The sequence below is a fragment of the Myodes glareolus genome, chromosome 11 (assembly GCF_982192425.1).
Source record: "Myodes glareolus chromosome 11, mMyoGla1.1, whole genome shotgun sequence".
Lineage (NCBI taxonomy): Eukaryota > Metazoa > Chordata > Mammalia > Rodentia > Cricetidae > Myodes > Myodes glareolus.
In genome coordinates, this window is record NC_142036.1 from 14,401,446 (window position 1) to 14,540,682 (window position 139,237).

Sequence of the window (139,237 nt, forward strand, 5' to 3'; positions counted from 1 at the left end):
AGCAGGGAGCACAGGAGCTGCTACTACCCACGTCCTGTGCCCTGATGGAGAATGGTCCTGTGCCTAGAATCTGCAGTCCATCCTGAGGCCCACCCACCAGGCTCGTCTAGCCTCTGCCAGGCAAGAGAACACTCCGTTCCTCTAGGCCACACTAGGGGTACCCAGTTCCCAGTCCTCCTACCCTGGCTGGAGCTGCTTATTGAGTTGGTGACAGGCCTTCTTTGGGCCTGTCTCTTAAATCCCAATAAATGATCAATGCAGTGGCAGAGATGGTTGTTCAGGTTCGAGAACGTTGCCCCTTCCTTAGGAGACTATGGATCCAAACGGAGTAAGTGGTGAGAGATGAGGCTGCCCTGATGTGTGCAGAGCCAGGACTCTGGAAGGGCCACACTGTTGGTGGCATATTTTCCCTAACCCGCTTCTCTCTTGTTCTTCGGGCCAGAGCCCATAACTGTTGGCTTATGATCACCCACAGCGACGAGTCTCTAGGGACCTACATCATATCTTTAAGTGACCTCTCTGGAAAGATTTAGGGGAGCTAATTTTATCTGGATCATGATTACTGTACCCCAAGGCTACTGTCGAACATTTCCCTATCCCTCGGGTACCTGCTACTCTAGAAGGCCCCCCCATTCTCAGGAACCTGGTGAAGGCCCCACATGACACTCCTGGCGCCGGCCATAAGTACAGCCCCTAAGACCCGTTTCTATGGAGGTGGAGTCAAACCCATGCTGTGGGCATTTCAGAGATCTAGAGGACACAACCTCCTCCCTGACTGCTGTTGTCTTTTCCAGGAGGCCAAGGACTCGACCCCTCCCCTTCCATAGACTAGGCAGGGAAGGTAAGCTGGTTGCAGGGGTGGGGAGGGGACAGGAGATGCTGTAGCTGGGAAGGCTGAGTGAGGGGCCTGGATACTTTGAATAGAATCTCAAGCACCAAGCAAACTGCACGCCCCGCCCTTCTGCTTCTGGGTAGTTGCTTTACGTGGGCTGGGTTCTCAGATGCGTTGTTCACATGCCGGGCTTCAAACAACACAAAGGCACATTCCTGCAGGCCTGTAAACTGGGAACGTGAAAGCAACCTCAGCTCCCTGAAGGATCCTACCTCTCAGTCAATCCTGTTGCCTTGACTTACCACAGCACCTCAGTCTCTGCCTCAGCCGTTACTGTGTCCATCTGCTGGGCTCAGTGATGTGCTATTGGCCGACGTTGAGAAGTTGGCGCTGAACCAGAATGATTGCTTTCATCGGTGTGGCTCGCACAATTAAATCCAGGCGATCCTGAACAGAGTACAGAGAGGAGGCCTCTGGCTTCTCCCTGAACCGAGAGATTCATCACTTCTGGCCGTTGAGCACCATATCCCTGCTTCCAGCCCTTGAGCTTCCAGACTGAATCACGCTAGCCTTTTTCTTTCTAGCTCACAGATGGCAAAGTGTGGGACTTCTCGGCCTCCACACTCACATAGGCCAATCAATGCCCATAAAATACCTCATCTCTTAGCTACCTCTCCAGCCCACTGCTTCTGAGACCTGGCAGACCTGAGTAGCATACACGGCACTCGTATTTCATCTGCCTGCATCTTATTTCATCTTTTTAAAAATGTCTTTTTTAAGAAGTATTTTTGAAAAATTTATTTTTAATTATGTGTGTATGTGGGTATGTGCAAAAGTGTAGGGGTCCTCAGAGGCCAGGGGTGTTAGATCCCCTTGAGCCATGTTAAAGGGCCTTTGTGAGCCATTGGATGGGGGTGTAGGAGCCAAACTCGGGTCTTCTGAAAAATCAATTCATGATAACTTGGCCATCTCTCTGCAAAGATCAAAGCTCGTATTTCAAAATCAGGTCACAAGCATGGTGCTGGCGCTAAGGCTTCCACAGCATTTGGGAGACATCATTCAAGCCACATCAGTCTCACTCACAGAATTCCCTCTGGGTCAACAGAAAGTGACTTCTCAGGATTTATGGGATGGCCACGGACCAGGCTAGGCTTCCAAAAGCAATGCCCAGGGCTTTCCCAGCACTGGCCTTGGTAACAGGCCAGCTGCCCTGCCATCCCCAGACACCACCAACTGCAGTCATATATTGTCCGGCTTGACAAGGACCAAGTACAGCAGAAAAGCTGTGCCATCAGCCCGATGATCTGGTACCAGCCTCTCGCGACAAAACAAGCCATGTAGCTGCCTCTCGTGACAAGGGGAGGCTGTGACAGTGAATCCTCATTGCCAGCTTGACTGGATTTGGAATCCCTTAGGTGACACACCTTTGGACATGCCTGTGAGGGTCTTCCCAAAGGTAGACCCATCGCATGGGTGGGAGATAGAGTGCATTAAAAAAGGAAAAGTGAGCAGTCAGCTGGCATTCATCTGTTTGTTTCCTGACTAAGGATGCACCCCACACTCCTGCAGCCACGTCCTGACACACCTGCCTCCAGAAGCTGTGAGCTAAAGCACAGCCTGCCTTCCTCAAGCTCCTCGTCGGGGGTTTGTCACAGCCAGGGAAAATCCGCTGACACAGAGGAAGATAATGAAGTCTTCCACAAGAGGGAAGAACAGGAACTTTTAAGTCTTATAATTTTATGAGTCTTGTAAGTTTCATGAGCTTAGGCGTCTCCTTCCTCCCTTTGGGATGCTTCAACTTGGAGGAAATATCTACATAGCAATCTGGCACAGCTGGACTGGTGAGGTCCCACCAGCCACGCTAGCTCGAAAGCAATGCACTGGTTCAAAACGATGCTGCGCGAAGCCCATGATAGATCCGCTCACTTGCGCACCCACATGCCCCTCCATGCAGCCACCACCCATCAGTACCATCCACTCACCTGCCACCCGCTGAACCTTCACCCACCCAATCATTCGTATCTTATAGCTAACAGGAGTTTAAGACAAGTGAGTGACCTGGTTAAATTTACTATTTGGAAAGAAGACTCTGGATGTGACTGTGGGAACAGAGATGAAGGGACCAAGTACAGAAATGTCAGAAAAGTGTTAGGTGTCAGTATGGGATCTGGGGGTGCAACGCCTTTCAGGACCCCTCAGTCCATACCATAGCAAGCTCTCATGGGGCTTAACAGGAGTGTAGCTTTCCCTCTAGACCTCAGGGAATTGGTCTTTGACCTCAAGGAATTTGATCAGAATTCCCCTCCGTATCAATCTTCCCATACCCTTCTGAACTTCTTTCAGCATCATGGTAAGGACCATGGTAGATGGACTGCAGTCAACACCAAGAAAACAGTGGTGGTCTGAATAAGAACAGTCCCCACAGGCTGTTTTGAGTATATTTGAATACTTGGTCCCCATTTGTTGGACCTGTTTGGGAAGGATTAGGTGTGGCCTTGTTGGAGAAGCTGTGTCACTGGGGGCAGGTTTTGAGGTTACAAAAGGCCATGGCATTTCTGGTTAACTTTCTGTCTCATGGTTGGGGATCAGCTACTGCGCCAAAGCTGTACCTGCCTGCCTGCTGCCATGGTCCCCACCATGATGGTCATGGAATTTAGCCCAATAAACTCTTTCTCCGATGAGTTGCCTTGGCCATGGTGTCTCTTCACAGCAATAGAAAAGTAACGAAGACAAATACCTTCCCCAGAGTGGACTGACCCAGGCTGACTTCAGGTGTCCTTCCATAGACTAGGACATATGAAGATCCTTTCTGCTGTAAGTGCGAATAGCCATGGGCAATGCTGGTGCCAGGGTCAGAGCACCCCAGATCCTGCAATCAGGAGCCGAGCAAGAAGACAGGTGACCAGCACTCACCTGTGATGATTGTGGTTCCAGAGGGGGTGCCAGACGTGCATAAAACATAAGTTGATTAAAACCATCCCGACATGGGCTTTCTGTTGTGAACTTATGTTGGGCGGGGTGGGGGGAATCTCTGTTAAAAATTCTACAAGGCTAATTGACTGAGCAGACCTTCCATGATTGTGGAGAGTTGGAATGTTCCAGATCTCGAGCTGAATTATCTTGGATTTTTTTTGTCCCCTTATTAGCCAGCCCAACTCTGTGTCCAACCTAACGTCCTTATGACTACGATGTAAATACTTTTGGATTGTCTTAACAGACCATACCAGCTTCTACTAATTGAACAGCTAAAAATGTTATCAGCCTCTGAGGTTTACAGCAGAGATGTACCCACGTTGCTGTAACCCACCTACCTGATAATTACATCAATGTAAAAAATGTCTTATATCTTCCTTTAGCTCTGTAGCTATAAAAAAATATCATGGAATTGGTACACTGAACACGGTATGAGGGTAATCAGATCTGTATACCCTTGCCATGGTCACCCATATTTGGCTCCAGAATAAACATACTCTCTTTGAGGTAAGAGGTATGGTTTTACACAAACAATCTGACCTCCAGCAAGGATGGAGCTGGCCTGCAGCCCTTCTATGCCTCGGGTTCTGCTGTCTGAGGGTGGCCTCAGTGTCCCAAGATCATCGGGTTGCAACCATTAAAGATTACATGAGCTAAGCTCCAGCCGATCAACTTCCCTCCCTCCGTCATTTCCACAGCTACTCCTGACAGCGCTGCAGACACAAAGGTGAACAAATCCCACGCGGCCTCTGTCCTCGTGGACGCTCCAAGACAAGAGTGGCCAAAAGAAACGCGGAACGACTAGGAACCACTTCTCCAAGGTTCGCGCTTCCGCCCGGCGTTCCTGGGCGCGACACCGCCCGGAGCCCGCGTGACGTGGAAACGAGTGCGCCTGCGTGGAGGCACTGCGCACGCGCAGATGGTGTGCGGAAGGCCCGAAGCGTTCAGAGTCGCGGAGTGGCATCTTGCTGCTGTCGCCTCGGTGTCCTGGAGAGGGCTGTGCGGGCTCTGTCCGGCGGAAGTTGCCGGTCGGTACGCTCCGTGCAGTACGTACTTTCGTCACACCCTCCGGCCCCGTTGGCTCCCTCCGGTCTCTCCCAAACGACTGGAGAGACAAGCACTCAGGTCGTAATGTAGACTGCCGAAGGGGCATAGGGCTGGGCTTCGCGGGTGATTGTACCTTATAAGGGTCCTGGCCTCCTGCCCCCAGACTCCTAAAGTCCCTGGTTCCAAGCTCCCCAGATCCCCAAGTCCTAACTAAGGTCTCTGGACCCCAGTTTCCCATACCCCCAAAGCCGTAAGATCCCTGGCTGCCTCAAATCCAAGCCTTAAGGCCTCCAACTCCCCAGGCCTCTAATCCCTAAGGTCCCCCCAAACCCTAGTTTCTCAATATCCCAAGCTGTAAGGACCTTGGCCCCAGTTTCCCAGTCCTGCAACTTTCAAGCCCCAGAAAAGGGCTTGGAATGAAAAGTAGAGAAGCCTTCTTCCCAAGAATAAGAGTGCAAAGATGAGGAGAGGCTCCCTGCTCTCTCTGGACTTTTGAGAAATCCATTTTAGAGCCCCCTCCCGGCAGGAAAGGTGGAGCTTGGGGAAGGAGGAATGCCCCTAGAAAGAGTCAGAGCGGGCCTCAGAGAGCCAGGTATGAGGCCAAGGGATGCCTATGGCATAGAACGAAGAAAAAACTAGGGGAAGCTATTGTTTGGTGGAAAGAAAAAGAGCTTGGGAAGAGCGGAGGGCGGTGAGGAGGGCTCTTCCTCAGTAGGTGACCAGGAGGGTACCAGTGCTGGAGCGGGTCTGCTGGAGCTTGGGAGAAGCTGTTTGAAGGGGAGCAGAGGCCAGGGCAGCTTTGCTCCATGGTCCAGACACACTGATTCCAGAAATCACCTGGAAAATGGGCGCAGAAGTCCCCAAAGCAAAACGGAATGAATGTGGCCAGCCCTTCGTGTGAGGAGTGCAGGGCAGGGAAGTTGTTACAACAACCCACTGGGTCCAACCTTGCTACAGGAGGGTGCAGAACTGGGAGAGGACCCAGCACCTCCACACAGATTTACACACAGGGGTTGTCAGTTAAGGTGTGTGTTCTAACGTGACATTGTTCATCTCTGGTCATAGCTAGGGTTTGCACACCTACCCTCTCACTTCAGAGGACTGGAGTACCTGTCAAAGAAGTAAGTTCTTTAAAAACGCAATAGGAAAGTGATTGTAGGAATGGAACTAACTTGATCCAGACAAAACACAAATGATCCATGAACCCAGAAAAAAAAAAAGATGATCTCATAGTGAAAGAAATGACCACCGCGGTGAAATATCAGATTTAGAAAATCTCCGTTTTGGTAATGCAAGCAGGGCTCCTGTACAGGCAGCGTGCCACCCTCTGAGCAGATTAGAAGTGCCGCCCCTGACTCCAGCAGTCCAGCTGTGGAAGAATTTTGGCTGTAGTTGCTTATAGTCAAAGCTGGAAGCAACCCAGATTACCAGCACTGGGAGACTCGACAAGTATGTGGTGGAAAAAACCCACTGAGACGTGCCACAGAAGCGGAGAAGAGGAAGGGCTGGCCTGGGGAGGTAGCTCCGTGGATAAACTGCTTACCTTGTGAGTGTGATGGCCTGAGTTCAATCAGAGCCTGTGTTTAAAAGCAAAACAAAACAAAAAGCAGGCAGAGTAGCACACTGTGATCCTAGCATTGTGGAGATAAGGACAGGTGTATCCCTGAGTTTTGACAGTCAGCCAGCCTGGCCTGCTTAGGAAGCCCAAGGCCAGTGAGACAGCTGGTCTCAAAAATGGCAATAAAGCAAGGTATCACGGATCCAGGGGATATCACCTGATGTCTTCTGGCCTCCACATGTGCACACATACCAAACACAGGGTCATGGGATCATTTATATGAAAAAGCAAGGTGCACACACATATCTGATGATGTGCTGCCTTTGGGTGTGGCAGTGAGGGGTTCTGTATGTTTCTGCAGGCCAGGTTTATGTCACCTTGACACAAAGACAGCTGGCAAGAAGGAATCCTTTATTTTCTTTTTTCTTTTGTTGTTGTTTTGTTTTTTGTTTTTCAGATAGGGTTTTTCTGTGTAGTTGTGGCTGTCCTGGAACTTTCTCTATAGACCACACTGGCCTTGAACTTAGAGATCCACCTGTCTCTGCCTCCTGAGTGCTGGAATTGAAGGGGTGCACCACCACTGCCTGGAAGGGAATCCTAATTGAGAAAAATGTCTCCACAAGATTGGCCTATAGGCAAATCTTTGGGTTCTTGTTGTGATTAATTATTGATGTGAGTTAGCCCAGTTCACTATGAATTACAGAAGCCCTGGGCTGGTGGTCCTGGGTTCTGTAAAAAAGCTGGAAGAGCAAGCTACTAGGAGCAAGCCAGTAAGCAGTGTTCCTCCATGGCCTCTGCATCAGCTCCTGGCTCCCAAGTTTCTGCCATGTTTGAGTTCCTGCCCTGACTTCTCTCAATGATGGACTGTGATGTGAAGCTGCCAGCTGAAAATAAACCCCTCCCCTAACAAGTTGCTTTCTGGTCATGGTGTTTTACTGCAGCAGCCATAGAAATGCTACCTGAGACAAGGTCACAATACGGGAAAAGGAGATAGAAAGTACACACTGGTCAATCATGGGAAAAATCTTGCTAGTGATAGCAGAAAACTGGAGGAAGAATCAGGATTAAAAAAAGTAAGTTTTAATATAATTCATCAAAATGGTAGGAAACAATTGGTACTGTGGGACCGTGTAAAGGCTGACTCTTACCTCCCAGGCGCCAGATTCCCTGTAGTATAACCAAAATTTCCTTAATACCTGACCGGAAATACTTTATACATGTATGAGTGCATATTCACGAGCATACAATTCCAGCATATAATTTATCACATCAAGAAGGAAGAACAGCATAGAATCCGTTTCACTTGGTAGTATATTTTTTGGATGTTACAACAGGGACTTTTTTGTTTTAGATTTAACTTTATGTGTTTGAGTGTTTTGCCTGCCTGTATGTCTTTGCATACAGTGCCATGGAGAGAAGAAGGCATCAGATCCCCTGCAACTGGAGTTACAGACATTTGTGAGCTGCCGTGTGGGTGCTGAGAATCAAACCTTGGTCCTCTAGCAGAGTAGCTAGTGCTGTTAACCATGGGGCTAGCTGTCCAGCCTGGTGCTTTGGTTTTGATGGTGGTATCGTGATGAAAGGGTGACAGGTCTGCTGTTGGTGGGTATCTAGGCCTTCTCCACTTAATAGAGTGTTGCTTTATTAAAAAATGTTCTAGCCTTATGCCAGATCATTCCTTCTCCACACGCTCACCCATGGCTCTGATTCCCAAGACTGCTGGGGGGAAGCACAGCACAGCTGTGTGGATGGCTGTGCTCAGATTTCTTCTAAATGATGAGTGCTCATGCCCCAAGTATCACAAAACATCCAGAAGTTTGGGACTGTGTATTTGTATGCTCCAGATCTGAGTCCCTAGTCCCCATGGTGATGGTGTTTAGAGCTGGGTTTTACAGAGGTTTAGTTTAGGTGGGTTTATGGGTGTGGGGTCCCTGTGACATGACTGGTGTCCTGTGAGGAGATGAGATGAGCTAGTGTTCTGTGCCATGTGAGGTCATAAATGGTCGCCCTCAATAGACCTTGAATGCTCCTTGTTCTTGACCTCCCAACTTAGTTGGTGTTTTGCAGCAGACCAAGTGGGACATCGTGTTTTATCTCTCCCAATCTGCAAAATGTTATCTTTGTGTGTTTTCAAAAGTATGGGATGTTTCAAGCTATATCAGTTTTGAGTATATTGACCTTGTGTACCCACCCCTGACTGCAGTGGCCCTCTCCTGTCCCTCTCTATTGTACTGGGACCTGTATCATCTGTACATTTTAACCAGTGTATATACTCATGTAACACATTCCTGTCAGACCAAAGTCATGTCAGCTCAGGAGCAGTCCAGATACTCCAAGTGGACATTCACCTTCTGCCCTGAGCACCTGTTGCTCCTGTTCTTCCTGCCCCCCCCCCACACTCGTTATGCTTGCATGGGGCCTCAGTCTGTACTTAGTTTGGCTTCCTTCCCCGCAGCATGGTCCATGCACTTCCTGTGTGTCACTTTTCATTGCCCCCCTCCCTTCCGCTGATGTCTGTGAGGGTGACAATACTGACTAGAGCGACTGTACGTTTTTTGTTTTTTGAGGGTGCACTTCATTCTCTTAAGCAGCACCCACTAGTAGAACTGTTGGGTGAGATGACTGGTGGGGGTTTAACTTCACTACAAACTGCCATTCCAAGCTGAGCATGGTAGTGCATGCCTATAATCCCAGCCAGCGCTAAGGAAGCTGAGGGAGGGGACTCATGAATTCAAAGCGAGCCTGACCTGCATGTCCTTTCTAGAGTCCTGCCAGAAGGCAGTGATGAGCATCCAAAGACTTTGCCACCCACTGCTATTTGCCATGGCCGCCTTCCATCTTAAGTGTGTGGTGGTGTCTCGCTTTGCATTTCCTGATGAGTAGAGAAATGGAACTCTTTTTCCCTACAGCCTTTTTGGCTATTGTAACTTGCTGGATCTGAGTCTGTCTCCTGAGAAGATGAAGTGGGCGGTGGCCTTCAAAGCCCCATTTCGGGGAACTCTGGGATATGAGCTGTGTGAAGGGACAGTGGCAGAGTTAGAAGCAAGGACTTCCTCATCTGAGGTGTGCATCTCCCTCAAGGCAGTTTGTGTGCTTGGTGTTGGGTGGTGCACAGGATCAAAGCTGAAACGGTGTCTGTCATACCTGATGTTATCAGGAGGTCACCCGACTTCTGTGACTCTGGGTAAGGTTATTTAGCAGTGAACACCTTAAGCATGTAAATGCAGCTTGTGGCCTCTCTAGAATTGAGAGTACCCGCAGTGGAGGGGAAGCAGAAGTCACTGCCAAGGACATTCCCAAAGGAGCCACACCAGGTGTCAGCATGTGTGAGGCTGGTGGCTACTGACACAGTCCTGTGGCCATGGGTTCTTTGCCCAGTGCTGGCTTCTCTCAGCCCTGCCTGCCACCCTCACTTTCTCACTAGCATTTTCAAGTCACTTTTTGTCATGTGTATTTTTATCCAGAATTGATCATTTTATCCAGGGCGTTATTTCAACATCCTGCTCCGTGTTGCCAGTTCCTCACAAGGATAACCTTAGCGTTTCCTCTGCTATGTTTAGTATGAATGGGGCACAGTGCCTGTCATACGTCGTGGACATGTTTGTCCCCTTCTGCCTGAGATGGACTTCAGAGAAAATGTTGGGATACTTACAACTTTGAATTGGCCAAGTTATGAGTCAGGGCGGGAGGAGGACGTGAAACCTGGAGGCAAGCTGGGGCAGGGTTGTGATGGTACCTCACTTGAGGAGGGAAAAAGAGGGAGGACGAAGGTGGCAAAAGGTGGTAAGATCAACAAACTAGGCCCCTGGGGTTGGGAGTAATGGGTTCCCAGGTCTCACTTTAAGAGGAGGGGCCGTGCAGGTGAGGGGACTGATTGGGGTTGGGAGAAGGAATGTATGGAGTGCTCAGAGTCAGGTCCTTCATCAGATAAGGACAGGGTGGTTAGTCTGGGGGATGGGTGTACCCCGAGAGCACAAGGGCAGAGGTCAGAAGCAGTGCAGGCTGAAGATGTTCCCCCAACTTCCTACTCTGGCTGGTGGAGCAGGTGAGGCAATAGTCTGTATATGGGCATGCCAGGCCTCTTCCCTGCCACATACCCTGGTCATCTGCCCTGAGATGCAGGACATGGGCAAGCAAGCCACAGTAGGTAGAGATGCCAGACCTAGGGTCCATTTTTGGGAGGAGATAAATATCCCACTTACCGTTAGTTCCTGGTGGCCTGTGGGAGTGCCCTAGCACTCTGGCAAAATACCAACAAGTCTTACTGGGGACTAGTCCAGTGAAGCCAGGAAGGGCCCTCTACCCGTGACTCCAGGCCATATTCTCAGCCTCCCACAGCCATCTGAAACACCAATATGCAGACAGCTGTGTCCCCTCAAACTCATGCTGAAGTCCTAGGCACCTGTTTTTGGAGGTAGGCATGTTAGAGGGACAACTATGATGTGTCCTAGCAAGTGTGAATGCGTCCTAAGAAATAGCGTGTACAAAAGGAACAGCGTGTACATAAGGATGACTGTGGTGTGTCCTAGCAAGTGTGAATGCGTCCTAAGAAATAGCGTGTACAAAAGGAACAGCGTGTACATAAGGATGACTCTGGACACAGACTCAGTCTACACAGGGAGAGGTCTCAGAGCTAATCTACTGTCCCTGCTCTGGGACCACAAGACATGTCTGTTGTTGAGAGCCCTGAACACAGGACTGTCATGGCAACTGGACCAGTGATTACAGCTGGCACGGGAACAGAATGGCAGCCCCAGCACCTCCATTAGCTTCTCCTTTGTGTAGGATCCTGTTTCACGAGAGCCACTGGCTTATCTGAGGGACCACTTACTATACACACCTGGAGCTGGGTGAATAGTCATGGCTGACGACCACAGCATTTGGCCTGATGTCCTCAGTGGCTGCAGGGCCTCTGGACCACCTTCCTCCATCTCAGAGGTTCTGGCATGCTACCAGCCTAGAGCCTATAACTGTCTAGCCCTCTATGTCAGGCAATTTTGCAGCCCTTGAACCCCAACTATAGCCACAGGTCACCCCATCATTTATATGCCACAGCTGTTCACAGGGGTAGGAGGAGAAAGGGGCGGGACACAAGGTGCCTTTCCCGGGAGGTGGACTGAGTCAAGCCACGCTCAACAGCAGTGATCTTCACACTGCTGTCATTATAGGTGCCGGGACACCAATGCTATGGCTGGCCTGGTGCGCCCCAGATCTTGGTGCCAGTGTCCCCTGTCTGGGGTTTTCTGACCTGCAGCAGCCCCCGATTGCTCACTGCCATCCATGCCCACCATGCACAGGTGGCCGCCTTCTTTCTGTCTTTCAAGTGAACACTGAAGCAGAAGAGAGATGCAGGGAGACAGGACAGGACCTGATGGGGAAGTCACTGACAGAGGCCTTTTTCACAGCATGCACTAGGAGTGCTGTATCAGCGGGAGAAGCGCAGGCCGGCCTCATGAGGCTATGGACTAACTTCCTGTATGGGAAGGGGTTAAGTGGGAGTTAAGATTCAGAGAAAACATGGAGGACAGAGAAGCAAAACACAGGTACGAAAGCCCCACATAGGATGGAGACTATGCCATTCTCCAGCTGCCTCTCAGCTTGTAGATTATTAAGATTGTTGGCCTAAACCTGGTGCACGTCTTTAATCCTAGCACTTGGGAGGCAGAGGCAGGTGAATTTCTGTGAATTTGAGACCAGCCTAATCTACAAAGTGAGTTCCCTAGGGCTACACAGAGAAATTCTGTCTCAAATAGACAAAAAACCAAAAAACCCAAAATAACAATAACGACAACAAAAGACAGCTGACCTAAAGTCAGAGGTCCTTCATTTCATAAAGGTGATGCTGGTGACAGACATGATGGCAGTCATGGGGGATGGTGATGGACGTGGTGGTAGGGGGAGAGATGGACGTGGCGGTAGGGGGAGAGATGGACGTGATGGTAGGTGATGGACGTGGCGGTAGGGGGAGAGATGGACGTGGTGGTAGGGGGAGAGATGGACGTGGCGGTAGGGGGAGAGATGGACGTGACGGTAGGTGATGGACGTGGCGGTAGGGCATGGACGTGACGGTAGGGGGAGAGATGGATGTGATGGTAGGGGAGAGATGGACGTGGCGGTAGGGGGAGAGATGGACGTGACGGTAGGGGAGAGATGGACGTGGCAGTAGGGGGAAGAGATGGACGTGGCGGTGGGAGAGACCGACATGGCGGTAGGGGGAGAGATGGACATGATGGTAGGTGATGGACGTGGCGGTAGGGGGAGAGATGGACGTGACGGTAGGGGAGAGATGGACGTGGCCGTAGGGGGAGAGATGGACGTGGCGGGTAGGGGGAGAGACGGACATGGCGATAGGGGGAGAGATGGACGTGATGGTAGGTGATGGACGTGGCGGTAGGGGGAGAGATGGACATGATGGTAGGGGAGAGATGGACGTGGTGGTAGGGGGAGAGATGGACGTGGCGGTAGGGGGAGAGATGGACGTGACGGTAGGGGATGGACGTGACGGTAGGGGGAGAGATGGACGTGACGGTAGGGGATGGACGTGGCGGTAGGGGAGAGATGGACGTGGCGGTAGGGGAGAGATGGATGTGGCGGTAGGGGGAGAGATGGACGTGGCGGTAGGGGGAGAGATGAACGTGGCGGTAGGGGGAGAGATGGACGTGGCGGTAGGGGATGGACGTGACGGTAGGGGATGGATGTGGCGGTAGGGGATGGACGTGGCGGTAGGGGAAAGATGGACGTGGCGGTCGGGGAGAGAGGGACGTGACGGTAGGGGGAGAGATGGACGTGGCGGTAGGGGGAGAGATGGACGTGACGGTAGGGGATGGACATGATGGTAGGGGATGGACGTGGCGGTAGGGGAGAGATGGACGTGGTGGTAGGGGAGAGATGGACGTGGCGGTAGGGGATGGATGTGGCGGTAGGGGAGAGATGGACGTGGCGGTAGGGGAGAGATGGACGTGGCGGTAGGGGGAGAGATGGACGTGGTGGTAGGGGGAGAGATGGACGTGGTGGTAGGGGGAGAGATGGACGTGGCGGTAGGGGAGAGATGGACGTGGTGGTAGGGGGAGAGATGGACGTGGCGGTAGGGGGAGAGATGGACGTGGCGGTAGGGGGAGACATGGACGTGACGGTAGGGGATGGACGTGGCGGTAGGGGAGAGATGGACGTGGTGGTAGGGGAGAAATGGACGTGACGGTTGGGGGGGAGATGGACGTGGCGGTAGGGGGAGAGATGGACGTGACGGTAGGGGATGGACGTGGCGGTAGGGGATGGACGTGACGGTAGGGGGAGAGATGGCATTGGATGATGGCCAAGACGACAGTGAGGGAAATGGTAGTGGTAGAAACAAAGGTGCTGGGGGTGGAGGTGACAGTGGAGCTAGAGGTGACGGGAGGAAGGACAGAGGTGAAGGGAGAGAAATGATGATGTGGAGGTGTTGGTGGCAGCAGCTGGACATGATAGAAGTAAGGGTGTGGCCATGGTGGTGGTGGAGGCAGTGAGGACAAGTGGTGGAAGTGTGGTAGAATTAGTGACTAGAAGAGATACTGATCGCGGCAGTGGCGATGGCGTGGTGGTGCTGGAGTAGGCAGAAGAGAGAGGAGAGATGGTGGTGGGGGTAGTAATGGAAGTTGTAGATATCAGGGGGACGCAGATGGAGGTTCTGCAGAGGATGGTACTAGCGGTGGGGTGGTGGAGGCAGTGGAAATTGGGGCATTGATGGAAGTAGTAATTAAGGTGGTGGAGACGCAGACAACGGTGGAAGTGATCTTGGTAGCACTGGAGGTGATGTAGGTGGAAGCAGTGGGAGAGGGCACAGGGATGGTGGCAGACGTGGGGCGGTGGATACAGAGGTGGGATGAGAAGATGGCAGACGTGGAGCGGTGGATGCAGAGGTGGGATGAGAAGATGGCAGACGTGGGGCGGTGAATACAGAAGTGGGATGGTGATGGCAGGCGGACTGAGCCGGGAATAGATACAGAGGCCAGGACAGAGGCACAGAGGAGCTCGATGCTCACTCCCTCCCGTCCTGAGATGGTCAAGTGTAGAACGGTACCTGCAGTGTGTTTTTCCTACCTTCTTTGAGGATATCTATGCAAACTCCTTGTGCTATTTTAAATAAAAGAAAGGGTTGGGACCGAGGGGATGTTGTGTGGTGGGCAGCTCAGTGCTTCTGCGGCCAAGAGCTAGGGAAGTGGAGGATCCAGCAGCTGGCCCCTGCTCCACCTGTTTGCCCAGGCCTCGACCTTCCCACACCCCTTCTCACAGCACCTCTCACCCCCTGCACCGTTGTTCTGTGTTACCTTGTGGTCCCGTTGCAGGTTCCTGGGGAGGCTTTGGGACACCTTTTCACTCCCTCCACCTTTGTTCTTGATGCTGTGCTGAGTGCCAGTTCCCTGGGGGCCCCAGGTCTCTGGTCACTAGAGTCTGTGCTCCTTATTCTGCCACAGAGCTGAGGCACTCGACACTACTGGAGGAGGCAGGCAAGTCCTGGACTTGTCACCCATTGGCTGAGATTTTGGGCTATTGCCAATCCTTTATACTAGCCTCAGTTTACCATCTGGCCAACAGGTCAAGATGGATACCTCCAGGGAGGGTGCCAAGAGGCCCATGCTGTCCAGAAATAGAGTGAGAAGCTTAGTGAATCGCAGCAGATCAGAGGGGCCCCAGGAAGCCTCCCCTCCCAGAGGACAAGACCCCCTCTTCTCTTTCCCATGGCGTGGCAACAGCTGCTGCCTCCCCCTGGATGGGAAGAAGCTTGGGCTGAGTCATGGGCTCAACTGGGAACATGACATGGCCTCCTGCAGGACAATGGCTCCCATCCAGGCTTAGTGGGAGGCAGCGGAGCAAAGGAGGGTCAGGCACCTCCTCTCAGGACTTACATCTGGAGCCAAAACTGGGTAAGGCACAGGAGTTGGCCCAGGAACTATCAGGCCTTTCCGGTGCCAGCTTAGGCTGACCTCAGGGCCCCTGTGACAAGCACAGCCCCCACCCTTCCCTGAACTTGGCCCAAGCAGAATGAAGCTGATGTCACATGCTGAGGCCATTCTACTCTGCCTGCAGGGAGGCCTGGTAAGAAGGTAGATAAAGCCTGGAGGGCTCAGGGGGACATCTGTACTCCTATTCAGTGGCTAGAACAGGGAAGTGTAGGGGAGCTGGCATAGGTCCCAGATCATCAGCCTGGAGCCTGGCCACCCAGTACAGAGGGACCAGGCAGAGTGAGGGGAACGAGAAAACCTTCGGTCCAGCCCCAGCCCGAAGTCTGAAGGGACTGTGCAGGGAAGGGGGTGAGAGGAGAGCAAAGTGGAGGCAGTTTGGGGTTGGCTGGATGATTTGGAGGAGGTAGAGCCAGGATCCTACCCCTTCCTCATATCACGCTGCCTCCGCCTCTGTGGGACTCCTTTCCCAAACTCCAGCTCTCTCTCTCTCTCTCTCTCTCTCTCTCTCTCTCTCTCTCTCTCTCTCTCTCTGTGTGTGTGTGTGTGTGTGTGTGTAGGGGGACAGCTGGGGAAAGAGGGTGCCTGTCACCAGGCCTGTCCCAATCCACTCATCCCACAGGGCATGAATACCTCATGGGCTGAGTCCCAAGGTTGTCCACTACTCCACTCCCCAGCCCAGCAATGCCCACCTTTCCTAAGCCCAAGAATAGCCACAGCCATCTTCACCTGTGGTTGGCTTTATTACACTGTCATGTGACCGCCAGAACATGTGAATAGAAGATGGCCCTCTTTTCTAGGAGCGGTGTAGGCTGACCACAAGCAGAGCTGTGCAAACCTATGTGGGAAGAATTGTCCTGTGGTCATTTCCCAGTGGTCCCCTCCAGGGGCAGAGCAGCAGTGAGACCACAGGCAGGGACAGTAGCTGAGGTCGTAGGAACCACACACAGCAGAATGCACCCGGACTCCTCCACACTACTGTCCTGTACTCTACACAGGTAGTGTGTCAGACATATGCATACAGGCAACTGAACGGTGCCAGTCAGAAACTTACAACCAGTCACTTATTCCTAACTTCACAGTAACTGCACCGAAGACAATGAGTCCAGTGTTGACCCAGGGCAGATTCCCTGCCCTGGGAAAGCAGGCACTCGGGGAAAACCAACACAGCAGTGCTCTGCCTGCTCTTGTAGGACTGCAAACACAGACAAATAGACACAGACAGACAGACAGACACATACATATGAGAGAGAGAGAGAGAGAGAGAGAGAGAGAGAGAGAGAGAGAGAGAGAGAGCGAGCGCAAGCGAGCTCAGGTCATAAATCACCAGTGGAGTCAGAAGCCAGGACATCATCACCTCTTCTCCAGCTCTCTAGACTGCAGCCTGCCCTGGACCTCCAGTCTTGGAGCATCACAGACAGGCATCAGCTTCCCGGCCAGCCATGGACATATTAGGAGAGCACAGAGAGGGTCAGGAGATGAACAAAGGTTCTGTCCACCATGGGGAGACCAATTGTCACATCACTCTAGACCAAGCAGACAAATAAATAAATCAAGTGTTAGCAGAAGACGCAATGACAGACTTGGCCCACGTCTGTCCTCTGGGCCACTTGTAATCACCAGAGACATCCCTGCTGAGGAGAGGGGCAGGTTGTTTCAGGCAAGGTTGAGGCCATCCCCATCCTGCCACACCCCTTCCTAAAACCGTCAAGGTTCTGGGACAGCAAGGCTTGCTTGGGGAGCAAGTGTCAACGTAAGGTGGCCCATATCCAATACAAAGGCAGAGGATGACGTCCTTCACATTTCAAGGGTGCCAGCCTTCCTTCTAAGAATGTCAATGAAGGGGGCGTCTACCTCCCCCGCCTCCCTGTGACAGCTGCTCCTACCCGCGCCCCACAACAGGAGGTGGCACAGCAAACATTGCTCTTGGTAAGCTGCACAAGCGTTGGCCTTGTGTTTGGGGCCTAGGAATGACTGCAGCACCAGGGAGACCCTTAGAAAGCAGGAGACTCCCAGGGTCAGGCCTGCTGGAACACATGTGAAGCTTGGCTCATGGCCGGATCTGCCATTTCCAGCCTTGTGACCAGCAGGAACACTTGGAGGGTCCTCATCCAGGAGCAGACATATGCTGGCCTTGAGAGGGCTCTTTTGATATAAAGAAAACCCCTTCCCAGATCCCCTTCTTTGCCCAAAGTCCCACCTCCATCCCACGCCAGGAACAGTCACTCTGGGGACACCCAGCTTTAACCACCTTCAGGACACTCCAGGGTCCCCGCTGGAGCTGGGCCTCCTTCAAGGTCAGCTGTGTCTCTACGGCCCCTGCTGGTACTTGTGCCTGTGGCCTTCTCAATGGGGGTCCTGCTGCCACTCACCGGGAGTGGGCTGTTCACTCAGTGCACCCTGTCAGGCACCTGCATTAATGACTTTTTTGACAAGCGAGTCATTTTTTGATGGCACTGGCACACAAGGACACTCTCAAATATCCCAGCAGGGTGTCAGGGAAGCCCCAGGGCCCAGAAAAACTGTTACCTCACACCGAGAAGCCCAGGCCCAGTGAATGGGCAGGTGGGACACCCCTTGCTGGAGAAGACACTGAGGAAGACTGTCCCTAACTGGGCAGGGTACAACCTGTGCTCAGGTGTGAGGTGGAGAGTGAAGAGCAGGGGGAGGCAGCCCATCGAAAAAGCAGCAGCATTCATTCCGGTCCCCAAGTGGAGCCTGCTAGTCTTGAGGTCGGGCTTTCACCCACCTGGGCTGCTTCCTCTGTTCCAGAGTCCCACCCAGGAGACCCGTGCTCTGTCCCTTCCTCCACCTTGGGGGATACAGAAAAACACTTCACACCAGCAAGGACTTGACGAGGCCATAGTGGAACTTGCGGACGTGGCGATACAGGTCCCCAGACTGTGTGAATCGGCGCTCACACCAGCGGCAGGCATGGGGCTTCTCCCGTGTGTGGACCACAGCATGCCGGCTTAAGTTATGTGAGTACTGGAAGCTCTTGCCACACTGCACACATGTATAGGGCTTCTCCCCCGAGTGTGTCCGTTCATGCCTCTTCAGTGTGTATGTGCAGGAGAAGGTCTTGCTGCAGAGCGGGCATGTGGGTACGGCTCCCTCAGGAGAGAGTCTGGCACGGACACTGTCCCGCTCTCGGAAGTGGGCACTGAGATGCAACTGCAGTGCATGGGTGCTAGGGAACAGCTTGCAGCACAGCGGACAAATGCAAAGGTGCCTGTTGGGACCCAGCTCCTCGCTGTCCCCCACTGGCTCTGCGTCCAGTCCAAGTTGCTGGCTGCCTGTCTCTTGGACATTCAGTGGCTCCAAGTCCTCTGCCAAGTCTTGGGCTGCAGAAGCACAGACTGGTGGTGGGGATCTGTTGGTGCTCCACGGGCTGGTGCTATCTTGTTCAGAGAATGAATCTTGCTCAACCTTCACCAGAGGCTGGACCCCTTGCTGCATCGAGCTGTTGAGGGATTTCTGGAGGATACAGGGTGGGTGAACTTGCTCCGGTCTTGGACTAGGCTTCAGTGACAGGTCCAGGGCCCCACTTGGCTCCCCTCTGACCTGCCAAGATGGAGGTCCAAATGTTGGCAGGGGATGGGCAGTCTTGACCCGTAGAGGTGGGGGTTTGGCATTTGGTGCGGCTTGGCAGAAGTCAGGGGACCAGGAAGGCAGGGAGTGTGGTGGCTGACCAGAAAGCTCTGTTCCCAGAGCGCGGGTCTCCAGATCTGGGTCTTTCTTCCTAAGCCTGCCCTTGCAGACCTTGACGATATCATACATGTGTAGGTAGCTGGCGGCAGCCAGGACGTCCTCGACAGGCAGGCTGTGCAGGTCCAGGCGGCCCTCGTACATGAAGTCCAGCAGGCGGCTGAAGGCGGGCACTGTGACGATGTCGCCGTTGAGCCGCACCGTGTCGCGGCTGCTCTCGGGCTGGTCCCTGTAGAAGAGATGGAAGTAGACACTGCACGCAGCCAGTACAGCGCGGTGCGCAGGGAAACGCGCGTCGCCCACCAAGACAGTACAGTCGCACAGGAAGCCCAGCTCGCGCTGCTGCCTCAGGCGGCCCAGCAGCCGTCCGCCGTGCTCCGGGAACTCCATGCCGCCGCAGTCATCACCTGGGCACAAACGGGACTCCTGTCAACACGCCGGGGATGCCGTGACCGCCGCTAGCCCCGACGCGCCCTTCCCTGGTGCAGGCAGCGCACAGAGAGGCGCGGGAGTGACGCGCGCAAACGCCAAACCCGAGCTGCCCGGGCACCTGCCCGGAGCAGGAAAAACTCGATCGAAAGTAAACAGAAGCCGCTCTGCCGCCGGGGCGGGGCTCGGGGCACAGCGGAGGGGCCGAGTCGCGAGGATAGAAGTAGGGACTTCTGGCAGCCTCGTCCGCCCGCCCGCCTGCCGCGCCCCCCGACGCCGGAGTTGCAGCCCGCCCGCGCCGCCGCCAGCTGCCACCGCTGCCGTCGGCCCCATTTATGGCAGCGCGGCCGCGGGGAGCGGCCCGGAGCGGCAGGCGGAGTCGGGAACCCGCCCCTGAGCTCACCTCCGCTGCACGCGCTGCTATCCGCACGCACTGCAAGCTGTCCCGTGCGGTTCGGACAGCACGGAGCTGCGAGCGATGCGCCCCGGCCGGGAGGGCGCGGGGACCCGGACGGCGCCGGGCGGGGCGCTCACCAACTTGGCCGACTGGGCAACGCCTGCTACTAGCCCCGCCCCGGAGAGCGAAACTCCGGGCTGGGGCAGGAGGGGGCGGGCCGGGCGACTTCCCGGAGCTGCGGAACCGCTGAGGTCACCTCACTATCCCTACTCTGTCCGCCCCACCCGGTCGGTCCCGCTAGAAGCCAGCCCACGCTCTGTGGCGGGAGGGGGTGCGGGACCCTCTCGCGATACTTGTTTCCTGGGCCTCTGTGCCCTCTATGGGGTCCCGACTGCCCGGGTGGACAAAGGGACGCCTTCCAAGCATCCGCTACTCCCAGGACCAGTGCACCCGCTGTAGGCAGGACAGTGACCTCGGACCCCCTTTTGGATGACCATGGGTCAGGGCGCTTACCGTTAGACGGCAAATCTCAAAAAGAATTCACATCTTCCTGGGAAATAATTCCCTTGAGCTCTGGTTAACGTATCTGGGACAGGCTGCAGAGTCGTGGTCTCTGACACAGGATTACCATCCGCTGCAGACCCTAGGCTGGTAGCCATGTGCACTAAGATCTGTGTCAGAGGGCACTGGATAGGGCAGATATGGTGGGGTGGGTGGAAGAGACACAATAACAGAGGAGCAGTAGAAGACCCCCAGAGTAAGGCAGGCAGGTCACAGGATGTGTTAGAGAGGCCAGGGCTGGCACCCTCGGCAGGGTGTTTCAGGGAAGTTCGGGTCAGGAAGGTATGAGTGGGGACACCTAGTTCTTTAGGGGCAAGGAAATAGCAAGAATGTTAGAGCTCTGGGTTTGGAGGGGTTGAGGCCTGGGAAGTCTTCTCTCCCAAGGGTGCATGGGGGGGTATCCTTGACTGAGGGGGTTTGAAGTTGAGACATTGCTCACAATTAGCTGTCAATTAGATGCTCTCATTTACAATTCTATGGTGAGGGAGGGGCCTCATAGCACTAAATTGCAGGGCCTGGGTTTCTATGGAGCTAGACCCATTCTGAATTTCCACCTTGCATTTGCTAGAAGCCCAGGGAATGTTGAGTGGGCACCACCCAGAATGCTAGACAGCAAGTAGGAAGGTTTGTACATGGTAGGGTGTCCCCAATGGGCTGGGTTACAGTAGACAGGGTTGAGGTCAGGTGTTTGGGTAGACTAGCCAAGCACATTCTGTGTGTAGAGGGCCCGCTCATTAGACACACAGAAGAGAATGCCCAGATGTGAGGGAGACCTCCTGGCTGCTGGGGGGAGCCTTAAGGGTCCTGTTCAAAGTTGATGCATTGCAAGTCTAAGGGGTTGTAAGGGCCCTGGAGGATCAAGATTCCACAGGGAAGAAAACCACATTGTTATACTAAACAAAGGCCAAAGCAGGGGTATTTTGAGTTCTAGACCAGCTTGAGCTATGTGGCAAGGCCCTGTCTCAACTGTTTATCCTGGGAAAACAGTGTATCTGAAATGCAAATTTGACTTGATATGAGTTATTTCCTAAATCTGGCAACTTCAGCAAGGAACAAGTCACACTACATTTACCCAGGCACACAGCATGACTGAGGGGCAGCAGAACTTGACTGTCCCCAACTTAGGAGGCTTGCCTGAGGAGGGCCAGTTCCCTCCTCTAACTGTTCCTTACTCCGCCTCAGCAAGAAAGGCCCACACCATGTATTCAGGGTAACCCTGACCCTACCCTCTCTGAGCCTGCCTGGGCCAGAGCCTACCTCTGCCTCAGCTTCTCCCAGGATTGGTATGATTCTATGGCAGTGGTCCTCAACCTTCCTTAATGTTGCAACCCTTCAATACAGCTCTTCATGTTGTGGTGACCCCAGCCATGAAATTATTTTTGTTGCTACTTAATAACTTTAACTTTACTACTATTATAAATTGTAGTGTAAATATCTGTGTTTTCTGATGGTCTTAGGCAACCCTTGTGAAAGAGTCGTTTAGAGACTCAAGGTTGAGAACCACCACCTATAGCTTTAAATATCCCCATTAACAATATGGAAATCAGAGTACACTCTAGGATCTATGACATATTATAAGGTGATAGGCCTTTAGTTCTTTCCCAAAGTCTCCATCCATCACTGACTCCTCTTCATTCCTGTCTTTGCATGAAGGTCACTTTAGCTAGAGTGGTCCTCCCTGGTCCCTCCTGGCCTGCAACCCATTCTCTACTTCTGTCTGGCCTTGTGTAGGGAGTCAAAGGTTGTCAGGAAAAGTGCACCCCTGTTCCTTTACCGGGGCGATGGCTTCTGCGTGCATCGATGGATCCTTGACCTGCCGCAGAACAGGTTTTGAGAAAATGATGACTGGATGTTGAACAGTGACACCTGCCAGCCCCCTTCCTCCATGCTGAGCATCTAGCAGTGCCCAAAGCCTGGCCCCTCACTTGCTCTATGTGCCTTTTAGTACAGAGTAGTCTTAGAGTACAAAGATGGTGAGCCTGCCGCCTGCAGGAACTGGAGACCTTCGGTGTCACATCACATTGCTCAGGCTAGTCCATCGTCTGTGCTGAGAACCCTGCTACCTGGCATTCCAAGATCCTTCTCCACTAGCCAGTGGTCTGTGGCATACCGATGACAGAGGCTGTCACAAAGTCCCAGTCCAGGTGGTACAGAGAGAACTTTTCCAGCTCTGGGGTGCCATTTGATATGAGTTATTTCCTAAATCTGGGGGCTGCCTCAAGGTCCCACCCTGCAGCTGATGCCCAGACGTCTTAGTTCAGGGCTCAGGCACTTGAGTCCTACCCAAGTGCCAGCAGCTGCAGGAAATGGTAGGGAGGGGGTCAGGGACTGCAGTTTTTGTTGGAGACATCGGCTGCAGAGTATGTCACTGGCAAGCCACAGTAAGGCAGGGCTCTGAGACTTGCTTCTCACATGTGACTCTGTCCAGGAATTCCAAGAGGGGTGTTGATAAAGTGCCGGCTGAGAAGAGGGAGTTGCATTGAGCACTCTGTCCACAGGAAGACCCTGGACACGGCAAGGAAGAAACGCAGGACTGGGCACTGCGTAGAAACGGCTCACCACAGGTAGGAGTGTCGCAACAGTGGCTTCCAGAAAGAGCACCCAAGAGAGAGTAGAGAACAGCCTGGAATTGCTATGTCTGCCACAAGAGGGCGGCCTGCTGGCTCCCAGTGGCCCAGCCCTGTGTAGCACTGGGATTAGGGAAGCATGGGAGGAGGATCAGGGGGCCTAGGGTGAAAGTTTGCTGGCTGAGTGAGGGATATGTGTGACTGTCAGTCTCTGAGGGTAACCCTCAGGTCAGGGATACAGCTGGGATAGCACAGACCTGCTGGGCCTATGACTTAGCGCCCCGGAGGTGCTCTGAGCTGGGGCAGCTAAGCAGCAGGAACGACGCACAACAGACTCCCCACCCCATCCCCCACCCCCGCCCCAGGCGTGTGTGCCCCTGCTGAGAGGAGAGTTTTCCCGGAGAAGGGTGTGTTTCCTAGGTCAACCCCAGCAAGGCAGAGAAAGAGCGCCGATTTTAGCGGCGACTCCATTCTGGGCGCTAGCGTGGACTAAATCTACCCTCCTGTTTACACTCTAGGTGAACTCTGACCCTTGGATGAAAAACAAAAAAATGCCCCCTGGGAAAAAATACCAAACACATGAAGGTATTATTAATTTGGGCCTCAGGGATGAGGGAGGGGCTCTGCGCAGGAACTTCTGGGGCAGGCTGAAGGGGGAGAACAGAGGGTGGGTTAGAGGCCGGAGCCACCTTGACTCTTCAATTCCGGGACACCATAAGGAACCGCCCCCCCTCGTCCTCCCGCCCCCCCTCCCGTGCCTCGCCCATCTGAGTCCACAGCGAGGTTTTGGCTGAATGAGCCCTCCCCTTGAGTTGGCCCCAACAACACACCGGTCCCTCTGGATGTCCAGGTGTGTCCCCTTCTCCCTGTCACCTGCAGAGTCCCTATCAGCGTCTGTGGCAGACAGTACTGAGTTGAATGAGCCCCTAGTTGCCTTCTTTTTTGTGTTGTGTGGTCTTTAGGACACCGGTGGCCGGCCTCTCCCGGCTCCCAAGATGGGGACAGTTGGGCCTCTTGAGAAAGTCAAACCGATCTACTCCCCATGCCGGCCTCCGTGGGGTCTGGAGAGCTAGGCCGATAAGTGCCAGGGCGTTCAAAAACGGGGAACCTAGGCCAGAGCTGGAGCTCTCGATCTGCCGCGGGGCTCCGTTACCCGCGTGGCCCTGGCTTGGGGCCACCCGAGGGCGGCGCCCGCGGGACCGCGCTCGCGCTCACGGGGTGCCTCGCCCTGGCCGCGGGCCGCGCCGGGGGCGCCCGGGGCGGCGGAGGCGGATGTGGGCGGGCGGCGCGGGCGCGGGGCGGGGAGAAGGCGGGCCGGCGGCCGGCGGCGGCGGCGGCAGCACCGAGGCGGCGGGCGGCCGGCCCAGCGCGGTAGCGCACGCGAGTCCGGGACAGGCGGAGCGGACCGAGCAGCGCCCGGCGGCCGGCACCGCGGCGGCCTAGACCCGGCCAGCAGCGCGCGCTCGGCCGCCGCTGCCTCCAGCCGGCCCCGCCCAGCGCCCGCCCGCGGGATGCGGAGCGGCGGGCGCCCGAGGCCGCGGCCCGGCTAGGCCCCGTCGCCCGCACGCGGCGGCCCGGTGAGTGCCCGCGCCGCGCCCTGTTCCGGGCCGCGGCCACCCTGCTTTGTTCCCGGCCGCGCCGCGCCTCGGAGCAGAGCAGGAAGTGGCCGAACGGAGGCCTGGGCGGGGAGCGCGCGGGGCCGGGCTGATCGCGCAGGAGGCCCACGCCGGCGAGGGTGCGGGCGGCCGCCGCGTGACCTTGGGTGGCCGCCCCGCGGGGCCAGGCCGCGGGAGAGGGGCGCTGTTAGGGTGCGCAGTGGGGGCCGGTGCGCCCCGGGGCCTGGGGCTGTCTGGGCACTCGGCCAGCGAGGGTAGGAGAAAGGCTCGCCCCGCGGCCTGCGTGTGGTGGGAGGGCCCTGGGAAGGAGAACTCATTTCCCACGGACAGAAAGTTGTGCACGGTGGCACTGGGCCCTGGCGCGCAGTGGGCACTGTGCCCAGGCTAGCCCACAAAGAACTGCTAGCCCTCCTGGGCCCGGAAACTGCTTCCTGGACTAGGTGGTGTTTGGAGGTGCTGGGGCCTGGAGGACGCGTGGGCAGGGATCACAGTATCTGGGATTCGGGATACTGGTTGAGCTGATGAATTTTTCTAAAGAGGACTGATTTTTGAGTTAGGTGGTGGTGGCTCTGCTCCGGGGCCAGACTCTCCTCCCCCTGGCCCCTGGTCTTGCTCCAGTGGCTAGCCTTGACTGTTTAGAATCACCACTAAAGTGAAGGGCGAATCGCCTTGGTGGGGCCCCAGCTGTGTGTGTGGGCCCAGTGTCCCAGAGGGGCTGAACTCTTAAGACTTAACAATAGCAACCATATGCCCTTAGAGCAAGGCCCTCCAGGGGCATGGAGGAAAGAAAAGGTCCCATGCTCAGGGCTGCTTGATGTAGACATTGGTTAACATTGCCGCGTCTCTTCACTCCATGCATATAAATTTATTTTTACAGGGCGCTGGACAGCTGACTGTCATCAGCAGACCTTGGGTCTGGGTGGGGGTGGGGGACATCCAGAGAGAGGTCTTGCAGTTCAGCCCTCTGCCTCCAGGCCACACCCACTGTGACAGCCATCACCTGGGGTTCCTTTTTGGCTGTCCTTTTCATTCTGGCTTTCCATTGCTGCCTGCTTGCTGAGGGAAGGGTGGGTGCTTTCCTTCTTGGGTCAGGTATTTGGCATTTGACGCATGGCAGCGAGGCCTTCCTTTTGTCACGTTTAACTTCAGTCAAGGAAAAGTAACAGAGTCTCTGGGTGCTAGATTGTGCCTTCTAGGCTAAAGAGGTCACGTCGGGTGTTGTCTGGGTCAGCTGTAGTAGACCCAAGCTGGCATCTCTTCCACACTGACCTTCTGGTCTTTCCTGGGCCTGTCCACAGGACCCAGGTGGAGGGACAGCACCACTTCGCTGGTAAAGGAGTGCCAAATGCACTTTCCCAGAGTGCGCAGACTTGGCGATTAAGAACTGAGGCTTGAGAGATGCCCAGGAGATCCTCCAGCCTAGAAGCAGTGGTGCTTCGACACAGGCTAGCTGGTGGGTCACTGCAGGACCCTAGGCCTTGTATGTTGCCTGCCCCATGTGTGGGCTGAATGCTGTAACTGTGGCTGTAACTACTCTGCTCTGGATGCTCCTTAACTGCACGCTGTCTAGAAGTCTCTTTGTCCCTGGTATAGAGTGAAGGCTAGGCAAAACCACAGATGCCTGGTATACCTTAGCCCAATGAATGAGGCGGCTTCAGAGGAGCAGGGGGCTGTTTTTGAGAGAGTCTGGGGTTTTACTGGAGGAGGTTTTGCATGTTGCCCTGAAGGAAAGACTCTGCATTGCCTGCTCTGCCTGGAGCCTTTTCAGTGTTTACATTCCTGTGTTCCTAATCCGAGCAGGTAGGAACCCTGTGTTCTGCGTTAGGCGTCCTCGACTATAGGGGTGGTGAGAATGCAGGACAAGGGCAGCGAACAAGCACCCCTCGCTAGTGTGGGGCAAAGCAGAAGCAGTCAGGGCTGGCTGCCTGGAGGAGGTGGACTGTTGGCTGGGTAGCAGATAGCTCAAGCTGTCTGTCAGGAGAAGCCTTCTGGGGATACAGTGTTTCAGCAGAGGCCTGGAAGGTAGAGGTCAGCCTCAGCCCTGTGTCCTAGACTGTCATGCCTGGCTTTGGGTGCGGCGTCTATGCGGTGGTTCTCACACAGCAGTGTTTTGAGATAAATCAGGAGACTGGCAGGGTAAAGGTGAAGAGGGAACCAGGGCCAGAGGGGGGTAGGCCACATGAGGGGACATGGGTAATTGGGGGTCCTCTGGAACTCACTAAAGCCGACCCCTTTAGTCGGATCCTGCCTCACTTGCTTTCTTGGCTTCTTCTAGACGCTGCGGCCAGGCCAGCTGGGCTCAGCCTGCTGAGAAGACACTCTGAGCACCCCTGGGTTACCCCGGTCTGTGGGGGCCACGGATACCATGAACGACGTAGCCATTGTGAAGGAGGGCTGGCTGCACAAACGAGGTCAGTCCCTGCGCTGCAGGAGCGGGGCTGGGCCTGGGTCTGCCCAGCTCTTGGGTGTAGAACTTGGGGGAGGGGCTATACTGCCCCAGCTGGCAACTTTGTGGCCATATCAAAGAGTACTTGCTGTGTCCAGGCCTGCTCAAGAGTGGCACCTCCCCACCATGGGACTCTAGGTCTGCCTCAGGAGGAGTGTGCAGGCCCAGCTTTTCCCATAGTATGGAGGTCATGGCCTCCTCCTGGGGCCTCTTGGCCAGAGGCTGAGGCCCTGTGCAGGGCTTACTTTGAGCGGCTTGGGGGTGGGGCCGACTGCTTCAACCTCATTCCTGGCTTTCCTGGAAGGCAGCAAGGACATGGCTGCTGTTCCAGGGCTGGCAGGCTGGTAGCCTGGGCACTGCCCAAGGGCTCCTGAGGGCAGGCAGGGCAGGGTTGCTCCGCTTGGCCCTGTGCCCACCTCAGTCCTGGATTCCTGAAGTCAGGGGGCTCCTCATCAGCAGGGGCCCAGCAGGGGCGTGCTGGCATCAGAACTGAAGAGCTGACTGGCTCTTCCTCGGCCAGGGCCCCTCACGGTCCAGCTTACCCACCAGCCCCTTCCTGCCAGCAGTGAGTTTCAAAGCCGGTTCCCCAGGACAGTCACTTGCTCTTTCTCCAGGGCGGGCATCTCAGCCCCTCCTGACTTCCTCTTCCTGCAGACCTGCTCCCACCGGAAGTTCTTGTGATCCTTGCCAATGCGAGCCACCCCTCCCATTCCTCCTTCTGGCTCTCTAGCAGAGGGAATTGTGATCTTGGTGGCTGGAGGAGGACCCAGACACACAGAAAACGGGGAGTGGGGACAGAAGTTGGTGTTAGGACATGAGATGTGGGCTATGCAGCTCTAGCAGAACAGGCCTAACAGCCGCAGGCGCTAAGAGGTGGGGGAGGTTTTCTGGGATGGAGATTTAAGGGGACTTAGGAGGACTCAAGCAGCCATGGAAGATGTGGTCAGCTGATGAGAGGTCTCATGGCAGCTACTGGGAAGAATCTGTGCTGGGCTCTGCAAGGGCTCTGACCTGTGCTGCTCCTCTGGCTCCAGTCTGTCCTGCCCCCACCTGCCTTCCTATTTCCCCAGGGCCTCCTTCCCTGGCCCCTAGGAGTCCTGCCTCCTGAGCTCAGCTTCCCCCCTCACCCATGCTCTACTGTCTGCCCCACCTGTCAGCCTTCTTTGGAAGTGGGACTCATCCCCTTGGGCTCCTGTTTCTCCTATACCCTGGCCATACACAGCTTATTTCATGGACAGATGGATATGTATGGCTGTTAGAGTTAGGGCCAGTCTTGTCGGGCCTCAAGTTACTGGTACATTATCCAGGCAGGAACCCTTCTGAGGCCTAGGGGGTGTCGTATTGCTCTTTATGGCTGAGCCTTCTGAAGGGGCCAGGTGGGACAGGACATCAGGCCCTGTGGGTATCCAGAGGCTGTGTCATTGTGCCTCTCCAGGAAAAGGTCATTGGGTTCCTTAGGCCCTGATTTCCACATTTATGGCATGAAAATGGTGGTGGGTGGGTGGGGAGGAGACCGTTATCTGTGGGATGGCCCAACTAGACACGACACCTACCCTGTGGAATGGACAGGGAACACCTGTCTGGGGTAGGAGCTTCCCACCCTCAGCAGCCTCTGGGGACAGCTGCCTGGTGACCAGCCCCAGGCCAGGAGAGACAAGGCCATTCTCGTGGTCCAGCCCAGGTGGTAAGGCTCTGATGGGGATGATGACATCCTTGTCATTCCTGCTCTGGGTTCTCACTGTGTCCTGTCTGGCCCAGCCACATCCCACTGCTTGGCCTACTGCTGCTTGCTGGGAAAAGCCTGTCTTGGTGACCATTATCTCTCCCTTCTGAACACCCCTGGCTGTGTATGTTATGGGCTCCAGCTCTTGTCTGAGTCACTAGTTTGGGATTCTAACTTTCTCCCTGTCTTGAGTTGAAGCCAGAACACGTTAGGTCAACCACTAACCTGAGGCCTCTCTGACTTGGCTGGGGTAGGCAGGGAAGAAAGGCTACTACAACTGTTCCTCAGTGTCCCATGATCCTTTGCACACCTGGGTACCCCGCCATATCTTCTACTTTGTTGACTCTGTGGGTTAGAGTACTTCTGATTGGTAATTGAACCCATCTGTTAGGTCTCCCATGTCCAGCAAGGGACTTGGAGAACATTGGTTCTTAACTGAACTCCCAAGCTCCCCATGGGCTGGCCATGCTTTCCGGGCTATTTGGGAATATATAGAGGATATTCCTCCCCCTCATTCCATATCTAAGAGATCCCAGGTCCAGGTTTCTCCTGTTCCATGGGAGTTCACCCCTCAAGAAGAGTTCCCAAACTACTTTTTGGGAGTTCTATTTGTGTTCTGGACCAGAAGGTGCCCAGCCAAGTGCCCAGTACCAGAGCAGACATTCTAACTATTGATCTGCAGCTGGACCTGAAAGCCTCTGGACATCCAGCAAGGGGCCCATAGACCTATGGAAGGCAGTGGACTTGAACTAAAGATGAGCAGGAAGCAAGATCACTAGTCTGATGAACAGGTGGATGGACAATGAGGGCAGCAACATCACCCAGGAGAGTGGACATGCCAGGGCTCAGTACTGGTCATACATCCCCAGTTGCAGAGGTTTGGGGGGTCAATGAACTCTGACAGTGTTTTGATAGCCAACCTGGGGTTAAATTGCAGGTGACTGAACTTTTGTGACCTCTGATTTCAGTCCTCAGCTTGCAAATGAGCCCTGTACTGAGGCCACAGACTTATCTGTGTTAACCTTTTGGGTTGTTCCCCCAAATCCCTGATACCTGCTGGGCTGTGTGCACAGAAACTGCCCTGTAGCCATCTGCTTGGTCAGGTTAGTCATTGTTGTGTCCCCCAGCCCACAGCAGGTGGCTGGAGCAGGTGGGTCAGGAGAGGACACTGACGCAGTAGACGGAGGGAATGTTGGGAGTAGGTAGCATATACCGGCTGCAGGGCCAACTTGTAGGCTCACCCACTCAGCAAACTGCTAGTTGAGGGGCCCAGCGGGGTAGGAACCATCTAGCTGTTCTCATTGGGTCAGTACCTGTCAGGTAGTGGTTCAGATGGGGTGGAGGGAAGCTGGCATATGGTATGGGGCTTTCTGGCTTTGGGTCTGGATCAGTGAGTGTTGAGCTCATGATTTCTGGGGAGAACCAGTGGTCCTGAGCCCAGGGGGCAGGTCAGCATTTAGGGACAGGAGTTGTGCTGGCGGGGGGGTGCTTAGCCTGAGAGAGGTAAGCATGTGGCACCCGCTAGAGAACTGGACAGAGGGTGGCAACTGAATGCCCTGGGCCCACCCCTGAAGGGACAGTATACTGTAGTGAGTGGCTGTGGCTGAGTCTTGGCTGGTGCTGGGCTGAGTTTCCTGTTTTGTGAGCATGTTGAGTTCTCCCTTAAAACCAAACAACAAAAGAGGAAGCTGGGCGGCTTTCCACTGGGGTGTGAGGGGTCACTGCTGGCCCGGCCTGGTGATTCCGGAGTGGGCAGCACTCCTCTCTGCTTCCTATCACTGTCCTCTAGTTGGAATTGTCCCTGTGGGGCTGAACCACGTGGAGGTCCCAAGGAGGTGGGGAAATGTGTGTGGATATGGGACCCCACTGAGCTGCTGGGCCTGGGACAGCCTTTTGGCCTTGCCAGTTCTGCAGGGTGGCAGAGTGTCCTGTACAGAGGAACACTGAGCCCTAGGAGGAAAGGGGGTGCTACATGGATGGGCAGAGCCACTGCTAGGAGCAGCTGGAGTGGTTGCATCAGGCTGGTTCCTAGAAGTGCCGTGGGTAGGGGAGAGCTGTCCTGTTCTTGGCTGGCAATCCTCTCTGCCCAGTCACACCCCGGCCAGGCCCAGAGCCAGCACCACCCCTTAGGCCCTCCCTGTAACAGTAGCTGAGACTGTCCTAGCCACCCCACTATGGCTGGTGCTTCACCCACACCCAGCACTTCCTTAGAAGAGCCTTCCCAGCCAAGATCTAGGCCCCAGCCCAGGCAGGTGGGTGGAGGAGCACCAGTAGCCCCTCCGTGCCAGTGACCTGTCTGCAGGGAGCTGCAAGCCTCACTTCTGATGCCCAGGGTTTGCCTGGTTCTCCCTGCTCCGCCCACCTCATTCCTTCGGTAGTTGTTTTTGGAGATAGGGTCTTACTTTGCAGCATAGATTGGTCTGAACTCGCATGAGCTCCCCATCTCACCCTTTTGGGCTCTTGGCATAGGACTTAGGAGGTAGTGGTCCCTAAGACACTGTTTTAGAGAAGGCTTCCTGCCCTTGGCCAGGGTCTGGCTGGTCCATGTAGTCTCTGTTATCTGTGAGGTGAAGGCAAGGCTGGGGCTGGCTCTGTTTCCCAGCACAGCCTTTCTGCTCTGTCTGAACACCCCACTCTCTTTTTAAGTGTGTGTGTGTGTGTGTGTGTGTGTGTGTGTGTGTGTGTGTCTGTATGCATGTACACACACACAGGGGAGGGGTGCTCACATGTGCTACAGTATACATATGTTCTGAGGATACCTTGTGATGTGGATCCGCGGGATCAGACTTGGGTCATCAGGCTTGAGGACAAGGGCTCTTACCTGCTAAGCCGTCTTATAGAACTATCTGGGCTTCTTGGGCTATGCCACAAATGAGGTAGAGAGGGTGGAAGATGGGTAACAGGAGGGCACAGCTTTTGGACTCAGCATAGGAACAGTGTGGGGTCTCTCAGCTGTGTCCTGTTCTGGGGAAGTAGGATGGCAGAGGTGGTGTTGGACTGGCATAGAGATCTAAAAGCCAGGCAACAGGACAGAGGCTCCGTGGCTTGCACAAAAACTGTGGGACTAAGCTGAATGGGATGATCTCAGTGGCCCAGGAGACTCGGTATGTGTTGGGTGTATGGTAGGGTGAGACTCTAGACTGACCTTTTCTGGTCCAGGGAGGGTGGGGGCAGTGCTGTGGAGGAGGTAGGCATGTGCACCAAATACTCCCTGTGACTTAGGGAGGGGGTCAGAGGTGGCAGTTGTGGGGAGGTGCCATAGACCCACTGGGTTCTAGGAGGCTGGAGACCTAGGCACCACCATGTGAAGTAGATTCCGGAGCAGCAGGCAGGAGCATGGAGTCCATCACCATGTTTGTGAGGCGTTGTGGTTGGGTGCTTGCTGTATCGTGGCCATTCTCAGCAGACTGCCTATGGCACTGCCTATGGCAGTGTGTCCTGGCAGACCCACAGCTCTGCTTATTTTCGGCCTTGCTGTGACCTCTAGAGCCCCCTTCTCTCCTCAGCTTCTCCAGAGAACTAGTGGGTACAGTGAGCCCTACGTCCTACTAGAGATTTTAGTGTTGTGGGCTGTGGGGCTCAGTGGAGTGCCAGGCTTCTGCAGGCCGAGACTGGCCACTGGTACCCCCACCCTGTGAGACCCACATGAGCACCCCTCAGAAAGGCAAGGCTCGTGGTGTACCTGGTGACACAGCAGACCTGGAGTTTCACCCTTCCACCCCCGCCTTTGCCCAGCTCTTGGTCACTGAGTCTGTTGCCAGGGTCCAGAGACATGGAACCCAGGGCCTTCAGAAAGGCTGGGAGGCTGTTGGTGATGACCTTGCCGGCCGCTGACCACCCACTGCCCAGAAGGCAGCAAGAGCTAGGCTAGCGGCCCCAATGGGCTGCTATTAGCAGACCGCTTGCTCAATGTGCTGGAGAAGGTAAATGGGCACCCGGCAGCTGTCGGTGGGATGGATGTGCTGGCGGCGGGGGACGTTTGGTCGCTGCTGTCAGCTGGCGCCTGCTCCCCAGGCCTGCTGGGGCTCACTTTGCTGTGGAGAAACAGCTCGGTGCCGCCTGGCGCCTTGCCAGCTGCCGCCTGCCACTGCCACTGCAGCAAAGTGTTTATCCAGCATATCCAGCAGTTTCTCCAAGAACCAGGGACTTGGAGAAAATGCTCACAGTGATCAGGGACCAGGCCAGTATCAGAGGACTCTAGTTGTACCTAGGACGTTGGTGTCCCCTAGGATGTGTCTGAAAGTATGGCCTTGGCTCTCATGTTGCCCTGTGCTCTGCTGTCGGGGGGCCAAGCAGGGGAAGCCTCTTGTGGAGGTACCGTGTTAGGACCCAACATCATCAGCATCCTCTTCACTCTTCCTCTCTTCTCTTCTCTTCTCTTCTCTTCTCTTCTCTTCTCTTCTCTTCTCTTCTCTTCTCTTCTCTTCTCTTCTTCTCTCTCCCTCTCTGTCTGTCTGTCTCTCTCTTTCTTTATTGAGAGAGGGTTTTTCTGTGTAGCTTTGGAGTCTGTCTTATAATTCCATCTTTTAGACCAGGCTGGCTTCGAACTTAACAAAGATCTGCCAGCCTCTGCCTCCCAACTGCTGGGATTAAAGGGGTACACACCACCGCCCAGCTTCTTTTATTTTTAAGACAAGATCTCTATATAGTCTTGGCTGGCTTGGTATTTCACTATGTAGACCAGGCTGGCCTTGAACTGTAAGAGATCCATCTGCTTCAGCCTTCTGAGTGCTAGGATTAAAGGTGTACACTACCTTGCCCAGCTTCCCTGTTTCCTTCTGGATGATTTAGGTCCAGGAGGCCCTGAGGGAGGGATTTGGAGGTTAACCCTCACAGATGCTAGGCCATGTGGACATCAGTGAGTGGCATCTCTAGGTATCCTTTCCTCCAGGATTGGACAGGATCTGGTTTTGGAAAGGTGGGTAGGCCTGAGGAAGCCCTTGCCTCTTCTTAGGTGCTACTGGCCTTGTTACAAGAAGGTAGGGTAGGCCTTTGGGTGAGGTGGGTACTAACTGCTACCTCTACATAGAGGTGTGCGGGTGGACGTGAACATGTGCTTAGTGGGGAGCTGGGTCTACTGTGACGTGTGGGCTTAGCCCTGGTGTGCGCTGTTTGCTGTTTTTGTTGCTCACTGAGAAGATGTTGCTAGTCGCGTGGCCTCAAGGACCATTGGGACCACACCGTGGAGGTGGCACCTGGTCATTTATCATCTGTCCATGTGTGAACACAGGCCTGATAAGGAAACTCCAGTTGTAGCGCGGCACCTCTAGTGGGCCATGTGTACCTGCATTCCTAGAGGCTGTGTGACAGGTGGAGCGCTCCAGCTGGTGCTGTGCGTCCCCAGCTGGACTCGCCTTGCCTGGTCAGGGTAGCAAGCATCCAGATGGAGTAAGGCAGCCAAGAAGATCCCAGTTGGGCCAGAACCTAGCACTTCTGCAGAGACCAGAATGACTCAGTACCAATCCCTTCTCGCTGGAGTATGAAGAGCTGGGGGGAGGCCTGCCAAAGTTCATGTCTCCAAAAGAGACCCCATGGTGTTCCTACATACCGTAGGCCATGAGGGACCAGGGAAGCCATCTCTTGTATTTGTCATATGTTGATAGAGTTCTGCAGGGGGGTGGGGCTTGGGGGTCTGTCTACACTGGACTTGTTAACATGCAGGCCACACTCCAGGCTACAGCTGGCTCAGCTGGTACCCCACTGACCACCTGGCTAGACCTTGAGGCAGGAGATGTGGCCCCCATTCCTCTGGAAGGAGGCCGTCACAGGGAAAGGCATGACAAGGTCACCACTTTACATTTCCCCTTGGCCATGTGGCCTCCGTGAGACTTGGGAGGGGAAGGGCACCTAGGCCTTTCTGGATACCTGCCTTCTCCTCTGCCTGGTGAGTGCCCCTGCCTATACCTCCAGGTCCACATTCTGAAATCTCCCTGGCCTGGGGGCTGGTCATTTAGGCTAAGAGCCAGTATAGATTGTGGGTCAGGTGGTGGTCTTCATGTGGGGGCCTGCACTGGGAGCCTGTACTGGGCACAGTGGGGTGGGCAGCAGTTGGTAAATCAAGATGGATTTCTGGGGCACGGGTGCGTTGCTCATCAGCTTCCATACTCAGTTAGTGTCCCGGGGAGCAGCAGCTGGTGAGATGGGAGGCACTCCATCAGGGGCCGACAGCTCCAGACTGGTGCTGGCGGGTGGGCACGCACAGCGGGTGGCCTAGGAAGGAGCATGATGGGGTGGGCTGCTCACCCCCCAGTGGCTCTGCTATGTTACCAAAGCCCCTGCCTACCCATTGCATCTTCTAGGCCTGTGCTGGGGGGAGCAGTCGTGGGACTCCTGGGCATGTGAACACTTGCAGGTGTGTCCCACCTGGTCAGGAGCAGGGCCAGTGCCTGTAGGGGCTCAGGGGACTTTGCAGACTGGGTAACCTCCCTCTTCTATTCCTGTTATGTAGGCAAGTTGCTGAGGCCTTAGAGCCTCCTCCTGAGTGAGGGAGGGTTGACTTTTACCATTGCTTTAAGGCCCCCAGTGACTGTGGGAGATAGCTGGGCTTCTGGGAGCTAAAGATGGGAGGCAGAAATGGTTCACAGGTGTCCTAGTGGTTGCATGTGAACTGCAGACCCTGAAGAGAAGCAGAGCAATCCTGTCTACGTCCTGGAGGAGCACCAGCCACAGTCAGGAGGAGCTCATGCTTGCTCTTTCCATTGTGGTGCTGGGATCTTTGTCAGTGCTGATGGCAGGCTTAGGAGACCTGCAGTGATGAGGGCACAGGATCCCTCGCCCTGATAACTACCAGCTCCTGGTAGTGGCTTTATTCACTGCTCTCACCAAGAGCCTTCCTCCGTCTCCTAGGTTTCCTCTCATACTGTAGCATCTTGCAGATTAAGGCTGGTGTTTGGAAATTTATCTCAGGGTGTTGATTGGAAGGGGCTAGATGGTGGAGATGGGGGAGGTGGATCATGTGTGGGGCTCTGCATTATGCTGCCCAGAGCCCCAGCTACTTGTACCCTGGCAGGTCCTGAGAGCCTAAGGGGGTCCGTGCTGGGGTACTAGACTGGGTAGACTATCTCACCTGGAAACCTAGATTTGGTACACACTGTAAGAGGATAGAGAAGGAAAGCTGGCCAGCCTCCCTGGGGCTTGGCAAGGGGATTAGGTGCACTGCCTGGTGCCTGAGTCCAGGGTGTTTGACCTTGTGACTTGGTCTGTGCCATGGAGCACCTGGTAGTAGGTAGCCTGGTCCAAGCAGTTGCTCACAGCACATTCCCCCAGGTACCCTTGTTTAGGGCTCAGTGGGGCAAACAGACTTTATCCCAGATAGAGCTCAGGGACCCCAGCCCTGTGGTCTGCCTCTCCTGTCCTCAGCCTAGTGTCCCCTCAGATGAAGAAGTTGCCTAATTAGTTAGTTCCCTGTTGTTCAGACTCCTTTGCTCGGCAAAATGTAAATTAAACAGTTTTTCCGGGTGTCATTATGAAAAATGACAGTCGCTGGGAGATCACAGAGGACATCTGCTCTGATTCCTGAGTGTGGTGCCTGCTTATGGCTGATGTTGCAAAACTGGAGGGAACAATGTTCTGTGTACCTGGGTGACCAGGGCAGAACTCAGCTGGGTACAGCACAGGTCTCAGCTAGGACCCAAGGCCCCCTGTTCCAGCCGTGGCACCTCCTGAGTCTGCTACACAGACAGCCCCAGAAGATGCTCCCAACAACACGCACTGGCAGCTTTGCCCTAGTGGCAGTGCCTTCAGGGAAGGCTGAAGTGGTCCAGATCCCTTCCCCACCTTCATCTGAATCTGTGTGCCTGGGTCCTCTCAGGTGTCTGGGTCACTGCAGTGGTGTTCACATGCAACTCCTTATGTTCTCCAACCCCTGCAGGGGAATACATTAAAACCTGGCGGCCACGCTACTTCCTCCTCAAGAATGATGGCACCTTTATTGGCTACAAGGAACGGCCTCAGGATGTGGAGCAGCGCGAGTCCCCCCTCAACAACTTCTCAGTGGCACGTAAGTGTCTTGGGTTGAGTGAGGTGGCTAGGCAGGCCAGTAGGCAGGCTGAAGCTCTCTGTGCCCACTGAGAAAACTCAGGAGAGCCCCCTGGGTTTTGTCCTAGGGTGCTGGGCAGTGCTGGCTCTGAGTTACCTCCTCTAGGACTGGTGAGTGGCCAGCTCTGACTGGACCAGGGAGCCCTTGCTAGGAAAACTGAAGGTTCCAGCATGTTGTGACTGGACCTGATTTAGAGAGTAGGTTGATCAGGGTCCCTAAATGGGTACTAAACAGCCACTCAAGGGCATTCACTGGGAACTCTTGGGTAGACAATGGGAGGAGGGGCTCCTAGTTCTAGGAGTCTATAAGATCTTAGGAACTATTTCTGTAATTCTTGGAAAGGCCATCAGAAGTCCTTTTCCCTGTGGATCTTGTGGTCCCCTTAGCTGACGTGCCAGTGGGAGTCAGTCCTACTCCAAGACTGGTGAGGGTGGTAAGGTTAGGGATATTGTGAAACTATCTTTGAGAGCTTGCGACTTAAGAAGCTGTGTCCTTGTTCTCTGTGCCACATTGTGTTATGCCCGGGATTGGCCAAGGGCTCAGCTAGTTTTGTAGGTGTGGTTGAGTTTGATAGTGTTAAGTAGCAACAAGCCTGAGCCATAGGGTTACTAACGGCAGACTCTGGGGTCATCCTTGGGCTCCAGTCTGGAGTGCAGTGATGTCTGCCGTAGCTTGGTCTGCACTCTGCCCCTAGCACCTGCTTGATATGTTCCTGCTCTGCAGGTAGCTGTTTGACCTGCCTCAGATCCTAGGGATGCCCACCTTCCTTGACGTGACCAGTCCCCACATCTGCCTCAGAGCCTTGAGGTTTAACATAGTTTGCTGCCTCTGTATCTGCCTCAGAGCCTTGAGGTTTAACATAGTTTGTTGCCTCTGTAGATGGATGGGGAAAGAATCCCAGCTTAGTTATTGCAGGGGGTAGGAAAGGGGCCTCTCTGAAGCAGACCCATAGGTATGGGCACCAGCCAAGGGGGCTGCCGAGCAATGGGCAGGGCTTGGGCCTCAGGATGTGGGTAGTGTATACCTAGCAGGGAACAAAGTTGGGTGGGACACTATTCATCAGTTCAAGGGCTTTTTCTTGGAGGTGGGTTTTGGTGGGAGGGTTTGAGACCCCAGCTTGGTGTTTCTATTCATCTGCTTGCCTGACAAGCTATCCCAGATGCGCTGAGGGAAAGGCTCAGGGTGATTTTCCACCCCCATCCCCCACTCCATGTTGACACAGGCCTTCCCCAAGGCTGGGCCTCAAGCCCCTCTTGGCCCCTGGCTTGGCAGACTGCCCCCTGCTCATTCATTGGAGCCTGGAGGCCCCTCACATTGCCATTACCCAGACGATGGAATGTGGGAGGCCTCTCAGCCCCTCTTGCCTTCCAGAGTCTTGCCAGGAAGCCCTCTTGCTGCACACATACCCTCAGGGCCTGGGCTGTCCCAGGGATCCACCCTTATAAGTGTGCATATTCTAGGTGTGTGCACCAGTCTTGCAGCAGGTGTGCATGTTCTGAGTATCCATATTCCAGTGCATGCTTCTGGTGTGGGTGCTGCATGTGTGTGATTTTCCCAGGGACTCTATATGTGACTGGGGAAACAGCAAGATACTCCTGTACCAGTCAGGGTGGGTGGGTTGTGTACTCTTGTCCCTCCTGGGCATATCAGTGTTCCTCCATCCCTTAGGCCCAGCATGAGGTAAGGGTCAGAAGCTGAAGGAAAGAGGAACTTTAGAAATAGTTGCAGTGTAGGGCTAACTGATCTAGCCTAACACCTTCTTACAGGGCCTCGCCTTCGGAGCAGAGCATCCCAGCTGCCAGAACTTGGCTCTCTGTTCTTTTAGGGAGATTAGGATTAGAAGAGGGGCTGGAGCTAGGTGCAGCGGCTCATGCTGTAATCTTAGCACTCAGGAGCCCAAGGCATGATTGCCTCAAGCTCAGGACCAGCTTTGATTACAAAGTGAATACCAAGCCAGTCAAAATTGCATAGCAAGACCCCACCTCAGAAAACAAAAAAGCCAGGATGGTAGCTTAACCTGTAAGCTTAGCACTTAGGAGGGAGAGGCGGGATGATTGCTATAGTTTGAGGCTTCCGGTCTACATGGAGTGTTCCAGGACTATACACAAAGACCCAAGATCAAAAATAAATGATTTATTAAAATTATTTTATGTGTAAGGGTGTTTGTTGTGTCTTTATATACACGTGTGCCTGGTGCTTGTGGAAACCAGAAGACGATGTCAGATCCCAGGAACTGGAGTTACAGATGGTTGTGAGCTGCCATATGGGTGCTGGTAATTGAACTTGGGTCCTCTGGAAGAGCAGTTAGTGCTCTAAACCAATGAGCCATCACTCCAGCCCCCAAAATAAATAATTTTTTTTTAAAGGGAGGATGGAATGCACCTTCCTGGGATAGGATGGGTGAGGTCTGGGATAGGGTCTGTCTGGCCAGGACTGTAAGGGTTTCATGGAGGAGCAGGTCGATGTATGCAAATAGATGCTTCCCTGAGCTCTCCTTTAGAATGCCAGCTGATGAAGACAGAGCGGCCAAGGCCCAACACCTTCATCATCCGCTGCCTGCAGTGGACCACAGTCATTGAGCGCACCTTCCATGTGGAAACGCCTGAGGAGCGGTGAGTGCCTGCCTGAGAGCCAAAGACCTCTGCTGAACCCATTCTGGAGAACTAGGCTGCTTCCACTTGTTGGGTGTAGGTGGCGAAATGATGGGAGAAGCCATTGTCCCTAGAACCTTAAGTCTTTCTGATACTCCTTAGTGTATGCAGATCCAGGTTCTGGGTGGTTGCCTGCAGCTTCAGGACCAGGTAGCCAGGCAGTTGGTAGGTGAAAGCCATAGCAGAACCCCTGCCTGGTGCCTGAGGCCTCACTTGACCACTGCAGGGAAGAATGGACCACCGCCATCCAAACTGTGGCTGATGGACTCAAGAGGCAGGAGGAAGAGACGATGGACTTCCCATCAGGTTCTCCCAGTGACAACTCAGGGGCTGAGGAGATGGAGGTGTCCCTGGCCAAGCCCAAGCACCGTGTGGTGAGTCCGGGCTCTGTTTCTACTGGAGCTACCAGAGTTGTGGAGGGATCTGGCAAGCCCTGGTATCCCTGACTGACTGACTCTCTGTTTGGGTCTGGGTGCCCTGGCTCCCCTTACATGGGTTGAAGATATACCTCAATTGGCAGGATGCTTGTCTGGCATGCGTGAAGCCACAGCACTAAATAAATAAATAAATAAAAATTAAAAAAAAAAAAAGATGTCCACGATCTCCCAAGCCCCAGTGCTCTGACTAAACTACTGGACCCTTCACTGCAGGCCAATAGATGTGAGAATGGGCCTGTCTTGTCTCAAGCTCTCTTGAGTTTGCTGTGGGGTAATTTGTAGTCTTGTTTGCTCTAGACACTGTCAAGCTGAAGGCAGTGGCATAGATATTTATCCCCATAGGCTAGTTGTGGTGAGCAAGGGCCCTGCCTAACTGTCTACTATCCACAGACCATGAACGAGTTTGAATACCTAAAGCTACTGGGCAAGGGCACCTTTGGGAAGGTGATCCTGGTGAAGGAGAAGGCCACGGGCCGCTACTATGCCATGAAGATCCTCAAGAAGGAGGTCATCGTTGCCAAGGTGCGCGGTGGGCAGTGCTGGAGGGCGGGTGAGAGGAATGCGGGGAAGATGAGTGCTCACTTAGTTTTGCCCTCTAGGATGAGGTTGCCCACACACTGACTGAGAACCGTGTCCTGCAGAACTCTAGGCATCCTTTCCTTACAGTAAGTAGTGGCCGTCAGTCTGGGTCCGTCTGAGGTAGGGCCGAGTGGGATAGAGTGGGTCAGTCACGTGGTGCTGCCTTCAAGGGCTTTAGGCGGACTTAGGGAAGGATGGGTGTGAGGTGCTGGCGTGGGGTGGGAAGCGTGCTCACAACAGAAGTGTGCAGGGAAGGAGGCATGGCTTTGATCTTCTGACCTCCATCCCCTTACTCCTTTCAGACCCATCTTTAAGCTGATTCCTCTGGAGGCCAGGTTTCCTCAGGGTTTAGTGAGTGAAGCTCAGGTATAGCAGCTTGATTGACTCCAGGGTCAGCACTTTGGGCTTGATGCCTTTAAACAGGGCCACCTGTAGTCCATGATGGGAAGGCCGCTGGGGTGGCTCAGCACACCAGGTCTAAGAAACGCTGTCAAGTCAGACTCCTCCACATGGAGGCTTTTGGTAACCTCAGAACTTGGTACAGTCAACTTCTAAGCCATCTGCCCTGCACTTGATCTCAGACCCCGTGTCTCTCATCTTAAAATATGCCATTTGACGTGGTGGTTTTCCTCTTGTCCTTGCTCTTGGGAGGCTGAGGCAGAAGGATTTGCTGATTGCAGGACAGGACGGTGTGGAATAACACTTGAGACAGGTGTTACTTGACTCAGGACACGAAGTGTGTGCTGGTATATCTTGAGGGTGGCTGGGTGGCAGTGTAATACCAGGATGTTAATGCTTCGTCCATGCTAAAGCTTGCTGTGCTTCATTGCAGGCGCTGAAGTACTCATTCCAGACCCATGACCGCCTCTGCTTTGTCATGGAATATGCCAATGGGGGCGAGGTAGGGCCATAGGCATCTTCAGCGCTGGGCACTTGGAGGGTAAACTTGTCCCTCTGAGAGCCTTGGAACCCCTCCGTAGCACCCCTGGCCATATGAGCAAGCCTACAGTTGCTTGCTTTGGAATGTCTTGTTTCTGCTGAGTTAGAATCTCCAGATCCCTGGTTCTCTTTGGGGGTAATCTCTAACCTTCCCTCTGCCTTGTGGGTCACGTGTGGGGCCCCTCATGCAGTCCCTCCTCAGCACTTCCCACCCCACAGCTCTTCTTCCACCTGTCTCGTGAGCGTGTGTTTTCTGAGGACCGGGCCCGCTTCTATGGTGCGGAGATTGTGTCGGCCTTGGACTATCTGCACTCCGAGAAGAATGTGGTATACCGGGACCTTAAGGTGTGTCCACAGACTGGGGGAAGTGGGGACCGGGGGCCTGGCCACGCTAACTGAGGCTTCCTACACAGCTGGAGAACCTCATGCTGGACAAGGACGGGCACATCAAGATAACAGACTTTGGGCTGTGCAAGGAGGGTATCAAGGATGGTGCCACTATGAAGACCTTCTGCGGAACCCCTGAGTACCTGGCCCCTGAGGTGCTCTGTCACTTCTTGTGTGTTCCCCCACCCCCCCATATCCCAGACACATGGTGACAGAGTCCCCCATCCAGGTGCTGGAGGACAACGACTATGGCCGTGCGGTGGATTGGTGGGGGCTGGGCGTGGTCATGTATGAGATGATGTGTGGCCGCCTGCCCTTCTACAACCAGGACCACGAGAAGCTGTTCGAGCTCATCCTCATGGAGGAGATCCGCTTCCCTCGGACACTTGGCCCTGAGGCCAAGTCCCTGCTCTCTGGGCTGCTCAAGAAGGACCCCACACAGAGGTAAGGGCCATCAGTGCTTCAGGCTCAGCCTCTGGACAGTACTGCTTCCCACTGTACCCACCATACCGCTCTGCACAGGCTCAGTTCATGTAGCCAGGGCGGGATACCCACAGCTGCTCAGAAAGCTCCACCCTGCGACCACCCCACGAGCCTGTCACCTTGCATGCCATGTCTGATCTTGGACCCGTCTCCCACCCACAGGCTTGGCGGGGGCTCTGAGGATGCCAAGGAGATCATGCAGCATCGCTTCTTTGCCAACATCGTGTGGCAGGATGTATATGAGAAAAAGGTGTGCATCTCTGGATCACGTGTGTGCGCACACATACAAACACTCTTCAGTTCTCACTGGTTCAGATGCCCATGATGGGCTCACAGCTCTGTGGTAATCACATGCCCGCCCCAGAACCACAGGGATGTGCACAGCCTCCTTAGTCACACAGAATAGGGGTACTTTGCTGCCCTGCAGACCTCACTCAGTTGCTAGGCCTGTCCAGGCCCTTGATTGGACCCCTGCATTGTCTGCTCCTGTACCTTCACTCTTGCCTTTTCCCTGGGGGTCTCATGAGCCACGTGTTGAAAGCTAGCCTAGGGTGGCGGGTAATATTTAGGTATCTCCAGCGCCAAAGAGAGCCCCACCCCATTCTCTTAGACAGTACCTGGTTTTTTTTGTTGTTGTTTTTTTTTTTGGCATAGTGGAGGCCACTGGCGGGGTGCCCTTTGGCTCCTAAGCAGCCTTGGCCCTGAGTAGCTGATGAGGCTTGGTAGGTGGGCTCAACACTGCATGTGTTGGGTGCCCTGTCACCAAGCCGGCTTTTAGTGTAACCAGCCTGCCTCCTACCTTGAATGTTCTTTCTAGGCTACATTGGGATCAACAGCTGGAGCCCTGCCCTCTGACCATATGGGGGTGTGGCTGGCACACCTCTCCTGCCTATACCCAAATAGAGATCCCCTGAGTTGACATGTAGCACTGCCCTTACGCCAGACTTTGGGGAGATGGTATTTGAGAATCCTTGCCTGTGGGACTCAGGAGACGTTAGCAACTTATATACACATCATTTTCTGGTTGGCTCTTGTCCCTGGGCTGTCAGTGAGGCAAGTGAGCTCACCTGAAGTCTGGTCATCTTTGTCTCCTTCCCCATGTATGGGAAAACTTATAAGAAAAATGACAAGCAGAAAAAAGACAGGACTATTCCTGCCACCGGGGAGATGGGTACGGTTGCTCTCTTCTGCCTCTGGGCCTGCCCTTCCCAGTTTCATCTATAGCGGCACCCTTTGCTAGTGGCTCACCCCTAGAAGTCAGCACTGCCAGGAAATGGAGAGGGCTGGGACATTGTGACTGGAATTTGGAACAGCTGTCACCCATCTTCTTCTGTCCCCACAGCTGAGCCCACCTTTCAAGCCCCAGGTCACCTCTGAGACTGACACCAGGTATTTTGATGAGGAGTTCACAGCCCAGATGATCACTATCACACCGCCTGATCAAGGTGAGGGCCACCCCGCTCTAAGGTGCCTCATTGCCAAGCTTTTATTGGCTCTGTTTTTGGAACTAGAGTTACGAGATGCCATGTGGGTGCTAGGAATTGAGCATGGGTTCTCTCAGAGCAGCCAGTGCTTATAACCACTCAGCCTTCTCTCCAGCTCCAAACTCAAACTTTTAAAAAGCCCCTTTGGAGGGTGGTAGCAGCTAAGCTGGGAGTGATCACTCTGAGGGCCTCCTCAGATCCTCCATTATGTGGCGGGTGGGTGGGCTGTTTCAAGTCTGGTCTGAGCCACCTCTTATGCCTCACAGATGACAGCATGGAGTGTGTAGACAGCGAGCGGAGGCCACACTTTCCCCAGTTCTCCTACTCAGCCAGTGGCACAGCCTGAGGCCTGGGGCAATGGCTGGCAGCTATCACTCCTTTGCATTGCCGAGTCCAGAAGCCCCGCATGGATCATCTGTAACTGATGGTTTTGTTTCTCGGGTGTGCTGGGGAGGAACCTTGCCAGCCTCCAGGACCAGGGGAGAATGTTTCTACTGTGGGCAGCAGCCTACCTCCCAGCCAGGTCAGGAGGAAAATTATCCTGGGGTTTTTCTTAATTTATTTCATCCGATTGGAGGCCAGATGTGGCCTCAGTGCCCAGAACAATTAGATTCATGTAGGAAAATATTAAGGACTTCTGCGACCATGTGCAATGTGGGCTCATGGGTCTGGGTGGGTCCTGTCACTGCCCCCATCGACCTGGCCACTCTAGCTGCCACCTGTCTTTAGGGTCCAGGGCCAAAGTCCAACTGGAGGGCACCAGAAGCACCTCACTGTGGTGTGCTAGCCGGCTCTCCCTCGGGTGGGAGAAGGCAGAGCAGCCTCAGCACCAGGGCTCAGCGGGATGGCCAGGGCTCACCTAGGTTGACAGAGGAACAAGAATTCAGTCTGTTGCTGTGTGTCATGCTGTTGAAAGGCATTTTATGGAGTTAATCCTGGCGACAGAAGAGTGTCTGCCCCACACGAGCTCATCCCTAGCACTTGTCCTTTTAGATGCTTTACTTCTCCAGCTGTCCCCGGCCAGATACTGTGGCCACTGCTGCACCATCTCGTTTTTTACAACATTCAACTTCAGCATTTTTACTATTATAATAAGAAACTGTCCCTCCAAATTCAATAAAAATTGCTTTTCATGTTTGTGGTTTGCTTTGCTGGATGGTATGAAGTGTGAACCCTGTTTGTGGGTTTGAAGTGGCAAGGGTCACCTGGGATCTCATGGTGGGTCCTGGGCACAGATCCCTAAGGCTCGCTCCAGGGATAGCCTTCAGGGGAAGATATCCCTCCAGTAAGACACTCCTGATGACAAGATCCTGTCTGTTTCTGGAGTCCACTGTCCTCTTGACCCTCCCCAAAGGGTGCTATCCAAGCCACTGGCAAGCCCTAGCTGCTTTGTGTCTGGACAGAGCAGGAAGGATAACAACTTGCTGGGGATACAGTTCAAAAAGGGCTCAAGAGGCCATGGTCAAGATCACATAGCACAGCTGTGACTGAACAAAATGGGGCCATTAGGGGTTTGGATGGAGGTGACAGGAGCCAAGGTCATACTCTTAGAGTCCAAGCAGCCTCCCAAGATATACTGAATATGCTGTTGGTGCCACCTGGTGGCTACTAGCGGCTACTGCAGCAAGAGATGAGTCAAAACATTAGAGGCATCCAAGTGCTGGGCTCTCTGCAGGTATGGGAACCCAGTGGCTGGTGGCCTCACTGAGATGGTGTCTGACTCTTGGAAAGATAGGAGTTGGTGATGGTCTTGACTCCGGAAGATGAGAATATCTACCTCTAGAACAGCCCAAATTTTTCTCTGGGTGACCACAAGCCATACTAGTGGTGACTTCTAGAGCCCTCCTGGAGGTGTACACAGCACTGCATACTGTTCTTTGAAGTTACTAAGGATCTACTGGGAATAGGCACCAGATCCGGGTGATGGTGCACACCTTTAGTCCAGCACTTGGAAGGTGGAGGCAGATAGCTCTTGGGTTTAAGCCCAGCCGTGCCTACATAGCAAGACCCTGTCAGGGGTGGGGGTGGAGCAAACATACACATGATAAATAGTGTTCTCCATGACCCTCAGACTAACGTAAAACCTTATCTAAAATAAACCAGCTGAAACAAAGCAGCAGGCTGTTCTTTCCACAAGACCCCTTGGGGATGCCTCTCTAGTATAGAGGAAAGGGTCTTTGTATGCCTCCATTGCTGGTGGGCAACACTCTTAGTAGAGTGAATACAGTGATGGTCAACTGAGCCCACGGTCACTCATAACTGCCCGACAGAACCATTGTAGGCAAGAGCCAGGCATCTAGGGGGATGCTCACCAAAGGCAGACCTAGCCTACCCTACAACCAGAGCAGATAAGGGGCTAGACCTTGCAACCATGGAAAGGTCTGGTAAGCTTAAGTGAGTTCTCTAAAGTAGTCCAGTTTATAGGAAGTTGAATAGTTTTTGCCAGGGTGGGGACCGGTAGGAACGAGGAGTAATTGCTTAATGGTTTTAGTTTCCATTTAGGGAAATGACTTACTGAGGCCAGGAAAGGAGAAAGGAGAGTTTACTGTTTATCTTCTGGGAACTGAGGTGAAAGCCCTTTTAGATATGTTCTAGGATAAAGGTTGAGTACTTGTATTGTGACACTTGAGTTGTGTTAGGGGAAGATGCTCATTCGTCCCTGGCCACTTAGACCCGAAATAATCACTCAGAAATTATTACTATATGTAATACTGTTTGGACAATAGCTTAAGCATATTGCTAGCTAGCTAGCTCTTAGATCCTAAACTAACCCATCTCCATTAATCTGTGCATCACCATGAAGTCATGGCTTACCGGCAAAGTTTTGGCAGGCTCCAGCGGGGGCATCTGTCTCTGGTGGTGGCTACATGGCTTTTCACTAATTCTGCCTACTCTCTCTCTATATATATATCTTTCCCAGCCTGGCTATATTCTGTTAAGCCAATGGCTGAAAGCAGCTTCTTTATTAACCAATGGTATTCACAGCATACAGAGGAGAATCCCACATCACCTCTTTTCTGTAAATAAAAAGGATGGTTTTAATTTTAACATAGTAAAATTACATAAAATAGGTATCAAGCAAGAATTACAGTTACAATATTTATATCTGCTTTATCTTTTGTCATAACTAAGGAAAATTATAATTGTAACTGTCTATTCTTCAACTCCATCAAAGAAGGATATAATATTACCTAAGTTAACAGGAAGTACATTGTAAGCAACTTCCAAAATTCTAGAATTGACAGAGACATCTCGCTGCCTGGACAGTCACCCAAAGTTCTTCTGTAATGTTGCAGCAACCATTTTCAGCCTACAGGCCCATATTATCCGGCAGACTATTCCATGAAGCAGGAAATTTCAAAGATAGTTCCTCCTATATTGGCAGTTTGTCAGTCACTTTCTTTTGTGTCCTGCAGAATGTCTGGCAGACCCTTTCATGAAGCAGGAACCCCAGACTCACCAGTCATCTCTCCGTGGGTCCTACATGTCCAGCTCACACAGCATAACACCAAGCAATCCAGGCAAGAGCAGTTTCTTGCCCAAATGCCAACAAACTCCATAAAGAGCCTCTTCAGTGTCTATCATCCTCTTGAAGTAGGTTGGTGCTGCCAGGAGCAGATGAGTTTCATTATCATGAAAAATCCCCGATTTTTAAAACATTTTAAATGCCATATTCCATAGGTCTTTGAAAGATTTGAAGATTATCTAACTGAAATATATCTATATATATCTAGAAAACCTAACATGGCTATAAACTTGACTATTATAGATGATTATCTTTTAACCTGTATTTCTTAATTATACATTACGTTTTTAAATGAGCTGGACAAACAATACCTTAATCAAGAGAAGAAATATATACATAACAAAATTGACCTTAATTTATTGTTAATTTTATAAACAATATTTGAGAATTTGGGCAAAGTTCTTTCCAAACTGCTTCCTGATTTTTGTTGGGTGAAGTAATTTGGGGGTGTTCACAGCGACCTTTTGGAGGGAGGGTCTTGCTCCATCAAACCACATTAGTCTGGAAGGAATCCACAGGTTCTCATCCTCTGTGGAAACAAAAGAACCTTTCTTCCAAAGCAACAAATCCTTAGACCCAGATTTTGAAGTCAAGATACCTTAGCAGCCTATACAATGAAATGTCTCTCTGTCCTTGCTCATTCACAGTAAAAAAAGATTAGAAGAAACACAATAGTGTATATAATCCAGACTCTCTGTAAATTCCATCTTTATGTGGCTTATTTTTCTTACATATTACTTTGTCTACAAGTTTATTCTGTCTCTTTAAAGACTTTATTTTCTTAAAAAACATTTACTTCTTTTTATAACTTTCTACTCTTTTCCTTTTCTCTCCCAAGCCTACATACATTTATCCAACACTGTGACCCATTTAGAGGTTGTTTTCATCTGTATTTGTCTTTATTGTGTATCTGTGTTCCTTTTCTGACCAGGACCGCTTCTTAAAATGCTATGTGGCATAGCTAGGACTAAGGCTGCTTTGCCTTTTGGCTCCGCCCAGTGCAACAAGGCAGAGGCATGTTCCCTGCCTCTGAGACTGCGGGGTGGGAGCCGTCCTCATCACCTCAACTCTGGCAACCAGTTGGTTCATGCTTCCACCATGTAACTTGCAGCACACTGCCCACAAACCCCACTGAAGTGTTCGGTCTTCTGGAAGAGCCAGAGTTCATGCTGGCATGGACCAGGAAACTATGTGCGCTTTTTTTTGGCTACTGCTGAATCAGGAAGATCTCTCTTAAAGAAGATGTGGCATGCCATCAGCAAACAGAACCCATCTGAAAAGAAAATTGCAACTAAACTTCGGTATTTTTTGTGTGTGTGTCTAGAATTCCTTTCTAAACTCTCTCAGGTTTTATGTCGATTTAGCTAGCACATGTTGGTGTGCCAATTTGTTGGGGGGAAGATGCTCATTTGTTCCTGGCTGCTTAGAGCCAAAATAATCACTCAGAAACCATATGATTTGCAATACTGTTTGGACAATAGCTTAAGCGTATTGCTAGCTAGCTCTTTTATCCTAAACTAACCCATCTCCATTAATCTTTGCATCACCATGAAGTCGTGGCCTATAGGCTAAGTTCCAGCTGACGGCTTGCATCTTTCTCCTCTGGCGACTCCATGGCATCTTCCTGACTTCACCTACCCTCTCTCTCTCTATATTTTTTTTCCAGCCGGGCTATATTGTTAAACCATTGGCCGAAAACAGCTTCTTTATTAAGCAATGGTATTCACAGCACACAGAGGGGAGTCCAACATCAGAGTGATGTATTGGAATATGGTTGAGGATTTGTATGAAACTATTCCTGGGGTGATGCAAGCAAATGTCTGTTTACCCAGCTAGGAACCATTGATAGACCAAAGTACAGATACCACCTGGTGAACCTGGTTTTATAGAGGTGGCCAGATAGTGGTGTGCTGCCTTTAATCTTGGGAGGTAGAGGCAGGTGGATCTCTGTGAGTTTGAGGCCAGCCTGATCTACAGAGTGAGTTCTAGGACAGGCACCAAAGCTACACAGAGAAACCCTGTCTCAATAAAATAAAATAAACAAGTGAAGGGTTGTTTATAGGAACAGAAGTGACTCAGGAGACAGCTGTGTCACCAAAGCATAGGTGACAGCTCTAACACACAGCGCACAAACTACAGGCTGGAGAGTGGTCTGAGCCTCTTTGACAGAGCTTAGGGGGATTTTGCTTGTTCCAGGTAGTTCATCAGACCTGAGAATGCTTGGGACGTGCCTAGGAAATGTGGTCAGTTTCAGGGACTTCTGAAGCCCTTGAATTTTGCTGAGCTTCCCTGTAGGAGGAGTGTTTTCATCACATCCCATTCTCAACATCCTGTCTTAAAGAGCTCCCCCAAGACAGGACAGTTGAGTCCTGCAGGAAGCTGCTGCACCTCAGTCCGATGACAGCAGCACTAGGTCATGCAGTTTCCATGAGAGGGGAGGCCTGCCCACAGAATCTTAAGACCCTGGTGAGGATCCTCCCCATATCCCTGCTTTGCTGAGAATGTCGACTGCTTCTTTTCCTCTTCCTGGTTCTCAAAAACATTAACACTTTCCAGGTGGTGGTGGCGCAGGCCTTTAATCCCAGCACTCAGGATGTAGTAGCAGGTGGATCTCTGTGAGTTCGAGTCAGCCTGGTCTACAGACAGGACAGGCTCCAAAGCTACAGAGAAACCTTGTCTTGAAAAAAGGAAAATCAAAACAAAACGAAAAACCCCAGCAACAAAACCCGACACATTAACCCTTTCAAGGGTGCCCTGTTCCAGTGTGCAGGTCACACGTGGCAATCTGACCACGCTTGCACTAATCCCCGAAATCTCAATCTCAGTCCTTTTCACAGGCTCTCTGAATCCCCTTTCACACCACAGCTGGGCATCCTGTAGGCAGGAGCTACACCCTGGGCTCATCTCATTCCCTTCTTTGGGGTTACCATCCGACACTGGGTGCTATCTAATGTCTTGGTACTTTCTTCTTTTTGAAAGTTGTATAAGGGCTGGAGTGCTCCTTCGGTAAAAATGCCCCCCGTGTAAACATGACCTAAGTTTGATCCCCAGAATACATATAAAAAGCCAGACATGGTGGTGGCATTTGATTATAATCCTAATGCTGGGAAGACTAAGACAGGCACGGGTCAGTCCCTGAAGCTTGCTGGCTAGACAGCCTAGCCTAATCAGTGAGCTCCAGGCCAAATGAGAGGCCCACCTCAAAAACCAAACCACCCCCTAACCAAAGAAAAACAAAACAACATGAAGTAGATTACTGGCTCCACACATGCAAACTCATACATGCACCCACCACTAGCATACACTGACACTAACATATGTATGTACTAAAATACACACATACACCCCCTAAACAAACCATTTCTAAGTCATCGCTACTCCACGGCTGGATGTTGGGCAGATTACAAGTCTGTGACACATAAGGTGCCATTTCAAGCGAAGTCACAGCTCTTGGGAACCCACCTACATTGCAGCTGAAGGGTTAACAAATATATCATATTCTGAATAGTGGAATCAGAAAAGTCAACCGGGCTGTGCATTAAGGCATTAGGATGCTTCTGAGCCTAACCTGAACCATAGGGACATCCAGAGGAAGAGCCTCCAGCCACAGAAGTGAGTGGAGCCAAGGTGCAAGCATGCTTAACATGCTCGGGAGTGGACTGAACCCTAGGCGGGCAGAAGTAGTCTCTTGTGTTTTACATTTAGGGCCAGTCAGCTACTTATGAGGACAGCCTGAAGGTGGTGGGGTTATGCAATGATCCTAGCTGGTGAGAGGTGGGCTAGCTACAACAGGAGCTCATGCAAAAAAAAAAAAAAAAAAATAGCTGAGGAGGCTCGAGGACAGAATGGAGAGCCCGCAGGGCCCGAGAGAAAGCTAGAGCAGGGTGAAGCAGCATCAGAAGCCATGGGAGTGACAGTGTGGTGTGGGGCCAGGGTTCGCTTTGGTTCCTGTGGGTGCCTGGCAGCAGCCAGCTCCTTTCTGATACCCGCAGACAAGTGCTGATGGCTCTAGCACTTAAGACAGTCTCAGAATGTTTAAGATCCAGAAGATTGCCAGGCATAGCAGGGGGCTCCACCCCCCCTGCTTATAAAGGGGCTATGGGTCAACCGTCCAATCATACCAGGAAGCTAACCAACCTCATCTAGGGCAACACCTCACTGATGTGCATGGGGTCCAACAGCTATAGCTGTCCTTACAGGGTGAGGCGAGGGGAGCTCTGTGCTGTCTACCCTCCCACCAGCCAAACACTTCTAATTAGCAGAGCCAGGGGGCTGGAGTACCTGGCCCACCACTACCTTCCAGGCCATTTTACCTCTGTGAACGCCTTCCAAAGCCCTGCATAAACTACATCTCTAGCTGCCGGTGGTGGCGCACGTCTTTGATCCCAGCACTCGGGAGGCAGAGGCAGTAGGATCTCTGTGAGTTTGAGGCCAGCCTGGCCTACAGGGTGAGTTCCAGGACAGCCAGGGCTATACAGAGAAACCCTGTCCCAAACAAAACAAAACAAAACAAAACAAAACACATCTCTGAAGATGCAGTGAGGACTGTCATACCCCCAGCATCAGCAGGATTCCACTGGGCCAAACCTCTGGGGGGCAACAGTTCAGTAAATCACCTGGGGCCCGGCTATGTGGGTATTGAAAAGGGCTGGTCATGTGACAGTGGCCATTCAGGGTGAGTGGCAGCCAGCCTCCTGAGATCCAGCTGCACGAGGACTGTCAGGTGGGTTGCAATAAGCAGGGGTCTCACCATACCAAGGAGACTAAGGTGCTGCTGCTGGGAAAGCTTGCCCCCGAAGCTGTCACTGCTGCCCTCAGCTCGGCTGACAGAAGAAAGGGAGTCTTTGTGCAAATATAAAGAGGTTTATTCACTTGTTACTGTGGTACAAAACATAATGTATAAAAAAGCCACCTCCCCTCTCTTCAGTGTGAGCATCTTGGTTGTCCATGGCCACATCAGGCTTCAAACATAGCACAGCTGGTGCAAAGTGTCTTCTCACCGTCATCGGCATAGCTGCATTTTCGAGAGAGAGAAAAGCCGCGTAAGAGGCCAAATGCTTCCTACTTACTGAAGCCCTTAATCCCAGGACACCTCAGCATGGGAACTTGTGGGAAGACAGTAGCTGTTCAGGGACAGTTGGGGATGCCACTGTCTCTGGGAGGAGGTGCAAACACCCTGTGGACCTGACATCTAGTTTACCAGATAGGTGAACAGATGTCATGAGACACACACAGTTGTGACATGAAGACAGAGGAACAAGATGGCCATTGACTTAGAGCAAGCAGCCATCAGGCAAGTTCTCCCTCCCAGCGTCAGCATGACCAGCCCTACAGACACCTAGATCTTTTCCCCAGAGCACATCTGCACTGAAGAGTGGTGGCACGGATCTGCCATGTGATGTGTGGTTTTCCATCTGATCCATTAGTTTTAGAAATGTTGGGTCTGAGCTTGTCTGAATCCACCATACTGCTTACAGGATGGGACAAGGGGGCAGGGCTCTGCAATATCCACCCACTGACCAAGCACTTCCAAACCAAGAGCTGACCCAGCTGGCTGCGTGCATGGTTGAGCAGTGCCCCTTTTCACACTGCCTGACCTGCGTGGACACAGTGGCACATGTGAGGCAATCTTTAAATGACAGGCACACTGGGTAAAATCTGGGGCTGAGAAACAATGAGGACTGCTGGAGTTCTATGAAGGACTCAAGACCAGACCACAAGGCTGTTTAAGCCAGGCAGCTGCTTTAAGTAGTCCACAGACACTTGGGAAACATGGACTTCTTTCAAAAGGGTCACTGAGTCTTGAGAAGAGCTGAGCAGAGCATTTACCACCAAGTCCTGTCTGTAACATGATGGCAAACGGTACCTACAGAGTGTCCACCCAGGAGAGACCATGATTTCTGCAGCCCCACAATCAAAGCACTCACTCTGCAAGGCCACACAGCATACAGGCCAAGGCACCGCAGCCCCAGCAGGTATATATACATCGTCCACACAGGGCCCGGTCGCACTGGCTGCAGACTGCCTTCCCATCCACAGATCTCACGCAGGATGAACAAGCGATGGGTGCTGTCCCAGGCAGTCCTGTGAGGAAAAAACACCCAGGCTGTCAAAACTGGAAATACACTGGAAGAGCAAGAGAGCAGAGTGCACCGATTTCCCTAGCAACTGAGTCCTGGCACCTGTCAGCCACCTGGAGGCATTCCCAGGACTGCCTGGTCCTACCATGAATGGGTCCACTCTTCCCTGAGTACTCTATCAGAACTCCGTGCCTCTGTCTAGGTCTCAAGATGTGGTCCCGTTTCACTGGTCAGCCAGGAGGTTTCTGCGTTGCCTCTGGGGCCACCTAGATTCAAGGCTGAGACAGAGGCCTGTTCTCACCAGTCACATGAGAACCATGTCTCAACAGGCAATGCTCCTACTATAGATGGGACACCAGGGGAGTGTAACATGAGGGCCAGGCTTGTTGGGGTTTCTGTCCCGCCCAGTTTCCACAGCCATTTAGCCCCAAAGAAAATTACACAGAGGTCTCCATAAGATTATAAACTGATTGGCCCATTAGCTCAGGCTCCTTATTAGCTCTTGTAGCTTATATTAACCCATTATTCTTATCTATGTTAGCCATCTTTTTCAGTGGGGCAGGTCACATCCTGCTTCTTTGGTGATCTGGGCAGGACTGGCGAGGGAGCTTCCTGCTTCCCAGAATTCTCCTGTTCTCAATGCCCCATCTCTACTTTCTGGTTTTTCCACCTATACTTCCTGTCTGGCTACTACCCAATCAGCATTTATTTAAGATATGATTGACGGAATACAGACAATTCTCCTGCACCAGGAGAGCCCTGTTCTTCTTCTGATACAACAGTCTGAAGCTTTTAACTTCTACTGGATTTCTGTGAGGGGCAGACTTCCCAACAAAAGGAAGTTCCGAACCTTCTGCCTTCCTAATGCTGCAACCCTTTAATACAGTTCCTCATGTTGTGGTTATCCCCAACCATAAAATGATTTTTGTTGCTACTTCATAACTATAATTTTATTATTGTTAAGAACTGTACTGTAAATATTTTTGGAGACAGAGGCTTGCTAAAGGGTCGCAAGCCACAGGTTGAGAACCACTGCTCTGAGTGGATCCTGCTTGCTCAGGTAGTCAAAGTCCCCAAACAGAACATTTGCCAAGGTCTTTCCTAGGTGCAGTAGCTAGCAAGTACCACTGGCAGTCACTCACCAGCTTCTGAGGCCTGAGTTTGGCACCGTATCAGTCGGCCATCAGGTCCAATCAACATCTGTCCCCGTGTAGCTTGAGGGGCCTCCACCAGGCCAGGCTTCAGTGACTCCGGTAGGTGGATGATGGAACAGCCTTCGCCCAATATGTGATCTCTATAGGCTTGGGCCCCTTGGAAAAGGAGCTGCTTGGTTCTCTCTGGGGGAAGAAGAGCCTTTCTAAAGACAACACTGCCAACTGCAAAGCCCTTGCACAGCCATTCTACGACCCTACAAGGCAGAGTCCCTCTTCGTGCCTGTCCCCTAAGTCGTGAAACCGCCAGGGCCTCCCTGCCTCCAAGCTGAAAAGGCTCCCCTGCTCTCCTTCCTCTGGCTCCACTGTTGTGTCCTCCCAGAGCAGCCTGCAGATCCTGCAGCCCAACTCTTCCGCCAGGCTGTGCACAACACTGCTGCTCCTTTCATTAGCCCATTTCAGCAGTCACAGCAAGTCTTACTTCCCCGGATTTGTGCCTTCCTCCTCATCCTCCCAGTACTCCTGAGCTTGTCTTATAACCAGAGAAAACTCCGGCCCTGACACAGGTTTAAAACAGCACCGACAATCATTATCAGGCCAGTGAACAACTGTACTTACTATAGGGGACAAAGCCAGCAACCTCCTGATGAAATCTGTCACAACCTGCCAGGCCCTCCAACCCACCATCCCAGGCTGCTCACACCTTTAACAGTGGCTTCCCCTTAGGCAACATGCCCAGGAAACCTCAAAGAGAAAACAGTGTTGCTAGTCCCAGAAAAACTCACTGCCACATACAACCAGGGGAGACCTGCCAGACCCAGGGCTCTCTGTGAAGTTGGCAGCAGCAACAGCAAGCAAAAATTCAAAGAGAGTGGCTGTTATTAGCCTAGCTACACTCAGTGCCACCTTCTACTCTAAGACAGGAAGTGGATGTGGGGCACATCCCAGCATTCAGGAGGCTGAGTAGTAGGACTGTTTAAGTTCAGGGTCAGCTTAGGATACATTGTTTGGGAAATGGAAAGAGTGTTGAGAGTAACCTTTGCCCTCAAGAACTCCTGACCCACAGAAGAGTCCAGAGTGTGGGCCGAGACTTGGTATTCATCCTTCAGGCCTCAAACTGTGTGTCCTGTTTTACTATACAACACCCAGAACACAGCACCCCTCTTTGACCTGGCTCTGACTGCCCTGGCAAGTGCTCCAGAACATAAGTCCTTAAAAAGGCAGAGCCGGGTTGAGGTTCCAATTAATACACAGGTCTTCTTTTTAACTACATGTTTACATGAAAAAAAAAATGAAATTTGACTTATTCACTGTGAATGTGGAGGTCAGAAGACAACTTCCAGGAGTTGATTTCTCTCCTACAGCGTGTTCTTGGGATCGGACTCAGGGTCAGGCTTACGTAAAATGCACTTTAACGGGCCGAACCAACTTCTAGAGCCTGTTTGCATTTTGTTATTGCTGTTTTAAGGCATCTCACTATGTAGCCCACGCTGGCCTCGAACTCAAGAGCTCCGCCTGCCTTTGCCTCGTGAGTGCTGGCATCAAAGGCATTATGTCACGACCCGCCCCCCTCCCCCCCCCCCCCCCCCGCCATGTCTCCATTTTTTCGAGGGCACGACGGTTTGCTGTTCAGTCCTCACACTTCATTACCCCCGAGGTGTCGGCAGAGTACAGAAAGGGAAAAGGCCAATTAGCTACACACTTGGGGCTGAACAGGGAGTTTGTACTTCCGAAGCCTGAGTTTTATGGCACATTCGAAGGCACAGGGATACCACTCAGAACTACAGGTGAAAACTTTGCTCTAAGCAAGGTAAATCGCGTTGCATCTACCCCAGAGAGTCATTACGGCAAAGCAATGCTCAACAACATCCATCCGCTAGAAAGCCCACTTGAGAGGGCCTACTGCAGCGCTCGCCTTCGCGCCCACCCCGGTCCAGTCCCTCCGCCTGTCCTGCGCCATGCTGGACCACTCGGCAATAGTCGGCTTCGACTCGGATTTTCCCGGAGCGGCCTAAGGCTGCCTCTATCCCCTGGGGTCGCGACGCTCAGGCCAGTTGGGGTCTCCCGCTGCCCCACGCGTGCAGCACGGCCTGCTCTACCACAGAACCCCGCACTCACCGAAGACCTCGCGCGAGTAGCGTTCGGCGAACACACCGCGGCTCAACTCTCTCGGGCCCACATGGACCTTGAGCTGTAGCGGGGAAGCGTCCGCGAACGGGCAGCTCCGCTTGGGCATGGCAGTGGGTACCAAACACAGAGCACAGCTGCGCACAGGGCGCCCAACACACGTCACAGCGCGCTCACACCGCCGAGGAGGGCGGGGCGGACGAGGGAGCGGCGCTGGATAGGCCGGGAAAAGGCTGGGGGCTGGGCTCAAGGGCGTGGGATAGGTCGAGGGAGGCAGTGGGTGGGACTCGGGGGCGCGGGAAAGGCCAAAGGGGATGGCCCGGCGGGCGGGATCTGTGCGTGACGCGGCGCAGGATAGGCCGAGAATTGAGAGGCGGGGCTCTGGCGGGTGTGGCGCGGGAAATAAGCGCGGGGGCGAACTCAGGGGCGGGACTTAGGCAGGGTGGGACTCTCGGTGTAGTAGTCCGAGGTCGGGGCTAGGGCTCCGCCGGCTGAAAGCAGAAGGTCACCGTTGTCGCTAAGCAACTGTGATGGATGGTATTTCTGGGTTACGAGTCACAAGCAGTAGGGTGGCGCACTTTGTCCGGGCGTGGTGAATCCTGGCACCCATCTTCCTCTTAGTTCCTCCTGCATCCCTGAGGCCAGACCTTGGGGGAGGGTTTACAGCGTCACCGTGGGCCCACTGATCAGAGCGGATTTTAAACTGCCTTGGGGTTTTCTAACATTGTGAACTCGGGCAAAGCAGCGATGCTGAGGACCTTCTCAGTCCTTGTATTTCCACACGAGCTGAACGTAAGGGCTACTTGCTGAGGTGCATTAAGTTTTGCTCTCCGAGTGCGGGAGACCTTCGGAAGCATGCTCAGCAGGCATTTATTCTCCAGATTTTGGAGATTGGAAATTGGGTTCCCTACAGGCCTCTCATCTTCCTCGATCTGCAGACGGAAACTTCTGTGTCCTTACTGGATGGGGTGTCTATGTCCTCATCTCATAAAAACACCCGAGTACTTTGAATTAGGGTCCATCGTAAGTACCCCATTTTAACTTGTTAAGACTATATCCAGGAGCCAGGTGTATTGCTCATGCCTTTCATCCCAGCTCTCAGGAGGCAGAGGCAGGTGAATCTCTGTGAGTTCAAGGCCAGCCTGGCCTACAGGAGCTAGTTCCAAGACAGCTAGGACTGTTATAAAAAGAAACCCTGTCTCGAAAAAATAAAACAAAACAAAAAACAACAAAAATCACCCAAAACAAAACAAATAAAAGACTGTATCCCGATAGTAACCTTCTGAGGTCTTAGGAGCTAGGTCTTCAACGTGAATAGGGGACACAATACAAGTGCCAAGTAAGTGTACAGGATAAACCCTGTAACAAACACCTGACAAAAAGTCACTGTTCTGATGAAAACTTCACCCCAGCCCCTAGCATATAGAATCTGGAATGTTCTGGTAGAAGTTCCACCCCAAATCCCAAATCCCCTCTCCATCGCTCTCCAAACTTTGCAGCATCCCAGAAAGCCCTTCCCCAGAGATGCTCAAGACCACTCCCACAGGGTATTTAAGCTGTCCCCCAGAAAACAGACTATTTTTCATTCTCTCTTTCCCATCTCCTCTCTGGGGGACTAGAAAATCATCTGTGAGCATTTTACCCATTAAACCTGGGCTGTTTCAAATTTGGTTTGATTTGGTCTGATCTGGATTGCTGTGTCAGTGGAGAGGCTTATGGGGTGCAGAGACTTTTCAGTGACTACCGACTTCAGTGCTTCTGTTCCTGCGGGTGGTGTCCCCTGTTGCAGAGCTGTAAGGAACTGACTCTATGTGGAGACATTCGTCTCCTACTATAAGGCTTAAATCCAGTGGGGCAGACAGTCAGGGACCTGGCTAGGGAACCACCTCTAGCAAAGCTGCTCACATTAAGATAATGAACTCCCCGCACCGAATTCCCACTTCCAAATGCAGTCCCTGCAAGCTACCATGGGGTTCCACTGAGTCTGATTGCCGTTTTGAGTTAGAGAGATATAATTATTTCTTAGTTTCTTCTGTCTGTTTCCTTCAGATGGAGGCTAGAGCCTGAACATGCTTTTAAAATTTCTAACTTTGGGCTTTCATACTCTTTTTCTAAGGCTCCCACCAAATGGCATCCTGAATCTCACACAGGGAGACTCATTCTGTGTGTGCCATTATGTTTGACTGCTGTCTCATAGTTCTGAGTTTGCTCCCTCTAGCTCACATCTGTTGGCAGCTGGTTCCTTTCGATACTGCTTGTTCTCCTGCCTAGGAAGCCTAAAGTTTGTTCATCTGCCTGTTAGACACCAGGTCCTTTGGCAAGTATTGGCTATGATGAGTTTAGTTCCTGTAGACAACCTTGGATCAGGCCATTTGTGCTCATTCAGTGTTGGTGGCACTTGGGAGTGGGCTCCCTGTTCCATCTGCTGTGAGTGTGTTAGAGGGAGAGGGGTTGTATGCTTCCCTCTAAACAAACTGACAGCTTCCCAAGGTGTTAGGAATAGGATTATTGTGATTTTCCTCCCACATGGTCCTTAGGGGAGCTCTGAAAAAAGGCTTTAATCTCTAACCCAACCTGATGGGTCAGGGAAGTTTAGAGTGAGCCTTTCATGGGTGGTCTGGTGTGAATGTGAAGTCTCCCCTCAGAGATTCCACACAATGGCAGCGTGATTGAGTGTTCGGATCACGATGGCTAACTTCAGGGGAGAGTTGATGGCGGAATAGGCTTTTCAGTGAGACCCAGTTGGAGGAGGTGCCCCCCTGACAGTGTGTCTGAAGGGTGTATGGTTTCCCTGTCCTCATCCTGTTTCTCTGCTTCCTTCCTGAAGCCTTTCCACCATGATGCATCTCTCCACCACAGACAGACCTACAGTCATAGGGGCTAGCCTGGAACTGTGATCTAAAATAAAGTCTTTTCCTCTCTCTCTCTTTTTAGTTATTTTGTCATTGTGTGAAAACACAATGAGATATGTCCCTAGACTGGGATAGCCTAATAATGTACCCTAAATTCTGGCATATTATTCAAAGAGGCCCCTCAGTGTCCCAGTGAGCACAAGGCGGAGGCAGTGCTAGTTAAGACCTGTCTGCTTCAGTCTAGAGAAATTCCTAGGGACAGTGACCCAATGTGTCTGGCTAGAACGACAGGGTGCTGCCTGGGCTGCTCATTCCCTGGAGGCAGGAAAGACTGTTGTTTCTGGATCCCTGGCAGCTCTGGACTGTATATTCTCTCTCTGTTCTCAGATGGTTAGTTCTGGAAAACGTAATATACCAGGTCTGTCTTTCATGGGCTTGATGCATTTGCTTTCTGAGCAAGCCCAGCGCTGTGGCTCCGTACACCAAAGCTGTAGGAGTGCAGCTGTAATGACATCTTGGTTATAACACCCATTATTGCTCTGGTACTCTCCCAAGCTCTGCAGGACAGTGTGCTAAGCCATCCCAGTGTGAAGAGCAGGCCACAGACACAGATCATTTCCTGATTGACAGTGGACAATCGTGTGGTTTTAAAGGCAGGTGCCTTCCAGATAACCCTGGCCCACTTTTGTCTGGCTTTGTGCACATTTTTTCCTCACGCCCTGGGAAGTGGCCCCTCCTGCTTTGGTGTTTATAAGTCCGCAGTAAGTTGCGCTTTGTGTGATCCTGGCTCTGCTGGCTTCTGCTTCGGGTCTCACAGACCCAATGCTGTGGGCAGCGCTCCTCATACAGCAACTTGGGGTTTGCTCTCTGTGAGTGGCATCATGCAGACAGACTAGGTCACTGGGAAAGGTTGCCATTAAGTGATTAAGAGTGATAAGGACAGAGTCAAGACAGGTGTGATAACTTCCCGGTGGCTCCTGGGTATACGTTTATTACGACACGGCTCCAACTAAACACATGCCATTGACAATCAGTCATTGAAGGCCCCTGTGTTGAGCACTTAGGCACTTAGGCTCATTTTAAAAGCAGATTTTTAAAAAGTGTGCACAGTGCTCCTTTCACACACTTTAAATTGTCGCAGAATGCAGTGGGTCGAGCTGAAGACGTACATAGAAAAATAAAAGCATGGGAAGTGGCTTCCGATTGTCGCGTTGAAGGTGTTGACCGCGCCGCAGAGGATCTTGGCTGCAGCTGCTCGCTCATGGCGGGGCGGCGCAGTGTGGCCCGCTGGCTTCTGCTCGGCATCTAGAACAGCTGGATCATGGACTCTCTGGACTTCCCAACGCCGACCCATTTGACTGAAAGAGCGACAAAGAGCACAACAGAGAGACCATGAAAAAAAAAATGCTTCTCGGGCTTGGGGAAACAGCCCTGTTGGTAGAGCTTCCTCGTTAGCCCGAGCACCTGCGTTGATCCTAAAAGCCCAAGTTAAGATGCTAGCCTGGTGGCATATTTTAATCCCAGCACTGGGGAGGTGGAGATGGCGCCTTGGGGCTCACTGGCCAGCCAGTCTAGCCTGCTCTCTGAGCTCTCACCAGTGAGAACTTCTGTCTTAGAAAGAGGTAGCTAGCGTGCCTGGTTCCTGAGTTGACTCCTGAGGCGAGGCTGTCCTCTGCACACATGCACGCATGTTACAAAATGCCCCTTAACACTGCATCATGTGGTTTTCATTCCCCTGGCAAAGGTGCTGCTGGTTCACCAAATGGAGAATTTTTTAAAATAATTTTTAGAATTTTAAAAATTTTATATTATGTGATAAGTGTTTTGCTTGCATGCATGTTTGTGTACCATGTACAAGCCCGGTGCCCACAGAGGCCAGGAGAAGACAGGGGATCCCTTGGAACTGGAGATACAGGTAGCTGTAAGCTGCCATGTGGACACTGAGAACCAAACCCTGGTTCGCACAAGAGCAACGATGCTCTTAACTGCTGAGCCGCCTCTCCTGCCCCAGAAGGGGAGTATTTTAAACGGTATTGTGGCCCTAAACAGGCCATTCATTCATAGGCATCATAGCACCCTGTCCTACCCTTCTCATGTGGATGCAGCCCTGAGTCTTCTCTTGGTGCCAGAGTAAACACAGCCACAGGACAGGGACATCCTGCCTGCTTCTTTGCACCCTAAACTACACACTAGTCAGGGTCGCTGGGTCCCAACCTGGCTGGAGCTGTGGAAGGGACCCTCCCCAGATGGCACCTGTTCCCAGCTCCACCTCTTCCTATCTGTTCCGTTCATGTGGTTACTACCTGGGGGGTCTTATTTCTTACTAGGCCTTGTGTTGGGATACCAGCCCCTTGGGGTATCCAAGGCCTCGGGCCTGGGGGTAGAAAGAACAGATCTATGGCACATACTTGCAACTCCCAGGTGATTCTCCACGAACCGCACATAGCTCTGGGCCTGCGGTGGAAGGTCGTCCCATTTCCTGGCGCCAGTGGTGTCTGCTTTCCATCCAGGCAGTGTTTCATACTCTACCTCCACCTTCTGCAGAATCTCCTGGTTAGCTGGGGGTGGGAGAGAGTGGGGTCAGAAGGGTCCCACAGACTGTCCAGCTTCTGGGGATGATTGTCATCTGACCTGGTGACCCGGCAGGGAGGAAGCTGCTGAGGACAAGTGGGCCCTACTGGCTTTTTAGCACTGGGCAGTAGGCAGGGGATTGTGGTGGGGCTCGAACATTGGCTGTGTTCCTTCCAGCCAGGAAGCATGACCAGTTCTGAGACACTGGCTGACTGATCTGCCTAGTGTCCACAGAATGTCAATGGAGGAGCTCCAAGACACAACTGGAAATGATAAGGGATCCTAGAGTCCTGAAGCCAAGGCATCCTTACAGATATATAACTCTCTTCTTCCCTGGCACCGCCAGCTCTGTACAGGGACACCATGGCTTATAGTGGATGTACCATTTCCTGCTGATGGAATATTCTGAATAGGCAGCCTCTAGAAGGGTTCTCAAACCTCAGAGCCAGATAGTGACTTACTGGGTACTCCAGATCACCACAGAGCTCTGAGCTACCAGCAGGACTCTATCAAATTAAAGGGTCACCCTTTCAAAGGTCAGGGGTCAGTAGGGCCAGAGGACTGGGCCTCAAGGATGCACATGGCTCCCCCAGGTACTACTGAGTCTGTGTGGGTTTACTGAGAGGCGACAAGCAAGAGGCAGTTTGCCTGTAATATGCTGCAGGGGAGGGAGTCTCAGCTGATAAGATACACCTCTGACCTGAGGTTGACGGGCCAGATGCACAAGAAATTAAAAGCCAAAAACAGTGTTTAACAAAAGACAGGACACATGGGTGCAGGAGCCACACCAGATCCTTAGATACCACCCAGGGACAAGGACACAGCTCAGGGCCTCAGCACCTGTTAGCACAGGTGGGCCCTGAGTTCTCTCCCCAGCAGAAGGAACTCACAAAAGAAGGAATTCACCCACAGAGCAGGTTTTCCCTCTGAAATGTATTATGTTTCATAGCGATCCATATTTCTCAGAGTCGCTCATGTCTCCTGACTGTCCAGGCTGTCCATCTCCTCGGAGGTGGGCCTTTCTGAGGCTGCTGAGGGTCCCCAGGAAGCTAGGGCAAGTGGCAGGGTGGGATCTCAACTGCCTTTCATTTCAGCCCAGTCCCAAGACATTTCCAAGCCACCAGAAGGCCTGGAGTTTCCCAGAGATGGGCCAGGCCTATCCAAGAAACTGCAGGACTATACCAGGTGTCTGCCAGTCTTTGGAAGCAAGCAGTGACCCTCATCTTAGAACCTAAGCCCCTCCCCTAGCCACCTAAAAACTAGTGGATGTCTTTTCTAATGCTCAAGAAGTGTCCCACAGCTAGGAAAACCCAGGCTCTTCTCACATACCAGGGAAATAAGGAATCCTCTTCCCATTGAGCTTGTAGGAGATGCCAACTTTAATCTCGCTCAGGACATCCAGGATGTCCAGCTTGGTCAAGGCCAGCCTGTACCCAAAACAGAGAAATAGCATACCGTCATTGCTTCTGTCTGGTTCTCACCCTCTCCCTTCTCCTGTTGTTTGCATTGAACACAGTAAAAATTAGGTGATTCCTTGCAAAATGCAGTCACTGAACAGGCTGGAGAACAGGGACATCTCCTCTGGGCCCAAGTCCTGAACCCACTGTTCATCTCCCGCAGCTGGAGCATTCCTGAAATCCGAGCTTTCTCTCTTGTCAATGGGTGCCTCCTCTGCCTGGGCTCCCACCATGTTGTCCATGTTGCTTGGGGCATGTGGGGCCTAGGACTATGAGCGTGGTATCCACTTTTCTTTCCACTTTTCCAGGATGGATATGCTTGAACACCGCTCCAGAACTGTGACCAGTGCAATATGGCAGTGGCCTTCCTTGGCCTTCAGCACTGCCTTGTACTGGTTTCCTTCCTTCCCTCTTTTTGGCTCCCCCCCGTTCCACACAGCCTTCACAGATGATCTCATCTCGGCAGGATGTGGGGTGCAGACCCTTGCCACCTTGCATCTCCTTCACAAGGCCTCAGACACCTCTTCACCAGCCACATGGTTTACTTCTAGCTACCTGTCAGCTGTTTCCATCCAGGGAGGCTCTGGTTAAGTCTTGAAGCCAGCAGACACTTTCTAACGCTGGCGGAGAAGCCTTGGCCCCCTTTCATAGCTGAAGAAGGACCAGGGAAGCCAGCATCCTACAACCCCTTTTTCTGTCCCCAGGAGAGGGTCCTGAGCAATCAGACCTGTAGAGGCCCTCTGTGGTCTACCCTGAGCTCCCTGACACTCTTGCAGAAAACTGTTCTACCATTCCAACTAAACGCATCCTTGGAAGCTTTCCCTTGCAGGCTCACAGTGGTGGGGGACCTGGGAAGCCTCTGCTGTTGCTGCAGGGGTACCTTGCTTTAGGTTCTTATCCAACCTTGACCACCACCTGTGTCTCCTGACTGTGGGAAGGGTTTCAGGTTCTTCATAGGGAGCCTTTCTCACTGGGGTTCTGTATCCTCAGGAGTATTAAGTCAACTCTCAGAGGTACATGGGAGCTACAGGGCTGGTCTGTCTCCCCGCCCTGCTAGAGGCATCCAGACCCTGCCTGCCTACCCAGGCCTGTGCCTCTTCCCAAATCCTCCTGTGGACAAGTCTTCTAGAAATGACAAGTCCTTCTGGCTTATAAATACCACTGTACTTTGTAGAATGTCCCCAAGCTCTGCAGACAAAGCCAGTGGCCATCACCCCCACATCCTCCCAAACATGCCCTTCTTTTAAACCTGCTCTGCTCCAGCCTGGTAGCTCAGCTGCAGATCATCCTCACCTTGCACTTGGCCCCACACCGTGCTGCACGCCCAGCCAGCTCACACTAACTCTCAGATGGCCACTGCAGTGATTTTGGATTGGTCAGGATGGAAGAACATCCCTGTGCTGGGTTCGCTTCACACTTATGTCCTCCATGTCACTCCCTGGTGCTGGCCTTGCTTGGGGGTGGGGCTTGATGGGATGGAAAGACTCCATACACATGTTGGGGCCCCAACCCCTGAGGTGAGTTTCACCTGCCCTGTGGGCATTGGGATCAGAGAAGACTCCTATGTGATATAGCTTTGCTGACACCTTGGTGCTAGTGTACAGAAGGGCTGCTTACGCAGTGAAGCCATTAACCATGTGAGCATATCTTAGGATCATCAGGTCCAGCCAGCCGCAGCGTCTCTTCCTGCCTGTGGTCACCCCCCACTCATGGCCACGGTTCTGTAGCAGATCTCCAATTTCCTATGTGAGAATAAAGGACTGTTTGTGCCGGCCATGTTGGGCACTGGCCAGGACAGGTGTGGTGGGTGCCCACTGTCTCCTGTGCTCCTGGCTTCCTCTCTTCTTCATCTCCGTCAAGCTGAGGTACACACATGGGGCTCTGCTCCCCAGCATGACGCTAAGAAGGCAGCACTTTTTCCAGAGCACCCCAGAGGTCCGGCCTGTTTGCTGGGGCTCAGGCAGCTCCCCTTCTTTCCTCTTGTTTACGTGTGGGTAAGTGAGGGTGGGCCTTGTCCTGCAGCTTGGGGTAGGGAGCAGGATTTATTCCCACCCTGAAAATAGCCCCAACTCAGGCTCTTTCCTGGGACAAGAGCTGTGACCCATCCAAATCAGGTGTCAGGGAAGGAAGGCCCAGAAGATTCTGAGGCCTCAACAGCTTCCAGAATTGCTCCAAGGCTAGAGAGCTGAGGAGAGGACATTGCACTCAGCCTCAACTCCAAGTTAGTGCTGAAGGATTCCCACTTGTCTGTGGGCCTTGGTGGAAGAGGGAGTTTCAGACACATGTACACACACACACACACACACACACACACACACATTTTGTGAACTGTGTTGCTGATGGTACAGAAACAGACTGTTCTTCAAAGTCCCTAACACCTTCACCTCTGAGCCTGTGCTGTAAAAAGACCCCAGTAGGACATGGAGAATTTTTCTGCAGGGTCCCCTCAGCATGCCTGAAGTTCCACCTGCCCACCGTGCAATCCCAAATATTCCACCCAACCCCTGTGCTGGAACTCACGTTGATCTGCTCCGTGGGGAAGGCCCCAATGCCCACACGGGTGGTGTAGGCCTTTACTACACCATAGACATCACCTATGTTCTGAGGCGGGATACCCAGGCCTGTGCACACGCCGCCCACGGTGCAGTTGGAAGAAGTCACAAAGGGGTAGGTCCCTGCAGGACAGAACAGTCAGTGACTACCAATCACCCTTTGTAGATCCCAGGGCCCAAGGGACCTTCTCAGCAAAGGGCAGTTGGACTCCCTCTGTGGGAATTACTAGAGCCATCAGCTGAGGTCCTACCTGGGACAATGGCCTACATAGGATGCTGTATGGCTCACACAGGAGCCTGCCCTGAGATGGCCTGGCCTCCCCAACAATGAGGGCAGTAGACTGGCATGACACGGGGCTGGAGACATGAGGTACCTGGCCTTGCAAGGTTTTCTTGTCCTATTTCTGGCCTCTCAGCCTCACCTTAATTCAGCCATTGGTGCTCCCTTTATCTGGCTGAAGTTAGGCGAGCAGGAAATGGGTTGATAGTGGTGGGTATGGGCAGCTCTGTGGCCTTGGAAGGTGACCTATTTCACGCACCTGTTCCATGAGTTTTCATAGTCCCAGGCAGATGCAGAAGGGCACGTGAGAGCCCCTCAGGATGGAACTGCCTGGAGGAGGACTCACCGAAATCAATGTCAAGGAGGGCTGCGTTGGCTCCTTCCACTAGGATCTTCTTGGGGGGGCCATGAAGTGCCTCATACATGAAGTAGACACCATCTCGAACCATGGGTCTGATTCGCTCAGCAAAACCCTGAGAGGACCATGCGACTACATGAGACTGCAGAGGGGCAGGGTCTACACAGCCCCCCAAAACTGACAGCTGGCAGTAGTGCCTGTCTGGGACTTGCGTGCTCGGTGGCAGCTCCCTTGCCACAGAGAGGTCTGCCCCACCCCTACGTACCCAGCGTCTGGCCCAGTGGTGGCCAGTTTACCTTGAGCCTCTTGAGTTGACCTTCCACATCTATTTCCAGAGTGGGGAACATGGACTGGTGCTGGTGGGCCAGGTTCTTGAATCTGCACAGGCAACCCTCACCGTGACCCTCTGAGGGCCCACACTGGACCCGGGGGCTCTGTTTTCCATCATGTCTCCCACCACCTTTCTGTGACTTACCTCTGAGCTGTGGGAGGGTGGGGCAGACTTACCTGGCGGAAAACTCGTCAAAATCGGACAGGAGGTCACAGATGCGGAGGCCCGTCCGGGCAGCTTTGGAGGAGTAAGTTGGTCCAATCCCCTTCTTGGTGGTGCCGATGCTGAAAGATGTGAGTAGGTGCTGCTGAGGAGCTCTGCTGACCCCATCCCAGCTTCCAGCAGACTCAGGCTCCACCTCATGAATTAAGGCCGGAAGGTGAGAAGGAGGCCGCTAAGCAGAGGTAGCAGGGTCTGGGGCTCGGCTGCTGCAGAGACACCTGGACAGCTCGAGCACACAGCATCACGGTGCAGGAATGTGGGATCCATTACAAGCTTCTCCCGTCTTCCGACCTCTAAGCATTTGCACTTGTGCTCTGGCTGCCCTCTCGTTTGGCAGCAAGAACACTGTAGGAGTGTTGGAGCTACATACCTAGCCCTAAAGTCTGCACAGGTGACCTCAATCAATCAAATACTGCTGCCCCCTGTGTCTTGCTCTGTGCATTCATGTGAGAGTGTGTCCATGTGACTGCAAGTGTGCTGTGTGAATTACCTATGCAAGTGCAAGTACACGTGTGAGTGTGAATGCATATATACAGGTGTGCAGGCACATGTGTACCCATGTGTACAGGCAAATACATATGAGTGCTCATCTGTATAACTGTATAAGCAAATGTGCCTTGGCATGTATGTGAGCTCCGTGTGCCTGTGCAGTGTGTATGTGGCTATTGGCTGCTTCCCACATGCATCCCTGGCATATTTGGAGTCCTAACAAACATTTCTGAATGGACAAAAATGCAAACATTACACGAAAGAGCCGAAGTTGGGAGCTGGGGTGGTTGTTTGCCAAGCAGAGAGTGTCAGGCCATTTCAGTGTTTCTTATGTTTTCCTGTGAGATGTGTACATGGTCAGGGTGGTGTTGCTGTGGCAAGAGACAGTAGTGACAGTCAACCAAGCCAGGGTGTGACAACCCCTGCCCAAGGCTGGACGACCCTATTGTTCTTTCAGGTTTTATTCTCAAGGGACCCTAAGTCGGTTGATGATTGCCCTCTCTCCTGCTCAGACAGCACCTGTACCAGGTCACCAGATTGTGAAACTGGGGTCCCAGGAAGAGGAAGAGGGTGGCGTGAGGAACTTACTTCTTCCCCTCCTGGGCTTGACGCTGTACCTCCTGCAGTCCGTCCACTGCCTGGTGGAAGTCAAACACTGTTGCAGCGGCCGGCGTGTGGATAGGAGAGGAGAGAGGACAGTGTGTGAGGGACTTCATTTTCTGAACGGTATCAGGAGAAGGGGTTAGCAGGTCCCTGGCTGGGAGTAGGTACTGGGATCCCAGAGTCCCAGGCTCCACAAAGGGGTAACCAAGTATGTCCCTGGCTTTGACCTAGCTCCTACCTTGAGGCCCCTTAAAAAGAGTAAGCTTAGCAGCATATGGGACCAGGTAGGTCCTCCAGGGTCTCCTGAGCTCTGGGTGGAGGGAGCAAGGAAGGGCCACTCCCAGAGCCCCATGGGAACCTTACCAAGGTGGGCCCGGTCAGAGATGATGAGCCGCTTCTCCCAGTCCTTCAGCCCTGTGGGGACATGGCAGAGATCACTGGTATGTGCAATCTTAGGTGATGAGGGCCATCCTTCCAAGTACTGTTGGCTTCAGTGTCGCCAGGTTCCAAAGGACCACATGCATTGCACAGCAGCCACGGTCCTGGCACCTGTTCCTTACTGAGGCTTCTGAACTCCAAACCCAAAAGACACCACAGCCATGCTAGAGCTCCCCCTGCATCAGCCTCCTTCCTGGATAGCCAGAGCCTTGAAACTCCAGGGGCTGGAGATGCCAAGGCAGTGGCCTACAGCAGTTTTGGAGACTGTGGGTTGCCCAGCTGCTGCCCTTGAGTGAGGACTCCACTCTCCACTCTGCACAGTTAGCATGCAGTGAGCAGTCAGCTAGGACCTCAGCAGGCCATGGGCCTGTGGGTGGGGAGATGACCTACCCTTCTTCTCATTCTTCTCCGCCTCTTCAAACAAGCCCGGCAAGTGGATGACCACACCATTGCCTGCAACACAAGGGACAGGATCATGTCCTAGGTCTTGGACATTTATGCTTCAGATGGTATTGACAGATGGCAGCTGCAAGAGACTCAAGTGCCCAGACCCAGGTGCTGCATGAGAAAAGTCATTCTATCACATGCAACAACACAGTTGTACTTGGGGACATGGGGCTTAGACAGTGAAGACACGAACACTATGACCCACTTAGGTGGATCTTGAGGTGCCATGCTCATGAAGACAGAAAGCAGAAGAGCGGCTTCTGGAATCCGGGGAAGTGGAGGGGCGAGCAGGTGGTTAGGGCTCCACAATGTAGGTGTGGGGGAAGGAGAGTTCTGCCGCCAGTGGTGTGATGGCCCCATACACCTCAATCCTGGGGGTTTGCCCGAGGGGGGCTGAGCATGGAGCCTGCCCTGATGGTGACAGCAGGTTATTATAACTGACAAATCTTGAAGTCTAGCAAGACTTCTGAAGGGTGAGTGGATGAAGACCTGTGCTATCAAATGCTTAGTTTCTTAGTGTTAAGGGAAGTGAGCTGTCAAGCCAGGAGGTCTGGAGGACCCTCAAATGCAGGCAAATGAAGGAGTGTCCAAGGAGGCTGTCCACTCAGCCCCCAACTGGTATGAAGCAAGGGCAGTTATAGAGGTGGTCCTGGTTAGTTTTTTTCATTTACTTGACAACCTAGAATTACCCAAGAAAAAGAAACCCCAGTTGAAGAAACTCTTGATCAGATTGGCCTGTGAACATGTCTATGGGACATTATCTTGACTGCTAATTGATGTAGGCGGGCCTAACTCACCGTGCATGGTGCCATGCCTAGGCAGGTGAGCTTGGACTGTATAAGAAAGTTAGTTGAGGCTGGGTCTGGTGGAGCATGCCATTAATCACAGTGGCCTGGAGGAAGAGACAGGCAGATCTCTATGAGTCGAGGCTAGCCTGGTCTACATTAGAAAGACCCTGTCTCAAAAAAAAAACAAAGAGGATGAGGAGAAGAAAAGAAAGAAAGGAAAGAAGGAAGGGAGGAAGGAAGGAAGGAAGGAAGGGAGGGAAGGAAGGAAGGAAAGAAGAAAGGGAGGAAGGAGGGAAAGAAAAAAGGAAGGGAAAGAAGAAAGGAAGGAAAGAAAGAAGGAAGTAAGGAAGGGAGGGAAGGAAGGAAGGAAAGGAAGGGAAAGGAGGAAGGAAGGAAGGGAAAGAAAGCTGAGCATGAATGATCAGAAAGTGAGAGATCTGGTGAACAGAGCTCCACTATGGTTTTGTTTTGGATCCTACTTAAGTTCCTGCCCCAACTTCCTTCAGTGATGCACTGAGACCTGGAAATGTAAGCGAAATAAACCTTTCCTCCCCAAGTTGCTTTTAGTCAGAGTGATTTATCATAGCAACAGAAAGCAAACAAGAGTAGAGGCTAAGTCTTCCATGTGGAGACCTGGTGACCACAGCAAACCAGAACAGAGGGGCCGTGCAGGGACCCGAGGCCAAGATGATCATTAATTAAAAAGCAGCCAAACCCAGGAGACTCCGCTCCAAGTCAACCTAGCAAGAAGTCCTCCCTCTAGCCCCGCGGAAGGCACCTGGATGCCAGGGTCCCTGCCCCTGCTGCTCCCACCCCATGTGTGCCTCCAGAGCTCCCCTCTGCCCAACTCACCAGGACACATCCTGATCTAAGGGGATTGACTTTGCATCTCTTCAGTTGACCCCAGAACAGTGGGTCAAAGCCCATTAGAAGCATGAACTACGCTTGGGAGGCTGAGGCAGGAAGACCATGAGTTTGGGGCCAGTCTTGGTTATATGTCTCAAAATCCCATATTAACACAGTTAATTCTCACTCAGTGTGAGAATAAGGAATTCAAGGCCAGGCTTGGCTTTGGAGCAAGTTCAAGACTGGCATGGGCTACAGAGACCCTGTCTCAAAAAGCAAAGCAAAGCAGAGCAAAGCAAAACAGCAACACAAACTGAAACTACTGCCTAGATGACAACCGAAGGCCAGTGACACAGGGAGCTTCTGACTGACCAAAGCGTTCTACTATCCCCAAACATTCTGAAATCAACCGTGGTGGCCTCAAAACTACCGTTACAGCATGGGGTCTGGTTCCCATGGAGGCCAGAAGAGGGTATCAGGTGTCCTGGAACTGAAGTTACAGATAGATGGCTGTGAGTTGTCACGTGGGTGCTGGGACTTAGACACAGGTCCTCTGGAAGAGTAGCTGGTGTTTTTAATCATTGAGCCATCTCTCCAGTCCCTACAGTGGGTGGATTTTATAATGTGTAATTATGGTTCAATGAAGCAGTTCCATTTATTGAAATTATATAAAAATAAGAAAATAGGAACAATGGAGAAATGTGGAACCTAAAGGTTTCCAGAATCCTACCAGCACCCTGGGGGCTGTTCTTTATCATGGAAAAGCAAACATGGGATCTTCAGAGTTATTTCACACAGCTAGAGTCAGAAGCTCAGAAAGTGAAGGTGGCCTTGTTGTAGCCCACATGGCGTGCCAGTATAGGATCTGGGCTGAGGAGATTCTAGCAAACAGAGACCATCATCGCTCTTGGGGGAATCCTATACCAGCCTCATGGGGCTGGCCATGGCAAAGGTTTGGCAGAGGGAGGTGGGAGACTAGTCCAAATCGGAGTGACTCAGAGATTCCACAAGCCACAGAGAACACAAAAGGTCACCCAAATGCCATAGCATCTTGAAATAACCCCACAGCAAAGTCAAGGAGTGTCGCAAGCTGAGGGGCAACATGAGCTGGTACTCTTGCTGAGCGGCTGCTTTGGGCACCCTTTGCGATGACTATGGCCCCTCTGCTCTCGAGTGAGCTCCCAGTCAATTGCCAGCCACCCTCTTGCTGTGGGTTCCAAGCCATCCTCTGGGCTAGGAAGCATGTGTCATGTGCATCTCCACAGTGCTGTCTTGTTCCACTGAGGGTTCTGGATGAAGGAGAACCAGGCTGGCAGGTTGTTTCTTGCAGCCTTCCCGAGGGACGGACAGCACCACTGTCCTGATGTTCCGCTGGGCACACAGGTAGACAGGCCACCTTAGCAGCTGAGGCTCCTCACTGTGGAAGGTGAACATCACCACCACCTTACTCTACCGGGAGAGCTAGAGACAGCATGTACTTGAGAGAAGGGGTCTATGAAGTCTGAGCTCTGACTCTAGCCACCCAAGCCCCTACCTTTCAGATTTCCTTCCTCTGCTCCTACACAGCGGGTCAGATCTGTGTTATCCGCTGGTCGTGGACAGGCAATACTTTGCCTTTGCTTCCTGACTGAGATGTGGGGTCAGCTAAGCCTCAAGTATGTCAGTTAGAGCTAGAAAAATGAGGACAAGTGGGGCTGGGGCTGAGATAGCACCACCTAGAGAGACCAGGGGCAGAGAAGCCTTCTCAGGCATCTGGAGTAACTGCCTGAGTGGTAATGGCTGTGACAGCCCAGGCAGCATCAAGAAATATGCCCAGGCTGTTCCCAGGCCCATGCACTCTGAAGGCACACTTTTGTATACTCACCCCACACATACAAACACACACATACATACATGAACTTAAAGACACACACACTCTTGCTCTCTGTCTCTCTCTCATTCACCTCTCTCTCTACACACACACATACACACACACACACACACACACACACACACGCTCTGTATACTGCACACAGCTTCCTGCCCCCTCTGACTTCCAGTGAGACCATACTCTGAGGACACTTTCTGGGTGGGGAGCTCCAGATGAGCACACAGGGCAGGCCAGGTGAGGTCCAGCTCCAGGGTTTGTGCAAAGAGACCTCCCACACTCTCCACACACACTGGGAGCCTCCTTCAGGAAGTCAGGCTGAGGCTAGCGGGGCACTCACCAATGAATGACACGGCCTTGGTGTTGATGATGCCGCTGGGCAGCAGATGAAAGTCATACTCCTTGCCGTCCACCACGACTGTGTGCCCAGCGTTGTTGCCCCCCTAGGAACAGAAACTCAAGTGAGTGACTGGTACCTGAGTGTTGCAGACAATTCCAGAGCCAGCTCTCTCCCTACATGGTGTTTGAGGCCCCAGTATTATGCAGTGGTCCGGCTTGGGCAATATAAGTCAGTGGTCAGGGCTTTGGGCTGAGTTAGTGTCTGATGCTGGGATGACCAGGGATTAGGTGGGGGTTGCTTTGGCCCAGCCTTGCTCCACGGCTCAGTGCAGCCTTGGCAGGTGGACCTTACCGAGCACCCCTCTCCACCAGGGAGGAGTAAGGGATTGAGGATCAATCCCTGTGGAAAGAACAGACCCAGACCTCACAACCCAACTTGTTGCCCTCTTCAGCAGGGCTCTGTCCTGGATAAAAATGAAAGGAAAAGGTGATTCCTAGGTCACCCTGTTCCAGGGAGGCTCCTTGTTGGAATTCGAGCTGATAGGGTAGGTCAGTTGAGTTAGGGTTTTCAGGGTGGGGTGAGGACCGAGCACTAAGGCTGGGTTTCAGGCTCCAGCATCCTTCCTCCATTAGTCAGCCACCTGACCACGAGCACACAGCTCCACACCCTGGACACTGTGTCCCCAGGCTACAAGAGGTTGCTGGTGTCCATGAAAAAATAGAGACCATGGTGGTGGGTCGCCAAAGTTTTCTTGCCTTCGACTGTGGTAGCCTGTCACCCACGTGGGGTTGCCGGGGCTTCTTAATAAGTTTCTGTCCATCAGGAACTTGTAGTTTGGGTGTGTTGGTAGGTGGGTGGAGGCAAGGCACAATGGGTCAGGCTGAAGCCATGAATAGGTGGAAGGGTCACACTACATGGATGTCTGCAAGGGGGAACACAGACTGGTATAGGGAGTGGCAGACTTAGCTTCCAAGCTGACTTGATGTCCTCTAAGCCAGGCACCTCAACCCTGCATATGGTGCCTTCTAGAGCAGGGGTTCTCAACCTTCTTCATGCCGTGGCCCTTTTAATACAGGCCTCATGTTGTGGTAACCCCAACCATAAAGTTATGTCTTTGCTACTTCAAAACTGTAATTTACTACTGTTATGAATCATAATGTAAATATCTGATATAGGACCCCAAAGGGGTTGCGACCCACAGGTAGAGAACCGCTGCTGACAAACTGCGGTCAGGCTTTCAAAGGTCAGCAGAGTTATGACCTGCAGTACCAAATTTCACCTGCAGATAGCACTGTGGTCCCCCCGATTGTGCAATGGGGCTCAGCACTTGGGTTTGGTCTCTAGTCTTGACCCTTGTGGCGCTCATTTCAGCCTAGGGACTCTGAAGCTCAGCTCCAGATCACCTCCCTGGCCCGTCTCCTGGAAGACACACAGGCCAGACACATGTCTCTTTGTTTACCTTGCTGAAAGAGCTGAGGTGGTTTCAGCTCCCACATCTCCCTTGCCTACCCAAGCAAGACCCTCAGTGAAGGTTCACCTCCCTTTGTGACCACCTGTCATGCACAATGTGCTGGACAGAGTTGTGCCTACCAGCTCCTCCGTTGAGGCAGGAGGCAGAGAACGCTGATGCTGAGATCCTGTGTAAGGGCTTTCCCTCCAAGGACTTCATTTTCCACATGGTTTAAGGTAGGCCACAGACCTGTATGCCTAAGCTTCCTGCTCCTTGCTTGCTCTCTGAGAAGTTTATGACCATGTAGATGGCATCAGATGACAGAGATGGGTCAACCAGAGGCCAGCTTCATGGCATGGGCCCAGGTACCCAACTGTTAGGGAAGGCACAATTGTGCAGTCTGTTCTGAAACCCCTGAGACACAATTCTGCCTGTAAAGAAAGTTTGCCGTGTAAAGGGTAGAAACCATCTAGGAGGCACTCTCTTCAACATGACTTGCAGGGAGCTCCCGGTTTTTAGTTGGCTCCAGGAACATGAGGGTACCTCCTTGGGAAACCCGAAGTACTTAGCCGTCTGGCCTTCTAGGCTCTGTGAGCAGGTGATAGTGACACTGGACTGCCCATGGAGTAGGAGAAGTGACGTGGAGCGTGCCAGATAGAACGCTAGAAGGTGAACTGCAAGAAGGGCCCAGAGGGGCTGCTGGGAAGAAGAGAGGACTTGTGGGTGGGGCATGATGGAGGTGGAGCTGAGGGAGATACCTGCAGCCCTGGCTTTGAACTTGCCATCAGTCGGTCACAGCAGATGCCTGTGTCTTGCTCTTGAGCGTGTGAGGTCAGACCATCAGAATGGCCCCTGAGGAACCTTGGCAAGCCTTAGGGTTTGGAGACTCCAGCCACAGCAGATGCAGAACGGCCACCGCCCCCTTTCAGTTCCCAAAATATGTGAACACCCACAATGCTGTTTCCTGCCTGAGGCAGTCAAGGTGGTGTCCAAGAACAGATGGGGAAACTGAGGCCCCTAGAGAAGACAAGCTTGCAACGGAGCCTAGAGTTTTGCTTGGGCTGGCGGGCTTGCAGGGACAGCAAGGCGGCCAACCTGCGCTCCACTGTGGTTAGGGCCAGGGAGCCCAGACACCCTAGGTGGGACGCTCTGCCCCACCCTCTCTTCGAGTGCCCAGGCCCATGTCAGCTGGCTTGAGAACACAGACAGCAAGCCACCCGCCTGTCTGTGTTGGGGTAAACACGGGTGCCTGGGAACAGGCCTTAGTATCACGGGTCAACAGATATCAGATGACCTCAGCACCAGTGCCCACTGCAACACCCAGGCATTAGGCACAGCCACTGCTAAGGCATACACCATCCCAGGACACTGGGCTTTCAGCAGCCCTGTGGAGCCCAGGGTGATGGCTCCCTCTTCCCATTGAGGTTTCAGACTGATGGGCTGCACAGAGACAGCCGGTGGGGGTGGAGACAAACCCTCCCATGCCTTTTCTTTGGCTTTAATAACCTGGGCCAGACATTCAATAAAATTTGGGCATGATGGGAGTCACCAAGCCCTGAAAAGGTGGGGACATTCAGACCTGCCTAGTACAGCTGATCAGATTCAGCCCCCATGCGGGAGGTGGGGTGAGGAGAAGCGAGGTCAACTCTGGTTCTGAGGTTCAGCAGCTCCCTTAAGTGGGCAAGCTCTTGAGGACCCTGTGGGGGTCTGCACAAGTGAGGAAATGCTACCTGTGGTGCTGTCGGCTCCAGCTCTGGGGGATGGAGAGCTCTGCCAGCCTCAGACTGCTCCAGGGCATCTTAGAGCCCAGCATCTAACTTACCCTCAACCTCGGGGGGGGGGGGGGAAATCCAGCAGTGCTAAGTGGCCAATGTATGTCAGGAACAGCCCAGAGGCCTGCTGTGACCCTGCCCTGCTGTGGGAGCCTTCTGCTAAGGACGACCACAGGTGCTGAACACTAAGGAAGACCTGAGATGTTAGAGCCAAGCTCTTGCTCAGGACCCTGCAGGTCCACTGGAAGATGACCAGCTGTCTACGTTTGCAAATGGGTCCTGGGTAGAGCCTTCAGGATCTTCAGCAAAGGCAGGGCAGTTTCTCTCCACCTACAGTATGAGGAGTGTGGAACAGTGCCCTCGGAGGCATGGCCACCATGGTACATTGTGACACCTTTCACCACCGGCCAGGTAAGGGGAATGGCTACATGGACAGCCCAAAGCACATACCTCAAGATGTCTGTACCACAGGAACTCAGATCAGGCTGCAAGCCCAGGGTCGGGGCATCATGGTGCCTGCTGGACACAGCAACTCCACTTGGTGTCTCCAGGATCCTCCTCTACAGCATCATTCTGAGTCCCCTGTGTACACTGCAATCCCCCTAGCACTCTCCGACAGTCTGGCTAGTCACCCAGAACCCCCAGACCCTGGTATCCAAGAGTTTAAGACAAGAGACCTTTGTCTTGGGCAAACAAAGAGGGACCAGGGCCAAACCAGATCCTATCCCAGGTCAGCTTGGTCCGGACCTCTGCTATGCCCTGTACTGTGACCCAATGTCTCTAGTGTGAGGCAGGGAAGGGTTCTGGTGCAGCCCTATAGGGGCACCTTCTGAATGGGTTGCATATGCAGTGATTGTGGACATACACTGCAGAAACCAATACTCATTTCCTCCGCCTACCCACGCCTATCTTGTAGCTGGAGAGCCTACCTGCCCCCAGAACCCTGAGCTCCAGCCCCAATGTCCAGAATGCTCTTCCTACAGCCATATTGTAGCTGTCTGGACACAGATCCTAACTATTCAGGGTCCTGTCAGTGCATAGACTTAAGCTAAGCAGCGGACCTCAAAGTTGCATGCCACCAGCTGGTGTCCCAGCATCTCCTTCCAGGACAGACCCAGAGCCCTCCTGGGCAGAGACTTGAAATAGACCTCCATGGCCCGCTGGGCCCCTCTACCCAAGAGATCTGTGTGTGGACTCAGGGCACTTATAACACATCTCTGAGGTCATCCTTAGCCTCTCCTACCTTTGTCCTCTAGGCCAGGACCTTCCCTGCCTTGCAGGTCCTTGGACAGGGAGCTGTGGCCTTTGCCTCCCACCAGAGGGTGCTCTGGGCTCCTGCCTTCCCAGTCCTCCTCATTCCCTATTCTGGCCTGGTACCTGCAGCCCTAGTATGGTAGGGTACAATGAGATGGCTGAGATAGCTAGGAGTCCTCTGTCCTCCTCAGGGCCAGCAGGGAAGGCTATGTCAGAGTGACGTGTGTTACCGTGCTGTGCACCCAAGGGGCAGTCTAAGGAACCGCTGTTTAGCTCCCAGGGCCTCTGCAGCACTGGGGTCCAGTTTACTTAAGCTCATCCCCACTCTTACAGCACCTGCAGTGGTTTCTCCATCCCTCTGTCAACTCTGGCTGTCCTTCAGGCCCTAGATGGTGCTATGTGACTGCAGGACTGAGCCTGGCCACTAACATGTCACAGGTTTAGTCACCGTCCTGTTCCTGTCCGTGTCTGCCACAGCTCCTGCCCTGGGACCTGCCCTGTGCCAGATTTCTAACCTGATGGTGCCCCTCCCTTCAAGGCCTGCCTTCTAAGGGCTACTGCGGGGGGAGGTCAAGGCCTTCACTTCCTTTCCAGATCTGCTCACAGACCTATAGCTCACTTACTTCTTTCCTTATAGGGAGGAATAGCTTTGGGCAGAAGTATGAAGGTCTTGCCCAGGGTAATGTGGGGCTGTGTAACCCTGAGAATCCTCTCCTGGAGAAACCGGCCATCAGAGTCATCAATAAGTACAGCCATAGAGAGACATGCTTCTGGAATCAACACTAGGCATTCTCAGCACGGAGCAGTGACTCCTCTTACCTGCCAGAGGCTCCTGGAGCAGCCTAAGACCCACGGCCATGCATGTCCCTTGGACAAGGTGCCAGAATACCTGCAGACTGCGAGGCAGGTCCTCACCCAGAACTTCAGCTCTAAGAGTGCTACACTGTTAGAGAAAGCCCTGGGGTTCATGGCCTGTGGTTCATTCACCACCGCCCGAGGCCAACCCTTCCACAAGGGTGACCTCAGCTGGACAGAAGCCTCAGACATGGGAACGGTATGTGGATTCATACCAAGCAAGCCCCCAGAGCAGCCCAGTACTGAACATGACCTAACACTCTGAGGGTTCTGACCCTCCAACTACATGGAAGGAGAGTTTTAAATCCCAACAGGCCTGCATGGCAGCCTGGCAATGCCAGGCAAGGCACCACAAGTATCGGAGAAAGAGTACTATGGGGATGAAGGAAAGAGCCTCGGCCAGCAGTGGGGTGCGTCAGGAGATGGCGGTCAAGATGCCCACGAAGTAACAGGTGCACCGGGCTCATCTGAGGGAACAGTGGACACAGCCGGCCAGTCAGGCAGCAGAGGAGGAAACATGGAGGACCCAGAAAAAGGAAACCTGGGCAGAGATGCCTGGGACTCCAGGGAAGAGGAAGAGAAAACAAATCCCCCAGCACAAAAGGCAAGTGATGGCCTAGAGCTGCAATGTTGCCTCGAGCAGGAGGTCAGAAAGGCTTGCCTGGAAGGGGGTGAAGGGGGAAAGAGCAGTAGGGGACCCCGGAAGGAGGACAATGCAGCCCTCAGCAGCCTCAGAGATTCAGGGTGGAGGGAGGATGCCCACAGCGTCAAGAGCAGGGATGGAGCTTAAACCATGTCGGAGCAGGGACCTACAGGCAAAGAAAAGAAGCAGGCAGGACCTAAGCCCAGAGGTGCTAGCTGGAGGGTGCTCCTGGGGTTCAACACTGCACTCTGTCCCATAGACCCCAATTAATCAAGATGGCAAAACAAGAAAGCAGAGCAGCTGTCGGGACTGAGCAGAGTCAGAGACCAGCGTAGGTAAAGTGGAGAGCTACAACAAGTGTCTGTGGCCACAGAAAGGTGTGGAAGCCAGATTTGGAGATTAGCCCTGTAGGCATGGAGCATTAGCAGACTGCCTGTGCCTGCCAGAGACCAGGGTATCCCCGCGGTCACAACTGCCACTTAGAGCAGTGACGAGCCCAGGTGCTAGGCCAGGTCATTCTCCAGGAGCCCAAGGAACCAGTAACCTAGCTGACTGTAGCCTCCTTAAGTAGCCGACTTGCTACGGGGGCGGGGGGGACTTTGACTTGCAATCTTGTCCTAGCCAGTGGGCCCAAGGCTTCAGGCAGGCCTCTGAACTTTCACTTGGTTCACGCACCCATCCAAAGTCAGAGGCAATTTGCCTAGACTCCCAGCTTGCCAGCCTCTGATCACATAAGGGTGACCATGGGGACAGGAGACCAGGGAGAATGTGAGGCCAGTGGCAGGCAAAAGGGCCCCAACTGAGGAGAGAGACAAGTGCAGGAAGGATTTTACTGCACTGACCAAAGATTTTGCAATGACCAGAGCTGGGCACCCATGGGAAAAGGACTTGAGGTGCCTTCCAGAGGGGGCTGAGTAGTGCCCGTTGAAATTCTGGCTCAGTTGCCTTCTCCACGGAGTCAAGGGAAGGAAAGCAGGCCTGTGCCATCATGGTGGCTTGTGGTAAAGGCTATAGAGGACCCAAAGGGACAGTTAGTTTCATCTGCAACCCTGCGCCTCAGTGTCCCTACCTGTAGAGGAGCTCTATCAGTGGCTCCTGACCTACTAGCTCATTAGAGACTGGAAGGGAGCCATGTCTTCCTTCCCTTGTTCTCTAGGGGAGCACCTTCTTGGGTCTGCTGGGCTGTCAAGTAGTGGGGATCTGGGCCTGGCATGTTGACTTGGGCATAGATAGAGCAGGGAAGGACCATCCCCACCAGAACTATGTCCACAGCTGGAGGTGGAACCTGGGACCATCAAGGCACACCACAGGGCTTCTCTGACAGTGCTGACCAACATCAGCAAGTTGGAAGGAGGGGTTGGAGGCACCACAGGAGCAAATGACCAGGGGAAGGGTGGGGATGTGGTACTGGGACACTTTGGAGAGAAGGCGTACAGAGCCCTGGGAGTGTACATACCCTAGCTGGAGCCCTGGGAGTGTACATACCCCGGCTGCACACACAGAGCTGGACAAAGCATGCAAGGCATAGGGAGTAGGGGTCCAAGGACTGTCCTCAGGACCTAGAGACTTCAGGAGGGAGGAGTGAACAGGGCAAGAGAATAGGAGAATTTTCCAGAAATCTTCAACCCCAAGCTCTGCCTCCTGAGCCCACAGACCCCGAATCCCTGCTCCGAGTTCAAAAGGAACTCAGCAAGAAAGCCATAGAACCAGGGAGAAGGAAGTCCAGCAGGTGTCCCCCCTCCATTTAGGTCAGCAGCCATAAGTGTAGCTCCAAATCCAGTCATAACAGGATGTGTTCCCTCAACCTGAACCTTTTCTGCTAGAGCTGACAGCCCAGAAGCAGTGTGGCTGCCAGGAGCAGCATGGCACCACCAGGGACCTAAGGAGGCCAGGCTACTAGCCCACTGTCCAGAGCCAGTCAGCACAAGCGTGGGTGCTCAGAGCAGTCTGCAGCTGACCAAGAGCAGGAAGTCCGTCTCTGAGCACTACCAGCCACTAGATCACCCTGCCCGGAAATCTGTGACTCCTCCTTGCCCCACGTCATCCAGGACCCCTGTGAACTCTGCTTCAGGAGCCCACCCTCTGCCCAGAAAGCAGCCCTCAGCCACCGCGGTGTCTTAGGGGACCTTGACTCACCCCAGTGGGGCTCTCCCCACCAGAGGGCCCACCATCACTGCCCTGGAACACCCTATCCCTAAGGATCCCATGTCTCCTACTCAGCAACTTGTATTTTTAGCTCGGGCCCCTGCCATTGCCCTGGGGAGGGGATGGGTGGGTGGGAGGACAAGAACTTTGTGTGAGAGGGTGTGTGTGTGGGAAGGAAGGGTTTAGGCAGTGGGGTAGGGGAAGGTGCTCCTGGAGGGGAGGAATCCGAAAGGCAGTGACCCACTCAGGACACAGGAGGACAGGGTTCATCTGGATCCCAGGGAAGGGGGAGGCTTGCTGGGCGGGTTGGGGAGGGACTCGGCGCCTGGCCCGCACCTGGCAGCGGCTGACGATGTCGGCGTCCGTGGCCAGCAGGTCCACCACCTTGCCTTTGCCCTCGTCCCCCCACTGCGCGCCCAGCACCACGGTCACGCGGGAGCCTGTCGCCGCCACCTCCTGCTGTAGCCGCCCCCGCTTGACTCCGCCTGCGCCGGGGGGCCGGTCGTTGGAGGCTCGGGTCCCCGACATGCTGGCTTAACCGGTCCGCTGCGCTGGGCCACTAAAGAGCCAGCCGCCGCCAGCGTTCTCTCACCATTAAATGCGGCCGCCTAGAGCTGGGGGCGGGCCGGGGGCGGGTCCTGCGCGTGCAGTGACGCGCCTCAGTGACCTGTGGCCTCAGCTCCCCGCCCCTGCCGCTGTCGTAGCAGGTGGTGCGTTTAGGGCGCAGACACCCTCAGCACAATTCCGGCAAGCAAATGACCCAGAGATCCAGGGACGCAAGGTGGGTCAGTGTTGTGTGACCCGGACTCTTTAGTCCTCTGCCCCCTGGACTGCCAGGACTAGGGTTTGTGGTTGCAGGAACTGCAAAGGTGGCTGACTGTCTTTTACCGGGCGGGCAAGAGAGTGTTAGCAAGAATAGAAGTACAAATGCGTCAGTGCCGCTAACCTGGAGGATCTGCCTGCGGGATCTCCTGCTCTTCCATGGTGAACTTCGAGTACAGGACTGGGCACCGGTTCCTGAGGGCCGCCCAGAAAGTCACCTTAGCTGAGGATAGCCTCTCTCCACCGAGCCACATAGACACCCCTCCGGGCCCAGGATATGCTGTGGAGGTGGCATGCAGCTCTGGGATGGTTGTAGCTCGCCAATGGACTCCAGTACCAAGAGTAAGATGAAGCACCCCAAACAACCCGATCAGAGCAACTTGAGAGACACAGGAGTAGAACAGGGTCCAGGTTTCCCAGAGACCCACACCAGACTTCGGTGACAATAGCCTCTACCACTCCTGGGAGCCCACCCGGGTGCACTGCTCGCCTTGTTCTTGCTCACTCTTGGGTGGTAGATGAAGCAGGTCAGTACAGGATGGAAACAGGGACAAAGGAAGGCCTTGGGGCTGGGAGGACTGCCCCACCCCCGGGGACTCATATATGCTTCCAGAGTGTGCTGACTGACTGACCCATGGACAGGTTCGTAGAACCGTCAGGCTCCTTGCGGTCCTGGGCCAGTTCCCAGATCTGTCACAAGACCAGGGAGTCTTGACACACCCTCTTGGGGCCTGGCCCTCACCCCGCAGCTTGGGGAAGAGATGCTGTTCCTACTCAGCCTCAATCACACTGCTGCTACCTCCTTCCTACCTCCCTGTATGCAGGTCACTGTAATGGGTCCCTGTTTCACAGGGGACATAGACACTCACCCTCCTTCCGTTGTTGTGGGTGAAGCAGTCAGGAACTACCTCCAGAAGAGAGCTTTAGCGTTTATGTGCAGACTGTATATTCTTGCTTCCCTCACTCTGCCACTGTGGGGAGCGGACAAACTAATAGGAGTGGGATAGAGTCAGTGGTTCAGAACAAGAGCTCCCGAGAAGCAGCTGGGGCAGACAGGAATACCTGAGGGGAGCTTTCTCCTGGAAAGTGAAGCAAAGGCAGCTGATGCAGGAACAGAGTCGGGGTGCACGGGAGACGATGAGGGTCATAGGAGGTGGGGGTGGGGGCACAGCAGTTCTGAGGAGAGAGGCTAGCAGAATGATGCAAGGGTTAATGAGTTTTGTCTCCAGGTGAGAGAGATTAGGAATTAAGAATGCCCGTGTTGAAAGCAGGGTGGTGGTGGCACATGCCTGAAATCCTGGCACTCAGGAGGTAGAGGCAGGAGGATCTCTGTGAATTCAAGGGCAGCCTGGACCCACGACTGCTGGGGCTACACAGAGAAACCCTGGAGAGAGAGAGAGAGAGAGAGAGAGAGAGAGAGAGAGAGAGAGAGAGAGAAGGGGAGGGGAGGGGAGGGGAGGGGAGGGGAGGAGAGGAGAGGAGAGGAGAGGGGAGGGGAAGAGAGGAGAGGAGAGGAGAGGAGAGGGGAGGGGAGGAGAGGAGAGGAGAGGAGAGGGGAGGGGAGGGGAGGGGAGGGGAGGGGAGGGGAGGGGAGGGGAGGGGAGGGGAGGGGAGGGGAGGGGAGGAGAGGAGAGAAGAGAAGATGCCCAGGCCGAATGTCTTTAATCAGTGTGTTTCCCCTTGCTCTCCGGGAGGTGTTGCTGCAAGCGGGAAAGGAGTCCTGGCTCCCTTTCCTGGGGTTCTGGGTGAGAAACACGGGTCGGGGGCTCAGAGGGATCTGCTATGGGGGCTTAGGTGGGTCCTGGGACACGACTCTTAAACCAGGGACTATAAATAGCCAAAGGCCCAGATAGAAGGGGGAAGTTTTTTTTTAAAAATAGCTTCAGTCAAGCTCAACAGCTGAGCCCTGACAGTCATGAGGCTCAGCCGGAATTATCACCCCACCCCCTCATCGAGCCGTTCCAGGGTGGTGGGCAGTGTAACAGCCACTAAGTTTGGGGGGGGGGGGGTCTGGTTTTGCAGCTGTGTGACCTCAGACAAGTGGCTTCAACAGTGTTTTGCATGGCCTTGGGGAGAGGGTGAGTAGGCATGGCGCCACCTACAGTTCCCTCTGGATCACCATGAGACCGCGACACAGACACTGCACACGAACTGGTTGGTACCCGTCAGCCTGCAGGTGCCAGGTGCTTCACAGTTGCCACAGGGCTGGCGTCTTTCACACCTGTCAGCCACTAGGCTGACTTTCAGCAAGCAGTGGGGACAGAAGGCTAGGGGAGCAGCCCTCTGCCTGCAGGCCAGTGAAAAGCTGGCCTCACTTGAGGCTTCGGCAGATTTGACTGATAAGGTAGGCATTCTACCCAAAAGTCGACAATTTACTACTCAATTTTACTTTACTATCTGGGAGCTCCAGAGTGAGAAAAGCGGAGTTAAGTCACTTAGAAACAATAGCCTGAGGGGCCAGCAAGCCGGTTTGGATAGTAAAGGCCCCAAAGCCAACAACCTGAGCTCCACCCCCTGGATCCACGTGGTAGGAGAGAACAATTCTCCAAGGTTGTCCTCTGATCTCCACTTGTATGCTGTGACAAACACCCCCTCCCTATTAAAAAAAATTAAAAATATCCCTGGCAGGAATAAGGCAGCAACTTTGGGAAAGTCTTTAAAAAGTTAAAACAAAAAGGGTCCGCCCGCAGTCCAGGCGGTGTGCAGAGCAGAGATGAAACAGTCCACTCTCGGCCTCGCAGGCACATGCTGCGCTTAGCACCACCCCCACACCCTGGCAGAGTGACCCACACGCAGAGGCAGTTAAGTGGAACACACAATCCAGCCGTGTCACAGGCTGTGACTCAACCATGAAATAGGAAGCACGGCTCCATGCATCTCGAGAACAACTGGAAGCAGCCAGCCGCAGAAAGGAACATGTTGAATGCTTCCATTATACAATATGCTTAGAACGGGCAAATCCAGTGAAAGCCAGACCGTAGGGGCAGGGCCAGAATAGTGGATGCTCATGGGTGTGAAGGAATTCTGTGGTAATGGAAAACTTTGATCATGGAATTTTTTTGTTTTTGTTTCTGCTTTTTGAGACAGTTTCTCTGTGTAGTCCTGTCTTGGAACTCACTCTGCAGACCAGGCTGGCCTCCACCTTACAGAGATCAGCCTGTCTCTGATCGCCCACCCCCTACCCGGTGCTGGGATTAAAGTTGTGTGCCACCATGTCTGACTTGATCATGAAGGTTTTTTTTAATGTTTTTATGTGTATGAATGTCTTGCCTGCATGTATGTCTGTGCACTATATGCATGCCTGTTGCCCACAGAAGCCAGAAGAGAACATCAGATTTGCTAAGACTGGAATTACAGATGGCTGTTAGCACCTATGAGGGTGCTGGGAAAGGAACCTGGGTCCTCTGTAAGAGCAACCAGTGTGCTTAACTGCTGAGCCATCTTTTTAGTCCCTTCATCATAGCTGCAAACCACCACACAGCCTTTAGATAGGCAAAAAAGGTTTGCAGTATGTGGGGTGAGGTTTGCAGAATGCAAATCAGCCACCACACCAGGGTAGCTGGGGGTGCTGAGTGCTTGCCTTGTCTGGCTTTAGTTCCCACCACCTCCCCGGGCTCAGGAACCGTCAGCAGGTGCCTCGTGAGCAGCTGAGTCTGTCTGAACAAAGCTAGAGAGGACTGCAGCTGACTGTCCCGGGCTGGACTGTGACCTTCCTGCGAGTCTGGGAACACGCTCCCTGGATAGTCTTTAGGGACTCTTTGCCCTGGCTGCTGGCAGACAGTTGGCAGCTTCCAGGAGGCTGGGCCAGGCCAGCAGGTGCTTGAGCATGGGCGGTGACATGAGTCCCAACATTGCCTCCACGCCCCTACGTCCCCCAGGGCTGGGATCCCCAATGGCAGGGGCCTGGGGGTCAGGGCAACTCCCTTCTTTACTTTACCAAGGGTCTCTGAGGAACATGGCCTGCACTTGCTCACTGTTGCCCCAAACATCACCTGGTCCAGGCACGGAGTTTCAGTTTCTCTGGGGCTCAGTCCCAGCCTGGCCCTGAAGAGTCTCTCCAGGCAGCATATCCAGCATCTGCTGCCCGTCACCCATTCAGGGGTTTGGAAGCTTTGCTATTTGTTGCACCCCATCCAGCCCACCACCCCTTTCTGGCTCATCCTCTTCCAGTGTAGGGGACAAACTGCTGAAGAAGACTGTCAGCGCATGTCTCTATGCCTCACCCTGCTGTCTGCTGGGGGGCATGAGGGGTGAGGGCTGCGTCTGGGGACCCAGATCATTCAGGCTGGGCAGCAGCATGCATGGGGCCAGGCCCTGCCCTTGGATACAAACTCCAGGTTGGTGCTTCCTTACCTGCTCCTTTTCCACGCCTAGAAAGAGAGCAGATGGTCTTGACCACTCGTGTGTCACCACGCCTGCACTGGCTCACCCGTCCATCTTTCTACCCGTCATCTTGCACCTAGCCTTTCTCCCGTTCACTTGCCTCCATGTAGTCCCACCTGAGCTACAAGGGGAAGGTCACAATGTTGCCACAATGTCTCCACAATGTTGCCACTCATCCCATGGTGTAAACACACGGTCATGACAGACAAGGTTGCTTTTTATTGGTTAAAATCCCCGCTGGGCTCCAACTCAACAGTGCACACCTGGCGTGGGGACAGGGGAGCCGAGCAGGGGCAGCCTGCTCCTTGCTGGGCGGACACTGAAGGAGAGGGCAGCTGTTGTGGTCCCCTCTCCTTATTCAGTTCTTCTTGTTCCTTGGGGCCTACCAGCCAGGATCTTCCCACAGCACTGCCAGCAAGCCTCCCTGGAGCCCTCGCCATCTCCAATTCAGCCACAGCAGAAGAAAGATGCAGAAAACAGTACTCAGCTAAAAATCAACTGAGCCACCGAGACAGGCTGGGGATGCTGCAGTCCACTGCAGGCGTTTGTATCTCCCTAGAGTCAGACAGGAGATTCCCTCCCTCCCCTGCGGTGCATGCGATAGGGGTGGGTAGAGGTTTGCAAAGCAGATTGTGAGCCTATGAGCGTGCAGGTGGTCCAGGGTGATGCCAGGTCAGGTCCTAGCATCAACGGCCAAGGCTTCCAAGGATCCCGGCTGGGTAAGGCACGGAGTTTCGGTTTCTCAGGGGCCCAGTCCCAGCCTGGCCCCGAAGAGCCCCTCCAGGCAGCACATCCAGCATCTGCTGCTGTACTGAGCCGCTGAGGACACTCACTTAGCTTTGGGCCTGGACCTGAGGCCTGTGGGGAGGGAAATGACAAAGTTAGGAGTGACCTTTCTCAGAAAGCTACAGCTGCCCGCTACGGGTCTCATTGCCAAGGCTGTGATGTGTATCCAGGTCCACGCTGGCCCCAGGTTCTTCTCCAGGGCAGCAGAGTTCATCCGAGTGGCTGTCCCTGCCTGGCTTGGTGCCTTAGCTCGATTCTATCTGCTGGGGGATCTGTGGGGTCTGTGGGGTCTACCTCTCACCTCTCAGACCCACACCCACTCTCTATTCTCACCAACCTGCATTGGGCCCTTTGAGCTGGACTTGGTCCTTCCTGCTTTCTCTCTGGCTAGGTGCTGACCAAGCAGGGTCCTGGATTGGCAGTCACACACTTAACTGCCACCAGCCTGCCCCTGTAGGAACCCTGATCCCAACACTCTATGTGCTTCCTAAAAAGTCTGCTTTTCTACCAGTGGTAGGTGGGGTCCAGGCTCCCCTGGAGGCTTGAGTTTGAGAATCTGTTCAAGACGAGAGAAAATGAATGGAGCAGCAGCTAGCGGCCAAAACTTCACCCAGGATGTTATCAGGACATCCAGAGGGAGTGCGGAAATGAACCAGCAACCAAGGCAGGGGTGTAGCAAGTCCGGGTTAGAATAGTGGTACGCAGCATGGAGAGGCTACTGGTCCAGGGACACAGAAGCTGGTCTCCAGCAAAGTGCATTTATACAATGGGACAGTCCATATGCAGGTTTAACACCACTGAAAAAGTGAGGGAAGACACCGTGAGGCTGGGCCCCAAGAGGAATGGAGTTCTGATCTCCCTGTGGGTCTTGCCTACAATGAACCAACAGCTCTCATCCTTGTAACTCAATCCTGAGACTTAAGCCCAGTGGCCAGTGGGTTCTAAGTGCCAGGCAGACCCAGGGTCCCTGAGCATAGATAGCCAGAGATGCTGGGGACTTGTTCAGCCTGGACTCATGGCTCATGACAGGTCAGGATCTTTTGTCCTATGCTGGGCCTTCCTCCATCCATGAAGCCTGGCCATGGAGCAAGGCCAAATTGGTCCAATAGCATCTCTAACCTCTTGGGTCATGTCACTGGCCCTGGCTGTCTTGCCATGAGCAGGGTCCAGAAGACCCATATGGCACATACAAGGAAGACCTGGCATCTAAACTGATTCCTTTTCTGCTCCTGGGTACAGGAAAGGGAGGCCCAGGCACCTCTGCCTCTGGCATCATCTGCACTTGAGATATCCATTTCCTTCCAGTCTCTTTGGGCATGCGTTTGGCCTTAACCAGTACCATGGGAGAGCTGGAATAGTCTTGGGAGGGTTGGTTCCATGCAGAGGGATGGTGTCTTCTGGGGAGTTGGGGTTAGTAAAGCTGCAGAGTTACCTATGACCCTGGGTAGGGCCAAGATACAGACAGGAACAACCTCAGTCTGTCCCGAAGGACCAAGAAACAGTCATCCCCGAAGATCCCACGCTGAATGTACAAAGGCCTGAGATCCCACTCCCTACAGGAAGCTTGGCTTTATCTACCCTTCCTTGGAAGCCCCTTTGGAGTCCAGCTCTGAGGTTGTGTCCAGCTGGGGGAGAGAAGACCCTGGGCAGGCAAGGCTTGGCAGGTGGGCCTTCTCCAACAAGGCAGGAACAGCAAGGGGGCACCAATACCAAGAGCCAAGGTTGGGATTTGCTGATAATACCCAGAGGGCTGTAGAGAAGCTAGGTTAGTGCCCGGGAGGGTCAGGCAGTAGGCTGAGGCCCCAGCACCCGCTGCCACCATTAGTCAACATAAGCCAGGCTGCATACGTACCTCACTGGATCACACACAGCCTTTTTGTTTTATTATCATCAGAATCAGGGACAAACTCTGCTTCCAAATAAAAGAAACACACTCATCAGCTCATCACAGGTGGGCAGCCCTGAGCTCAGGGTGCTGGGATCTGTGGGGGCCAAGCTAGCCATGGCAACACGTGGCAACACTCTTGGTCAGGGGCAGAAGCCCAGTCCGAAGCCCAGATTCTCTGGTCACAGTGACAATTGGCAGTTGCACCCAGGATCTTAATGCCAGACCACCCTGCAGCAACAAAAGCCTAGGTCCACCACCCTGCTCCACTCCCTGCGGAAGGGGTGTGAAGGCAGGAATTTGCAGGTAAGGGTGACGCGAGTGGTGGCCCCCAAAGCTGCCCTCTGTGTGAGGTGCTGTGTCCCATTGAATCACCCTCTCTCCTGGACGCTGGTTGAGCCTGTAGTACCCGCAGGGATAGGGGAGGGACCAGCTGGATGGCAGGGAGAGGTCCCAGGCCCTGTAGTGGGACAATCAGCTCTAACCACATGCCCAGACCCAGGCGTCCCCCAGCCTGGCGCACCACAGCCCACTTCCCACTTACCTTCTTGGTTTCTCGAGGGACGTTTCTTCCTTCGCTTGCTCGTCCCCTTTGAGACCCGGCCTCGAACCCTGGGGAGGGTGCCAGACCCTGAGGAATCTGTCACTGTGTCCTCAAAAAAGGACCTGTCCAAGGATGTGTCAAGTGCAGACTCTGGGGCTGTGTCGTCCTCATCCTCATCCTCTCCAGGGCCTGTGCAGGGGAGGTGGGTGCCGTGGCCGCGCTCAGCTGTTTCCTCTGCTCCCTCTCTCATGCCGTCAGCCTTGGCGTGGTGGACACCCCTCAGGGCTTCAGGATCCACAGCATCCTGCTGGGAGCTCTCGATTCCAGGAGGTTTATTGCTAGAGAACTCCAGGGGCTTCAAGGCCTGAGCATCTCCCAGAGTCACTGGCCAGACGCCCTCAGAGGGCTGGGCATTCAGGGTATCTTCTGGGACCAGGAAGTCACTGGCATCCACATACCAGGAAGAACGCCTCTCCAGGGCTGGGGGGCCACCTTCCTCCTTGGAGGGCTGGGGGCTGGGGGCTATAGCGTCCACAAGGTCCCAGCCCTGTGGCTCGCCGGCTGCTGTTGTATCCAAGCTTGGCTCTGAGATAGGGTGGTTTGTGCCTTGTATAGGATGGCTGGCAGCTGCTGTGGATGGAGGGCTATGTCAGTGACATGCAAGGGCCGTGGTCCCACTCCTGGAAGTGTTCCTGACCTGGAGCCCTCCTAAACTACTCCAAACTTCAGTCTCAGGAACCCTCCAGCATGGTTTCTTATGGGTCAAGGCAGGGCAGTATCTTCAGTTTGGCCACACACGGGAGACTGGGAGGATACCCAATGGGTCACAAAATCCAGCCGTTTTCAGAGCTCCAGTGGTGGAGCCCTTCCTAAGGTCTGTCTGTCTTAACACCTCAGGTGTCCTGAACTCGGGGTGTCTATCAGAGGACCACCAACTCCCACACCTCCTGGCCACCCAAAGGCACAGCCCTCTCAGGGGGCCTTTTCAGAGCTGTGCCAACTGGGTCTCCATCATGCTCCCCACTTTTGTGTCTCCAGGGACATGTGTGTAGGGTCCCCAAAGAGCCTCAGGTCCCAGAAGGCTTCCTAGAGGTAAGCATAGGTAATTGGTGGGAGGGCACGGGAAGGTCACAGGCTCGGGTCTCACCAGGCTCTGTGGCCTTTGGAGGATCTGTTAGAGCCACTCTGCTGCCCGCTTCGGCGTCCCCTCGGCCCCGGGCTGTCTTCCGTAGCTGGAAGCCCTTCCTGATGTCGGCCAGCAGGGCATCGATGACACACACCTCTTCTTGTTTCCCAGGTCCCTTCCTGACTGCAGAGCCACAGACCTTAGAGAGCAGCCCAGAGAACCCAGGCCACCCCAGGGATCCCCAAGAGAGCCGGAGAAGCACGGCAAGGCTTGGGAGAGCAGCTCCACCTGCATCCCAAGCCTTGTAACTGTCCCCACCTGTCCCCGAGACCCACCAGGCTTCCCATCCTCGCCCCTCGGCCTCCGTGCCTCCTCCTCTGCCAACTGCTGTTTCCTCCTCTCCGCCTTCGCCATCTGCTCCTTCCGGTCCTTGTTCTCCTGCTCAGACAGACAGGAGCCTCGTCATCCAACCCAGTAACCCACAGTGGGAATACCGAGGGACAAGTACGGCTGTACCTATCACAGCTGGGAACCCCACTCTGGTCTCAGGCATCACCTAACTCCCCTGGGCCCACCACACCTTCAGGGCACGGGTGAAGAGGTCTCGGAAAGTCTTCATGGTGTTGAACGTGTCCTCTAGAGACAGCTGCTGGGCGTCTTCACACAGGTAGTCGGCCAGCTCCAGCTTCTTCCGCTCAATGGCCTCAAACACCTTGTCTAGCGCCTGAGAGGCCTCAATGCTGGCCTGGGGACATAAGCCTCAGTCACCCCACAGTGAGCCAGGGAGCATGCTGGTGAGACCTTACACACAGGACCCTTGTAGAGTAGGGCCTGGGGCACGCTGGATGTACCGGGGAGCTTTAGCCTAGGGCCACGGAGTCCATACCCTAGGACAGGACGCAGAGAAGCGGCTCTGCTGACTCAGGCTCTCTTGCCCCCTTGACCTGCGCTCACAGCGGAGCTGCTCACCCATCTACTCGTTCTACATGATCCTGGACATCCCAGGATCTACGCTCCTCCCTCGACTGTACTGGGAAGAAGCCTCTTCTGCCAACCATAGGACGCCCACTGGCCAGCTTACCTGGAGGCGCTCAGCATACTGTTTTTTCACCTCAGGGATTGAGGTGGACACCTTCCGCTCTGTTTCCAGAAGCTTCTTCAGGTTGGCGCTGGCTTCTGAGCGGATGATCTCCAGGTTGATTCTGAAAGGCACCGACCGAGGGGCAAGATGGGCAAGGTACATCAGGCATCAGCTGACACCTGTCACAGTGGGCCCTTGTCTGCACAGTCCCTGGACTGTATTAGCCCTCTTCACGCACCCCCTGCCAACGCTGGGTCCACCACAATTCTCACACTGCAGGTCCCAGAAGCCAGCCAATCCTGATGACCCTGTATGGTGAGGTTAGGTACCTATTCTAGTGACACTCAAATCAGTCAGTCCTGTCAGGATACTGACCCCTCACTGTAGAGTGGGCTCTGTTTCACACTGGGCACACCTGGGAACCTCTGCCCAGCTGCTAGGCCCACTGTGACTCTTGTTTGACTGGTTCTAAGGCCCAGCAGCTGCTGGACCAAAAGGTCCCAGGGCAATGGAGCATGGAAGCATGGCGTGTCCAGTTAGCCTCTCCGCTGAGTGGTGAGACTCCAGGATGACGACACCACTTCCCTGAGCCTCAGTTTCCTCAGCTGAATCATGAGATGGCAGGACCTAGCTTATGTTCACTTTGTAGAGACGCTGTGCCAGACTGTGACCCCATCCCTTCCAGACTTCACTTTCTGATCTAAGCCACAGTTAGAGCGGACACGGTCCTGTCCCAAAGTGAAAGTTGGCAATCTCTGGGGTAGGGAGTCCTGAGGCACCGCTGTGGCCAGGCTCTACTGCAAGACAGCTGGGATCAGAGGTTGGGGCCCGAGCTGCTAAGGCATTAGACTAGCAGGAGCACCCACCCTGAAGCTTGAGAGGGCGGCTCCAAGTCCTGCGGCAGCTGTAGGAGGTCTGGGTGGCTTTTCTCTACTTCCTGTAACACAAGGTGCCCAGTAAGATCCTGGTGACCCCACTGAGCCTGTGGATATTACCCTGTCCAAGCATGGGTAGAACCTCCACCAACTCTTTGACCCTTTGGGGCCTCTAAAATCCTGCCATGGGCCTGTGATCTTGTAACAGTTTTGCTTTCCAGAGGTGGGTGACAGTAGAGGGCCTGTCCCGATGTGTATGGGGTGGGGGTAGGTAAGGCCTGCTGGGGATGGGCAGTGTTGCAGCTCAGTCTCTAGAATAATTAACAGGCCCAAGGCCAGAGTAAGGTCTGGCAAGAGTAGGGGATGCCCCATCCACAGGTTCCCGGAGGTCACCTCCAGCACATGGTGCAGCAGCGTCACCCGACTCTGCTGGGACTTGGTCTCTGTGAGCTTCAGCAACGTGCTAATCTTGAAACCGTCTGCATCTCCTGTGTGGCTGCCCTGTGAGGCACAGGGGGTGAGTCCAACTCCCAGGGTGCAGGATGAGCCCGACTCCCAGGGTGTGGAGTAAGCCCTCTGACTCTCAGGATGTGGGGTGAGTCCCCTGACTTCCAGGGTGTGGGGTGAGCTCCCCGACTCCCAGGGTGTGGGGTGAGTCCCCCCGACTCCCAGGGTGTAGATGAGTCACCTGACTGACTCTCAGGGTGTGGGGTGAGTCCCCAGACTGACTCTCAAGGTGTGGGGTGAGTCCCCAGACTCCCAGGATGTGGGGTGAGTCCTCCGACTCCCAGGTTGTAGGATGAGTCCCCTGACTCTCAGGGTATAGTGTGAGTCCCCTGTCTGACTCTCAGGGTGTGGGGTGAGTCCCTTGAGCCCTGGGGTGTGGGATGAGTCCCCCAACTGATTCTCAGGGTGTGGGGTGAGTCCCCCAACTCCCAGGGTGTGGTGGGAGGTGGGCCACAGGACAATTTTGACTTACATAGTTGAGGAAATTCCCAATCTTGAGGATCAACTGGCAGAAGACAGGCAGCCGTTGGCTGGTGAGCAGGCCTGTGATGGAGGAACAGGGTTGAAGTAAAGCCCAAAGTCTCCATGTATCCCAGGGTGTGGCTGTTTGCTTTGCTTCCTGACCCCGGGCCTATCACAGCCCCAGAAAGGACACAAGGCAGGGGCTACCTGGGGCTACGAGCTCCTATACTAACAGGCGTAGGGACTCTCGAAGCATTTCCTGCCGTGTCCACGCTTGCTGAGCCCTCAACTCCAGCAGGTGTCCGGCCATTACATGTCCTGTGGGCGAGGATTCTGGAATGCTAGAGGCACCCCTTCTGATCTGTGGCCACCCTCGTTCTCAGGTCCCTGTCCCTTAGGCTGCAGGGAGCAGCACACTCCTGGCTCAGTGGCTGAGATGGGGGCAGGCATGCACCATGCTGTGTGCCGGAGAGAACTGAGCTATCCCTGGCCACTGGAGCCCATCTATGTCCCTGATCTGGTGGCTAAGCGAGTCTTTGTCATTCTTTATTCACAGAAGGGAATGTACACTTGTGCATATATACCTTCATGTTTCTGTGGGCTGTGAGTGACTGCATATGAATATATCTGCATGCATGCTATACCTGTGGGTATGGACTACGTATCCTCACTCATGTGTGCAGTAACTTACGGTGGAAGTCACTGTACTGGGTGTACAGGCATGTGTGTGTGCGTGTCATGTGGAAACGGTAGAGGTGACCATGGGTTTTGGTGGAGAAAGCCAGCAACTTCACAGCTCTCAATGGCCATGATGCCATGGCTACAGCAGGGGTTGACACGTGGCAGGCCTGTCCCTCCCAGCCCCATAGGCTTTTGGGTCCCACTCACTCTCGCAGGCGGTGAGCACCAGCTGGGCCTTGGGCCGCACCATGTCCAGTACGATGGCTGTGCCCTCACACAGCATCATGCACTCCACCCGTAGCTGGTAGCTGGTGTAGCAGAGCAGGGGGTTAGGGCCCGGAGGCTCCATCACGCTTGCCACTGGGAACATGCTCTGCCCTTGGTGGGTGGTCTGAGGGAGGGGTTCCCATGGCCTGGCTGGGGAATGCGCACATTGCTAGGCCTGTTCCCAGGACAGAAATAGGGCCTGGACAATTAGGAGGCAGCTTAGGGGGCCTGGAGCGTCTCAGGAAGACTCTGGCCTCAGGACTCTGCTTTCTGAGAGAGGATGAGGAACATGGTGACATTTAGAGATGACTCATTCTCGGAGCCCTAGGGACTGTGTACAACTGCCTTCCTGACCCCTTCCTCCTCTCCTAAGCTTGGCCCCTACTCTACTCTCCCTATCTTTCCTTCCCCACAGGCTAAGCAGGAGCCCAGGGCGGCTTTGCTCACCAGGGAATGTCCAAGAGGAGAACGTAGAACTGGTCAGCACTGGCCAGTTTGGCTCGCTCCTCAGTGAATGCCCGCAGGTTCTCAATCTGCATGGATGCCACATGTAGGAACCAGTTGTCTGCCTGCCCAACACCTGCCTCCCTGCACCTCCTCATGAAGCTCCGTGGTGGCTCCTGGCCTTCCAGTGGCTCTCCATGGAGGTGAGGCGGGTCAGGACCTCACTATCCCCACTTCATTGGTTGATTTGGGCCCCTGCTCACCTCATGCTTTTCTGGAAGGAGCTTTAGGAGCTGTTTGAGAACCTCTACATCAAACTTGGCTGTGTCTCCAGCCCGGATCATTGCAGTGACTTCTTCATTGGAGCTGGGGAGGGTGAAGGCAGGGGTCAAGAAGCATGACTTTCCCTCTTCCCCTTGTCTCCTGCCAAGCTTAGAGATGGGGGTGGCTGATGGGCATCCATGAAGCTCTTGGAAGGGTAAGGGTTTAGAAATTGGGATGCAGGGCCTAGTCTTCCCTTGACTTGGTCACAGCTTGCTTATGGCCTAGGAGTCTACCTCAGGGGTTTTCTGGGCTTCACTTCCACCCTGGCCTCTAGAATCTTCCATGAGATAGTCTGTGGCAGCTATCATACACTATCTCCTGCCCTGGGATGAAGCATGCATAGACATGGCCAGTCTGCAGAGGGCGCTGCTGGGCAGACCTGGGAAGCTCAGGGCAGAGCTGGTCGCTTGCCTGGGGCTGAATTTGACAGTAACATTATGTCCTTCACTCACCATCTAAATTGCTTCAGGAAGATGTTGAGGTTCAGGCTCTTTTTGGAGTCCAGAAAAGTGACCTAGAAAACCCACCTTTTAGCTGGTATCTGGGGGGTGGGCAGAGCAGGTCATTCTATACCCCCCCCCCCCCACCAGGAGATGGTCAGATTCCATTTTACCTCTCTGGGTTCCTTCCTGATGGGGGCAGCAGAGGGCTCCTTGGGCTTAGCCATGGGGAAGGAGAAGAGCTGCTCAATGCTGGAGAAGTCAGGTTCCACCACCTCTGTGCAAGGGCTGCTCAGTGTTGCCCACATGGAGTTGCGTTCTACAGGGGAGGGACAGACAAGGTACCCTGCTAAAACTTCTCCTTAATGTGGGCCTGCGGGTCCAAAGGCAGGTGTGTTGAGGTCTCTGGGGACTGAACAGGAGCCTGGAGCCCCGCCTGGGTGGCATATCTGATAAAGGAAACCTCCAAGCTGTTGTCAGGCTATGTGCACGCATGTGGGCACACCCACCCACGCTGGCAGGTGACCTGGGCTCTCCAGCTGGCCTTCTCTGAGCATCAGCACCTGATACCTAGGGCACCACAGAGAGCCTTCAGAGGAGGGCGGGGCCTTCGGCAACAGACACCTGTGACCCACAGGGCTCTGAGATGGTGGCTTCTTCCCATGCAAGACACGTAAGAACTGGACTCCGACAGGGGCCTGGCTGTCTTGACTAAGCAAATGTGGCTGCATGAGTGGTGGACACTCACAGGAGGTATGACCAGTGTGTACCTACCCTCCCCAGAGGTCGGCTTGGAACAAGGACTCACCTCGTGCCACATTGGATGGCAGCTTCTGCCAGTTCAGCTTCTTCATACGCAGTGTGGGTGGATTCACCCTCCGGTGACTGGGGACCCAGGCTGAGCCCAGGCCGTGGTCCACCTGAGCCACAATGATCTCCTCCACACCACCCACCATGGAGGGGACAGAGAAACCAGGCAGGGGAGGAGGTGGGGGAGGAATCCCGCCTGTTCCAGGTAGTGGGGGAGGGGGAGGAGGAAGAGGTGGACAACCCATGCCAGGGAGTGGGGGCGGGGGCGGGGGCGGGGTCCTCCAGGAGTCAGACAGAGGTGGAGGTGGTGGAGGTGCTGGGGGGCACATGGCCTCTGAGCCCGGTAGGGGAGGTGGTGGTGGGGGTAGAGGAGATATGGTCCTTGAGCCTGGCAAGGGGGGTGGCAATGGTGGGGGTGGAGGGGGTGCTGGGAGAGATATGGTCCCTTGGCCTGGCAGGGGGGGTGGGGGTGGAGGGAGCACAGGGGTGGAGCTGGAGAGCGGTGGGGTAGGTAGAGGTGAGGCTGCCTGTTGGAGGGCTGTTGTCTGTGGAGCTACATCATCACTGGGGCTCTGGCTGCTGCCCACATGCTGGCAGGTAGAAGCCACTGCCAGCTGCTGGCCTTCCACTTTAGCTGTGGGAGTAGTAGTGTTTCGGGAGGAACTGTCCAGATTCTGGCCTAGGTTGGCCTGGACACTCTTGTGGGCCTTGTCCAGGGGGCTTGGTCGGGGCCGCCCTTTGATGGACAGCAGTCGCTCAACTACCTCCTCCAGGGTGCAAGCCTGGGCTGCAGGAAGGAAGCGTGCAGAGTTAAGGGAGAGGGCCAGAGATGGGAACGAGGCAAAGGGAGTCACTTCCCACATGGCCAAAGATCTCAGGGTCTTCCCACCAGCCTGTGCCCCCCTGCATGCCTTGCCCCTCCCAGCTTCTCACCGTCGCTGGCCAGGAGCACAGCCCGGTTCACCAGGTTCTCCAGGGCCTCCCAGAGCAGCTGGCCTGAGCGGCCGGCAGGCTCCAGGTGCATGAGACCCTGCAGCACCGACAGCAGCTGGGCTGATGCTGGGGAACAGCTCACCTGCATTAACCAAAATAGACAGGTAGATGGTCATCCCTGCCCTTGGGCAGGTTGCTATCCACCAGCCCATGCGCCAGGGGCGTCCTGTTCTAAAGCCCCTTCACCTCACTACAGCCCAGGTGAGGGGTGGCTCGGACTGAGAGCTCTTTGTGGTACTGGTGGTATGAGGATCACTCTATATGCTATAAGATGTTAAATGGTACCCCTAGTTTCTGCCTATTACTGTCACCCCCAGATGAGAGTTGTTACATTCAGTGACTAGGACTTGGGGAAGCATTTAAACTCAGACTCCTGACCCCTCACCTGGCATTAAGTTATCTGAAGTCCCCAATAATCACTACCTAGCTGAGGCACATGAAAACACAGTCAATTTGGACAACTTTGACCTCTGGAAGCTGGTCTTGCATTACGACCCCATCCCCAGGACAACACAGCCCCTGCCTTATGACCCTAGCTCTGTGCCTGGCCATTGTGGCACTGGCCCTGACCCTAGAGAGCCAAGCTGCACCTTGTGGAACAGGGAGGCGAAGACTTCCTGGTGGCTGTTCATGTTGATACCGTCGCAAACACGCTGCAGTTCCTCCTCATCCTCTGCTTTGGCCTCTTCGAAGGCTTCCAGCTGGATCAGCAGATCAGCATCCTCTAGATCTCTAGGGGGCGGGGACAGCCAGTAGAGCTGCTGTCCTGCCAGACCCTTCCCCACAGATCCAGGCTGCATGCAGCTACCTCGCTACCTCTACGCCGCCCACCTGAGCACACTGGGCAGTGTTCCTAGCCAGGCCCAGTGAGCTGCAGCCAGCACTGCAGCAAGAAAGAATCTGAGTCTCTCACCCTGCCAGGGTGCCCAGGGGTCACCTGAATATGTCCAGGGATGAGGTAGGGCAGATTCTCATGACAGGTACAGGATGGGGTTGGGCCCTCATGATGAGGTTTAACAAAGCAAAACAGTCAAGAGCATACTTGAGGCAGGCCACCATGAAACATGAGAGGGGATGGGCTTGGCCTGAGTCGGTTGTCAAGAGTGTACACTGGGGCTGGGTGCTGCCATTACCTCAGCCTGGTCACTAACTGACCCCCTCACTGCCCACCTGGGGACAGGTTCCAAAGCTTTGCACTGGGCTAGTTTCACAACAGTAGAGTCTATATGGCTGCTCATGATGACTTCCTGGAGGTAAAGAGCCCCAGGGTCTGTTTTGTGTGTAGTCAGGATCAGGGTTCTCAACTGGACAGGCCCCCTTTGGAGACTCCAGGCTGTGTTACACCTGAGCTTCGGAGCAAGGCGAGCAACTGTCCATAGAAGTGAGTTCTACACCACAGCTATGGTGTGCTGTGCATCTGGATCCTGAGTTAACCAGGCAGTCTGGCTCCTATGGGCAGTGCCCGAGTCCTAGGTTCACTCCTAGAAGAAACTCTCAACCCTTCTGCAGACACTGCTTGGGCCAAATGGCTGGAACCCTAAGGAAGGACTGGGGAGGGGGCAGCTGGCAGAAGCAGCCATAGCAGGGACTCACCGTAGCCGAGTCAGAATATCCAGCAGCTGTAGCCCTGGGTTAGATGAAAGGGATTAGAAAGTCTGGAAACTGCCTCCGGCTCCTTGTCACACGATGAGGACCCTCCGTTATCGCCCCTCTCCCTCCTTTAAGACCATCAAGGAGTCTTAAAGTTCCAGAGGGGACAAAGTCTACTGCTTGTTCAGTGGCCAGTGCTTGAAGGGGCAGAGCTGGAGTTGGGAGCTGGCCACCCGTCTGCCCCTACCACCCCGCCAGCTACGAAACAGAATCCTCAGCACTGATGTCCTATCTGCCATAGGAACCCACGGCAGTAGGAGGCACTCAGACCCTGGAACAGTGCTTTACTTTGGGGTGCTAGGGGATGTGGGGCAGGGGCAGGATTTGCTACAGTTCCTCTTTCCCAAGGGGGGGGGCACAGGCTGGGCTGGCCCAGCAGACAGGCACTTTGGACATCTCCTAGATGATTGGCCAGCATGTGAGGGCACTTACCGATGAACTCGCTCCGCAGCTGGGCACGAGTGCGGAGATCCTCAGGACCCAGAATGATGGCGTTGATCACGCTGAGTAGGGTGACCACATAGGGCACGTTGTCACTGTCTGACAGCTCATTCATGATGACGCTGAAGCGGTACTGCTGGCTGCACACCGTCTGTAGGTTGGGCAGGGTCAGGACGTGCTCCAGCAGGAGATCCTGTGTTGTTGACCCAGGTCCCCACTACTCACCTTGTAATGGTCCAGGGCATCTAGCGTCAGGGCGTGGCCCTCGGGTGAATAGATGCACAGAGCAGCCAGCAGCTCAAACACCTGCTTCTTGACCATCACATTGGACGTATCCAGGGCTGTGAAAGGTCAGGAGTGTCTCAGCAGGTCCACTGTCCTGCTTCCCCCATCAGTCTTTAACACACTTGTGATCTGATTTCTGGTGCTGGTGCCTACGATGCCAACTCCAGCTAAACTTACGGCCCAGGATCTTTCCCATCCCCATCTTTCCCAGCAACCTGACTTTGCCTCTTGGGACACACATAGGTCCTTTCAGGGAAGAGCTTTAAGGCAAGGGTATTTGGAGTCTACAGAGCCTAGCCCAGCCCAGCCCCTGCAGCTGGCTCCAGGCTCAGTGTGTTCCAAACTTGACAGCAAGGGATGACTCCTCATCCCTGTGAGCTCTCTCCTTCTCCATCCTGAGCTAGGGAAGTTTTGGGGTGCTTTCTCATCTGGCTGTGCTGAGAACAACAAGGATGGAGGGGTACAATTGGGTCCAGGCTGGAGAGACAGATTATAACTGGTGTGGGTCCTGGGCTAGACATATCGCAGCCTCTGGTTTCCTAGCTCACATGGACACCACCACCCTCGTCGCTGCTCCACAGAAGGTCTTAGCACTCCAGTGGGACCTAGCTGCCTCCACTGAGGGACATATAGAGACTCCTATCCACTTGCCACAGCCAAGGCACTGCGAGAAACCAGAAGGTAAAGCTGGTCTTGAGATACGCAGAGGCAGAAGCAGGAGGCATGGCCAGGGTGGTAAAGAGAGAGGGGTGGGGGCCAGGGAAGGGGCTGAAACGCAGAGGGCGATGTCCTTAGCAGGTGAGGGCCAGGCCTGAAGGGCTGTGGCTGTGCTGTTACAGGGCGTGGAACCAAGCAGTGTATGTGGGGACCTGTTCTGAGGTCAAAGGGCAGGTAGAGCCAGCATAAGGCTTCTGGTACCAGAACTGAGTAAAAACTAGGAGCAGCTAGTGGAAGGACTCGAGGTCTGACTGGGGCGAGCTGTCTCCACCTTCCTCACCTCAGGGCTGGGTTTTCCCTGATGAGCCCCCATGTCCCGGTCCCCCTGCCCTCACACAGTGGCCTCCAGCTCACCCTGGGAGAGCTGGCGCACATAGCCCTGGTTGCTGAGGATGTATTCAATGCCCTGCTGCGAGTTCATGACTGCACGCACACAGCTGATGCAGGTGAGCTGCAGCAGGGCGTCCGCAATGCGGGCCACGCCGCGCCCCGACAGCCGCGCCAGCGCCTCCAACAGCAGGTCCAGGCCGCTCTGCTCCAGGAACTGCACCATCCAGCTGCCATCGCTGCTCTCCAGGCGCTTGCGCAGGCCCGAGTAGTTGACCACGGAGGGCATCTGCAGCAGCCGGATGCAGAGCTCAGGCTCTGCGCTCTCCAGGTTGGCCTCCGTGGGGTCGGACTCCTGCGGCCCCAGCTTCTCCTTCAGTGCTGCCCACTTGCGCTGTGCACCTTCCTTCACCGACATCTTGCTGAACTGCAGGGACAGAGCAGGACGGAGCCATCAGCCTGACCAGGGGATACACAGGACCCACAGATGAAGAGGTCAGAGGCCAGTTTGGCCCTAAGTGACATGTGGAGGCACTGTTTGCTGCCTCAGTTTCTCTTTTAGGTTTCTGGCTTGTAGTCCAATAGTGGGAAGTTGGGACGGCCACTTTGTTTCTAACCCTCATGAAGGGTCTTCTTGTTCCTGGATCGAATGATAGACAGGCAAGTCCTATCATAGGCACAAAGACCCTACGGCTCAATGAGAGACAGTCCCGTTAGAGACCTGTGCCTAGGTATGGGGGCATGAACTGTGCTGCCCTCACAAGCCCCAGTTCAACTGAGAGAGCCTGGGGTAGGCAGCAGGCAGCCATGCGAGCTGGAAGGCTATGACATCGTGGTGACGATGCATCTCTGAGGCTCCCTTATCTGGCTCCAGCTGCTTCCCCAATGCCCACAGCTTGGGAAGTGGGGAGAGTGGGGGTGGGAGGAGGGGCGAGTCATAGGAGCAGGCTGAGGACCCAATGTGATGAGATGCCCAGGGCTTAATGGAGTGGGTTCACCCAGAGAGATAGTGAGTCCCTTGGCATACAGAGCGTCACCTGGCTCAGCAACAGGCCTAACTCCGACTACGGAAATGCCCCTCAAGTGGGGCAGGGGCAAGTCTGGCCTAAAACATTCTCCAAATCATGTCTTTCTTCAAAGCATAACTGTAGACAAACTGCACTCTTGTCTCCTCCATCCATGAGGTTCTCCTGGGCCCCGCTGGCTGTAAGGCTGCCCATCATAGCCCCTGGGGACAGCTTCAAAGGTCAGGGGCATCCCAGGCTCTCCTGCAACCATGTATGGCTGGGATCTTATATTTAGCATCTGAAAAAGGCATCATGGAGCCGTGGGAGGAAAACGCCAAGGGGAAGGGCTTGGTGGGGCAAGCTCCCATAGCCATGTCCATCCCAAGGACCGTGTCCTGCACTCTCCGCTGTACTCAGGACAGGCATTTTACCTGCTGAATAGGAGAAGGGCTGTCGGCAGCGCTCAGGGAGGCCACACTCACAACGACTGGGCCCTGCAAGTGTTCCTGGAGCCCAGTGAATGCTAGCAGGCTGGTGCACTTTGTATCAGACTTTACTGGGCTCCTCCAGGGAAGGGGCGAGCTCAGGCACTCTGCTAGTGTGGCTCTGGCTTCCAGGCGTCTGCTGTCCTCACCCGAGGCCCTGCTCTCTGAGAGCATGCCTGACCAGCAGTACTAGCAGAGCCCCTGCCTGGCTCCCCATCCTTCACGTGTTCAGCTGCTGGTAGCCAGTGGGTCCCTCTTACAAGTAGCCTGGTGAGCGGCAAAGACAGGCCTGGAGACCTAATGGTGGGTTTCAATCCAGTCACTCGGCCTGTTTGAGCCTCAGTTTCCTCCCCAGGGATTCTGCCTGAGACTGGGCTGGGGTTGTTCCTCCCGCCTGTAGGTAAGAGGAATGTCCAGTAAGATCAGCCTGGGTCCTGTGCTGCACCTCACTGGGGGAGGAACCTACTACCCTTCATCTCTGCTTTCACCAAATCCTAGGCCCTTTCAGCTGTCCAGCTGTCCAGCTGTCTACTCACCCAGATGCGCAGGACTTTCCGACCATCTCCGCCTACCCATTCGGGACCCTGCCTCCAGCTTCTCATCCCTGCTGCCAGCTGCCGGTCTGGACCTGGTCTCTCTTGGGCAGTGTTACGCCCTTGAAGTACGTCTTGGTAGTAAGTGTGGGAGCTTTACCACAGAATGGAGCTGCCTGACGGGCCTCTGCACACTCCCTAGTTTCTGTGCTGCCCAAAGAGGTGCCTAGAACTGGCCTCCCCGCCCCCATCCCTGCCGCCATTGGCCAGAGGCCCTGGCCCCTTGGCACAGGCTGAGTGGTTGGAGTATGAACTCACCCAGACCTGGCCTCTGGCATCCAGAGTTCTCTGGCCAGGAGCTCTAGTCTTTCGTGCTGAACCCACCCAATCTTTCTGGAACATCAGGATCACCAGAGTCACTGTGCCCCAGGCGTGAGGCCCCCAGATACAAAGGTCAGGGCACCTGCTTGCCTTACAACTGCTCCTCTGGCACTTTGCAGTCCTTCTGCCCCGTGTGTAGCCTGTCCAAGGACTGTGGACTCACTCCGTGATGGGATCCTCCCTGCATCTGTGGGGTGGGCCCTGGATTCATGCTCGCTTTCCTGGGAATGTGTTTGTGGGGTAAGGAGGCTAGGCCCCAAAGCCCTAATGATGACTGTGTCCACCTGGGAGAGCCAGTCTGGCTGGAAACCAGGATGCCAAAGTGAGGAACACTTTCTTCCTCTGCCAGGCTTCCTACCTCTCTGTAGGATGACGCCGAGTGTGGACAGGTGACAGTGGCCTAATACTGTGACGGCACCTGGATACTCCACAGTCTAGCAGCTTTGGCCAGGAAAGTCAACAGATTAGACCTGATTAATGATTGACAGCCTTCATCACCTGTGTGCATGTTTCCAACTCGGCACCAGAGAAAGGCAAATCTAAGCAATAGGATGTCCCATTTCTGGCTGACCTCCATGAAAGCATCCTACCTGCACCCCACCTCCCCTGTAGAGACTATAAATCTCTCCCTCTCCTGCTGTCAAACTTCTGATGAACACAGCTGTGGGTGACCCCTTTACTACCACAGTCTCTGAACCCAGCTTCGGCCTTCCATGGGAGACCTGGGGAGCAATATCCAGGGAGGTACTGGTGCCAGACAAGGCTGGGGCAGAACCTCACTGTTGATTGTGTCTCAGGGAAATTCACACATGCTCTCTCTGCTCTCATCTGCAAAGTGGGTCGGTTGCAGTGGGACCCGTACAGAGCTAGACCCGCTGGTCAGAGTGAGCAGCTGGAACACTTGCAATTGGTTTTGTTTTGTGATAGGACTTCATGTCCCCTTGGCTGGCCCCAAACTTATTATGTAGCTGAGACTGTCCCTCAGACTCCTGACCTCTTACCCATGCCTCTGAAGTGCCGGGATTAGAGGTGTGTGCCACCACAGCTGGCACGAAGCTGTCTGAATGGCATCTGTGCATTCCTGGCCCTCCCACTCCCAGCTCTGGGGCCAAGTGCTCAACTCTGAGTCAGACCTGGTAGAGACTCGGAGGGGCTGGATACCCTGGTTTTGCCCAAGGTGTGGGGGACGGCCCAGCCCGGGAACATTTTCGGGTGTTTTTTTTCCAGTCAGCATCCTAGGGTGGAAGGGCTGGCTTTGCAGCCAGGCTTTGGCAGATGGAACCAGACATGGAGACCGTCCCATCTGCCTACACAGCTCACTCGGCACTAATGGGAGTGCAGTGGGCAGGGCCTTTGCCTGTAAAATCCCCAGATCCAAGGGCTCAGGGCAGCTTGTCCTTTACCCATGCTTTTGTTATTGTTTTGCTTTTTCTTTTCTTTCTTTTTCTTTTAAAAACAGGGCATCACTCAGGAGCCCTGGCTGGCTGTGGCTGGCATTGAATTTACAGAGTACTGGGATTAAAGGTGCGCATTGCTATGCCCAATTTACACGTGTTTGTTTTTCGAGACAGGGTTTCTCTGCAGCTTTGAAGCCTGCCCTGGAACTTGCTCTTGTAGACCAGGCTGGCCTCGAACTCACAGAGATCCGCCTGCCTCTGCCTCCTGAGTGCTGGGATTAAAGGTGTGCACCACCGCTGCCTGGAGTTTTTTAGAAATTTATCTTTATGTGCACTGGTGTTTTGTCTGTATGTATGTCCATGTGAAGATGCTGGATCTCCTGGAACTGGAGTTATAAGCAGTTATAAGCTGCTGTGGGCGCTGGGAATTGAACCCTGGGTCCTCTGGAAAAGCAGCAGTGTTCTTAACCACTGAGACATCTCTCCAGACCACACACATGGTTCTTAAGAGTTACTTTTCCACAAGTACAGGCCAGGCCTTCCACTTAGAGACTACTCATGAAGGCAGGGTCTCCCTCAGGGTCAGTGGTGCCCAGTCCCGATCTGAGCATTGACAGAACTAGAAAGGAGAGGACCAGGGCCTGCAAGCCCCGGGGTCACTGCTTGGGAGGGTGGCTCTCAGTAACAGCTGGCTGCCTCCTGCATAAACTGTAGGCCAGCCTGGCATGGCGCTGTCCACACCTCCATCCCACATGCCTGGGCAGCTACTCTGACTCATGGAACTCCAGAGGCTTCCGCCCCTGCCTAGTGATCAGACGTGAGCTGAGTGGGTGTGGAGGACCAACCCCACTTACCCAGCATGCCATGCAAACAAACCAAGGGAGAGACATAGCAGGAAGCCCTGCACGGGTCCCCTGGTATCCAAAAGGGTGGCTGTGGTGTTCCAATACATTAGGGAATCTGAGTGAGTCACATGACTCCACATCTCAACTTCCTCATTGCTACATCCAGGAAAACAAGGAATGTAGTTCCAGGAGCCAGGAGGCCCTGCAGTCAGTTAGCTACACTGGGCCTTTTAGATATGCCAGAGTTCAGGTATCCCTTGCACAGCAGCAGGCCAGGCTTTGCATCTAAGTCCTGGGGCAGGAGGCATCTGCATCCAACCCCTGCAGGGACTGCCAGCATTAGGGAGTTGATGGGTCAATTCAGATGTAAGTGGCTAGGGCAGCAGGCACAGATCAGGTAGGGGACCCCTGGAGGGGCTGCTGCCTAGGGTAGAGAGGCAGCTGAGGGGCACCTTGCCAACACCAGAATCAAGCCTGGGGTGTTTCTGGGCCCAGAGCCAGTTGGGGGTTGGGGGAAACACAAAGGAGGGAGCTTGCCTTCCATGGGTGGGAGGGAGAAACGGCAGAAGCGGGATTCCGGAACTGGGTGGCAGGGGCTGCCACACTGTATTTTTAGCTCTTCCAGAAGCCCAGATTTTCCACTGCTTGACAACCCTTGGTTTTACAGAAGTGCACACATTCCCGGCAGCTTCTGGAGCTCAAGGACAGCCCCTGTCCTACCTGGACCCCTACTGCCTTCTCTCCCAATCAGTCTCGGTTCCCAGCAGGTGTCACATCTTTCTGACTGTGAGCCCCTCAGGGACCTCGGCTAACCTACGGCTCAACTCGGGTAAGACATCCTATATGCACAGTAGGCCTCAAGGAAGAAAAGAATGAATCCATCTACCATCCTCAGGAAACAAAAGAATCCATCCACTGTCCCCAGGAAGCAAAAGAATCAATCATCCACCATCCCTACATTCACATACATGGAACTATGTATGAGGCCAAGTCAAGAGATTGGCCAAGCAGCACCCTAGCCCATTTCCACTTGCCAGCGCGGCTCAGAATGAGTGTGCAGAACCTCGGGTTTTCAGTTCCCAATTGGTTGCCTATGGTGTGCAAGGAGAGCGAGGATTCCACTGGGCCACCTTAGTATGTGGCACGGAATACGTGGTCTTAGGGGGTGTGCATGAAGGAGCTTTTGGCACTGGAGTTAACACTTGGACTGTCACCATGACACCTGTCTGAACGGCAATAGAAGTAGTAAACAGGAAATACCTGCTAGGGCTAGGGGATACCCCTCTGTTCCTGCTCCCTCTGAGAAGGGTGTTCACAGAACAGCTGTGGGGGGACCCTGAGGGCAGGCTGGGGTGCTCTCGGTGTCCTCAGGCAAGCTGGAGACAGGAAGGGTGGAGGCACCCACAGCGGGAAGCTGCTTTCACTTCTACCCGGTCCAGGATGATGTGGGGACTTCAGTTGTCCTAGACTTGCAATGTCTACCCAGCTGCATCTCTCCCTCAGTCATTCGTTCTTTAAGTACTGGGGGCTGCAGCGAGGCATGGGGGAATGCCGACTCCATCTGCGAGGGCGCTTTCTGAGCACGGGCCTGGGCAACTCCTCCTGTGACCAGTCCCTGGTGGGGGTATGAGGTATGCAGACCTGGGGTTCTGGATTTGCTAAGCTCCACAGGTAGGAAGGCAGGGTTGTGACTGAGGGCTAGGATGCTGCAGACCCCAGCTCCATCTGAAGGGCTGAATTCGGGGGTTTGTGGCCATGGGGACCTCAGGCTTGCCCTACAATCCATCTGCTTGGGTTCTCTCTTTCTAAAATCAGATACCCTTGGAAATTCCTTCTCCAACAAGCCCCATGTGTTCTCTGATCCCTCAGACGTTTCGGCAAGGCCTCTCCCAACCTGGACAGGGCAGACTTCCTTCAGGATTCAGGTGGCAAGTGTTATGTGCTGGTCTGAGCTCAGCCCTGTCCATGCCCAGGACGGGAAAGCTGTCCTGTCCACCCACATCCCAGATCCCAGTCTCCACCCTCCACCAGTGTCTAGCTCCAAGCTTCCCTTCCAGGGGCAGTGAGAACAAAGACACACTGAAAGTGGGGGAGGGACAGCTCTTGCATCCTCCAGCATAGCCAAAGGCATAGCCGGGTCTCATGGAGAAGACAAGGCTGCCTCCAAGGGAGGAGGGCTTCACCTCCGACCTGCTGGTTCCTTGGACAACCCAATGGACTTCCTGTTTCTGTCTTCATACAAGCACATAACTGCCAGTACCACAGTTTCTTGGTTGTCAGGAAAAAAATGCCACTTTAACTGTAACCACCGCACAAGGTCATCTCAGCCCTGACAGTCTCTATCTACTCAGCTCAGAGCTCCAGTCTCTGGGGCCCTGCTCAGAATTCCTCAGCCACCTGGCCCCGGGGGGAGCCAGTCAGGCCCAACCGGGCAAGCAAGATCCTCAGAGCACACTCACCGTACTGGCTGGGAAATGAGGACACCAGGGTTCCTGTAAGAGAAAGCCTACTCTGGACTTGGGTTTTCTTATTTGTACAGTGGCCAGGATGGTTACCAGGGAGCCCTGGACACTCGGCATGGATTGGCTGATCTAGCACTGTCAGAATGACAACCATCAGGCCTGCAAGCACCACACCTCCACGGCTCAGCCTTCACTCTTCTCAGAGGTGACCTCCCATCTCCCTGCAACCAGCTGTGGGGTCCTGCAACATGCCGGGGCCCAGCCCCTACTCCTGTCTATACCTCTACAGCCCTCCCTCTGTGGAGATAGGTCTTGCACTAGGCCACTCATGTCTGCATATGAAGTGGGGCAGAGAGGCGTGGGACAGGTAGTGTCCTCCTCCCAGCTGGGCCAGGCGGGAACAGATGTCCACCTCCCTGCTATGGGCACAGACAGCAGTGGAGCTGTGTCTGCAGCAGGAATGAGGACACAAGAGTGATGAGGAAGGGATGAGTTTGCACGTGGAAACCACAGCCCAGGGTTGCAGGGTCCTGGAGCAGCAGATATGCCAGTTTGCTTTACCAAGTTTGGAGGGGTCCCAGTGAAGCCACACCCACCACCATGAGGTGTGCTAAGCTGGATATGTGTCCTTCCTGACCCACTGGGCCTGGCTGACATAGTGTGTGGCTTTGATGTTGGTTTCGTTCCTTCATGTGAGTTTTACACCGGCCTCCCATCCACTAAGAGGCTCACATCCAGGCCCCAATCAGCGCAGGCCATGCATGCTGGTGAGGTTGAGCCCATGGGAACACAGTACCCATGTGGACCTGGGATGCTCTAACCAAGTCCAGCTCTGGAAACACGTGGAACCCTGTGGCAGCATAGGCAGGGGCTGCCCTGGTACTCGGACTCTGCCAAGATCTCCGCAGAAGGTTAGCTAGCTCTCCTCAAGCCCACTTGCCCTCCCAGGAGTCCACATGCCACAGGAGTGAGCCAGAGGCAGGAGACTGGCCGGGGCTACCTGGCCTCCTCTCTGGACTCTCCCTTCCCCTCTTTTGTCCCATGTCTACTTCCTACAGAGAGGAAAGCCATAGTGAGGGTGAGCTAGGAAAGCAGTCTTGGCCATCCTGTCCTCCATCGGGGGTGAAGGGCCCCAGGCTTCAGTGCACACCTCTGTCCTGATTGGTTTTCCTTAACTTGACGCAAGCTTGAGTTATCCAGGAAGGTGCTCCTCAGCTGAGAAAAATGCCTCCATCAGACTGCCTGCGGACAAGTCTGTAGGACACTTTCCTGAGAGACTGATGTGGTAGCACCACAGAGGGCGGTGCTCCCCTGGGCAGGTGGTCCTAGGTACCGTAAGAAAGCAGGATGAGCAAGCCCACAAGAAGCAAGCCAATAAGCAGCACTCCTCCTGGCCTCTGCTTTAGTTCCAGCCTTTAGATTCCTGCCTTGAGTTCCTGCCCTGACTTCCCTCAGTGATGGAGAAGAAATAAACCCTTTCCTCCTCAGGTTGCTTTGGTCATGTTTTATCACTGCAGTAGAAACCCTAACTATGAACCCGCCTCAGCCACATCCCACTCCAACTACCAGTGCCCCATGAACCAGGTCCCAGGGGTCTAGGGCATCAGGCCCTATTATAGTCACTGGGGGGAGAGGGAGCCTAGAGGGTGAGCTTGCTTCACCCTATTTAGAGACTCAGCAGGAGCTACCTGACCAGGGTAAGGCCGTCTGATCCTTGAGCTGCAGTGGTCAGTCCTGAGATGCTGTCCTGTGGTGAGCCCTTGCTCACTAAGGTTAGGCTACCAGGGTGAAGGCCACATATTAGGGCACCATTCTCAGAGCTCCATAAGGGTCAGGGAGGTAAGAAGGCTTTGCGTGGCCTATCACTGGGTACCACCTCCTGGAGGGGGGGTGTCGGTACAAGGAATTGATGTCTACAGCACAGTCATTCTAAGGGCCTCTTGTCAGGATAGACAGACGCACACGCACTCTCCCGACGGAGTGAGAGCCAAAGGGCCAGATGGGCCCCGACAGTCCTTGGCTTGTCTGCGCTCAGCACGCAGACCTGCTCACAGACTGGAAGGAAAGCAGGGCTTGGGGCCAGTGCTTGAAGGATCGTGGAGGTGGCCCCAACGGAGGAGAGACCCTGATCAGCCCCTGCCCTGTTCCTATGTAATCACACTCTAGGAGAGGGCCACAAGGGAACACTGGCGCAGCTGGCACAGTCCCCTCCCCAGTTCCTGTACAGCTGGAAGTGCCATGTGCTGGGTGCTGGGCAGGTGGGTAGTTCCGTACAGATCCTACTTTGGCTCAAGGCCCAGGCTGTCTGAACTTTCTCAATAAGATCGTCTTCACTCAGGTCAGACTACCAGGTCGAGGCGACATCATAGGGCCCCTATTCTAACACCTCCGGTGACAGGGACTCCATCCTCTCTGTAGACACCAGATGCTCCTCAGTCCACTTCAGGCCACAGGGGCAGCCCCGTGGAGACAGACTCTGAAGCTCACTGTAGAACGAGGCAGGCAGCCCTTTCCAACACAGGGCGCCTGCTGGATGAGGAACTATGCATCGATTAAACACTTTATATGTGTAAGACAGGAGTAGGGGAGTCAGGTAGTATCCCCTAGACCCCGGGAACCAACACACTAGCACCCTCTACAGAGCCCAGGAGCTCTGCCTCCTCCAAAGAATGCCCTCATTCCTGCCCAGAATGGGCCAGCAGTAGCCTGCCTGCACCTACCATCTAGCAATTCCCTTGCCTCCCCCAACAGCTCTCATGAGCCTGAAAACTTTCCCTCTGTAGCAAGTGCACTTTGGTAGAAGGTGAACGAGTCTATTTAAGGTAGGTGCTTTCAGGTCCCAGCACAGGGAGATGTGTGCAATTAGCTCCGACAGCCATCAGCACCCCCACAAAGTGAGGGGCCTCTCCTGAAGGTTAACTCATTGCTGCTGTTCAGGAGCAGAACCCTTGCTAGCAGCTTGCTTTGGTAGGGTGGTAGAGGGTAGCCCTTCTTGGGAGGGCTGGACTGGGGCTAGAGGGTTTAGGGAAGGGGTGGGAGGGTAGAACTGGCAGCTCAACTCCTACCTGATCCTAAGTCCCCTTCTAGGTCAACTTGAACAGCTGCCCCTGAGCCAATGGGTGGGGACAGAGAGACCTTTCAGTCCCCAGCCTTGGAACAAACACCCATTTTTGTTACAAGTGTCTGCTCCCCAAATGTCCCGTGCCCTGGGTGACACCCTGGAGAGATCTAGATGTTTGCTAATGTCTGAACCACTGTCCCCACCCTTCAAGAACAGGAGAAGAAACTGAGGCCCAGAGAAGGCAAATGCCACAGGAGGACTAGTGAGAAGGGAATTCCCAACTGTAGCTTCAGCGTGGGTGTGCGGGCGTTCGAGAGGGTGCACTGACCTGGAGCTCAGGCAGGATCAGGGCCATTTTGCCATTGACTCCTGGTGTGCCCAACCTGCTGCTGTGTGTCATGGGACCCTGGGTGGTTAGAGGCCTGGATAGATAGGCCTATAGACCCCCTTCTACCCCATAGTCCTCTGGGGAGTCCACCAAGGCATAGTTGGGGTCACTCAGCTTTCCTTCTAAGATCACCTTCATTCCTAGCATCCTTGCCCAGGATGGGGGTTGACAGATGTTGTCACAAGAAGCAGACCTGTGCCACTCCCTCAGGTGGGCCGGTAGTCGGTAGTCGGCAGGGGCATCTTTAGAAGCTAGCCATCAAGGCAGGGCCGCCCAGATTGTGTTACTCTGTAGGCGGACCTCGAGTTGAAGTTTATTTTCTCAACTGTGGCTGATTCATGGTCAGGATGTGGTAGCCGCAAGGTGGGGGAACTCCTCCAGTCAGACCCTGGGCAAACACCCTGCAGGCAGTGAGCGGCGTTTCCGTGCTCGTAGTCTAGCGCCGTGAGCACGGACCGGAATCTTGGCTACCTTGGTGCATACGCGGCAGCTCGAAGCCCTCTCCTCAATCTCAACCGTTTTGCTCACAGTCCCCAGACTCAGTTTCCCTATGGGTTCCAGACTAGCCCGAAGCCTCAGACTTACCGGGTGGGGGCGCAGCGAGAGGTGGTGCAGAGGTTCCTCTGTCCGGGCGCCGGAGCGTCTGGCGCTGCGGGCGGCGGCCCCGCGGCTGCTTTCCGCACGGTCTAACCTAACCGCGCTCGCGGGCCGGGTGGGGCGGGAGGGAGGAAGGGGAGGTGCGGCCCCGCCCGGCGGCGGCCACGTGGGGGGCGGTGCTGCCCGGGGCGGGGCGGGGTGGGGTCTCCAAGGAGGCCCTGCCCAGCCGGGTTTGGCTTTTCTGCAAGGGCGGAGAGACGGGAAGGAGTGGTACATTCCGGGCCAGGCTGGGGACCCGCCAAGAGCGACCTCTTTGCCTCTGGTCTCACTGTCAGTTCCCTTCCAGGCTCCCTAGCACGTTCCTGGTCTGCCCGCTATGCTGGCCACATGGTCAGGTTTCCCACCTCCTCTGGTCCCATTCTGCCTCCTCCATGGGAGCCCTGCTCTAGGCTGCTGGTCGTGAGTCCTCTGATGGATGCCCCAACTCTAGCCCTTCATGGGAGATAGCTCTTTCAGTTTCCTGTTCTGTCCTGAGGACCTGAAGTGCAATCCCTGGCCTGAGTCTGGGCTGTGACCCTGTGGAGCTTCAGTTTCTCCGGCTTGAAGCAGTGCCTCTAAAAGTTTATGAGCATGAACAAAGGTTCTCCACTCCCTTGTGTCTCGAGTACCCCAAGCCAAGTGGAGGACGTGTGGCCGATGGGCAGAGTGAAGTCTAACCTTGTAGCCACTTCTATTCTGGACATAACCTCATGTGGGGTGCTCAGGGTCCTCCCAGCCACATGGGATTAAGCTCACCCTTGGTCGCCTGTACATGTCATCTCCCTCTTCTGTGCCCCTTGGTTGGCCCCATCATCTCTGTCCCTGGAAACCCTGGCTGGGTCCCAAGCAGGAATAGTCTTTGATAGCCAGCCAGTGCTGGGATGGCCCAGAGTGCAGGGTGTGCATTGGGGAGCCCGCCAAGGCAGGTGCTGACTGGCTGTTGGACACTGTCCAGCCTGGGATGTAAGTTGTGGTCATTCCTGTACTGGGGCTGGCTTGTTCTTAGAATGCACAATCCTCGTAGCCTCTACCTAAGAAGCCAGTCAGCCCCCACTAACCCTCAGCACAGAGACCTTCCTGCCTTTTCCGAACTGCAATTCTGATTACCCAATATCACCTAGGTCTGACACCTTTGGGAAAGGGGACATCAAATGAACTCACCTCTGTCCTGGACTTCCTTTGGTCAATGGGTGTGTTTCTTTATCCATAAGAAAGAATGTGACTTCAGCCCCACCCTGGAGGCCTGCTGGCCTCAGCCTGACCACCATCCCTCATCTACCTGAGCTACCCTGAGAGGCTCTCTGAGGGAGCTGTGCCGTCTTCCCAGGGGCCTCTGCCTACAGTAGCTCTGATAGAGGTGGAGAGCCTTCCCCTCCCCTGAATCCTCCTCACCCCCTGTTGGCTTCTGCTCAGAGACTTTCTTCCCTGAGTGGGGTTGGCTGGACCCAAGGAGCAGGTTATATTCCAGGTACCGTGGGCACTGCTGGGGGCCTATTGGAGCTGTCCCTCAAGGTCAGGCCAGGTCACAGGAGGTCAGAGCAGAGTGAAGAGGGCAAAGTAGGTAGTGGGCAGCTGGGGTGAGGGGTCAGAGATCTGGTAATTTGTGGCTATGGCTGCTGGAGAACTGGGACTTTCCCTTGGCCCTCAGCTGGGGCTCAGGCACAGCAGGGAAATCTCAGCACCACCTGCTATGAGTACTGATATTCCCAGCCCCTTCCCATTTCCCTTTTTCTTCATTTTTTTGAGTTGTTGTTCCATGTAGCCTAGAAATCTTGATTCTCCTGTCTCAGCTCTTGGGAAGTAATAGGATTACAGACTTGTGTCACAAGACTTGATCTCTCTCTCTCTCTCTCTCTCTCTCTCTCTCTCTCTCTCTCTCTCCCACCTCAACCCCATCCTGAGCTTTCTTTCTGCACCCAAGGGTTAAGAGGGAAGAACAAAGCGACCTCAGAAATGTGCTTCTCTGCTCATGCTCAGCACGCTGGGCCCTTCGTGACTTTAGGAATTTCTTTCTAGAAGCCGTAGCTGTGGACAGCACATACCCTGGCGTGTGCGTCTGCCCTTGCAGCTGGAAGTGCACAGTACTTCCTCACACCTCAACACTAGATTCCTATAGACACGTAAGCATGCACCTGCCATCCACGCCCTGGGCCAACACACACCCAACACACACCTGCCCACCCTGAGAGAGTGTGCCCCCAAGCTGACATGCCAAGGCCACCGCCTGAGGAGAGCTCACCACTGCCTCACCAGGAAGCAGAGACTTGCTGTGATTGGAACCAGGGAGGAGCAGACCTTGGCACTGCCAGCTTGAGCTTCACTGGGAACAAAGCAAGCAGGCGTGGGTGTTTCCAAAAGAGAAGTCTTCCAGCTGGGTGGGATGGTTAGCATGGTGTACGAGGCCCGGGCAAATAGCAGGTGCAGCAGGTGACCCCTTGAAAGGCCCAGAAGGGATACTTGACCCTAGGACCCCAAGCCGCAGCAGACAGGCTTGGGTTTAATTTTCTCCGTCATCTCTGCGCCTGGAAGGTTTTTTATCTTTTGCCTTTGAAACCGTTTCTTTCCCGCTTCCTCCTGGGTGCCCTGAGATGCCTTCTGATGCTGTTCTAGAACGAAGCAAGTGAAAGCTTGTCCACACACCCACTCACACCCACCTCCCTGCCGATCCACCCATCTACCCTGGACAGGTGTTCTGACAGAGACAAGACCGGTCCAATTACCTTGGCTTTAGTGAGAAGGCTGTCGTGGGTTCTGGCCCCAGGCCCAGACTTTCTAAATAAGCTCTGCTGCGCAGCTCGAAGGCCCCCCACACCACTCACAGCGGCCCTTGGCATCCACCCTTTGTCCTGTGGGTCCCTAAGTGCCTGTCTGCAGGAGGCAGACGCTGGAGAGAGCTCATCCCTGACCCCGGGAGGGAGCAGGTAGGAGCAAGGACTAAGCATCTTTGAAAAGGGACAGAGTGCAGGTTATTTAGCCAGGGGCTTGGCTCTGGCAAGGCCTTAATACTCCTGGTCTGGATATTGCACACCACATCAGAGCATCTCAGAACTGCAGACTCTGTGTCTGTGAATATGCCTGCTCACTGAAATTTAGCTACTGCCCTAAGATCAATACTGGAAGTACATTGGCAGTCCTTCACAGACATGCACACGTTGAGAAAGTCAGGGTCACCATGGACAGGTGGAAAATTTCTCCATCTATTTAGGGCATGATCATGCATTTTTGTGCTTCTTACTGGTGATCTCACCGTTAAAGTGGCCCCAGGCATAAGCTCAAAAGGGCCGTACTGTGTCTTCTGCAGGAAGAGTGAGCGGCTCATGTACGAGATCTAGTGCTGCAGTCCTGAGTCAGTGTTGAGCAATAGCATATTGAACAGGGAGTCTGGACGATATGACCCAGAAGCTCAGAGACACCTACACTTGTGTTTTCTCAGAAGTCTTTGTTAGCCACACCTGGCTGATGGCCCATAGCTGAGACATATCAGTTTTATTATGTCGGCAGCTTTATGGGACATAGCAAATGATAAAACAATGTATGTATTTAGCTGATGTGTAATCAAATCTTGGTTTGTAGCATGGTGTGCTTTCATTCTTGTGTTCCCATGGAAGCTACCAGCCATGAAACATCCTAGAACCTGGGAAGTTTCACTGTGTCCTCTGACCCCAAATTTGTACCTCCAGAGATGGGGTCATTTCTCTTCTTGCCTCTTCATTTTCAGATTTCTTTTTTTGGCCGGGGCTAGAATTTTATGGCATGTTCACCCTTGCATTTAATTGTTTGTTTGTTTGTTTTTTTACAGAAACCTGAGGCTCATTGTATGCTTTCCTGTATTTCTAACCCATTCTTTTCTCTCTCTCTCTGTATAAATATATATATTTAAAGAACTTTATACATGAACACTGAATCTATATCACTCCTGTCCCTCCCTCATGTTCCCCCCAAATTCATGATCTCTTTAATTATTATTGTTACATATATATATTCACATGTGTATATATAACCTACTGAATCCATTTAAAATACATTTATTTTATTTTACTTCCATGTATGTGCATTGCTGCCTGCCCTGCATTTCTGTGTGCCATGCGAATGAAGAGGGCAGCGAGCTACAGATGGTTGTGAGCTGCCACATGGGTGCTGAGGCTTGAACCAGTGCACACTGGAACCTCAGCAGTGTTCTTAACTGCTGAGCCATCTCTCTAGCTCCCCACTTAGCTTAGCTTGTGCATACATGTGTCCAGGGCTGACCACTTAGGATTGGACAACCTGTGTGGGGGCTATGTTTCCCAGAGGAAGCAGATTCTCCTCCCGGTAGACAATGGCCGACTGTAGTTCTTTACTTAGGCGTAGGACCTTGTGGTCTTACTCCTGGCCAAGCCGGCCTGTCAACTGGTACTGTCATTACGCTGGTCTTATTGAGCAACCATATTGTTAAGAGTTCACAAATACCTCTCCCCATCATGTCTAGTGGATACTATCTAGCAGTAAAAGTCCTAGACTCATTATTTTTCATCGCTTTGAAATATACCACCATTAAACACATCACAACCTACACAGCCACTGGACTGCTGGTGGTCAATGGGGTTGGTGCGGTCAGCCATTAGGATGTGCATCTACACATCTGGACATGTTTCCTGGTCTGTTTAGCTCTTAGGTGGACTCCCAGCACGGGGCTGGCCTACAGATACTCACCTTTTCCCCTGGCTTCTTCCTCTGCTATAATGTGACACCTCACGGTTGGACTCTGAGCTAGACAGATGTGCACGGATCACTAACTTCTTGGTGGCCTTCCTTATCCCACACCCCTGGCCAGCCATGGTAATACCTGGAACCATGCACAGAGCATAATTTAGGCCTTTCTGCTGACCTTCAATGAGCCCAACCCTAACTCTCCCCCTCCACACAGACACGCACATATCTCCCTTCTCCTGTCTGAGACTCTGGTTGCCCCCCCCCCCCCAGCATAGCTCAAAGACTCGCTTAGTGCAATGGGATGGGAAGCCCCTTATTTTTAACTTTTTGATGGGGTTCGTTCATCTTTTGCTATGGTTCTGCAGTTAATTCTGTGAGAAACCACTGGACCTGAAGCCTGGATGCTAAGAAATGGAGGGAGGGGAGGAATGGGTGCACAAGATGAAATCCTTTGCTGTGTCCCGTTGAGGCTTTGAGTGGAGGGTGCTTGGATTCCACCTTGCCTCAACCCTGGCCTCTGAAGTAAAGTAGTGTTATTCTTAGTAGCCTTGAACCTTTAGACTTTTAGGAGGCAGGGCCAGGCAGGGAGACGACTGGAGCAAAGAATCACATCTGTGCTCTTCAAGTGATATGTACAGAGCCTACATGTCCCCTCTGCTGACTTTGGCCATGAGCTGACCTAGGGCTGGGCTCCTAGGTCTTGGGAAGCAAGGGGTGTGGTAGTATTGATAACTGAAACAAAGGGACTCCAGAGTGGGCTGACTCCCAATGACCTTGCTGGCCTCAGCCCTTCCCCATGCACCCCAGCACTCCCAACTTGCTCTCCACAGACCACTTCTCCGGGGGCTCCCTGAATGTCTCTTCCCACTTACCATACTGGCCTTCAGGTCCCCTGGTCCCTATGGACAACCCACTCTGCCCTGCCACACCTGGCTGAGGGTCCAGAAACTCTAAGAATCCAGGTGAAGAAAACAGTGGACAAGGGCATGTGCCCCAGTGTGTAGGATAGGAAGAGAGCAATGCTGTGTGGCTACTAGGGGGATATCAAGAGGTTACCAGTGGTCATGGAGCACCCCAGTTATTCTGCCCCTACCCCTGCTCCTACTCCCTGTCTCAGGTTACTGTATGGTTAGGATTCAGGGTTACCTCACCCACGAGTTTTCAAGGCTGATACTCACCTTATGACAGCACACTTAGAGTCACGTGATGGCTCTTTAATTGACCAGTCCTATTATTCTGCTTACTAACCTGGTAAACATAATCAGTCACTCTCTAGGGCCTTACTTCCATTTTCAGGTGCATTTATAATCAAAATGCATGTGATCTATCTTGCCAGCACACCAAGCATCAGACTTGACATCAAATAGAGTGGTCCTCAAGTTCCTAAAGAGTCCTACTGTGGGGAGTTACAAAGGTGGCTTGGTAGCTGAGGGTACTTGTTGCTTTTGCAGCGCCTACATGGTGGTTCACATCATCTTTAACTCCAGTTACAAAGGCTCTGACCTCCACAAGTGCCAGGCTTGAAAATGTGACATATATATGTATATATACACACATATATATACACACATATATATGTATATACATATATATAGGCAAAACACTAACAGCTACAAAAATAAATCTAAAATAAATTTTAAAAATTAAAACTAGACAAAAAATATCCTGCTATAGTCCGCTGAGATGGCTCAATGGGTAAAGGTGCTTGCCAGCAAGCCTCATGAGTGGAATTCACGTGGTGGAAGGAGAGAAGCTACTCCCAAAAGTTGTCTTTTGACTCCATCTACACACACTGTGGAAAGTACACACCAATACCACACAGTAAATAAACAAATAAACAGATAAACAAATTTAACAAAAACTTTAATATTGTCTACAATGGCAAACTCATGCTTTCATTCCCTTTAATTTAAACCAGAGATCTAAGTCGGTTATTTGATCACCTGTGGTTAATCTTCAGGGGGCAGCCACACCCACCTAAGTACCTGGCGGTCACTCCTCAGTGAATCCCAGCTCCTTTGACCCTCTCAGCCTCAGATCACCGAGGTCCCTGCTTTACAGAGGACACTTGGACCTAGGGGAGGGATGGTCCCTTCTTGGTCTGGTGCTGAGTGCTGTACCAACTTTCCTGAGTGACACTGAGCCACCCTGGACATACCCTTACATCTAAACAAAGTCCAGTGAGTCCCAGATAACCCCAGGGTTTGTTGACTTCCTCTTCATACTCAATCCTAGGAAGGCCTGGGAAAAAGCAAGGGTGATGTTGCATAGCCCCTAATACCCTTGTGCTGGGGTTCTGGCCAGCAGCCACTCTGGCTTCCCCTGGGGCTTGGGCTGGTTGCACAATACACAACCTGAATTAAGTGAGTTAAGAACATCTAGTTCTTATATAACATCTGCCCTCCAGGCTTATGGCCATAAGACAGGAAGCTATGGCTGCCCCTCATGCAGCTTGCTTTCCAGCTTGATGGGATCCATTGCCTTGTTCATGGGCGAATGCTGATCTGGATCTTTCTTTACCTGCCTGGCAGGAATCCCCAGGCCCCGCTCCAGCTCCCTGTACATCCCACCTACCTGTTCATGCCCAGGTAGCACGTGGTTTGTGTTGGGGTCCTTAAAAGTCCAGCTTCTGAGGATCCCTCCCGGGTTCAATTAAAGACAACGCAATAAGTGAAAGGAACCCAAGTCTGAGGGTTAAGAAATCTACTCACAACAGGATCTGTCTATCCATGTTTCTTCATTCTTCTTTTTCTTTCTCATTCCTTATTCCTCCGTGTTCTCTTTGTTACAAATGTTTCCAGTCATAACCTTATAACCAGCAATCCCCCAGCCCTGGCCGGACTGGCCAGGACTGGAATTTTTTTTTCCCCATAAAAATTAGATAAGAGTTTTCATACACACACACACACACACACACACACACACACACACACAGAGAGAGAAAGAGAGAGAGAGAGAGAGAGAGAGAGAGAGAGAGAGAGCCATGACTGTTGCTCAAAGGTGGGAGTGGCTAGTGCTAGCGCATATCTCCTTAATGGAGAAAGTTAGTTAAGAAAGGAATTGAATCATCAGGGAATTCTAGAGGGGAAGGCTAGTATGCTACTCTATACCTTTAGGTGTCTAGATAAAGCTAAAAGGTTTATTTTCAGTAAAAGTATGAGTAGGGCACAGATTGTTTTTAATCAGTGTGCCACTTTTTCTCTCCCAGCATGCACAGAGGATACCCGGTAACTAGGCAACCCACGTAAACAGTCAAGGGGACCTAATGGCCCCTGATCTGGTTAGCACATTCACCAGATGCTGCAATTTCTATGAGCCTAGATCTTGAGTTTACACCTATTGCTCTAAGTGGTAGAAACAAAGAGGAGACCCAGGCCTCTAAATGATCAGGAAAAGATAATTGCAGGAAGGCAGGAGAAAGGAATGAAGGCCTGGCAGTGGGAAACTGTTTTCACCTGTAGTTGGGGAATATGATCAGTAAGCCCCAAAGGTGTAGGAAACAGCTCTGAACTGTGGAAATTAACTCCCAAATATGTAGCAGAAGAAGAGTCAGCTACAGTGAAAATCTATAGCAAAAACCAGCCACTCTATTCACAAAGCAATAACGCCAAAAAAAAAAAGCCTTGCTTTCGGTCTAATCTTTACCAGCTCACTGACTTGCCCCTGTTCTGCCCAATCCCTTCAGGGGAAAGAGTCCTTTGTATGTCAGTTCTCCAGGCAGGGACGAAGAGTTTTCAGACTTGAACTGGAGGGTCATCCCTTATGCTATAACCAGTCAGCAGCACTCTGCCTGCGTCGCTGCTCCCCTCCCCTTTGTCCCCCTCTTACGCCCCCTTCTAGGGCCTGAACGTATCTACCGCTCTCTTGCTCCACTTACGGCATCCCTGCTGCCTCTCTAGCTGGTGGCTCACTCCTGGCTTTCAAATAACTCCTTATTAGCTTGGCTTTATTTGCAAGTGAAACTGACATCAACCTCTCATTTCATGACCTGTGATATCGGGGTTTAGAGAGGGACGGAGGTGGATTCAAAGCTATTCCCTGGACTTCAGGACATCTGTGTGCTGTGCCCCAGGGTCCCATGGGTGATGTGGGCAGGTGCTGGATGCTAGGCTGAGCCCCTCCATAGTGAGTCCTTCCTGGGCATTCCACTCCACTCCCAGCACCAGACCCCAGTTGTGATGGAGCCACTGCCTTATCTACTGTCTGGGAGTTGGGGAAAGAAAGCTATGCCAAGCCCTGAGGGTTGACTCCTTCTAGAACTTTTTCTTTACACTTTGCGTGATAATGCTTCTCTGTCCAACAGATAGACACTCAGAAAGTTCATGCGGGAGTAGGGTGTGAAGAAGGTCTGGCTAGCCCTTCAGGCCCTCCTCATAAGTTCTCTTTCCTTCTGTGGGGACGAGGACACTCCCCTTTCCCTTCCTATCTCTGGCAGCAGTTTATGATGTTTGCCCCTCCAGCGCCCAGTTCAAGGAGTCAGGATGTTTGCAGAGTGAGTCATTGTGCCGTCAGGAACAGAGACTGCGAGTGCTGCCAGCCAGCAGTGCCTGAGCCCCCTCGAGCCGGGGGCTCCCGTCAGAGGCACCCAGCTCCTTGGACTCTGCCGCAGCGAATCTTTTCAGGAAGAGTCAAAGTAAAACAAAGGTAGTAAAGTTATTGCCAAAGCAAAGGGACAGGAGGCCCTTCAAGAGAGTCAAACGTGGATGTCAGGAGAGCTGCATCCAAGCGCCTCCGTGATTGCCTGTGTGCTCCAAGGCTGTGAATTCCTTTACTTGTAGCCGAGGGTAGATGTTTGGGAATGTATGTGCTGATCTATCTTTTTAAAAAATACTTTATTTAAATTATATCGTGTGGGGAGGGCAGGATAGGATGTGCATGTGCCTGCAGAGGCCAGAATCATGGATTCCTGCGGTTCCAGGCTATTGTGAGCACCCATCGTGGTTCTTCTCGAGGAACAGTACACACATGCTTAACTGCTGAGCCATCTTCCCAGTACCTCTCTTTTTTTCTTAAATGAATTTTTTCACATTTGTTTGCGTGTATGTCTCCATGCACACACATACATGTGTGAGCACACATACATGTGTGAGCACACATACATGTGTGAGCACACATACATGTGTGAGCACACATGGCACGGTCCATGTGCAGAGTCATTTGTCTCCATCCGTCAGGGTGGAACACTTGGCAGCAGCACCTTTACCTGCTGAGCCGTCCTTTTTTCTTCTCCACAGAATTCTGTCTTTGAAGAGATTTTCTTGAGATGCTTGAGTGGGCTTGCCACTGGAGAAGGGGGTGCTAGGAGAGATAAACCCTGGATCAGAGACGCCACTTCCCTAGGACACGAGGAAGTCGGACTCGAGGACTAGTTTCTCGTTTGCTTTAACAGTCTGCTCTGTGATATTTCTGGGAAGGACAGGGTGGCTTTTTTTGCAGGTGGACTGCTCAATTACATCAAAATTCGTAAGTGTCAATCCATAAATGGCGAAGAATTAAAACACGGGGCCTTTCCCTTCTCATATCTCCTCTATGCTGTCTCAAACGTCACTGGGTAGTCTGTGGTCAGGGAGGCCAAAGAGGAAGCCTTCGGTCCAGAGACCCCACTTCATAGCCTTACTTTTCTTCCCACACTGTCCAGTCCCTGGTAATGGGCAGAGTGTGTGTGAGTGTGTGTTGTGTGTGTGTGCACGCGTGTGTGTATGTGTGTGCGTGTGCGTGTGTGCATTCCAGGGCTCCTGTACTTGTATTTGAGCAGCCCTGACGCAGCTGAAGGGATGGTTGTCCCCTTTTCTGGAAGCTGCTGACTCAGACAGGACCTGAGTCATCTCCCATCTCCCTGCTGCAGCCACACTTGTGGTTTGCTGGACCATGGGATGGGGGAGGGCAGGCACAGACTGACCGCTGAGGCATGCCCTGCCTGGGCTATAGAAGCTCCTGCCCTTGGGGTTTGGCCTGCCAAGGGAATTCTCAGAGGCAGAAAGTGTCCGTTAGTTGTGTTTCCGATGATCTAGGCCTTCCCTCTGTCTCTGATGAGATACTTGACCTCAGGCAGGTACCTAGGATGCTGGGAGCTGGGAGCTATGGCCTCTTAGGCCTTGGAACATGATGATAAAGATCCAGCTCCTTGTCTCCAGAGGTTGCTGGAGAGCCACCTGGAGATGTGTGCCACATCCTTCAGGCCCTACCTAGACGTGGTCAGATAGAGACAGGAGAAGTGGCGAGGAGCCCAGCTAAGGAATTGACTGAGGTCCAGCATGGAGGTAGCTGGAACTCTTCAGCTGGGGCTCATGGAAGGCAGGGGCCATGGGCTGAATCAATGTGAAAGGGCAGATTCCTTCCAAGAGTAGAAGCAGGGAAAGGCCGTGCTTTGCGACCTGCTGATGAGAGGCTAAAGTGGGACGGACAGAGGCAGGAAGCAGGGCTGGGGAGCTGTCAAATGGCAGATCGCTGGGCATGAGTGAGTTTCAGTCTTAGCATAAAGTTTGAGTCCTCACTGTGCAGCCTCTTAGTCTGTGAGCCTTGGAGCACAGTCCGAGTGGCTGGGGTCTCTGGGGAGTGACACTTGCCCCTGCAGCCCTCGTCGGACCTGGTTCTGAAAAGACAGACCAGAGGGCACAGCAGACCTCACCTTGTAGTCCACTCTCACCTACCTGGTCATGGGCTAAGGGCTCAAGTCCAGAGCGGGGGGCAGGCACTCCATCCCCCTGTTCGGTGGCACACACTTGTAGCAGGTCTTCCGCATGTGGTGACAGACACTGGGTCTCAGGAATGGCTTTGCCCAGCAGACATGGCCACCTCTCCATGGACAAGTGAATCAAGGCCCTGGAGGCTAAGAGCTGGCTCAACGGTGGAAACCACATCTGATTAGCGCTGATCTGGGCTTTGGTGACACAGGCCCTGTCGTCAAAGACTCAGCAGTCAGGATAGTGGGGACCTTGTTATTCCCAGCTACAAATAGAGAAACTGAGGCTAAAGATGGGAGTGACTGGTAGGGAGGAGACATTGAAGGTAACAGACTTGAGTGTGTTTAGCTGGACACAAGCCGCAAGCGTAGCTGCTAGGGAACTTTCTTAGGAGTGAGGCACCCGTGTGGCCACAGGATCCAGCTGGGCTTGTGAGTGCCTCCAGGCAGAAAGCCTCTTAGCTGGGCCTCTGGAGACCTGCCACAAGTGTACTTCACAGGACTGGAACGGGTGCCTCAGGCTGGGTGCCTTGGGCTGGGTTCTATGGTCCTGCCACCTTCAGCCCTGGGCCTAGGGGAAGGGACTTGACTGTAGATCAGTTTCTGCAGCTGTTTTCCAGAACTGTCTGGGTGGGATGAGGGGAAGGAGGTGAAGGGTGAGGAAGGCTCTCACTGCAGGCTGGGTGGCTGGGTCGAGGTTACTCTGCCTCCTCCTGTCGCATTCCACAAAGGCCTCACCTCCTACTTCTGAAAAACTTCCAGCGTTTTCCAACTTCCTTGTGTTTCCTGGAAACGCCTCCCCGAGCTCCCCGCCTTTCTTGACCTGACTGTCTTTTTTATTCTCTTGAACCAGGGTAGTCATCTGAAGATCTACCACACATCTGGGCAGCTACTCGGAGGCTGGTGGCGTCTCCCCAGGGAGCTGCTCAAGGCTCCTTCCCTCCCAGGCTGAGGTCATGGAAGGGATTTCGGCAGGGCTTCACATATGAAATTGATGGGTGAGGGGGGGAGATCCAGCTGGGGGTGGCAGTGGGGGAGGAGAACATGACTGGCTGAGTCATGCTCCGGAAAATGAGGGAAGAGGAGTTTCCACCAGCTGTCTCCACAGGAAGAGCAGGCAGAGGGCCGGGAGGGGAAGGAGGGAGGATCAGGGAGGGTCAGGAAGCTCCCTAACTACATAATAAGGTATGTTTTCCACTGCAGCTTCCCACCTAGCTCCTATTTCCCTCACCCCTCACCTAAACCAAGGGATTCAGCGAAACCCCAGGATTCCCACCTAAGGGGCTCTCTCTGGAACTGCCCCTGAGGCTCTCTCTTGCTCTGCTTCAAGGCATCTAGAATCTCCAGGAGGCTCCTGAACTCAGTCCACTCAGGGTTCCAGCCTCCCAGCAGCACCTGCAACCTCAGCTGTCCTCTGTCCCGAAAGGCACACTTGTCTCAAAGTCACTTGGGCCAGGCAGTGCCAGGAGTCTCTGCAGTCTGGAGTTCCCATCCTGTGGGGTGCAGATGGGTCTTTTCAGAATGGGCAGGGTCCTTCAGACCGTGATCTTGAGGGTGTGGCCACGCGGTATTCTGGCTCTCTCTCCAGCGCGCCTGCAACCTTTAACATAGCCGCTGTCTGTGTGAGAATTTTCCTTATTGTTGACAGGTTAAGAATAATCTCAGCCAGGTGCATGGAGTTGGTGCAATCCCACACTCAGGAAGGAGGCTGAGGTACTCGGATTGTCACAAACTGGAAGTCAGCTGGGGCTTTGTAATGTAAACTGAAGCCGCCTGATAAAGCCTTTGTTGAAGATTATACAAGGCTGACTGACTGCATAGAACTTTGCGATTACAGAAAATTGGAATGCTGCTGATGCACGGGAAATTATCTTTACTCTCTCACCAGCTTTTCCTCACCCACCTCTGTGTCTGGCCGAATACCCTTGGGACCATCGGGTAAAACCTTGGGAATGTGTTAACAGCCACCAACCTAAAAGCTGTGACTGTCATCAGAGAGCCTCTGATCACCACCCCAACCACTTCCTACCCACCTCCCCAGAGGCTGCCTCACTTGCAATTCCTGCCTACCTGATGTTTCTAACAATGCATTACTTTGAGTTTTGGATACAGGGCCTCTACGTAGCCCTGACTGTCCTGGAACTCACTATGTATTGAGGTTGTCCTCAAACTCGGAGATCCTCCCACTTCTGCCTCCTGAGTGCTAGGGTTAAAGGCTTGCTTCACTACATCCAGTTTACAAAATTAGCAGCTGCGCGGTGGGAGCACACACTTTTAATCCAAGCACTTGGGAGGCAGAGGCACAAGGATCTCTGTGAGTTTGAGGCCAGCCTGGTCTCCATAATGAGTTCCAGGACAGCCAGGAATGCATAATAGAGACACGCTGTTACAAACAAACAAACAAACAAACAAACAAAAACCTGATTGATTGAAAACATTGGTGAATACAAAAAGCACAATAAAGAAGTTCTAGAAGTTGCTTTAACATCAACTCAATCCTACAACTAAGAAATAACCGTAGGTAAATTGTCAAGCGTTAGTCTAGAGAGAGGCGGGCTGGACATAATGGAATGGCAAAGGGGAAATGTACTATGCGTAGGTAGAAAACATCAAATTACAGTTCATTTGCATTTAAGTGGATGGAACTGCTGGATTCTGGATAAATATCTTATCAGGAACAAAGACACTGACTGTCAGCAGCGGTTAGGAGACAGCCCCTCAGTCGCCAGCATCTCTGTCCTCTTAGGGACACCCACACAGGTGAAGCAGGATACTTGGATCCAGCTAACTTCGTGAGCTGGTTAAGTATTTAAATGGAGCATTGTGTAGCAGACAGCAGTGTGCAATCCCAAGACCTTATGGGAGTTCCCGTGGAGGTCTGTAGAAAGACACAGGGCCTGTGGAATTTTAAGTCACATTTCTCGAAAAGTGTCTTTACAACGTTGTAAGTGAGGCATAGCTGAGACTTTAAAAAAGTTTAAGTCTAAGTAAGACATACGAGCTGTTTATTTTTCTCGTTTTACAGATTTCCTTGTGTAAATGCCGTTCTCAGGTGGCTCTTGAGGCCACTGTGTAGAGCTGGGAGGAGCACCGAAAGAGTGAGACTCAGGACGGCAGTGTCCGCATCTCATCAGGAACTGTTCTTTTCTTGTTGCTTGTTTATTATCTTTTTTAAAAAAGGATTTGTTTTATTTTAAAATTATGTGTATATGTGGGTAGGTGCGCCTGCATGCGGGTCCCCTGGCCGTGAGGCACCTGAGCTGGGTGCTCGGAACCTAACTCAGGACCTCTGCAAGAATAACACTCACTCGTAGCCACGCTATCATCTCCCTGCCTCTCTTTTTGTCTTTTGAGACAGGGTCTTATCCCGGGCTGGCCTTGAGCTCACTGTGTAGCCATCATCAAGATGGCTTGATCAAGATGATGGCCTTGAACTTCTGATTTTCCTGTCACTACCTCCCAAATTAAAGGTGTGCACTACCAGACCCAGTTTATGCAGAGCTGGGGATTAGAACACAGGACTTTGTGCATGCTAGGCAAGCACTATACCAACTGAACTATATCCTCAGCCCTCATGTAAAAAATCATATTTTTATTTTTTAATTATGTGTATATAAGCTGGGGCATAATGGTGCATACCTTTAATCCCAGCACTTGGGAAATGGAGGCAGGTGCATCTCTATGAGTTCAAGGGTATCCTGGTCTATATAGTGAGTTCCAGGACAGCCAGAGCTACAAAGACCCTGTCTCGAAACACCCTCCTCCAAATTATGTGTATATGTATGTGTCTTTGTATGTGACTATGTGTATGAATACAGTTCCAAAGAAAGCCAGAAGAGGGTATTGGATCCCCTGGAGCTGAGTTAAAGGCAATGGTGAGCCGCCCAGAGGGTGCTGGGATCTGGACTCCCTATGAGCAGTAGGTGCTCCTGAGCCATCTTTTCACCCCCCCTCATTTATTGCTTTTAGCATTTGAGATGTCTTTAGGAAAATTTTCTCTATAAGCAATTTTTAAAAATGTGTTTAGGTGGGTGTGGTACACAGGTGTATGTGAGTGTGTAGAGGCTCAAAGCCAGTGTTAGGTGTCTTCGTTGAGCATTCTTTACTATCTGCTGAGGCAGAGTTTCTTGCTGAACCCAGAGCTTGTGAACATGATTTAATCTAGTTATCCAACTTCTCCCAGGGATCCCCTTCTGAGTGCTGGAATTACAGGTGGCCTAGACACATCCCCCTTTACGGGACCCACAGGGCTACCCCTCCTTCCGTGGTTCTTCTTGAGGACAGTTTCTGTCCAAATATCTTGTTGCACTTCCCGACTAAGCATCCTGTTTGTTCCTGGGCTCCCTCTCTCCCCTTTGGTGCTTATGGGTTTTGTTTACTCTTGAGCCTGGTAATTTCCCACCTGCCTGGGGGGTTTCCATTGTGTAGCCGCTAGGTATATAAGGTTTGTTCTAAGCTTGAATAAACAGCTTTTGGCATTCTCTCCTCACGAGTGGCCCACGTCTCTTGCATGTTTCTTAATCTCCAGGCCCTTGTCTGGTTTGTGAACCATCCTGTAGTGCAGGCATTACAGTTGGAGGCCACCAGCAAGATCAGGAAATAGGGGGATTCCTGAGAGATCACCCTCGGAAGGCTGGTCAGCAGGTAAGACATTGATAGTGAGGGTGATTTGAAGATGGGTGCTAGTAATATTGTTCCAGTATTGATGGGCCCATTGATGGGCCAATTGATAGTTCTTTTAGAGAAACAAGGCACTGGTATTAAAGCTAAGACAGCACAAGAGTTTATTAAGACAGTTTTATTTTGTGTATAGGCCCAAAAGTGGTACTGCTAAGTCTTAAGGTAGTTTAGGTAGTTTATTGCCTAACTTTCCAAGAGAATTTAGTCCCTGGTTTCTACAAGCAGGGGGCTTTAATATTCCTGGTTGGGAGCAGGTAAAAGATGACCTTCAAAAAGCATTAAAACAGCAAGGGCCAGAAGAATTTCCCATAGCAACATTTTCACTATGGTGTTTAGTCAAAGATGCTCTTCTCAGTGATGATGTAAAAGTAAAAGAGCAGTTAGAGAATTTGGCCAAAACCTTTAAGGAGATTCAGGATGAAGAATCTGTGAACTCTAGTAAAAGCTTTGAGAAGGGGGAACTTAAAAGTACTCAAAGGAATATAGAAGAGGAAGAAGAGACTTTAGAAAGGGAGATTGTACTGCTAAAAATGTAGTTGGAAGAAGAAGAAAGAAAAGAAAATTTCATAAATACTGCACATGGCATAATGCCGCTGCGGGTTTTCCCCAGTGTAACCTTGACATGTTAACTGGCGCAGGACAGTATGCGGGCTTAACAACACAGATTAATTATGACCCTGCTGTTTATGCTCAGGTAGCTGCCATGGCTGTTAAAGCACGGAAAGCTCTGCCTAATAAAGGAGCAGGGGCACTGCTGTCTAAGGTCCTTCAAGAACCCTCAGAACCTTGTTCTGAGCTTGATGACCACCTGTTACAACTGGGGGTTGCATTTTTGGGGATGTGGACATAGCTATACCTGTCTTAAAGCAATTGGCCTATGAAAATGCTAATAGATACTGTCAGGAGGCTATACGTCCCAATAGAAATAGAAGTTTAAATGATTATATTCAGTTATGCAAGGACATTGATGGCACTCATGTTATGGGGCAAGTAATTACTTCTCTATTAGGGAAAGTCAAGGTGGAGCTAGATCAAAGATTTGTTTTCAATGTGTGCAAAAGGACATTTCAAAAGGAATTGCCCTGTGTGTAAAGGGGCGGGTAGTCAGCCCAGGGGAAATCCAGATATTTGCCCGAAGTGTCAAAGGGGGGCCCATTGGGCTAATGAATGCTGCTCTAAAACTGACATTCAAGGAAATCCCCTTCCCATGTCGGAAAACGGGAGGAGGGGCCTGTCCCGGGCCCCCAAAACACAAGTGTATGGGACCATGAGCAGACCAGCTGTTCCCATTAGATTCATTCCTCAAAGAAATACCTCAACTTTGTCCAAGGCACCCCAGGAAGTGCTGGACTGGACCTCTGTACCTCCACACAGGCAGAATTGACCCCACAGATGGGTGTGCAGGCCTTGGGGACTGGAGTATATGTACCTATTCCAAAGGGTTCAGTAGGATTAGTCTTGGGTAGAAGTAGTTCATCATTTAAAGGAATTAAAATTTTATCAGGAATTTTAGACTATGGTTATACTGGAGAAATTAAAATTGTGATTGAAGCTGGGATGGGAGTCCTCGTCATCCCTCAAGGAACGAGAATAGCTCACCTAGTGCTTTTGCCCATGTTTCACTCTACTAATCCATTCTCTAAACAAGAATGAGGGGACAAGGGGTTTGGCTCCACGGGACTCCCTGGATTTTTTGGCTCTCTAGTTTAGAGAACTGCCCCACACTTACATTAACAATTATTGGGAAAAGGTTCCAGGGCCTTCCAAATACAGGGGCTGATTTTTCTGTGATTGCTAAAAAAACATTGGCCCATGGCTTGGCCTCTACAGCCAGCCTCTATGGCATTGCATGGGGAAGGAATGGCCAGTTCTCCAGAGTGCAGTACCCAATACTTAGATTGGAAGGATGAAGAAGGCCATAAGGGCATTTTAAAACCATTTGTCCTGGAACACCTTCCTCTCAGTTTGTGGGGAAGAGATGTTTTGCAAGCTATGAGCAGTTCTGACCACTGAACCTGTGCAGCACATGTTAACAGACCAGGGCTTTGTCCCTGGGCAGGGATTGGGCAAAAATCTGCAGGGAGACTCACAAATTTTAGCAGACAAGAAAATAATATAACAGTCACCTGGACAGCGTACAGGGTTGGGAATTTTTTTCTTAGGGGCCATTTCAGAACAGCCAGAGAGCAATCCCATAAGATGGAAAATTGAAAAACCTGTATAGTTAGAGCAATGGCACCTAGGTAAAGAAAAATTGCAGGCTGCTCATACCCTGGTCCAGGAACAGCTAGAGGCAGGACGCATAGTGCCATCCACTTCTCCCTGGAATATTCCTATCTTTGTTATTAAGAAAAAGTCTGTAAATTGAGGATGCTGCAAGATCAAAGAGCAGTAAATGATTGTATGGAAATTATGGGGACAACTCAACCTGGGTTGCCTCAGCCTGTGGGTATTCCTGCAGGATACCATCTTTTAGCTATTGACCTGAAAGATTGTTTTTTCACCATTCCACTGCATCCAAAAGATTCTGATAAATTCGCCTTCAGTGTACCATCTATGAATTTCAAAGAACCATATGGACACTACCAATGAGTGACACTACCCCAAGGAATGGTTAATAATCCTATCATCTGCCAAATGTTTGTGGCCTGGGTAATGACCCCCATAAGGTAAAAGTATTCTCAACTGTATATCATTCATTATATGGATGACATCCTATTAGCTGGACAGGACCCAGATATAGCTCTTGAGGCTTTGCTGGCTTGCAAGAATGCCTAGCACATGATGATAGCCTCTGAAAAGGTAGGCAACAGTTTCCAGTACTTGGGGCATCAGTTGTTGCAGACAGGAGTGGAACCACAGAAAATTACTCTTCACTTAGATAAACTACATACTTAGAATGATTTTCAAAAATTGCTTGGAGATCTCAATTGGGTCTGACCCAGTTTGGGAATTCTTACAGGAGCCTTAAAACCATTTTTTGGCATTCTGTAGGGGAATCCAGATCCAACCTCCTTCTGTAAGTTGACACCTCAGGCAAGGCAATTTATTACTTTAATTGAAGAAAAACTTGCCTCTGCTCATATTCATTATATTCCATTTAACCTTTATACTGACAGTCAATATGTAAGCAAAATTTTTACGCCTTTGGAAACTGTAGCTTATATTGCTCTTGTATCTTGAGTCCAGATGCAGTTACTGGCTATTCAAACATTGTGTTGGGCCTGATCTTTCCCATTTATGTAGGGCATTTGCAGCCTCGTACTGACCTTCCTGGTCCCTTGAGCAAGGGGAATGTTTTGGCTAATCAGCTTACTCGCCAAATTTGTGCAGTGAGTCAAGAATCTTATGAAGCTGCAGAAAAAACTCATAATTGTTTTCACCTCAATGCTGGATCTTTAAGATTTCATTTTAAGATCTATTGAGAGCAGGCCTCTGAGATTGTTAAAAAAGGCACTCTGTGCACAGAACTTTTAGCTATTCCCTATTTGGGAGCTAATCCTCATGGGCTTGCCCCTAATCACTTTGGCAAATGGATGTTACCCATGTTCCTTCTTTTGGGCATATGCAATGTTCACATAACCATGGACATGTATTCTCATCTTACTTTTGCCTCAGCCCACACAGGAGAAAAATTACAAGATGTTAAAAGTCACTATCTCCAGGCTTTTGCCTACATGGGAGTTCCATAAACTACAAAAACTGACAATGGGCCAGCCTACACCAGCACTGGCTCTGCTAAATTTTGCTTTGAGTTCTCTATTTCTCATAAAACAGGAATACCTTATAATCCTCAAGGACAGGCTATAGTGGAGTGCATGCATCGTATGCTCAAAGCCTATTTGCATAAAACAAAAGAGGGGGAATATGATTCCACCCCCAGAGACCATTTATCTTTTATTTTATACGTTTTAAGTTTTTTGACTGTTGATGCTCAATCTTGTACCGCTGCTGACTGGCATTGGCGGCCAGTTTCTTCTGGGATGCCTCATGTCAAATGGAAGAATCTAGCAGATGGCACTTGATGTGGTCCATATCCCATATTGGTGTGGGGAAGTGGGGCTGTTTGTGTTTTCCTGCAGGATGCTGAGCACCTGGCGCATGCTGTGGATTTTCCTGCTCGGGAGCCTGAGGACAGGACAGAGCCAAGAGATCAGATGGACACTAGAAAAGAAAGAATCCTCTGTTTCTGATGCTGGTGGGATTGGATAGCCCTGTGTGGCCCTATTTCTTACCTACCAATTTTAGCACAGGTGAACCCATTGAGCCTTTGGATACCACCCAAAATATTATCACAGGGCTTTGGAAAATTCCTCAGTTGTAGATATTCCTGTTAGCAGAATGTGCCCAGCTCCAGGCAGTCGCTGCTGGCCTGGGCCCTTGAGTTACAATTGGAGTCTTTCTGTACTTTGGGCTAAGTGCATTACAGCTTCCCCCTGGACTCTTAAATCCCATTCAGCAAAACATCTGTACTTTCCGGGCAGGAGTTTGTGTTACCGCCCCTTTCTTTTTTATTGTTGTTCATCATCCTGCTAATATTTCTGAAGTTTTAAAATGTTCTGAGCAGGTTGTCAACTGAGGAGTTGCTGGGGTCCTGAGGAGCTGGCTGTGGTGGTCCGAGTGTTGAAGATTGTTCCTCTGCCTGCCAATCTACTCATCCTGCATCGAGCAAGAAGAGATTTTGGCGTTACAGCAGCCATAATGGCGTCCATTGCTGTGGCTGCCATGGTGGCTACGGCTGTGGAGTTGCCATTAGTCAGTCAGTTGCTTCTGCTAGCACAATGGATACCTCTTAAGGGCAGGTTGCAAATGCTTGGCCACTCAAAATGATATGAATAGCTATATTCACAAAAGAATATTGCAGTTACATTTGCAGTTGGTTTTAGTTCAAGATCACTGCTAAGGTTACAACTTAACAGATACAGTGAAAATGCTTAATGCTGCTATTCACGGACCCTGGAGTGCACAATTTACAAATTGGCTCATGAGATAATTCTAGTTAACAACACCACCAGCGCTGAGACCTTACTTAAAGAGCTCCAATTTACGGGCAGACTCATTAAGGATTGAGCAGGCACAGCCTCCTTAGGAGTGCTTATATGTGCCCAGAGCATCATCTTCATGCTTTCATCACGTCAGAGCCAGAGGCATGCTCAGGTCAATGTCGCTACTCAGTGAGTCCTCTTAGCTGTTGCCTTGGAGGATCCTTCAGTGCAAATCTGTCTGAACGTGGTAAAGAGTGACTAGTGAACCAATGACGGCAAAGGTCTTTGGGTGGGCTGCTCCAACCTAAGACAGGAAATGTGTTTTGACCTGGATGCTTTCCCATGATGGGTAAGGGGTGTTGCCTGATGCCCAATGCCACCCAAAACAGGCCTAGTCATGTAATTTATATAAAAGGGGACCTGTAGGGCCCACAGGGCTATCCCTCCTCCCGGGGTTCATCTTGAGGACAGTTTCTGTTCAAACATCTTGTTACAGTTTCCAACAAACATCCTGTTTGTTCCTGTGCTCCCTCTGCCTCCACTAGTGGTTAGTTTAGGGGTTTTGTTTACTGTTGAGCCTGGCAATTTCCCACCTGCCTGGCGGAGCAGGGGTGGGGGGGTGGGGGGGTGGGGGTGGGGGGAGGGGTTCCATTGTGCACAGCTACATATAAGGCTTTTTTCCTAAGCTTGAATAAACAGCATTTGGCATTCTCTCCTCATGAATGACCCATGTCTTTTGTGTGTTCCTTTAACCTTCAGGCCCTTGCCTAGCCTTGCAAACGGTACAATAGTGAGAATTGTACCATAGAGAGTCACGCAGGTGTTACACTGCTTTACGTGGGTTCTGGGGACGCAAACTCCAGATCTCACACTGGAGCAAACACTTCACTTACAGAGACATCTCCCCAGCCCTCTGAAGACAACTTTGGTTTTATTAGTTGTTAGTCTATTAGACTTTTCCTTACTCCCATTCATCAGGAAAAACAAACTAGACCCCAGAACGTATTAGTAACTTTACTCATTGCCATGATAAAACCCTGACAAAAGCATAAGGAAGGGAGGGAGATTTACCGTGACTCAGTTTGATGATGCAGTCCATCATGTCGGGGATATTCATGGCAGCAGGAGAGTAAGTGAGATGGTTGTGTTGTATCTGCAGTCAGGAAGCATGAATGCTGGCACACCGCTTGCTTTCTCATATTTATTTAGGCTGGGACTCCAGCCCATTTGGTGCCACCCACATTCAGGTGAGTTCCCTGCTTAGCTAAATCTCTCAGAAAGCACCATCATAGACATACCCAGGGGTGGATGCTAATCCCACTGGGAGAGAAAGACACCATTACCACATTTTGAGTCAAATTTGAAGCAAACTTTATTAAATAGTGGCCAGGACGGTGGATACTAGTTAGGTTTGTAACCGGGATTCCCAGAATATGGTCATGAATTGCATTAGTCAGAGACTTATAAAGGCAAAAACCTTTATGAAGGCAAAAAACCCTTTATAAACTATATACTTCTGCCTTTGTGCAATGGGGCAAGCACACATCCTGACATGCTTCCTGCCTACCTGCCTATCTCCTGCCTATGTGAGGTCAAGCACATTCTGTGCAGTGGGGGCAACCACGCTTGTTTACAGAAGTGAAAATATGTGGCTTGTTATCTCCCATGAACAACACCCCACAGCATTCCAGTTATCTGTACTTGGGCAAGTGGGGCTTACAGGTTAGAGGCATATTTGTTTTATAGATCTCGTAAGCACAGTGATTTAAATTCAAAACATAACTTTAGCCATCACATTCCCCCTCCTTCAGTTGTATTCTGAGTCAAATCCTTGACTCTGTGGTAGGTACCGTTTATATCATGATCTAAGAACCATTAACTTAATGGCACCCAGATGGGAAGTTATGTATCTAGTTAAGGCATTAATGATAAAGAGCCAAGTGTAATTAGCAGAAGCAGCAGAGCCAAAGGCCCTGAGATGGCTGGACGTCAGATTTACTGCCTAGGAAGAACATGAAAATAAGACTGGGAACCAGCCATTTATTTCATTTCAATACAACTTTCTTGAGATTTTTTTTAGGACATCCAGATTATCTCTAAGGGTTCATGAGTGGTTTCATATAGAAACAACAATTTTCTCTTAAAGCCATACAATAATCTCCTAGTTCTACACAGAACAGGTTGAGTGTCCTATCACACTGTAGAACTGCAGCTAACGAATCTACCATTGACAGATCTTGGTCTATTTAGTTTTAACAGGTGCCTTTCCTGGTATGTCAGTAGGCATTATAGGCAGTCATTTTATCCCCTTTGCTAGGGAGTTTCCCTTCAACGTAACATAAGGGGCTATGTACTCTCTTCTGTAACTACTTCCTGCTAAAATTAGGTTGCCATTGTCAGGGCCCAGGAAGACTAGTCAAAGGCCAGGAGGGGATTCAGACAATGAGACATCTATCAGAAGCATCTGGTTGGCAGACCCAGCTGAAGAGACAGTAGTGATCACATTGGCTGGAATGGTTCACATCAGCTTTTGTAGCTGTTTGAGTTAAAGTTAAGAAACTTAAAGGAAAATCTTACATTTGGAGCTTCCCTCCCCACCTCCAGAATAGGCAATAGCAGGGAAATGTAGGCCAATGGTTGACATGACAGACGTACTTAGTCATTGGTTGACATGACTTATCTGGAGTCCACTTGACCAGTGGCGGGTAGACTCAAGCCTTAAGCCCCCTTTGACTCTTTGACGCTTACATGAATTTTTAGTTTATAGAAATTTATGTTAGCATTGCTACAGAGTAATCTGTACTGAAATCCACACTGTAGAAAAAACAGCTAACAGGTGTCTGTAAAGCAGCTGGAGTAGACTCACACCTTTGAGTCATCACAAAAACTATGGCCCTAGGTTAAAAAGCATGAGCACTCATTTCTCCGTCCCGATGGCTGAATATTTAGAGTGGATAGAGACGTCTTTAGCATGATGAGAAGCACCTTTAAGTCTATAGTAAGACGACAGTCAAAGGATTTAAAATCTTGAGTTTGTGACTGAAGGTGTAGTCAGAGCTTTCCCAGCTTGGTAGAATTCCATGATCAATGTTAAAACTGTGATCCTTGGAAATCTCAGTATAACAATAGCACAGAGGGGGAAGGAAATCTGAAACAGTTCTCTCTCTCTCTCTCTCTCTCTCTCTCTCTCTCTCTCTCTGTCTCTCTCTCTCTCTCTCTCTCTCTCTCTCTCAATCTTTTATATCCCTTAGATCACTTCCTTATACCTTTACACCTTACACTTTCACATTTTATACCCTCACCACTTAAGCTTCCACATCTCAGAACTTGGCAATTGGTACTTACCTTAGAACACTCCCTTGGCCCCTCTGAACTTTATAAACTTTAGACCTTTTTCTTTCCCTCTAATCATTTACCAGACACATGAGTAGTTATTACTGAGAGCAGTCATTGCAAACAAGTTCTTTTAAGTAGAGGAATAGTAAAAACTCACATCTCAAACCTGTTTATCTTTTAAAATGAATCCTGTTAGCAAGGGAAGTCTAGCTGCCTTTCTCAGAAGGAGACCTGAAGAAAACGCTAAGAAAAAACAAGACCCGATTTTTATATATGAGATGCACTAATAAGGTGGTTGCAGCCTTGGAAAGGAGATGGTTTGCTCACCTTTGTTAATATAACACCATCAGAGGTCTGAGAAGGATAAATTATAGCAGAACATAGAAGACAAATGGCCTAAAAATAAACAAAAATGACAGAGACTTATTCACTACTTAGATGGTTACCCTAGGCCCCCATGGTCTCCATGGCTTTGCTGGGGCAGAGGTCCCAGGGAAGCATCAGTCTTTGACCACCAGGCCCAGAAGAACTGAGACACTTTCCTGAGGAGGAGGAACTGGGTGACTGGTCTACCTTGTCTGAGAAAAGTAGAGCAATCAACTTTTCATTGTCCTGCTTGTCTACAGTTTGGGCAGGTCCTGGTGGAGGAAGAGCCATGGTGCAGATTTACCCAGCGGTTAGCCTTGCCACAGTCAGGATGGCGTTGTCTGTGCCCCAGAGTTATCTTTGGAGACCTTAGCATCACCACTAGGTACTAGCATTTATGTCAATTATGGAAAATTTTTTCATTAAACAATTAAAATGCCATATTCGGCAGCTCTCTGAAGAGTTTGAGGACCTTGGAAACACACACAAGAGGGTAAATAAAGCTTCTGCTTGTTATGAATTACATAACAGCTTACAATAAGTTAGTAGCTTTTAAAAAGATTAGGCCTTTACAGCTTTATTTCTGTTAAATCTGAGCCTAAAAAATTCATCTCTGTTGTCCTGTAGTGAAGGTTTAGAATTTAAGTGGGTGGTCTGACCTTGCTAGGGCCTCCAGAAAATGTGAATCCCGCCAAGCAAGAGCAAGACCATTACCACAATTTTTGAGTGAAATTTGAAGCAAATGGCATTTAATGCTAGCCAGGTCCATATCCAGGATCTCCAGAATATGGCATCAAACCATATTAGTCGGAGGCTTCTAAAGGCAAAACCCTCAAGGGTACGTACTTCCCACCTCATTCAGCTGGGGACAAGTACACATCCTGAGGAACTTCCTGCCTTTGTGCATCCGGCCTATGTGTGATCAAACACATCCTATGCACTTGTCACAACCAAGGCTGTTTCCAGAAAGCAAAAACACATGGCTTACATGAACAGCAGTCCTCAGCAGTCCATGAAGTTATCTGTCCTTGGTCAGGTGAAACTGACAGGTTAGAAGCTTTGTTTTGTAGTACTCTTAAGTGCAGTAATTTCAACTTAGGCCATAACTTTAGCCATCATATGTGTTTCTGTAATGATTCTAAGTTCTGTCAAGTTGACAATCAAGATAGACCATCACATGGGCAAGAGGCTCCAGCCCCTTTTTATGTTTCTGTACTTTTCTCTGTATTTTTGTAATGTTGCTTTGGTTTCTAAAAGTGTCTCATTTGTGTGAGTAAATTGCTCTGAAGAGCACCGAGTAGAGGAGTCCCCATGTTCATGTGTTCATGCTTCCTCCATATCCCTCTGTCTGCTGATCACAAGTATGCTGCTGTAGGGTCACTATGCTCAGCTTCCTTCTGAAGTCTAATTCAAGATACAGAAAAGTGCACCTAGGTTAGAGCTGTGAGCTCTAGGTATTCCCACCCAGGGAAAGGGCTAGCATCCAGTCTAGCACCAATCCTTGACCACACACACTCTCTATCCTTCCCTGTCAACTCCTTCCCAGGACAAAAGAAAATTACCACTCTGACTTCCCTGTAAGCTTTTATAAGTGGGTATCATGTGGAGGTCCAAAAATGTGAGCCTATTTCCACATTGCCCTAAGGTCAGAGAGTTGGAACTTACCCTATTCCTTCAAGGTTATTGTGTTTCTACATCAAACAAAGGTCCCACCTAGATTTCGGTCAGAGAGTTATGCTCTCTCAAGGTTGTCAACAGGTATGGCTAATAGCCAGACGTCTTTCAGGAATAGAGAAGTAAGTACGCTGATGTGTGTGCTGGTGGCTTCCAGCATTCGAGCACTGTTTGTGTTGGGATAATCCTTTTGTATACTGTGTGAAAATGTCTTTGTTTTACTTCACCGGCCTAAGGCACCTTCTGATTGGTTTACTAAAGAGCTGAATGGCCCTAGCTAGGCAGGAGAGGCTAGGTACAAGGCTCAGGTCTCATGGACCTGGGGAGGGAGGCGGGGACAGAGCCAGTCACCAGCACCATATGCTAAGCAGAGATACAGAAGGAGCTTTCAGATGCACAGAAGGGCTTTACAACATTTTCCTGGAGCCACATCGCACAAAAAGCCTGGTCCAGACAAATTAAAAACTTGGAACAGGTACAGTAAGCTAGAAAATGTGTTTAGGTGTTGAAGAATGGGTATACACAGTCATGGAAAAAATAAA

General features: G+C 52.7%; 5 protein-coding genes across 13 annotated transcripts; 1 reads left to right on the forward strand and 4 right to left on the reverse strand.

The window, feature by feature from the left end:
- Positions 1-16,070: 16,070 nt before the first annotated feature.
- On the reverse strand, positions 16,071-20,036 carry Zbtb42 (zinc finger and BTB domain containing 42). 2 transcript variants are annotated; one of them, XM_085698014.2, is made up of 2 exons: positions 19,887-20,036; positions 16,071-19,461 (listed from the first exon to the last, which is right to left on the reverse strand). In XM_085698014.2, exon 2 carries the CDS (start codon positions 19,442-19,444, stop codon positions 18,182-18,184), a length of 1,263 nt encoding a protein of 420 aa, XP_085554140.2. In that variant the 5' UTR covers positions 19,445-19,461; positions 19,887-20,036; the 3' UTR covers positions 16,071-18,181. The 2 variants fall into 2 exon arrangements, with proteins under 2 accessions (XP_085554140.2, XP_085554141.2); XM_085698015.2 differs by having other exon boundaries at positions 16,071-19,283; positions 19,887-20,033.
- Positions 20,037-24,441: 4,405 nt separating this feature from the next.
- Positions 24,442-44,928, forward strand: Akt1 (AKT serine/threonine kinase 1). 2 transcript variants are annotated; one of them, XM_085698012.2, is made up of 14 exons: positions 24,442-24,585; positions 26,900-27,035; positions 36,664-36,792; positions 39,332-39,443; positions 39,709-39,856; positions 40,310-40,441; positions 40,519-40,584; positions 41,331-41,399; positions 41,657-41,782; positions 41,851-41,979; positions 42,054-42,268; positions 42,470-42,557; positions 43,650-43,752; positions 44,058-44,928. In XM_085698012.2, the coding sequence occupies exons 2-14, from the start codon at positions 26,990-26,992 to the stop codon at positions 44,135-44,137; spliced, it is 1,443 nt and encodes a 480-aa protein (XP_085554138.1). In that variant the 5' UTR covers positions 24,442-24,585; positions 26,900-26,989; the 3' UTR covers positions 44,138-44,928. The 2 variants fall into 2 exon arrangements, with proteins under 2 accessions (XP_085554138.1, XP_085554139.1); XM_085698013.2 differs by having other exon boundaries at positions 41,657-41,764.
- A 7,232-nt stretch (positions 44,929-52,160) lies between these two features.
- On the reverse strand, positions 52,161-56,844 carry Siva1 (SIVA1 apoptosis inducing factor). Its single transcript, XM_048431426.3, has 4 exons — positions 56,667-56,844; positions 54,540-54,734; positions 53,245-53,401; positions 52,161-52,331 (listed from the first exon to the last, which is right to left on the reverse strand). Exons 1-4 carry the CDS (start codon positions 56,782-56,784, stop codon positions 52,274-52,276), a joined length of 528 nt encoding a protein of 175 aa, XP_048287383.1. The 5' UTR covers positions 56,785-56,844; the 3' UTR covers positions 52,161-52,273.
- A 3,640-nt stretch (positions 56,845-60,484) lies between these two features.
- Positions 60,485-81,833, reverse strand: Adss1 (adenylosuccinate synthase 1). The gene is made up of 13 exons (XM_048431424.3): positions 81,572-81,833; positions 73,117-73,219; positions 69,219-69,281; positions 68,754-68,804; positions 68,376-68,442; positions 67,253-67,360; positions 67,042-67,123; positions 66,734-66,860; positions 66,076-66,230; positions 65,173-65,297; positions 63,428-63,525; positions 61,936-62,085; positions 60,485-60,885 (listed from the first exon to the last, which is right to left on the reverse strand). The coding sequence occupies exons 1-13, from the start codon at positions 81,761-81,763 to the stop codon at positions 60,833-60,835; spliced, it is 1,374 nt and encodes a 457-aa protein (XP_048287381.1). The 5' UTR covers positions 81,764-81,833; the 3' UTR covers positions 60,485-60,832.
- A 4,806-nt stretch (positions 81,834-86,639) lies between these two features.
- On the reverse strand, positions 86,640-112,372 carry Inf2 (inverted formin 2). Of its 7 annotated transcripts, XM_087911499.1 has the most exons (24): positions 112,230-112,372; positions 101,113-101,512; positions 99,982-100,097; positions 99,748-99,907; positions 99,259-99,292; positions 98,256-98,397; positions 97,606-97,747; positions 96,671-97,459; positions 96,036-96,181; positions 95,875-95,936; positions 95,362-95,464; positions 95,102-95,187; positions 94,595-94,695; positions 93,717-93,787; positions 93,131-93,238; positions 92,729-92,799; positions 91,863-91,983; positions 91,362-91,526; positions 91,117-91,219; positions 90,803-90,964; positions 89,656-90,285; positions 89,487-89,571; positions 89,079-89,135; positions 86,640-87,298 (listed from the first exon to the last, which is right to left on the reverse strand). In XM_087911499.1, exons 2-23 carry the CDS (start codon positions 101,501-101,503, stop codon positions 89,123-89,125), a joined length of 3,801 nt encoding a protein of 1,266 aa, XP_087767625.1. In that variant the 5' UTR covers positions 101,504-101,512; positions 112,230-112,372; the 3' UTR covers positions 86,640-87,298; positions 89,079-89,122. The 7 variants fall into 7 exon arrangements, with proteins under 7 accessions (XP_087767625.1, XP_087767627.1, XP_087767628.1 ...); XM_087911501.1 differs by lacking the exon at positions 89,487-89,571; XM_087911498.1 differs by lacking the exons at positions 86,640-87,298; positions 89,079-89,135 and adding an exon at positions 89,180-89,342.
- Positions 112,373-139,237: the final 26,865 nt, after the last annotated feature.

Bases quoted from the DNA above. Each gene is read 5' to 3' on its own strand.
- Akt1 (XM_085698012.2), top strand. From the start codon at position 26,990: ATGAACGACGTAGCCATTGTGAAGGAGGGCTGGCTGCACAAACGAG. The intron at 27,036-36,663 runs GTCAGTCCCTGC...CAACCCCTGCAG, and splicing joins GGGCTGGCTGCACAAACGAG to GGGAATACATTAAAACCTGG. The intron at 42,558-43,649 runs GTGTGCATCTCT...CTGTCCCCACAG, and splicing joins AGGATGTATATGAGAAAAAG to CTGAGCCCACCTTTCAAGCC.
- Zbtb42 (XM_085698014.2), bottom strand. From the start codon at position 19,444: ATGGAGTTCCCGGAGCACGGCGGACGGCTGCTGGGCCGCCTGAGGCAG.
- Adss1 (XM_048431424.3), bottom strand. From the start codon at position 81,763: ATGTCGGGGACCCGAGCCTCCAACGACCGGCCCCCCGGCGCAGGCGGA. The intron at 67,124-67,252 runs GTAAGTCTGCCC...TTGCCTGTGCAG, and splicing joins TTTGACGAGTTTTCCGCCAG to ATTCAAGAACCTGGCCCACC. The intron at 63,526-65,172 runs GTAAGCAGCCCT...TTTTGGGTACAG, and splicing joins ATGGTTAATGGCTTCACTGC to GCTGGCCTTGACCAAGCTGG.
- Siva1 (XM_048431426.3), bottom strand. From the start codon at position 56,784: ATGCCCAAGCGGAGCTGCCCGTTCGCGGACGCTTCCCCGCTACAGCTC. The intron at 53,402-54,539 runs GTGAGTGACTGC...TTTTCCTCACAG, and splicing joins AACTCAGGCCTCAGAAGCTG to GACTGCCTGGGACAGCACCC. The intron at 52,332-53,244 runs GTGAGTGCTTTG...TCGAAAATGCAG, and splicing joins ATGCTGTGTGGCCTTGCAGA to CTATGCCGATGACGGTGAGA.
- Inf2 (XM_087911496.1), bottom strand. From the start codon at position 101,503: ATGTCGGTGAAGGAAGGTGCACAGCGCAAGTGGGCAGCACTGAAGGAG. The intron at 97,460-97,605 runs GTGAGAAGCTGG...TCCTTCCTGCAG, and splicing joins TGTGCTCCTGGCCAGCGACG to CCCAGGCTTGCACCCTGGAG. The intron at 95,937-96,035 runs GTAAAATGGAAT...TGGGTTTTCTAG, and splicing joins TCAGGAAGGAACCCAGAGAG to GTCACTTTTCTGGACTCCAA.